The sequence below is a fragment of the Aristolochia californica genome, unplaced genomic scaffold (assembly GCF_029961685.1).
Source record: "Aristolochia californica isolate CCGP_79_NKW_82.1479 unplaced genomic scaffold, dmAriCali1.0.hap1 SCAF_4, whole genome shotgun sequence".
Lineage (NCBI taxonomy): Eukaryota > Viridiplantae > Streptophyta > Magnoliopsida > Piperales > Aristolochiaceae > Aristolochia > Aristolochia californica.
Window position 1 is genome coordinate 43,227,302 of NW_027182103.1, and position 137,149 is coordinate 43,364,450.

Here is a 137,149-nt window from a genome sequence, read left to right on the forward strand (position 1 = left end):
AAAATCGGAAGTTGGGGGGTGTTCAGGAAAAAGCAGGTCGTATATTGAGTCTTCTATTGTTCATGAACAGGCTCTCCTGTTCTGTGTCTCTCCATATGACGATGGTAAGAAATTCAACTGACAAAGAAGATACAAAACACTGAATATGCTGCCCACTACTACAACTTCATTACCTCTTTGAGGCAATTCCTGTGAAGCCTGTAAAACCAACATTAATCAATTCATCAATGGTGTAATCCACCAGATAAAATGAACGGATTTACATTAAACAAAGATGAACTGGACTAAGAATTACATTTATACAGTATAAATTAATGAAAGGACTAACAGTAGTCCACCAGATACTCCAGTCCCATTTTATCAGATAAACGTAACATCTATTAGAAAGAAAACAGCCACCATCACTCTACCATACCATCAAAGAATCTGCAGATAAACAAGTCAAAAGAATCCTATTCCACCATAAAAGTATGATACAACTATCAATCAAACAAAAACCCTAGGGCCTCCATCATGAACTAAAGCATCGGTCATCTCTTTTGTTCTCTACCTATTACAAAGGCTGCGCAAAATGCACAAACATCCAGCCATTATCTAAAATAGATGGTATTGTACAAGTTTCAACCAAAACACATCTTTGCCACGTCAATAATCATGTCCCAATAGTATTAAAAGAAAATCTCTGTTTCAAGTACCAGATTTAAAAATCAATAAATGGTGGCAACAAATATTTCTTGCTATTCAACCCTCTATATGTATGCTCTCTGTTGAGATTTCAGACCCACATAATTTCAAAGCAACCCACACACTCAAATCCAGATACTGCCATTAGAATGCTACAATTTGGAGAACCATATCCAGGAACTACTAATATCATGTGATCAAATAAGGAAAATTGATTTGCAGAAAGTTTGAGCTGAGATTACCAGCATCCACGGCCACAAGTAATCCCCATGCTTGATTACAAATTCAAATGCATCTGCACAGCTGGGAAACCAACCACCAATGATCAATCAGTTTCGAACTGATGAAAATTCTCAACCCCTTCCATAGAACACATCTGAAGGTTGGTTAGAGAAGATTTGGAGCAAACCAAATTCTCCTACTGAAGAAGCCTTAGAAAATGGATGCTCTTGCCTTCCATCAGAAAGACCAGTTCGTCGCATACTGCCCTCTTTTCTTTCGAAATAGCAATCCTTAATTCTGTAGAAGTGGATGGCAGACAACAGGCTTGCGGCAACCACAACTAGCCTCCCCAGAACTCCAGCATTTTGTAACTTCCATGGATTTGATAAAACACGAATACAAGAACTAAAAAAACCCAAAAATATACATCTCTTTTCTCTTCCATTAACATCACCAGTATTCTGAAGATCATTATCATTCTTAAGGGAATACTCTAAATTGAGGTCAAAGGCATTTTCTTTGTAATTTACAAATTTGAGCACCTCTTGTATCACATTCGGTGCACTGCCAGGGTATTCTGCTATCGATTCCCGAAGAACTAATCTGCTCTCTTCCAGTCTCATGAGAGCTGCCTCTCTCTCTATTCTCTGCTGTGATTGCAATTTCTGTACATAAAGAAGCATACAAAATTCTTATGATATGTACTGTTATTCTTTTGTTATAAGCAATAAAAGCACAGCACCATTAAAAAAAAAAAAAAATAGACACACAAATTAAATGAAACTCAAGTGTTGATGGCATGCAGACTTTGCACCATTCACATGTAGCATTTACAACCCATCTTCTAATTTTACTGAGCTGAATCATTTCCACTTATCATTAAATGTTGATCAATTGAGATATTTGTGTTCGAAACAAGATTCTAGAGCCATACTGAGTTGCTTCATTTCAGAATTGTAGTGCAATCAAATTCAAACAAGTAGCCTTTAGGTTAAGCTGCTATGGCTCAGTAATTCTAATAACTATCCACATTAAGGATATTGCCATCAAGCTGGACAATTTGTCAATAGTGCCCAGCTTGCTCAAAATGCATCAGGAGCTTCAAACATAAATACGGATTGACCCTCGAGTTTTAAATTTCATGCAAAAATTATTATCTATGGGATTTTCAGTGTAAACAAATCTGTTAACTAAACATCGAGTACCTTAGCTTTTTGAGTCAACCTTCACATAAACAAAGGTAAAACTTGAAACAGAAAATATCAGATTTAGTGACATTGACTACAAACTGTGTCTCTGACTCCATGCAAAAAACTGACCATGAAGGCCATGAATCAGTCTTCAGTACAATATGGATTCCACTAATGGTTTTCATGGTTTTAAAAGTATTTAAGATGATATCATCCTTCGCATAACTTGTAAACTTCCATATAGTGTTTTCCGAAATCCCCTGCTCCTCAAAAAATCTAAAGTCCGAAGCACAAGAATGCTTGCTCCGCCTGCGATTCCTCAGTTAACAAATAAAACTTAAGTCGATCTAGAGTTCACTTAGAATTAATTTTTAGTTGTGCTTGTCCACCTATCTGCAACAATTATTTTTTTATGAAGACATCCTTACAATTCAAACTGATCTTCTCACATTGTATGTGATGATTAGTCCTTTGAAAAAGTTGAACTGAAAATTTCCCACCAAGGTGGCATATCCGGCCACAAATGAGAACAGAAACTAAGTCAGTCAAACTAAGGAAGCAATAGAAATGAAAAGAGGATAAAGACCAAACAAAGAACGCAACCGGAATGGGCAATCCATAACGTTGTATGGCAACCATCGGATAAATGCTAAACTCAGAAAATGAAAGACGGAAAAGGCTTCCCAGTTGTAGAGAATCCAGAGCATATGACCAAGCTCTCAGCCTTCGCATTAAGTAGACCCAAAAGAGGAAGGGACGGGGTCCAAAATTCCAACTTCTTATTCGAAAAGTAATAAAAAAAATTAAAAAAAAATTGAAACGCTCACTTTCAATAAATTCACCCAAAGGGGACAACAAACAAACCTGTAAAGAAAGGACAGCATTATGTAGCACTCCGATTGCTTCCCTAATGGCGATCAGGCTCCTCCTTTCGGCTATAAATGGGTCCTCTCTTGATCCAGCATAAGCGTAACGATGAGGATGCTGTGGGCGAAATGACCCCCCCGAGGCAACAAAACTGAATTGGATTTCATTGCTTATGCTATCATGCAATCCCCACGCTCTCTCTGCCAGAATCTGCAGGCTCCTCACTTGCTCCATCAACGAAAGCTCATCAGATCGGTGTGTAAGAGTTTAAGGAATACCATAATATCCGCACTACCGCTTCCAGAGAGCCTTGGTTCCACATCTTTTGTGGATTCAGGGACCCACGGAAACACAGTGAAGGGGGGATGGCAGGTTTCGTCTGGCTGTAATGGGTGGTGGGGGAGTAGAAATCATTTGTATTTTCCGTCTTCTCTGGTTTTGCTGTTCGCTTCCTACGTCGTGAAGTGACTACCTATGTTGGTTTGCCGGCTACTAGTAATCAGCAGACAGTCCACACTCCACTCAAGCCGTCGACGGGTATGAGCCGATGGGCCGATGGGCCCAAGGGGCCATGGGTGAGTACGAGGGCAGTGTAATACTTAAAAGACCCACATAATAACTGCTCTAAATACTGCAAGCTGGCGACCACATAATTGATAGCTCCCACCACAAAAAAGACTCACAGACCAATAAGGAAAATGTGAGTGGAGCCCGCAGATGATTGAATAAGTGGCCCAATTGACTTTAGTCCATATGTCCTCGTAGGCCCACCAGCCTCGTACTGTTTCAGCCCTACCCAAGTCATATCTAATAAAAATGAAAAGCTAATTGTTAGTCTCCTAATTAATACCTGTGGGCCTCTTTCTAACCCACAGAAAATAAAATAAAAAAGTGTTTATTTTAATTCTTGTTGATTTCTAAGGACCCTAAACCCTAAGGGGCGTCACAACAACCTCTAGCTTGGCGGAGGAATGGGAGAGAAGAGAGGGAGGGGTTACCCTTTACTTCACGCTCTTGTCGGTTGGTGTAGCCGGTGGGCCCAATTTCTCCCTCTCCTATAAAATCCTCTGAAAAGATCGGCGCGCTACACTGCGGGGTGGGCCTTTTTGTTCCGATTTTAGTGGGGAATGGGCGATTCACATTCTATGATTATTATTTTAAAGTATTTTTTATAATAGCATACCAAAAGTTCTTCATAAGCATTTTTGCTCAAACGGTAACTATATTTGCTTGCCATGGAATAAACCCGGGTTCCACTCCCGGCAAACACATCTCTACTTCCTAATTTTTTTTTTTCTCGTTGATTGCTTCACCCAGGCGCAAGTTAGAAACGCCCGCAATCGTTAATGGTCGCACGTCCCTGTCGCTTTGATGCTACGTCGCTGCAACTCGTATCAAATTAATAAGAAACAAAAGAGACGTGAAATAATCGTCACGGAAGAGGAGAAATGGAGATGTCGTCACATGAAAGCGAGCTTACAGGTTGGCCCACAACGCTGCTGATCACTTGGACTGGCTTGAATTTATACTCGGAAGGACCACCGCACGACGGAGCGGGCGCCCCGCTGCCACCCGCGCCTGCTTCCACCCATTTGCACCCAGAAAGACAAAAAAAGAGTTACAGTAAAAGATCCCGTTTCTGGTGCTGTTTTTATTTTCTTTCGCAGCCAAACAGTTTTGATCATTTCCTTCCTCTTATTTCTTTTTCCTTGGTTACTTCGAAAGGCCAGGCCCGACCGAAACGGACAAACCTCTACGCCTCCATCACTGTCACAAATTCGGAAAATTGTTTAACTCCTCTGATGCAGATACCTCGACCTTTCCTGTACCCAATTCTTCTCTTTTATATTTCTACCTGCATTTTAGTCTCTCTCTGCAATCTGCTACCTGACATCTCTTTTATGGGGTCTTTTATTATTTGTCCTGCTTAGTTTTTATGAAGAAGACGATTCTCGTCTGGTTATACCCGAGTCCTCTTCTTGTGAACGAATATTGATCATAAACAAAAAAATCTGTCTGACTACTTTTCTTGGTTGTTGTTTTTTTTTTCGTAGTAAGCTGAGAGTGAAATCGTTGACCCCTGTAAGAGCTAGCAGTAGACCGCAGGTCCCTCCACGGCCATGACGAGTTGATGTCGGATGCCCACATTCCATGATTCTATTGATTGCCGAAAAGTAGATTTTTCAGGGATAGAGACCTTTGAATTCAAAGACCGTTTTTGGCTACTGTTCATAAAAAAAAAACAGGAAAAGAAAGTAAAGAAATAAGCTTGCTTCCGCTCCAATCAGTTGTACGGTTTTCTCGTCTGTGGCAAAGCAGCACCAGAGATTGCCAAAGGAACGAAGATCTCAATACCATGAAGGAGGATAGCGAGAGGAAAAAAAAGTGCAGAACCCATGGGCAAATGTGCTGTCCTTGTACAATAAATTGCAGTAAGACAGGAAGATCAGAAAGAAAGAAACAGAAGGCGCCAGTTGTAACTTGGCCTCTCTGTCAAAACTGCCTGCGTCTCTCTCCCACGGCGCCCCGTCCAGAACTGATGCACCTCTGCGCCTGCGGCCCCCCCCTGCACTACCCTTTATTTGCTTTTTTGCTGTTGCGAAAAATACGAGTGAGGACAGGTGAGCGTCAGTCAGCGACCGGAAATGGCTCCCATTTCCCTCAGGCACCGGAGTTTCCCACTGTACGGTGCACCAAAAGGAGAACTTGTCGACAAATTTGGCTTCCATTAGACTCTTAGGTGGAATTTAGCCGGAATGTCTAAGCATTTCTAGAAATCGACGGCCGTACAAGCTTAAATGAAGAGAGAGCTGCCGATTTGACGGCACCATGGACGAAACCACAACACGTGTCTCAAGCTCCTTCCCGTTGTTACGTTTTAGGGGCGCTGAGAGCTTCTTCCCGTAGCATATTAGGCTAGACTTTTTGCCTTTTTAGAGTAGCAGTATCTTCTCCATTCCCTCACCTTCGAAGCTTATTTACAAATTATTCGATACAATGACACAATATTCCGTAAGCATTTAAATTCCTTTGTTTTCAGTTTTCATGAAAATAACCGCTTTTCAGCTTCCACGCCTCACCGCGTCACATGGGCTGGGTAAGTTTTATATATATAGGAAAACTTTTCATTGGTGATGTATGGAAGAGTTCCGTTGTATCTGTTTATCTTCTCGGTCAAAGCTTCTCTGTAAACTAAAGAAGTTCAGTCCTTTTGGTAGTAAAAGGAAAGGTAATTTTGAATGAAGCTCCTTTCAGTACCTAATTGTACTGCCAATGGGAATCTGCTCAAGGGAACAGTAAATGAAAGGGAAAAGCGCACCCTTGGTAGGTCTGCTTTTTGCAAAAGAATTTGTGGATTCGATGGGCCAAAGAAATCACAACCCCGTGATTTCCCTGCAAAGCATTCTTTTGAGATTATCTCAAACTCCATTCAATCCATGTCCGTGATCGAAAAGTGTGAGTTACCTACCTAGAGGATCATATATTTCACAGCAGAAATCAATTCGAGAAATACTCTCCATGAACCGAAAACAGTGAAAATCTCTTTCAAACTCATCGTGGGGTGGATGAGATGATCGACAATCAACCTGCACATGATGTGCACGACGAAATTCCCAAACGAAACAACTCCATGATGTACAGCGTAAACGACAAGAGGAGCACTTAAAATGATACAAGTTCACAATCTGTAGACTATTCTTATCAGTATCCACTTCATGAGGCTGCTAACAACCTTGGGAGTAGTCGAGATGCGACAGGCAATACCAATTTCTTATATGTTTCTCTCCGTTTCTAATGTATTATCTGGTAAGAGGAGGGCGTGGAGGCTCGGTCGTTGTTCTCTTTTCCTCGATGCCAATTGCTCGAGATTTCTGATACTTTTCCGCAAGGGACAAGGAAGATTACAAACAGATATCTCTACCCAACTAAGATGTTTCGCTTCTGTAATCTTCACATAGCAACAGAGAAGCAGCTACCCATTTGCTTATAAGAAATGAAAATATAGTTGCTTAATTGACTTTCTTTTCCGCATTCGAAACCATGATAAATATGCTATCAATGTGACAGGCGCAGTTTGGGTGGACACAAAATAAGAAAAGAAAGACTAATAATTTGACTTTTTGAAGGAGTAGTCTCAGTCTAGTGGCCGCTGCAGTGAGAAACTACTGGTGTTCGGGCAGCTGGACCGAGTCGTGAAACCCCTTGTTAGTCATCGAGGCCGACGATCAATGCGAGTGATACGGGAAGTCTGGTAAACGGCACTGAGTCTTGATAAATCCTGAAACGCGTTCAGTTCTGCTCCTGATATTGTGAAAGCATTTCTTTTATTACTGTTATCGCTATAAAGTTTTCAAACTCGACGAAACACTCGGGCTCCACAAGGGCCAGCCGGACACCAACCGACAGTGGAGCACCAAAAAAAAAGCCGCCCTCGAACGCTTCCCTTGGAGCAGAAACTAACCAACTTCGCCAGTGAAATCGCACCACCACGCCCGGGGCAGGCACTGTATCGAGTCCCGTGATTTGTCTCGCTGAAAGAGAGAACGGAATGGAAGCACTAGAGATTTACGGACAAGTCAAAAAGAAAAACTCACAACTGGAATTCGAATCGCATGCAGCGCCTCTGATTGGGGAGAAAAGGTCTTTCTCTCAACAGAGCGACTGGAACGAGTCTACTCTCGGAATAATGGAACTATTTAGAAGCAGAAGAAGAAGGGAGAATTTTTAACTCTGTGCAATTCTGAAAATTTCGAAATTACTTGGAACAGCCTCAACCTGGGAAGAAGAAAAAAACATACTTTCACTCTCACTCGCTCCGTCGCCGTTAACTTAAACGGAGAAACAGCATTAAAACGAAACGAACAAATAAAAAAAATAAGACAAAAAGGGCAAAAAAGAAATAAAGAAAACAAAACGCCGCTACTGTTTTTCCCGCCGATACAAAATCTGCCGATTAATAGGCAGGCCGGCGACGGAAACTGTCTCACTCGAGAGTCTGCGTCTCAAAAAGAAGGGAGAGGATCGGACGAAAATATATCGCCGATTTCGTGGAAGTAATCGTCGACTTGCCACGTCGGAGAAACCCGCAAGTCCTCACCCAAACCAAGGAAGATATCGCCGAAATCGTCCCGCAAAAAGTTGTCCTCGCCGATGAAGTCCGGCACCGTGTTGTCGAACCGGAAAATATCGTCCAAGAAGGACGTCTCCAGCGGCAAAAACTCGCCCAAGTTTTCGGCCAGGCTGCTGCTGCTTTCGTCTTCTACTTCTTTAACTGACGGCTGTGGCTTCTCGGGCTCTTCGGTGGACGAAGAGCAGAACCGGAGGACTGACGTGGGGGAGGCCAAGTTTTGACACTCGTCACTTGATTCGTCGCCGGAAGACGTCGTTAGATGGATTTCCGGCTTAGGATTCGCCGGAGGAGTTGAGAAGTTTGTCATAGCATCAGGGCCGCGCAGCTGAATGGCGGCGTTGTCGTAGACTTTGGCCGCCTCTTCGGCAGTGTTGTATGTGCCGAGCCAGACACGGATACGCCGCGACGGATCTCGTATCTCCGCTGCCCACTTCCCCCATGGTCGTTGTCGTACACCACGAAATTTCCTTCCACTGGAGAAAGAGTGAAGTGTCTTCCGGCTCCCCGGAGTATCTGATCCGCCGGAAGCCTTTTTCCGACCATTTCTCACCGATCCGCTACGCCAGGCTCCTTTGCCGGCGGTGTTCTCACGAGAGCAGGTCTCGATGTTAATTTCATTGATGTACCTCCTAACTCGCTGCCGGTCATCGAAGAGCACGGTCTCCTCGTCACTGGAGGAGTCGGTGGCGTCGGGGTCTGTGACAGAGATGCGCACAACTCTTGGACATCCAACAGTTTCCAAACGATTTCGGCAACCAGAGACGTTTCTCGGCCGTACCGATGGCTTGGACAGCTTTTTGGTGAGGGTACGGTGCTCAGAGAACTTGATGGGTGAGAAAATGTTTCGCTCCATCTCGAGATTCCTCTTCAGCAACTACTCACTTGTAGCATTTTACACGGCGCTGCTCCTGGAAAATTTGAAGGAGGTGAGTGAGACAATGAAGGCAGTTAGGATGAGTGGGGGAGGATGAGCCAGAAAAAGGAATGAAATATAGAGACGAAAGAAAGAGATTCCTGGACTCAAAGGAATAAAGATGAAATGTTCTAAGAGCAGAAGTAAAGTTATATGAGGCAGGAAATACTGAAAATCCTCCTCTTAAATGTCGAAATTTCGGGGAAGTAACAGTAAAGGAGAACAAAAAGAAGTCTTTAAGACATGCCAAGGATGAACGCAGTAGAGATTCAACAGCCTTTAGTTACAACGACTACAGAAGCAAATTTGTTCAGAAACAGATTAGAGTATGCGGGGAAGCAAATCACTAACGGGGGGGAACAAGAAAGAGAGAATCTGCAAAGGGGAAGACGAAAAGAATGAAAGAAATTACCAAGGAAAGCAGTGGCCAAAAAAGGGAACTGTAAAGAAGAAAAAAGTTGTTTACCAGGGTAATGGTCTCCGAGGAACGACGACTAGTTTAAGGTAAAGCAGCTGAAGACGAAGCTTTTGATGCTTCCTTGCCGGAGATTATTGACTCTGTAAATTAATCCGGGTATCTCTGCGCTGATACACGCTTCTTCCGGAAGAACGAGATATTAGATTCGAAGTAGCAGAGCGGAGGGTCAGAGATAAAGATGGAGAGAGCGAGAGAGCGTTTGGAAGCAGAAGGCGAGATATTCTGTTGGTGTTGAAAGACCAGAATGCCGAGATCGCTGTTTTATAGGATCCCAACAGCCGAAATCGGAAAGCTCGGAATAGAGACTCCTTTTTATTTTTATTTTATTTTATTTCTTTTAATTTCGTTTCACCCTTTTCCATTTTTTCTCCTAAAAACGCTGTTCAGTAGTACTCCCTCGCTCTCGCTCTTCTGAGCCGGAGATTCCGGCTACGTCCTGAGATACTCCGTATACGCCCAAATAACCGCGACTCCTTGTGCATCACGAGCCGCCGCATCCGGGACTTTGACGTGGCGAGACAAGGAAGCGTGGCGAGTAGGCCCCAAGTCAGATTTGGGGCCTATGCTCGGAGCCCGAGACCAACAGCGAGATCACGTGAGCAGGAAACACCCGATTCCGTTAAATAAGACGGTCAAATCATTGGTTTTAGGCAACACGTCAGTGCCATTTGACCGCAAAGAGTGCCCTCATTACCATTTCTTAATAGCCTCACGGTACTGAAATCTCGAAAATAGTCCCCTCTATCACCCGAATTCCACCCCTCCTTCTCCCATCAATAAAAAAATCTTACTCGGGCATTTATGTCTTTTCATCATACCACCCATTTACCTCCACGTAATCCGGTAAATTTTATTGGGATTTCTTCAGCATTTACAGCTGGGGATTACGTCGCTTTCCTCACCCTCGAGACAGCACAACCCTGCCGCGGTTAGTTTTTAGCTCTCTACGTCTTTTTTACGCTCACATGGCTTCGTATAATTTATTTCGTAACCCAGCAGCCGGTAAAAAAACTACGATTTTTACTCCTACGGTAAAAGTAAAACCCTTCGAAAGTATAGTTACTGCAGCATTACACACGTTTACGGAAATTACAGTACAGCCATGAATGCGTTTATCAATGCAAGTCTCAGCATCTTTAACGCACAACACATTTTGATGGCTGTCTTTGGTTGGCTCATTTAATGACCATAATCTTTTGGCGCCAGGGTAGGAGGGTAGATACCCCCACGAACCCTTCCGTCCTCCCACCCTCTTACTTGGTACCATGTATCATGGGATGATGTCCTTCACCCCTGACATTTGAAGGTACCAAAGGACCCTTACAGGGTATCGCTGTAAACGCGTCCTAATAGTACTCGGAGGAACCTAAATGAATATTTGACGTTATTCGAAGGGGAGCGAGGGGCCATGGACGCATGATTAGGAGACGTGTAGAGCGTGTTTGGGATGTCGGAAAGCTAATCTTAGAGACGACGCCAAGTCGGAAAGAAATTCCTAGTATCTCTGTCTCCGACCACGATAATTGCTGCCACCACCCCGCCGTTTTCTTCTCTCCGAGTCTCGCCTCTCATCCATCCATCTTCTTCTTCTTCTTGCTTTCAAACTCGTACTCCAACACAAGAGTTGCAGAGATCGTGCGTGTAATTCCGTGCTGGGTTTCAGTTTTCCACAGCTTGCCATGAAAGCAGCGGCGTGTCCTGGCTCGGAATATGTTGTTGATTAAGCGTTTTTACTAATATTGTTTGTGCGCATCAGTAAATGAGTCGACTCAATTTCGATTCAATTTTTACCGCAGTCGAGAAAGATTCAGAAACAGAACATATTCATGCCGGTCTTCGTTTTTTGGCGCATTTATTCTACCAAATAATTAATTTAATTTAAGCTTTGATTTGAGTCTACTTAAATTATTATTTTTTAATTAATCACCAAAGCTTACGAGGTGTCTAATAACATTTCTATAAACAAGCTTTATGATTGAATTAATTCACCAAATTGATTAATCAACATTAGTTAAAAAAATTAATTTTTAATATTTCCAAATTATGGTAACTTTTAATATTGTTATTAAAAATTAGTTAATATTTATTTTTTTGCAAATAAAAAATAAAAAATTCAATACATTATAAAAAAAAAACTACCATGAAGGCGTGCCGTGCCGGTCCGGAGGTAGTGGGCCCAAGCTCGATGGTCGTGCCTGAACGGCAGGAGCTCCACGCGGATCCACACGAGAGGAAAAAACCTCTTTAAATCTCGCATAACACCGCGAAACGATGAATAATAAGACAAAAGGAACCGCAGAACCGATTTATCGTTTTCTCATTCTACCCTTTCGTCGACAGTGACGTGGCGTTCAATAATTGGTTGCTTCACTCTCGTTTCAACGGTCAGTATTCGTGGTCTAGTAGCCGTGTCACACGACTCACTGGCCTTCAAACCGGGAAGTGGAAGTGGAATTCATGTACAGGAATTAAAAAAATTAAAAACCAGCCGGTTCGGGTTTTGTACTTACACGTCATTTTTGCTGTATTTCACAGCTCTATGCTCTAAGGCAGCTTATCCAAAAAATAAGAGATCTGCCGTGGAAAGGAGGGCCATGAATTTTCTAGTGCCCCGGCTAATGGATGAAACCGAATAGCTCGGATTTTGAAGGAATCGAATAAAGCCTGAGAAAACTTGAATTGCTCAAAGAAAAAGAAAAAAAAAAAAATCCTCCCTCACTGAATTTCAAGCTTCTCTTTGAAGTTAGTGACACGTTTCATGCATGGGCGAATCTACCCAGCCAATGGAAATTCTCTCTCTGTTATATATCAAAATTTAAATAAATGATTTTCCTCAAAATGAAATCCCTTTCGAGTACGTCCGTCGTTGCCGCGTGTTAAGAAGAAAAAGCCTTTTACCCACTCGGAAAGAGGCTGCAAAGAGGAAACTCATAAAGCGATTCCTGAACCCACGTGCACATATCTCGAGATATTACCGGCTTCTAAAGAGGATGCCGCTTCGATGGTTGGGCCCACCACCCTTCTCACTCTTTTTTCAATTTTTATATTCTTTTAACTTTGTATTTATATTTTTATTATAAATATCGAATTACAGTATGATCTAATTAAATTGGATTTCTGATATATATAAGAGATATCGAAATTTTTACGAAATTAGGTTAAATTATTATTTAAATATTATAGTTTCTCAATTAATAATTATATATTTTCCCTAACACTGAAATAGCTTCTGTCACATCTATTTTATTATTTATTTTAAAAATAAAATATTGCATTTGGACATTTTGGGGAAATGGAAATGTTTAAAGTAATTAATAAGTTAGATAATATAAAAAAATTAAATGAGGGTAGACCGTGGAGTGGATACTGCTTTTGATTTTCTATTATTTTAGAAAGAAAGAGGGGATGCCCCATTAAAAACAGGTGACCGGACCCTACGGGCTCTGTCTCGAGACCCGAAGGCAGTGTGGAGGACGACCGGTTCCATTTCAAAACCCTCGACACGTGTTGTTTCCCATGTGCGTGTTTAGGTGGACTTCCGCATCCCGTGGGAAGTCGTGGACAGGAGAATGGAGATTTCATTATTCCTTTAAATAATCATTATTTTATCTGTAAAATTAAATAATCATTTTCTTCATCAAATATAACTCTAAGATATCCCATAAAATAAATTAGCCTCTAATTTTAATAATTTTTATTTTTCCTATTTTCAAATAAAATAGGAAAAATATTATTTAATTAATAAAAATAAGATGGTATCCATTATAATATTATTTTAATTATTTTTAATTTTAACTGATAATATTTTAATTATTTTTAACTAAAGATTAATAGTAATCGAAGCAATAATTGAAAGCGGGCACGTGAAACGCTTACATGGAATTACAGGTTGAACTCCATTAATCTCATAATTGAGCACACGTTTTTTGTCTATTTCTGATGGTTTCAGCAACGAGGGGTTTGTACTTGGAAGTGGGTCACAGCGATGCATCAAATGGAAATATAGAAAAATAAAAAATAGAAAAAGCCAGTCAGACCCAATTAACCATTTATTCCTTCATTTGTCTTAATCACGACAAGACATTAAATTGGACTTAGGCTTAATCTCTTTTCATTATCTCTGCTTATTTATATTTTTTTATATTTCGGCAACTAATCCGAGTCAGCAACTGCATACGAGGACCCCATGTGTTTTCCCACTAGATCTCCACGTCAGCAGTGTGGGAATGGACCCAACCCAGTGATTCTTGAACCTGTCTTCACCATGGACAAGCCCTGAAAAGTTGACGAAAAGCGAGTAGTTTTTTAATTACGAGATTAAAAAATTAATTAAGAATCAAGAGACCTGATTTTCTGGGGCACGGTCGTCTCACTCGTGTGCACGACCCTTTATGGAACTGAGATTTTAATACGATTCCCTGGGCCCACAAACTGAGATAATGCACGCTTGCGGCCCCACTCGTGTGAAAGCTCCAAGTTTGGGGACCGGAGCCTTTTGACACGATGGCAATATTGAAAAAGAGGTGTTCGCTTCCTCTGTATTTTAATGGAGATTCCGAACTTCGAAGATCTTACCACTCTCCACCATGAACGCAGTTGGACTTGATTAAACTAAAACACGACATGGGTCACCATCTTCCGTATATTGTTTTTTGTTTTTTTTCACTTGTCTATGTCTAGATCTTAATGACTCGGATTCTCTGTGTATCTATCTACACTGTCTTTACGCTCTCTCTGTTCTACTTCAAGCAGATCTTTAATTCCGTCCAATTAGAATCAGTCGTAAATAATGGGGGGGACTCCTTCGTAATAGCGTCAGGAAATCTGGGTAAAGGCTACAAAACCATTCCGTCGATCAAGGTCTAGTGATATGCAACGTATTTGAGGTAGAAGAAGCCGTTAATTCTTGGGCAGTTCAATCGTGGGATTAGTTTACTGTGCCCAGAGCGAGTTTTCAGAAGCTGGGAAGGGAAATGGCCTCTTGGACACACAGAGAGTCAAAACTCAGAAGAAGGAGAATCTGCGATACGGGAAAACGGTCAGAGGCGCGGCGTTAATGAAGGAAATGAAGTGGGTTGACGAGATTTTCTTAGATTGAACAGTTTATTGATATTGATACTGATCCCAGGAAGGTTAAGTAGATTTCGGGCTAAAAGGGCTGTGAGTCTGTGACCGATCACCACACCGAAAAGGCTACAGGGAGAATTGACATGAGGAAAATGCAGCTGTTTATAGGTGGGAAATTGACTAATGGTCGCCCAGCGGAAGGGAGAATATGTTAAGACCGACACCGCAAAAGCTCCTTTCCAGTGAGATTTGTCAAAGGAGGCGTTCCCTACCAGATGCAATTTGCGATTGGGCGTGAGCCGAAGCTTCAAAACGAAATCGAGGTCCAACTCTAATCATATTCCGAATCCCGATCTCTCTTTTAAATAAAGGACTAATCATAACATTTGAATTCAATGTCGCGGCGAAACTAAAGCTATTTAATCGAGTAAAAGGAAAAAGGAAGAGGAGACAAAAACAACTTCTTTAAGTTCCCGGTTTCCTCGACAAAGATACGTCTGTACGTGCCCTGATGGGGTGGGTGGTGTAGTTTGAATAATAGGAAGTGAATTCGATTAAGACGTGACATGCTAGCCACTGGGTTAAGTACAGAGTCCATTAGGTGCACCTGAGATGGGCGGGGACCAAACACAGGGTCGAAGAAGCACAAACTGCAAAGGGAAGGAGACGACTGGCGAGAGCATAGAGGTGCTGACTGCTGAGTTTTTCTAACAAAATACAGAATGGCTGAGAGATAGATTTGTACAGACTGGAGTCGCCTGAGCGAGGAGGAAGAGTGGAAATGGGCGGGACATTTTCCCGAAACGGGAAGAAACGAGACAGATAATGACTACTCTTCCACAGTGAAAAATCGTACAATTTTTTTTTCACACACTTAAGTCTCTATTTATATACATAAATTTTCAGTTATTGGTAACCCAGCCACATACGACTTCTTCCCTTGAGGAACTCACGCTAAGAGTCCCCGTCAATTTGGTGCGTATATATCTTTGATGCCCAACTTGCCAAGTAAATTGTAGAAGTTCTTACTGTTTACTGTTTTTGTAAGTATGTCTGCCAACTGGTCTTCAGATTTAACAAATGGAAATCGAATTATCTTTGCCTCAAGGTTTTGCTTGATGAAGTGCGGATCTACTTCCACATGTTTAGTCCGATCATGCTGAACCAGGTTATGTGAAATATCAATAACCGCTTTATTATCGCAGAATAAGTTCATCTCACAGTTTGGGCCAAAACCGATTTCGGTTAATAATTTTTGAAGCCAGAGAAGCTCACAAAGCCCCTTAGCCGTCCCATGAAACTCAGTTTCAGCACTTGATAAAGCTACCACCTTTTGTTTCTTACTTCTCCAGGTAACTAGGTTCCCTCCAACAAACGTAAAATAGCTTGAGGTGGATTTTCTATAAAAAATATTCCTTGCCCAGTCAGCATCTGTATAATCTTCAACCTTAGCTAATGGTATCAGAGATGGGCACCATGTTCTGCGTTCGAATCCAAGTGGAAGCGATAGGGAACGGGAACGGTGGGGTGTCAGAGTTAGGTGGTTCCGTCTACCACTGATGGGTTAAGTACTCTATTTTCCGCACCTAACAAATCGATCTTTTGGGTTGTATTAGTTAGGTGTTTGACATGGTATAAGAGTGGGTCTGAACCAGAGATCGGCTTCGACAACGACGCATAGAGAAAGATCTGACTACGGAGATTCATGTGCTTGCTGCTTCTTTGGCAGGAACGGATTGTTGAGAATGGAGGCTTAAGCTCGGAGTCAGAGACCTCTCCCATTGCCAACGACGCTCACAGGGACGATGCCCTGTGCAATGAGAAATTTCTCATCCCACACAGCTCAGAGGCAGCGTTGCAGGACAATGAAGTTTCGAAATCAAATCCCTTTTCTCCACTGCCGACGACGCTTGTGAGGACGATGGCCTGCACAAAGAAAAATCTCTCGTCCTGCACGGCTCAGAGGTATTGTCGCGGGGACGATGAACCTTTGGAATTAAACCCACCCAAAATTAGGGAGCGGCATTTAATTTCGAAACCAAGTAACTCAGACCGGATCGAGTTCGGACCAGACCGGATTGTGGTTGGACCGGATTGGCCTCGGGCCTAACTCAGACTAGACTCGACCCGGACCAGATTTGGAACGGACTCGACTCAAACCAGACTCAGACCAAGACTCGACTTGGACTAGACTCGACCTATCCCAAATTGTCGAGATGTATATATCAGACAAAGACAAACTGGGGTATTTGAACGGTGATCTCCCTCAACCTCCTCAGACGGATGCAGACCCAGATAATGCTCTCCTCGGATCCACTAGAGACGATGATTGCAGAGCGTGGATACTTGACTCTGGAGCAACAGACCATATGACATTTGATGCAAATGATTTTTCTCAACACACCGCTCCTCGGCGAAATAGCATTGCCAACGCTAATGGAATTATCTCTCCAGTAACAAGGGCTGGAAGAGTGATGTTATCACCAGCTCTACCATTATCTAATACACTACTCGTGCCCTCTCTTTCTCACAAGTTCCTATCAATGAGTAAAGTTACGGACAAGTTGAATTGTGTGGTTCTTATTTACCCTATATTTTGTCTTATTCAGGATATTCTCACCAAGGAGATCATTGGGCGTGGTACTAAGAGGAGGGGGCTCTATTACATGGAAGCTTTCAGCGTAGGTCGTGCATATCACATGGGGCACCCGAGTGACCTCAAAGTGAAACAAATTTTGATGTGCCACCGTCGGTTAGGCCATCCTTCATTTGGGTATTTGAAACATATGCTTCCCGATCTATTTTCTAATTTGTCAGTTCTAGATTTTAACTGTGAGACTTGCATTCTAGCTAAAAGTCATCTAGTCAATTACCCGTTAATTATCAATAAGAGTGATAATCCTTTTGCTTTAATTCACTCTGATGTGTGGGGTCCTTCCCCCAAAGATGCTAGGTCTAGTGTTCATTGGTTTGTCATATTTGTTGATGACTGCACACGAATGACTTGGCTTTACTTGTTGAAACACAAGGTTGAGGTCTTTCATACCTTTCAATCCTTTCATAAGATGATCCAACATAGTTCTCTACCAACATTTGAATTCTTTGATCTGATAATGGTGGAGAATATATGAATCATCAGTTCCGTGATTATTTCCAACAACATGGATTGATTCATGAAACCTTGTACCCCCAGACTCCTCATCAAAATGGTATTGCATAAAGAAAAAATTGTCACATTCTAGAAACAGCTCGAGCTCTTTTACTTGGGACTCAAGTGCTTAGCCATCATTGGCCTAATGCTGTTACTACGGTTATCTGCCTCATTAACCGTATGCCTTCAAATTTTTTGAGTTTAAGACTCTCCTACAAGTCCTATCAAACTATGTTTCATTACCCTCGATGCTCATGCTCCCCCCTCAAATTTTTGGCCGTGTTGTGTTTGTTAATCTCCACAAAACACAACGCTCGAAGCTTGATCCGTGTGCCATTCGGTGTCTGTTTTTGGGATATGCGGTCCATAAAAAAGGGTATCGCTGCTACAATCCAACTACTCAGCACACATATGTAACTATGGATGTCACGTTTCTTGAATCTGAATCTTATTACTCGTCCACTACATCCAATTCCTCTCTTCAGGAGGAGATACGAGCATAAGAGCTAAATTGGATGACATTTGACTAGTTCAAGGACACTGATATAGCGACCACTATAGAACCAAATCCAGAGAAGATATCCTCAGAAATTGATGATGAAGCAATACCCCTTCTCCCTTCAGTATCCAACGACCCATCTCCTGAGAATATCATTGAGGTAAGTAATCATGCCACACCTCAAAATTCTAATGATATGGTTATTCTTGTTGGCTATGAATACTTGTCAGGCTTAATCAGGGCAAACCACCGAACAGATATTCCCCCGAAGAGAAGGAAAACAAATCGAAATATCTTATTGCCAATTATGTGTCAACAAAACAACTGTCTAAACCCCTCAAAAAGTTTGCAAATGAACTCTCCTCACACTATATTCCAACAAGTGTTTATGAAGCTCTGATACCATGAAAAATTGTGAAATCTTTTTATTTTTTTTATTTCACATACTTACGTATTTATTTATATACATAATTTTTCAGTTATTCATAACCAGTCTCTCGGATCATCTCCAAGGCCATAGCTACAAAGGCCTTCTTCCTTTGTTTTTACGGATCTGGAAGACTGTTCTAAAGAAAGAAATCCAACAAAAAACTCGTATCCTATTAACGGAACGTGAACCATCACTTTCATCTTCACCCATTACGGTAAATACGCCGGTTCTTTTCTAGGCCAACGTAGTCGAACAAGGCTGGTAAGGATCCACTTCCCGACTTCGTGAATGGACTGACCGCCGGGGGGGCCAATAAGCTACGAAGCAAAAAGCGGTCGGCAACGGTAGACGGTGGATAACAGCTCGCGTTTCAAACAGACGGGTGGTTCCACATCTGTGCAAAACCAGTCGGCGGTTGACGCCGTTGCCCGACGCCAAATTTAAATTCGAAGATAAACTGATCAACACAACACAACGCCGACTGATTCAATTCACAAGGCGGCGAATGAAATACGGTACGTGTCTTAGAAAATTTATAAATAATAATTGTTACATTGACAAATCAATTAATCACAACGCTAATGTTGACTCTCCTAAAAGACTTGCTGGTTATTCAACTGTCACTCACACCGCATACTGGCCAACGCATCAATGAGAGAGTACAAGGCCAACACCAGAAGAAGCAGCAGAGAGAGAGAGAGAGAGAGAGAGAGAGAGAGAGAGAGCGCCAAGAGTGTGGATGGTTCAAATGAAATTCCCAGACAAGCAATCAAATGCACCAATTGAGTTTTTGGAGAGCAGGATGAAGGCCTCTTACTTGCTAGGTAGAGGTGTGCATCACTTCTCGTTCTTACATAGGATGAAGCTAATTTATAAAGGAGAAGAGTCCCTCCGTACAAGCTAATAAGCCCAAATCTTTATCCCATAGCATACTTCTGGGTCCAGCTCCTGGCGGTTGTCTCGTATTTGCTTCGATCTGTCTTGTACATGTGAGCAATCTCTGGCACTAGAGGATCATCCGGGTTTGGATCCGTCAACAGAGAACAGATTGACAGCAGCACCTGCAAACGCAAACAAGGGCCCATCCCATCCGCTTAAATACCAGATAAAAAATATATTTGAAACCTTCACTTTAAAAAACTCCTATCCTTTTCATTGAAATAAAATTCAAGAAATGCCCACGGACGGAATACAAACATCAATCAATATGGTTCTGAAATTCTCCCCCAAAATCAACTTCTTACAAAATTTTATAATAAACTGACAAACCCCCAAAAAAAAAAAAAAAAATTGTGCAATAAGAAGAGATTGCCGGAAATTTCAGTTATTAGTTTAGAGATATCCGGAGGCCTATTTACATTAATACGTCTATTACTGCAACTATTTTGATCTAAGATAAACCTTCTTTAAAATCACATCTTTTATTTTGTAGTAAGAAAGGCGGATTCACAGTAATTAAGCAATTTAGGTGTTGTCAAGAGGTACATTGATTATCCAAAGCATGCTCCGTCCAGCAGCTCGCATAACAGGAGTAATTTAGTGGAGCCCACTGGATGTTCTCCCATGGGCAAGCCACCAAAATGCTTGGAAAGGCACAACAAGCTGTGATACATTCGGTTAATTGACATTCATTATAATTTACTGACTTTCAAGAACTAACTATGAGGAATGGACCTTAGAGATTGTCAATGCAGGGCTCCACTGCTCCTTCAAAATATCGAGGCAAATGCTGCCATTGCTGTTAATGTTTGGGTGGAAAACCTTTGTCCTGAATGCAACCTGCACGATTCATGAAGAGAGTTCGACACATTGACCAACAATAGCAAAACTTAAACAATACTATTGCAAAAAGATCTAAACAGCAATATAAACGATTAAAACAAAAAACCTAGTCTATGAGAGAAAATGTTGTCAAGATGTCATTCACATCACACCTTTCTCCATGGACTAAATGATAATACTCAATTAAACACATTACGGTCAGAACCCTGGGCCTTGCATGTTAAAAAATTCCACAGAACCCCCATGATAATGCAAAAACAATGCTGAGGCTACAGCCTCAAGGCTTGAACTCAGATGAAGAAACAACAACACCCGGGCTTGAGCACTTCTATTATTGCTCACGTAATCAGAACCATTAGTTGGAGGAAACAGTCACTCCTAAGTGAATTAAAACATCACCGCAAATCAGCTTGAACTAGCATAAACTAACCATTCAAAATTTTCAGGAGTATGTCCTTGAAAAAATAAAGAGGTACATTACTTTAATATAATGTATTAGGGAAACCATAGTAACTAATTTTCCTGTATATTCTATATCCCTGTCTCACCACCGACACACTTTAATGTAGACGGCAGGAGGCAAATCCATCTGCATCCTCTTTCCCCGTTGGCCATGAAGGTTCTCAACATCTAGTGGTTGCAAAACGAAGACCCTTACAATCCTCTTGGATTCCCTCCCATGTACAAAGGTTCAAGCTTACAGAAGGCTATATTATATGCAAGTTGGGCTCCATGTAAGAGTTAAATTCTGGCAGGACTCATGCACAGGGTCAAGACCCATATATGAAACTTCTTTGCAGTTGTAGATTTACTGTTGCATCAGTAATTGTATATTTATTTCAAATGAATATAGCCAACCAAGATTCAAATAAGTAAAAGTTAGCCTCCTTGCCTTCTCAGGCCAGGTAGGTGTCCATGATTCTCCTGTAGAAGCCTGAAATGAAAGTATCTTTGTAGGTGTTAAACTATTGTTCAATCACTTCTTAGCCCCTGTTGAGATTGAAGGGGATTAGGTGGCAGTACTTTCATGGATGTCAAAAAACAACCCCCCTTGTTGGTGGTCGAGCTACATCTTTGACGAAGTCACAGAAAAAGAAACACTTCAGTCAGCTATACTGCTTCTGCTGAAGTAGCAAAAGGAGGTCCCTCCCTCAGCATCTTGCTGTTAGGAGCTGCCTACCTCTTGTATCATAAGTGCAGGGCCCATTACCCTGGCTAGATGTATCCTCTCTTCTCATTAGCAAAAACACATTCAGAATTTTCTAATTTTTTTAAAAAAATACAATCAGATAAATGTTATAAATTAATTTTGCCTACCATGAAGTAAACAATGCACTACCAAATCATACTAGGACTTAATACTTTCTTTCACCCAGATAAAAAGTAGCTGACGTGTTATTGGTACAATTCCTCTGAGCAATAACGGATGAATGTATGCCTCCAAACTTCATAAAAGCCCACAATGACTGTGACATGTCTTGATCAAAAGTTCAGATAGGACATGGATCCAAGACTCAGGAGATCTCAACTTAAGTAATATTAAAAGATCATTAGGGTATAGCTCTGATACCTTGGGTGGCTTAAATGGATAGTCTGGAGGGAAATGGATAGTAACTAGAAAGACTCCTCCAGCATAAGGACTGTCTGGGGGGCCCATAATTGTAGCTTGCCAATGAAACATGTCTTCCGCAACAGGGCCTAAAAGATAACAATATAAGCAAAGTCAATGTGCAAACAGCAAAAGAGTTGGATTGCTCATCTATGACAATATGTCCATATTCCACACATATCAAACTTTTTACACAAGTTAGCACAAACTCAAAAAAAAAAAAAAAAAAAAACTAGTCAGACCTATTAAACAATTCATTTCTGAATTTTCTTTAACAATTGATTATCACATCTAAATTAGCTTTACAAGCAAAATCCTCCAATTTCTCAAACCATGGCAAAGAGTTACTACAACAACGGAATGATCCATGTGCAACAGAACCAACAGAATTTCAGATCAACAAAAATACTTTAAAAAGAAAAGGACAGCAACAGGAGTCTAAACAAAGTTGAGGCAGTTTTCCTCATCAGTGATGAAGTTTTGAGTAATTCTGCAGCCCAGAAATATAATTATCAGAACCGCAACAGCTGTTTTCAGGTTAAAAGGCCTAAAAAAAATTAAAATTCCAACACCAAAATAGAAAGCAGACTGATCACAGCAGATAGACAAACTCAGGTTTTATAAAATGTGACGACTTGGATGATCTACTATCGCTTGGCCAAGCATGGGTAATGATGCAAGGTGGGGATTACACACTGGGATGAGGGAACTTTTCGAGTGAGAAATTTGATGTAACTTGAGGGCAAGCTCAATAAATCCACAGTAGTTGGCTGGGCAAGAAAATGAAACAACCTAACCCACGCAAAAAAAATCATAGAAATTCTTATATACATCTAATTTTTTATGCAACCATTTCAAAAAGAAGGAAAACATATAAATGGATAACTTATTTACAGATTGAATGCATAACAGAAAATATCAGTAGGACTCAAGTCTGACTCAGAAGTGTCTCACAACATGCATGATGTGTAAAATGGGGGGCTATTGGGTAGGCTTATAAATTGGCATTGTGAAAAAAAAAAAAAAAAAAAAACAGACAAAGTTAATGGCACAAAGGGGGGACTCAGAGATAAGGTTAACACCACATGTGGGGATCTCTATTATTGTTTGAGATGGTTGAAAGGCAAGTCCTCCCTTCCTTGGAAGCAAGAGCATGCTTATAAAGAAGCAGTCGATATTGGTAGACCTTTGTGACTGATCAGTAGCTGCTCATATTATTTCCAATGCTTTAGCTAAGGAGGCACCGCCTTCCCAGCGTGCCAGTCCAGGTCCCACTCTTCCTGTTTTAGGACAATTACTTTCCTTAACTCTCAAAATTCCAATAAGATTTAACAACAGTAGTTAAATCAATAAGTACATGCAAATTATAGATAACTTTACAACACTTCGACTTTCATGAACGAGATAGAAATTTTTGTATTCATTTATGGGATAATAATGGTAGAGTCCGATACAAAACTTGAAGCTTTAATATAGAAATCATTTTTAAAGCCTGGACCTTCATTACCCAAGAGCATACACGAAAACATCAAGGCCAACAGAAATAATGAAACCAGCACGCGCAACATTGGCACCTCTAACGCCACAAAAAATTGAATATTTGATGCCATAAACAACAAAAAAAACCACAACAATCTAAGATGAACATCAAACATTCATAAGGCTATCGACAACTAAACGGGATTTTACACCACAATCAAATAAACCCATGAGCAGAACATAAAATACAGAAAAAGGCTGAGTATTGCAAAAAAAAAAAAAAAAAAAACAGACGATCACAATGTCATGATTTGCCGATAAAATAAAAGATAAAGACAGGGAGATCATCACGCAAGAAACCGCATAGCCATAAGCCACCAGCCTAAATCGAAGAAGGAAACCACGCATACCAGCGCTGCAGGACGTTGGGGGATCTTTCTGAAGGTCCTTGAGTTCTTTCAAAATTCTTTTCGACGCCATGAGAACCCTATTTACGAAAACCTAGAACGTGAGAGCGAGTGGGGAAGAAATGGAGGTGAGGAGGGAAGATACGTAGCAAAAGTATGGGGCAAACCTGAGCAGCAATTCGATCTTCTTAGACTTTATATAAGGCTTTGGAGGTTTGGAGAGGAACGGAGAGCAAGAAGCGCGTTACGAAATGTGATTTTGTTAACAAAGAATCAGATTCCGTCGGCCCATGTTTGACGATCAACTTGGACTGCGCCGTGTGTATCCGGCGCATGGTAGATTAGACTAAGAACATCGTATACCTGTGGTTGAAGTCGCAGATCGGGCCGGCATTGCTAACATGCGCTGTTAGGGGGCATCCGCGTCACCCGTAAGTCTGTCCCGCGGCTTGACGCAGACTAACGATGGATGTGATCGGGCCGACGCGTTAGACGGGCAACTGGGCAAAGTAAACGTTAGAAGCTGTCATGGACTCATTAGAAAGAGAGAAAAGTCTTTTAACTTATGCCCAATTGTGTTCTGTAATTCCACTAACATTTACCCTTGACGAGGCAAACACCGTAACGCCAGAAAAGCATTTCATTATCTATATTCTGTGGATTGTCATCTACGTTTGGGCCAAAGATAAAAAGTGGAGCAAACAGTACACCCAGATAGAATATCGGTAAGTTGGATACATTCTTCGTTGTTATCTTCATTATTTTATCTCAAATGATTTTCTTTTCTTTATGCCAAGCAGCCTTCCATGCTACGTTTAGGATTGCAGCTTCAACTTGCAAGCATATATGCCAATGGGTGGAATTGTGGATCCAAGGGACCTGCAATTCCTTAACTGAATCCACTCGGGCAGTTAAACGGCTCCTTGGCCGCCTCACATCGAAAAAGCTAATACTCCATAAAAATCGATTAAAAGCCCATAGAAGAAAAAAGCAAACCCTGCTGAAGATTCACGCCTACCGTCTGCAGCATTGAAGTCTACCACGACGTGAACCACTCAAACAAGAATAAGAAGAACAAGTTCAAGAATTAGGAAGCACTACATTCAAATTACACTGGATCATTCCACCGACTGGCCTTCTGAAGAGGGTCTATTCCCAGTGTCAACCCTCCTAACATCCTCTATCATCTTCACTACTTCAGCCATTTTAGGCCTCTGCTCAGGCATTCTTACCACACACGACATTGCTATCTGAAGCATCTCCACTAACTCCTCTTCTATGTTTGGATACCTCATTAGCTCCAGATCAAACACTTCAGCAGTCCACTCTTCTCTCACGACAGATTGAACCCAGCGGACCAAGTGCACTATCTCATCACCTCCAGAGGACTGTACAGGAGATTTCCCCGTGAGGAGCTCAAGCAAGACTACCCCAATACTGTACACATCAGACGCCTGAGAAACCTTTCGGGCATCAACCAACTCTGGAGCTCGATAACCAGCTGCACGTGAGAATGGAACAGGGCCGCCCATTAGATTTGTCAGTCCAACATCAGAGACACAACCGTAATTGTCAGAGCTGAGGAATATGTTGGAGGCTTTTATGTTTCCATGGACAAATTTTCCAGAATTCAGCAGATGGATGTGTGCCACTCCTCTTGCTGCTCCAAGTGCAATCTTTAGTCTGGTATCCCAATCCAAAGGAGTCCTGTCCTCACCTCTGTTGCCTGATGGAGAAAGAAACATCAGACAGAAGGTAGAGAGTAATCAAAACATTGAACTATTGAAACCATGAATCGTGCACAGTAAGGAGAACACCACGTCAGCTCAGAAGTAAATTTGAACTTGTTAATTAGATTATGTGCCATGATCTTATGGAAGCATCACATCTCATTCATAATTGTCAGAGACTGCTTCTATCACATTGGACTTAAACTAAAGGAATCCTCCTGCATTTTGGCCTATTATCTGTTAATATACTTCATCTAATTTAGAAAGAATAGGATCACCAGGGGACTCAACTGAGAGTAACAAAACGGAGTTCCAAAAGGAAAATGGTAAATCGAACTGAGCATTCTTTTTCCCTATAAGATATTTGAATAGTCCTATGAAAAGTCATACTGCTGCAATTGTGTTGCAAACACAGTAACTAGAACCAAATTCCCATAGATACTAATAACTCTTTCTGGTGACATTCTTTTCTTCTACGAGACATTTATTTTGTCCATAGGAAAATCTTACGGCTGCCTCCCTCCCTTCTTCTTAGTATATGATAATTATCAGAAACCGACCATGGAAATGTAATTATGAATAATGCTGTTTTGTCTATGTTTGCTTTCCTAAGCTTATAGACCCAACCCTTACAAAAAGAAGTGGACCATCTTTTAGACCCATGATTCACCATTCAAAGTCCACTCACCTTCCTTTTTAGTTCCCCTGTATACCAGTAAGATAGTACTTAAGAAGGCGACTTGAAAAATGACTCCATGGTTTAAGGAAAGCTTGATAGCCTTTTATGGGTTGAAAAGCACAGTAGAGCATCCTAAAAATGTTGGTAGTACTTTATGGAAGTCATGTGTTAACAATTTCAAAGTAACTCAGTTATACATTTACTCTTAAGATCATGTGCATAACTTTCAAGCAATTCATTAGCATCATTCACCAAGTTTCACCCCTTATAAGGGGTTCCTAATCAAGCAACTCTTTATTTTTCAATAAGTAAACAGTTCCACAGCCACCACAATGTTCCATTGTCCCCTGGAAATGTGGTATCAAAGAAAAACCGATGAAAACAGGTGTTGATGTATCAGCTCCACAAAGTTCCACCACTCCTGGCAAAAAGGATAGAAGGATGAGAGTACTCACCTACTAAATTAACATTCAGTAGGCTTTCTTATTCACCAATCCCCTCTTTCTTAATGTTTCTTTTCATTCGTTTTTTTTTTTTCAGCATTAATTGCAATCGGCTTACAGGAATGAGAATATTTTCATTGTTTCATTCTTTTTAAGTAAATATCAGTTTGATAACTCAGTCATCCATTATCCAGATCTTAAATTTTGGAGTTTACAACCCCGACTAAATATGTTTATTAAAATATAATGAAGTCCTAGTATTGCTTGGAAAATGAAAGGTGGATGAGCAGTAAGGCATGAAAAACTGACATGTGCAGAAGACATCTGCAACTAAAACAAAAACAAGCACCAAGTATAAGACAAAAGTGATAAGTCCATAATATGAGCTAAAAACAGTCCAGAATTCAGGTGTCACATTAGGCCAATTGAACACGAGTTTTTTAGTCACTCCCTAATTTCCACCAGAATGAAAATTTGATAATTTCTGATAATATCTATGCAGGGTGATAAAGCTAAGATCTCATACTAAGCAACCATATTACTACTCTTACTTAGATAATGACGGTAAACAAACAAAAAGATGAAAAGTAATCTCTTAAAACAAATAGAGGCCAGCGACAATATAAGTTCCTTAAAAATCAAACTTATGAACACTTGAAACTGATAGTGTTCTTAACACTTACACTTCCTACACTCTTCCAGTACCTCGGAATGCAATATAAAGGATAAAGAAAAGCAAATAATAACATCAGTTTCTAGACGTGGAAATCAGCATGGTATGGTTGGTTATATGTACGATGTACCAGACAAAATAGTTAAAAAGGAAAGTCCATGGTCACTGAAGTAATATACGACAATGAAGAAAGAAATAGCTTAGCGAATAAACAACTTGCCAGCAGCACACATACCATGTAATAAAGCAGACACGCTTCCTTGGCTATAGTAATCATAGACCATGAGTTTCTCATCCTTGGAGTAGTAATAGGCCCTCAGCTCAACGACATTCTCATGCTTCATTCGGCCCACTATCTCCATCTGTTGCTCAAACTCCCTTTGCCCCGTACCGACCTCTTTCAACCTCTTCACCACAACAGTTGTAGAATCCTCCAAAACTGCCTTATATGCAGTACCAAAGGTGCCCTTGCCAAGGACCTCGGCAGAAGCTCTTAACAAATCTTCCAAATCAAATGCATAACGACACCCTTCAAAGAATACAATCCTATTATTCTCGTCCTGGCTCCCCCCAACCATCTTGTCGGGTGATCCGCCCCTCTTTCCTATCTTACTTGAAGTCCCATTCCCACTTTTCCTCTTCGAGTAGCAAACAATAAACAAAAGTGCCAATACAACACACACTACCACGCATCCTCCCACCACAATTCCTAATATTGCCGATTGTCCGAGCTTTTTCGTCTTTCTTCTGTTGAATGATGATGAAGCTAAAGGGGATAGCAGAGGTGATACCGAGTGTGGTGGAGCTATAATTGAAAGATTGTTACCTACAAATGACGAACTAGGAAACCTTTGTAAAGATTTTGGGATGCTTCCACCAAGGCTGTTGTTGGCTAAGTCTAGTTGTTGCAACTTCGGGAGATGCAGGTCAGGTATTTCACCCGAAAACGAGTTGTTTGAGAGGTTTAACGACACAAGTTGGGACAAGTTCGAGATTGTAGATGGAATACTGCCGTTGAAGGCGTTGAAGGAGAGGTCAATTACAGTGAGATTTTTCCAAATAGATATGTTGGTGGGTAATGAACCTGAGAAGTTGTTGAACTGCAGATAGAGAATGGTAAGGCTCTTAATTTTTGTCAAGTCGGACGGGAAAGGACCTGTTATGCCATTAGACCTAAGACTCAAAATCTGCAGAGCAGATAGACGACTGAGAGTGTTGGGTGGGATACGGCCATTCAATCCCACTCCAGGCAATTGAACGCCAATGATTCGTCGGTTGTCGGAACTGCAGTTTACTCCTACCCAATTGTTGCAGACGGTGGAGTTTCCCTTCCAGTTGAGGACGCGTCCGTGTGGGAGAGATTTGACGAATTCGAGTAGAGCTTTTTTGTCTTCAATGGGCTCGGCGACCGAATGCGGAAAAATCGCTCCGATTACGAAAATCGCAACAAAAACAGCTGAACAAGCGCCCATTTTTTTTATTGGATCAAGGAGTTAATTTTCTGGAGCAGCACCAATTCCTCGGAGCTCTACTCAGTCTACCTGGTCTCGACTGAAGTTCTATCGCAGAGAATGTGAACATCATCATTTTTCGAGCATTGCTCGTTAAAAGACGAGCCGTTTCCGAGAAGTCTGTCTCTTAAAGACAAACTCGCAGGCATTAAGTCGTCCGTTTCAGTCAAATAAGCTGTATCTTTCGCTACAATTCCGTCACGGAACGAACTTTGCCTTTCAACTTTTTTTCCAGAAGTCTACAATTTCACCTTTGGCGCAGCCGAAATCGACTTGCTTCGAGAAGCTGATTAAAAAGCGTGCAGAGTCGGCCCTGTAGCACTAAAAGTCACTAGCAGATCCAGCTGAAGAAGATACTTCAATCTCAGTTGGAGCTAGATTCTGAAACACGAACCTGCAGCTTCCAAGCTCATTTAAATGAGCTTCGGAGAAGCTACTAGTAAAAACAAAACAGAGACAAAAGAGCCACCAGATTCGTGATGATGGTCAGATCTGCTCGGCGAAGAAGAACCTAAAAACTTTCCTCAATCTGCGTTCGTAAAAGGACTCTGTTGCAGACAAAAAAAAAGAAAAAAAAATGAAAACCACGAAACAATACCATGGCAAAGCCACGAAGCGCATTTGAAGCTCGAACAGATGAAAAACACGTAAGAATCATAAGAAAGGCACGTTACTTCAAGTCGAAAAGCAAGCCAGATACAATGATTTCACCGACTGAATTTTGCTTTGAAGAACAGCATCTCCTGCCAGTAAAAACGGTTCAATCATAAAAAAGAGAAAAGACGTATACCTAAAGAAGAAAATGAAATTTTGACGAAGCAAGTGCAGCGCAAAGATAGGAGAGCGCAGAGGAAACTCTGAAAACTTGCAAATTATACGGTGAAATGCCAAATTTGAATTGAGACGCTCGAGTGGAAAGAGAAGAAACGTAGACGGAGCGAAACATACCTGGACGTTGGCGTTTCCCACTTTCCCGGCCGTCGATTATTTGATTTATTATTTTTATTTTCTTTGGCTTTTCTCCTTTCTTTGTGGTACTCAGCACTACCGAACCGCGGGTATAGCCTGCTAGCCTGCTAATGTCACACCAAAAAAGACTGCTAAGAGTATGGTTGGTTTGTAAATTAAACCGTCAATCTCAACACGCATTTGTTGCACTTGTCCTAGGGACGGCGTGGCTAATTGGTCTGGCCAAGTTAGGGAGGGAGTGGGCCAGCTCACTCGAGCAGCTCGTCTGGCACGTTTCTGGTGAGATTTTCATTCTCATCTCTTATGAATGAAGATTCAACAAGTCCCGTGACAGATGAAAGCGGGATTCTATCGCAATCAAGTTGAATTGAAAGTGGGGTTAGCATATGTAACCACCGCTGTTGACCGCTGCACGTGCCGCATTTATCGATTTTGTTAAATCGCCGCCATATTGACTTTGATTTCCCGACGCACTCGCCATGTACCTTTAAGGTCTCCATATTCGAACAGGTTCAGTGACATGTTCTGCTGGGTTCGATCCGGTATCCCTTGAGTTCGAGCTCAAGTTTGAGATTTGAAATCAGCTAGTTTGAGTTAATGAGACCGAATTAAGGTTCGGCTCAAAAAACTCACGAGCCAGTTCGTTAACTAACGATTCATGGGAGTGGGAGCTGGAAGGGGGGGGGGGGGGGGGACATCGAACCCCTCCTGTCCACCTTTGTCGCCGTCGACAGCTCCTCGCAGGCTACTATATCCCCTTTCCTCCAATTTCTTTACCTCCTCTATTTCTATCACCTCTGTTTTCATCGCTGCTGCTTCCATCATCGACGACAGGTCCTCATCGGCGTCACACCTTCGTTCTGCGTCGTCTCGACAGAAAACCAGAGTATAGAGATACCTAGGTTGGGAGAAAATAATTTCCCCAGTGTGAAGTTGATTTCACACGTGTGAAAATTACATGTGCGAGATCATAAAACCATGCGCACGACGATTTCGCACGTGTGAAAGTCACACGTGCGAGATCATAAACAAGTAAAAAAAAAAAAAAATTTGTCCCTTTCTCATGGCTCTTAAAGAAATTGAAAAGACATTTTAGTAGAAATACGTTTCTAAACACTATTAGTGGTTTTTTAAATAAATATTAAAAAAACTTTTTTAGTAGAAATATAGAGACCATTAGTGTCTCATGTTTTTTGGAAATATTTTTCTAATTAGAATTTTTAATTAAGATTTTCTTGACAAGATGGGTTAGAAAACTATATAGAAAATTTTTGAATAAGTATTTGACAGTTGATGTTATAATACTTTTAGCATGGGGCAATTTTCATAGCAATTTTGTGTTTGACATTTTATTTTATTAAAAATTTATCGATAAGTATAGTAATATATTAGATTGATTATTAATTTTTATTTATTTCCCTAGAAGTGGCAATAAGATGTCCATTTAACTTCCCTAATAAAATTTTAAAATATTTTTTTAATTTTCTAGTAAGTCTCTAATAGTAATAGGATTTTATTTAAAGGTTTTTTTTGGAAATGTGTATCCTAGGAAAAAAAATTCTAATGTTTTTCCTATAATATAAAATTTCAATCAGGGCATTAAGGAGTCATAGTAAATTTATGGTCAGATTCAAAAATTACAAAATAAGTTAAACAATATTTGGGGTAAAAAAGATTAGTATTGGTGGCTTCTAATCTATTATTGAGATTCAATCCCAAACTTTCCCTATCATTCTTTTTTAAAAATATATGCATAATTTTATAGATAATTTATTTGACATATATTTTATGTAGAGTATTAAATATAGGTTAACTTTGAACTCGGTTAGAGCTCGAGCTCGAACTCGAATTCGGTTAAAATTATTAGGCATGAGCTCGATTACAATTTTAGGCTCGAGACTAGGTTGGCTCAAGTTTGAAATCTTTAAATCAAGTTCAACTCGAACATAGGTAGGTTCAGACTCAGCTGGATTCGATGTTACCCTTATGCTCAATTTTAAGTAGAGGTCATACCCAATTTTATGTAAAATGTATGTATAATTTTATATACAATTTATTTGACATGTATTTTTTAAAAAGTTTTAAATATATGTTGGAGCTCGAACTCAAGACATATAATTTTTTAAAAGTTTTAAATGAATGTTGAAGCTCGAGCTCGGCTCGAACTCGGTTAAAATTATTAGGCTCGAGTTCGATAACAATTTTAGACTCGAGACTAAGCTCAACTCGAACTTCAACATAGACAGATTCAAACTCAACTTGGCTCGATGCCACCCCTACGTTCTAACAATGGGTTCGTGTGTCTTACTTCTGAAATGGAACTCTGACTCACTGGACTAAGGAGAAACAACTCGTCTTGGTGAATAATGGTGATAGCTTTTACTAAAAAATATTATTATGCTAAAAAAGTTGGATTATAACGGGTTCCCACGTGTTGGTCCTAATTGGAGTTAGGTTAACAAATCCAGCATGCATACTAATACGTGTGTCATGGGTGGATAATCATTTTAAGTTTTGCTAAGTCAATACTTAACCACCGGTTGTGTTTTATTATTATTGGCCAATAAGACTTTAAATATTAAGATGATGATGGCATTGGGGTTTGTGTCTACGTGAAACGTAATTCTAAGAAAGTGACTGCTCTAAGAAAAGTCAATAGGCATTGACATCGGTTAATTTAGGGGGTGTATCGGATAATAAAGAGCAACAACTTATTCGACCGACCGGAATCAGCCCTGACCGCCCAAACACTAATAATTTGTACTGGTTAGCTTTAGAGGTATAAAGTCAGCTCGTGCCTCCCTTTGGATGGTTTGGCTCTCGATTCTCTTTTAGAACTTGTCACAGAAGATCATTGTCTCTAGTAGATAGACAAAGCAACAAAGTTACGATTACACTTCAAAGTGGAACCTTGCAACGTGCCCCTCTCTTATAGTTGACATAATCAGGGTCGTTGATTCAGTTGGATCTTGTACGACTCTGATTCTATGCCATGGCAGCTTCAGCAAATATTAGGACTGAGGGAGTGAGAACGAGCTCCCTACCTGTGAGTGTAGATTTAGAGGATGAGACGATTATCACGTTTCGACAAATGCCACATATACGCAATATCTCGTCAATATCTCGCGTTACAGGCTGTCGAAGCAAAAATACTTTATATGATGGAAAAACGAAAAGAGATTAAAAAACGTAGCCTGGCTGAGAACCCTAAAGATCTACATCGATATCTCGCGATATTTGTTCTATAGCTCCATCTCCTGTCTGAGAATTGAGAAAATCCATCCTCCATCTCTTCTTCTCCCAACTTCCAGGTCGATCCGTTATATCCTGTCTTTTCTTCGTTGTTCTCTCTCTCTCTCTCTCTCTCTCTCTCTCTATCTCTTTTTGTTTTTTGTTTTTACTTATTTTCTCTTTTTACGTTTTGCGGAGTGTAAATGCTCAACATTCCTCTGCAATTCCTGCTGGTACTGGGCAGATTAATTTGATTTTCAAGCATTCGCTGCTTTGCTGGTGTTGTGTGTGAAATTTTTGGGGTTGCTCAGAAAGGGCATTTCTACAGTCGGCACTCAATTTCGTGAACGCGAAATTTCTTGGGAATAGTTTTGTTTCTCTTTTAAACCTGATATGTAGCAACTTCCAAGACTCTATCCTTCTCTAACTGAAATGTTGAGAAGTATGATACTGTGTTCTTTTGAAGCACTTAAATTGCCAAAGCAAGTTTTCAAGAAGGCAACAGATAGACTGGGGAGTGCTTTCGGGTCCGAAAAAGAGAAGAATATTCTCGAATACTTAGTTTACAAGAAGGAGCTCGTAACATTGTAGCGATGCGATGCTTAGGAGTGATGCCGTTCAGTGGGTTTATGGTATTGGTAATCAAGGGTATGAGTGGAGACTCATAACTTCAGATGAAACTTTAATTTATGACGAAGCAGCCAGACCAAAACCTACGGTGTACATCAAAGAAAAGGGCTTCTAATATAGAGACGCACCGTATAAGTTTTTTTTTTTTTTTATGCAAGTAATCAACTTAGAGCTACTTAAAAACAAGTAGTTAACTTGGAAACTATTTGCTGTTTTAATATGTTACTTGCAATGTGACCTGAATTTGCTCTGAATCTCATTCATCTCAAGATGACCAGCTTAGGGCTGTAAAGAAGGTTTCTGTGTGTGAAGTAGTACACATCCTTTTTGTTTCTCTTCCCCCTATAATTTCTCTTTCTATTTGTAATAAAATAAAGTTAATACACATTTAAAAGTATGATAGAAACAATAACTGAAAAAAGGAGAAAGATCAAAGTTGTTGTGAATTTTTTTTGGCTTGTTGTGGTTTTTTCATTCTGCTTCTATAAGGAATATGTGTTGTATCAAACGGGAAGTACAAACAAGAGACCAATAGAACTTTTCCTGACTTAGATGTCAAGGCCTGAAGGAATCGAGAAGTGAGCATAGAGGAGCTGTCAGAGAAGAGACATAAAATGAAAGACAATGTGGGGATGGTAAAGGATCAAGATCATTGATGTGTTATAGATTGCCATAGTCAAAGGCCTCTGTTAGTATGGCAAAAAATCTCTTATGATTCTATCCTTTTGATGTAGATCAATTTTGTCAATGAGTAGATGAAAATGGAATTTGCTAAAGGAAGAGAACATATTTTCTAGAGTCTTTGTTCCTAGTGTTGAATTATGACGATTATCTACTGAAGAGACTTCCTGAATTTTGTAAACTTCTGTGTTGAGCATCAGGCCATCCTAATGTGTGTCATCCTTCTCATGTAAATTGTTTAGTGGGTTTACTTTAATGTTTGCAGCCTACAAGTTTAGAGCTTTTACCTATTTAAGAGTGTAAATTATTTTCCCAACAGAATCATTGTATTTGTTGTAGAGACAATTTTGTATCAAAAGAAGAAGGCACTCCTTGAGAAAGTTTTATGTTAGTTATACTGTAGCCGGTATGAGAAGAACTATAATTTATAGGTTTTCCTTACCAATTGATTTTTATCTAATGTCTTGTAGGTCATCAAGGAAACTTGATCTGATATTCTTCATCAGTAAGTTCTCTAGTTTTTGTTTTGTTTTGTTTTGTTTTATTTTATTTTATTAAAGTTGAACTATTCTTTGTTGCTTGCATATTTTTGTTTTGAGAAGGTCACTTGAAAAACTTACTCTCCTTAGAAGGGTATATGAGTTCCTGTCATTTACATTTTGTGCAGTGGTTCGAGAGAAGGATGTCTGTTGGGAATACTGTGAGAAGTTGGAAGGAAACAAGGTTAGATGTAAATTTTGTCAGAGAGTTTTGAATGGGGGAATTAGCCGATTGAAACACCATTTATCTAGATTGCCTAGCAAAGGTGTTCATCCATGTAGCAAAGTAAAAGATGATGTAACTGACAGAGTGAGAGCCATAATAGCATTAAAAGAGGAGGGAAAGGAAGAGGCTAGTTCTAGGAAGCAAAGACTAGTTGAAGTGAAATCTCCTGGAAATATGCCAACCAGTAGAAACCTAATGGCCATTGAGACACCATCTCCAATTGCAAAGCTTTTCTCATCTGGTCCACCATCTGGTCCTCACCCATCATATGATAGAGAAAACGCAGAGAGAAGCATTGCTCTTTTCTTTTTCGAAAACAAGCTGGACTTCAGTGTTGCACGCTCTTCATCCTATCAGCTAATGATCGATGCAGTAGCCAAGAGTGGATTGGGATTCAGGGGCCCGTCATCTGACACTCTGAGGACTACATGGTTGCAGAGGATCAAATCCGAAGTCAGCCAACAGTCCAAAGAAATAGAGAGAGAGTGGGCCACAGCAGGTTGTACTATAATTGCTGATACATGGACTGATATTAAATCAAGAGCCTTAATAAACTTCTTGGTTTCCTCGCCCTCTGGGACCTTCTTTCACAGATCAGTTGATGCATCAACTTACTTCAAGAACACAAAATATATGGCTGACTTATTTGATTCAGTCATTCAAGATTTTGGTCCAGAAAATGTGGTGCAAATTATCATGGATAATGCTCTGAACTATGTTGGAGTAGGAAATCACATCATGCAAAATTACAGCTCAATCTTCTTATCGCCCTGTGCTTCTCACTGCTTGAACTTGATCTTGGAAGATTTCTCTAAGATTGAATGGGTCAACAGATGTATATTACGAGCCCAATCTATTTCCAGGTTTATATATAACAACATGTGGGTTTTGGATCTAATGAGAAAATACACAGGGGGCCAGGAACTTGTCCGAACTAGTATTACAAAGGCTGCCTCTACTTTCCTCACCTTGCAGTCCATGTTGAAGCATAGATTAAGGTTAAAACACATGTTCAATAGCCCAGAGTACTCTTCTTCGTCATATGCTAATAAAGCCCAAAGCATTTCAAGTACTGAAATTCTTGAGGATGGAGATTTTTGGAGGTCCATTGAGGAACTAGTGGCTGTTTCAGAGCCACTACTGAAAGTATTGAGGGATGTTGCTGGAGGGAAACCTGCTGTAGGATTTATCTATGAAGCAATGACTAAAGCCAAGGAATCTATAAGGACGTACTACATAATGGATGAGAGTAAGTGTAAGACATTTTTAGACATTGTTGATATGAGATGGCAAAATCAGCTCCATTCACCCCTGCATGCTGCTGCAGCTTTTCTAAATCCATGCATTCAATATAATCAAGAGATTAAATTTCTGGGGCTTATTAAGGAAGAGTTTTTAGCTGTTTTAGAGAAATTATTGCCAACACCAGAATCAAGGCAGGATATTACTATGCAAATATTTGCATTTAAGAAGGCACAGGGGATGTTTGGATGCAACCTGGCTCGAGAATCACGCAACACAATCTCACCAGGTACTCACCTCTACACATTCTGGAACATTACATGAGAAACAATTGTCAATATTTACTCAAAATACACGTCATATGTTTGCAAATGCAGGGTTATGGTGGGAACAATATGGAGATTCGGCACCAGGGCTACAAAGAGTTGCAGTTAGGATTCTTAGTCAAGTATGTAGTGCTTCTACTTTTGAGAGGAATTGGAGCACATCCCAACAGATTCCCTCTGAAAAGCGAAATAAGCTAGAGAAAGAAACATTAAATGAACTCTTATATATAAACTACAATCTTAAACTGGCAAGCAGGGCAAAAGGGAACCCTTCAGATATTGATCCAATCATAGTTGATGACATTGATATGACTTCAGATTGGGTTGAAGAGGCAGATAACACAAACCCAACTCAGTGGCTTGATCAGTTTGGTTCTGCTTTGGATGGTGGCGATTTGAATACAAGACAATTTACCAGTGCTATATTTGGTCCAACCAACCATATGTTTGGTTTGTGATTGTATATTGCTCATTTAACATGTGTAGTTTTGTACTTTTCTTTTTCATTAATTTGTTAGGTAGGTGAAACTGGCAGCCTGTATCACTAGAGCATCAAAATTATGTGAAAATATGTAGTTTTCAGCTATGCATTCCCTTAATGAGGAAATGCCCTCCAATGAGGTAGGAAATTACTTATTATCCTTTTGTGTGTTTGAGCCAAATCCAACATGTGGTTGGCATTGAACTTCTTGATCTTTTATGTGTATGTAGGAAGTGTAAATGCTGAGACCTTTCTTGTGGCAGATCAAAGATAAAAAGGAAGCTAAAATTTTTATATTTGATTGGCTAGTATGGATTTTTTTACTATGGAGGAAATTATTGCTTTTCTTAGCTTCTCAGCAATGTGACTGTTGGCACTTTGGGTGTTTAGTTCTCTTGGTGAAGTTTGTGTCTATTTCAGAAGAAACTATCAAAATGTCAAAAGTTATGTGAAACGATTTTGACAAGGAAAAAACTATTTAACAGTTATTAATATTTTACGCCTTGTTGGTCAAAATCATAAGCTGGCAACAAATTTCAGTTGAAGAGGTCAAATTAAATAATCTTCTGAACAGTATATTGGTCATATCTTTTATTGCTATGTTTTGTGAGAAAACAATTCAAAGTGGCAGCAGTAGATGAGAAAAAAAGAGAGCCTTTTGAGATGATTTGAACAGAGACTCAATAATGCATCCCTGAGAAGGGTTGTGTTGACTTTGGCTGATGATTTGGCATGAAACTGAGGAAGCCTGGAAACAATATGAGTATAAGTTGTGGATGTAGGACTTCCAGAAAGGCCAAGCTAACCATGGATCTCTGAGATGACAGATCAGAATGGGGGACCGGGATTCATTTACTCTACCCTGAAATAGTTGAATTGGACTCCTGATTCGTCTATGGTGATAACGGTAAAAGAAAATGTCTTTTCCCAAATGTTTGCTCCAGCATTGGTGCTGTTCTCTCTAGCCATTCTAGTTCTTACTTGCCTTCTTTCCCATGATACTGTTCAATAATGGTATTCTTCCAGATTTATTGGTTTTGTTGTTGGAAAGTATTTTGTCATCTTATGGTGTCAAAACTTCATCACTCAGGCTAGCTTTTTCCTATATTTATTTCAGTAGGATCTTTCCATTGGTTTATAAGCTGAAATATTAAAGGCATCCTCTTTATTTATATTTATGATGTTCCATATCTCCATTTTACATTCAAGTTTTAGAAAATAAACTGAAATCAACATAAATCATGAATTATACTGAATGGGAAAAAAACGTAGAAGATGAAAAGAATGATATTGAAGCTGTTAGATATTGGATCTAATGGCTAAGGTTGTTGGGTGCATCTACACTTGGGTGGACTTCAAGTCGTTTTTACTATTTTAAACATGCAAATTTAGCCATAATTGATTTATTAGTGTGTTAGAAGTAAGTGAGACAACTCATGCAAGAAAACTCTTTCATTTCCTTGACTCTTAACAAGTAGCCAATGAGATTTTCAGTCTCAATGGAGGTATTTTTCCAAACTACTGCCTGTGTTTGCTCTGACACCTACTCCTTTCTTATATCAAGATTTTCTTCAGGTACTTTTCCCCTTAAGAATTCATTCTCGTGTCCAGAGTGCAAGGAAGAGCAATGCAGTGGCAATGGTTTTTTAGTAAATAGAAATGATTTGTACTCGACTGTGCTTTTATCAAGTTGCAGGTATCCTTTACATACCTCTTTTCTAAATCCTTTTCACAGATAGAATGCTGTCATAATCACATCGAAGATCCAAGGGAAAAAAAAGCTTTGTTTTCTTCCTGAAAGGTTTTTCCTCTAAATATTCATTAATTTCTAGCTTTCATCAGATATGTCATCTTTGTCTCCACTGGTCTCTCTAATTGTTCTCCTTTATTGTTCCATTCAGGTCCACAAAGAACAATAATTGCTGGAAGAAACTCTGCACGGCCCAATTACTGGAAGGGTTTAGAGTCTAGACCATGCTGCTTCACAGATCTATATCGCGGAAATACTGGTATCAGAGATTAAGAGGCATTGTTGCGTATTAGTACTCTGACAAGTTGCAGGGAAGAAACAACTGTGTAAGAAAATTAGATCACTGCATGCCCTTCAGATTAGGCTTCTAAGTGGAAGGCCTCTGCTTTAATAAGAAGTAATTGATAACAACAGCTGCTGCACATGTCTTGCATAAGGTCATTCGAATTGCACTGGATTACAGACAACCTTTCTGTGAATTCAACATTCCTATATCCCATTCCCTGACTAGATAAAACAAACGGCAAACACAATTTTAAAGCTACAGGTGGACTTGACCGTCATAGTCTGCTTCACCCTCAAAGACCATCTCCTCAGCAATCAAACCTCTCACTGCAGTAGCTAGAGGGCACTGCAGAGAGCTCGAGTCGGCCAGTCCACTCCTCACCTGACTTCAGAGTGATCGGCTTCTCGTTTGCAGCTCCATCAACACAAAGCATCTGTTTGTACTCCTCATCTCTGAAGTCTATCATGGATTTGGATTTCTTCTCCCATGGGTTCCATACCACTGCAAATAGTATGATTAATCACTGCATTAGTTAATGAGAAACCTCTCATATAATATGGTAAGTCGGACACATTTGAGCAAATGTGTATCTTTTACAGCCATGAAGAAACTTCTCAACTGAAATAAAGATGGGAGAAGGGGCTCAAATCTCTTACCGATATCTGGCAGTCCTTCCTTTCTTATAACAAAAGTTCTCTTCTTTTCATGGTCAAGGACAGCTATAAGGTTGGGAGCAGAAAGGTACACTCGATCTACCTGCACATCAGACACATCTAGTGAACCTAGTTCCCCTATTCGATATTAAAAGCATCACTGATAAGAAACTACTAGATGGGCATGGACTATGTGTAGAATTAATTAGGAAACAAATGCAATGTCATTCAGTATTTGGATTTCGGCATTTTTTCAAAGGTTTATTTGTCAATTTCTGCAAATGTAGCAGCTTTGAATCAGCTCCTAACCTCAGATTCAAATGTGATGGCATCTCCTTGTTCTGTGAAGCGTTCTCGCTGGCAAAGGTTGTCTAGGTAATCCAGTGTCTCCAATCCTTCAATCCGAATTTCACTGTTGATAAGCAGATGATGTATTTGTAAGATTGGTGCCATTGGATTCTTCATGTGAAGGGGAAAAAAAGAAAATGCCACTAGATAAAACAATTGCTTCTACTTTTTAGTTTACCGGAGAAAGGAGTTTGGATTTGGACAAAATGAGAAAATCCATTACCTAATGTCTGAAACCGAAAGATACGTGTGATAAGCAAAGGAGAAGCTGAATGGCTTGCTGTCAATATTCCTAATGCGTGATATCAATGAAAGATCTCCATCCAATGAAAGAGAGACTCTCAGTCGGAACTCAAAACTGAAAAGGCATACACACTTGTCCCTCCTTAGTTAGAATGTAACATTCCAGCAAATAATAGATATAAATGATAAAATCAGAAGGCAGTTGATGCAAATAAAATCTACCACATATACACTAAAAATGACATCCAAATGACACAAGCAGATTCTGACTTATTTTCTAATGGGAATACAGATTGACATTTACCAAGTTCTCACATGGTCAAGCCTTTGAAGAGGCAAATAAAATATTTGAATTCAAGCTGAAGCAAGACTGACTGAAAACAAAAACAAGCTTCACCATCTTATTTAAGGAAAATTGAGGGCTAGCAAAACTGGGAGCCTGTTGACTCTTTTTTAAGATATACATTCTTGATTACTTTTTTCTAATCTACCTACAAAAAGTCTCAAATTTAGTTCTAATTGTTCTATTTTTTTTGACATAATTAGAACCTACTTTGAAAATAAAAATATCTGCAAGCTCTTATTCAAGATAAAGACAACAGTTAAAATCCAAGAAACAAGGATGACAAGTAGTTTCCTACAAGCAACGAGCCCAAACCAAAGCTATTGAAAAAAAACTACCAATGGGGCCAGAATTTGAGGTCTTCTTCAGATGGTTTAAGAAGCAAGTCAATAAATACTTTGCTGTTGTTGTCATTTGGATGAAGAGGTGGTGGATCGTTGTCAATTGTCCAAATTTTGTTCCTTGCAAACCCTTGTTGCTCCAGGGATCCACAATTTCCAAACTTCAAGAACATAACGGTATAATTGATCAGATGTAAAACATCAGCAATTGATGTGAAAACATATTTGTGGCAAGATTGGAAGTCACCTGTGGGAAACATATGGGAATGCCTCCTCGCAAGGCTTTTGGTGGCTTCAGGATTGCCTGGAATTGGGTTTAAGTATTTATTAGATAAGCAGCACACATCTTGCAATCTTGCACACTTGACTGCTAAGTAATAGGCAAGGAAGAGCAGCAATATATCACCTTGCTACTTGTGAAGAGGAGTTCTTCCCCGCGATCATTCCTCCAAGAAATAACCTGCCCACCGTGCAAGCTAACCTGCATTTTGAAAAGAAATTTTATCAGAAGAAAATAGAAGCTAGAGAAAAAGAACTAGAAAGATAACAGTAATCCAGCCTCACAAGCCTCTTCTTTTTCTCACTTTTCCATCACACCTCATAATTTAACACTCTACATTGCCCAGTCTACAGACAACATCGACACTACAGAATCAATCAGAAGCACTTTTTAAAAATAAAAACATAAAATAAAGAGTGAAGTATCTACCCGAGCAGAAGCACCATGTGGCACTCTAAGTGTGAGCTGATCGATTCCATTCCAGTCCTTCGTCACTTCTACTGCAGCTCTTTGATCCCAAATTGGCGACGAGTGACCCATCTCTGGAATTCTAGGTCCAGAAAAAGGAACGAAAGAGAACAATTAGCTGAGCTCTTCACTCCCTCAGACGCTTCTCAGTTAGACCGTCTCCACTCGTAAAACAAAGTGTCATTCATTGTTATAGTTGAGACTCAGAACTACCCAACACCTTTCTTGTGATAGGGCTCTTATTCTCGTGAATGGGAAACCAAAAGCTATCCACCATCTAACTTTCCCTTCTTCCCATCTCACAAAATCACCTGAAGCGAAACCTCGAGCTTCACAAGACACCGATGCATGAAAAGCACTACACTGGACCTCAAGTAACGATAATTACAAAAAAACTTGTCGAATGGATCAAAATTGAACCCCAAATCTCACTCGTTTACTACGAAATCATAAAACCCAATTCAGAAAAAGGGAACTCTGGGAACCGGGTTTGTCGTGAATCCTCTCCACGGCACGTAAAATACAACTTCCGCTAAACCTACTTCAAAAGACCAACACCAAAAAACCTCCTACATGTCGCGACAGCTCTGTTTATCATGAAAACTCCCTCGCCTGCCAGCCCGCCCACCCTCCGACACGGTCTCCAGACCTGTTCCTAGGAAAGAAATGAGGAAGAGAAATCAAAATGAGATACATGCACGACAGGGGAACAGCGTCACAGGGAGGCTTTAACCAGCAAGATTTATCGAGAAATAAATAAATAACCCAGAAAGAAGGCCATAAGCGTAGCTTAAAAAGGCTAGCCCGGCAAAGCTGTTGAATCATAAGAAATATCTGACGGAACGGTCTTCAGTTTTTGGATTTTGCAGAGAAATCAAGGACGTCGAGATCCGTGACGAACTCTTAGATTCTAGACAAACCGGTCAAATTTCAAATGCGTACGATCAAAATCCGTTTCTTTACGTTTACTTTTTACTAATCTGACTTTAGTCCCGAACTCTTCTGAAGGAAATATTACTGTGAGAATCGTATAAGAAGCTTCACTGGCGTCAATTTTTAACCGAATTTCTTATTGCTCCAATAGAAAACTATAAAAAAAGATAAATTAATAAACATTAAAATGGTTCTTAATCACTCGCATCTTGATTCTTGTTAATTCTTCACCTGCGGGAGTCGGCATTGCAAGAAGAGAGCACACTTTTGCTTTCTGCAAATGCCTCCTTAACGAACCAGCTAAATTATTAGTGTTATACATGAGCCTTGAACAACTCAAAACTTCTAGAAATTCTCCATTCCCTCCTTGATTAGCCAGCCGCTACAGCATCAGCCCTTGGATTAGAGTCGAAAAGTTGATGGAGCTTCCCGGAATTATCACGAGTCTCACTATCACGAGGACTGCTGCTGCTGATCAAGCTAGTGCTGCTCACTCCGGACAGGAAATTTTCATTATTGACAGGTGGGTTCTCTTGTTCTATCCTTTCAGGACCTGTGTCTCCCTCTCCTTGTTCAGCATTTTTGAGCTTCTCCTGCAAGAGGAAATGTGAATGAGTTCCAAAATATGCCCACAGGTTTGTCAGATCATTTCATCTTTATGATTCAAGTCTATCACTAAAGAAGATGCCATAGAGGAAGTACTTAATACCAGTAGATGAGAATTTTCTTGACTTAATTTCTGTGCACTCTCTGTTAAGCGATTTATCTCAGATCTGAGAGTCAAGTTCTCAGCACTAAGCATGTCAACTTTCATAGCTAGCTGCTCAGACTCAGCCTGGGGAAAATAAAGTATAGGAAGAAAGAAGAACTTCAGAGCCCCAAACAAGACAACTACAACATACAAAAGAAAGTCGAGATTCCCATACATTCCCTCTACCTGTTTTCTCAACCTTGACCTTCTAGCAGATTCTCTGTTTGATTGCTTTCGCTTCTCTCGTTTCAACTCCCGATCATCCTACAAAATGTAAGAAACACATCTCCAGTGAAAATTAGCAAAGAGTGCTTTATCTCTCACATCTAGTGGAGTAGTAGTGGTGGATAGTAAAGAACAAGTAATCATAAGAGAGCGAAAAATTGCAACCCATACCCAACATTCAGATGGTAAACCATGGCAAGCAGGAATTACAGCTCTCGGAGGAACACTGGTTGTTCCTTTTGTTCCTTTTGTTTTTTTTTCTTCACCATGACAAGTATTGGCTTGTATCTCACTGTTTCCAAAATTTTCTGCAGCATAACCTCATATGGTTAGTGAAGGAATGATGAAAGTCAACTAGGTGGAAAAGAAAAACTGGCTGTATCCAGAACATTAAACACCCTGTTACATATCTAGCCATTTCCTGAACCAAATGGAAAGTGGCAGAAACTACTTGAAGCATACAGTGACTACAGAAGTAGGCCACAAATGTAATAATCCCACTTCCACAACGCCTTGCTGAACACATTTAATGGCACCTCTGAAGCCCATTTTGTAACCAAATCATTGTAACAGATGAGGACATGTAACACATACCTTTGACTGGCATGCCCTCAGGACTTCTTTTACCCTTTGAGTCACTTCCCTAAAAAAGTTCAGAAAAAAATTGGAAGGGTTCATTATGGTAAAATGAAAGTTTTAGAAATTGAGTAATAGTAAAAAGATTATAACCTCTTGACTGCTTCCTCCATCACTTGAACCTTCCAGTTCACATTCCCCACTATAAAGTCATTGTCATAGAGGTGATATCAGAACGACAAAAGAATAAAACAAAAAAGTTAACTAAAACAACTATGAAAGACAAATACAAACACAATGTCAAATGACCAACCTTGGTGACGCACGTGTTGCACCTCCAGAAGCATTTTCAGCATATCTAGTGCTGACATAGACAGCAATTCCATCAAAACTTTTCAATTTCTTCATTAAACCTCGATCTTTATTCCCTGATTTAGCAGGTTTCTCTACACTTAATGGAAATGTCATCTGAATCAGTAGAGCAGTGAAATCTAATCAATAATCTGTTAAAATAATTAATAATATCACAAATAAGTGAACAATAAAGAAATTCATTTTTGAGCTATCCAATTCCCTTTCAGAGAACACAAACAATGATGTAAAGATATTTTTAGTACATGTTCAGTTGTTGCAGCAGAAGAAGTTATGCCAGGGGCATGTGGATGTGGTCCCTGCATATCAAAGAGATTTCAATAAGGATACCAGGGTGATATAGTTCTCAACATCTACAACTATAAGCAGGAAACAGAAGTCTTTTCATCAATGATGTTTAAGTACAAGGAGAGCCCCTGAATATTGAACTAGCCAGATGGACTTACTACTGCTATAGATGGTTGACCGTAGACTCCATGTGGGTAAACAGCAGCATAAGGTGACCCATAAGGTGGCATAATATGCTGGAAATCCCAAATAAAGACGATAATCAATAGTAGGAATTTTAACAGACACTTCTTACTTAGCTTGTACTGATGGTTCATAAAAGAAGATCTGAATAAAGCAAAACAGGCAAAGTGAAACATGCAGGTTATTCTGAATTCAACCAGACCACCCTTTTATATCAAGCAGAAGACCATTTTAAATGTATCCATTTTGGTGTACTTTGACAAAACAATAGGACTTTTCAAATACAGTTATTTATTGAATGTGGATGATTGTCAATAAAATCTCCCAAATAATTTCCTCATGGCTAAACTAAATTACAAGTTACAAAAGCTAAGCGTTTCGGTGACAGAAGACTGAAAACTAAATACCTGTGGGCCCCACAAATATGGGTGAGGAGGATGGCCTGGTGCAATAGGTGAGCCAAAATATGGAGGTGGCAAACCGAGACCTGGCCCATAATATGCCTGAAAATGATCAACTGATCAGCAAGTTGTATTATTCCAATAAGCAGGAAAGAAATTGGGAACAACAGACTAGTTGTGTAAATAAGGTCCAATAAGATGATTGCCAAGTCGAACTGGTATCAACTGACAAAGCAGATATCAACTCAAAACCATATTCAAACCCTTCCTTGGAGAACGTCATTAGATGGGCCTATGATGTTCATAATTAGTATAAAACACTAATCAATAAAGATCTCCAACTTAAACATCAAGTTAAATAGAAAATTTCAAATGGAGAACATTGATTTGGATATACAGCCAACAGAGTCGGGATTTATTGACGTTGATATGCAATGTTGATTAGCTGTTGGATGAGAAAGGAGAAGGGAGAGAAAATAGAGAGGAATAATGGAAAATTTGGGATGAGAAATAGGAGAATTGAGAAGAATAATTTAGAAGAAGAAGACTAGAGAAAAAAAAAGAAGGGGAAGAAGAACAAGAAAGAGAGAGACCAGAAACAAGGAGATTTTATTAATTCATTTTCAAAGCTATTTTCAACATCATGTCACAGCTTATAAATAACAAAAATTCAAAATGGATAAGATCACTATCTGATCAAATCCAATAAAATCAGGCCCTAGTGGACCCACCAACTCAGCATATTGAGTTAGTTGCCATGACATACATTTGTTAACTCCAATAAAATTTGTGCAAAAGACAGTGACAATTTATAAGCTTGAAAAAATAGACAAAGACTCGATGACAAGGATTGCTCTACACCATCCAGATCCATTAGGAAAGATTTTAAAGCCCTTTTAGTTCAGGACAGTATTACAGCAGGGGCCTGGATCCAACTCATATATGTCCCCGTACTATGCATCAACAAGGGAAGGAAATCGGACATTAAGAAAATAACCTGAATTGATGCCCAGTCTGGATACCCGTGAAAGTTAGCCTGTTCCTGCCATTGCAGCAATATATTGTCATGAATAAGCAATGAAACTAAAACAAACAGAGAGACTAGGTTGCAGTAGATCATTTACAGGGAAATAAAAAAAAAAAAAAGATGCATTCTTTATCACCGAAACTAGTGGTTCACTTAAAAAAAGCATAATCGATGACTAAGCAAACTGAAAGCTGTTGAAGAACAGCACATGCATTTTGAAGCTACTACAAGCTCAATAATTCAACACATGACGAATACACTATGAAGGCAATTCTTTAAGAAAGAAACCAGTTCACCTGCACAGGGGATGGCGTTTTCTCCATTTTAGAAGAAGTCTCTGCCTCACCATTTCCCATGGGTGCCTAACTGATTTTCAGAGAGTTTTAATATTGTTCTTGCTTATGGCAACCGTTGCACAACCAAGTTTAAAACAGCTGCACTTAAGAATCCACCACAAATTAGACTTCAAAAACTAAAAACAGAGACAATAGGATGTGAACTTGGAATGTCATCCTTCTCTATGATCCACAAAAAGAAACTTATTTCCAATGCACTCTTTTGTAACTTTCCCCACAGTCAAGGAATAAAAAACTCAAAACAATCACTAGAGCACCAACAAAAGACAGAAAGGATACCATAAATTTATCTTTTATTTATTCGAATGTAAATAATGACTGCAGAATTACTTGTTCAGAGCTAACAGAGTCGAGATACACTTAATGTCACTTAATGATCGAAGTTGAGATATCAACTTGATAATGCCTGTGACATCATAAAGCTTACAGACAACACTGAAGATTAATAACGACATTACCAGCATTTAATCATTTTTTACTATTTCCAACTTCCAAATTAAAAAATGAGAAGACAGAAGCTTAGATTCTTGAAGACAAGGTTTCTGTATGGTAGCCAACACATGTTTGCATATAAATTTTAATTTATCCTATCCAAGTAAATTTCATCTTATAGTTCCCACTACAAATCATTTTCACGAGCGTAAGGGCGGTAGGCCCGGGAATACTATGGCCTTTCCTGAAATCTGGACGCAAGCTGACAAAGCTGTGAAGACGGAAACGGTTTCAAAGGGATAACAGGGGCAAATATGTCTTTTTAATACATAATACCGTCGGTCAGGAAGTACGTATCAGCTTTAGGAAACAAGAATCAGAATCAATTGGAACATCAAAATCAGATCGCTCCGGTCAAAGAGCATGAAAAGACGAAGATACCCCTCTATCTAGAAAGCACAGAGACTTGCATTGCCAGTACGGCATGCTCCGACAGGCCGCCTTCGTTGAACAGAGGTTTCACGAAGTGAAGTGTCCGCACTCGTGAAATTCGAATGCAAATTCGAAGATTCAGCGCTGTATCTGAATTTGCAGAGAACACAAATATATTCAATAGTCCAGAATTTTCCAGTGATCCTCCTTTCTACTTTTTTCCTTTATTTTTCCCGGCTTCCTTTCCCATCAATTTTTTTTTTTTTCTTCTGTTTACTCCAACTCCGTATTTTCCAGAGAGGAATAGCTGCACTCTTAGAAGTCGTTCGGGCTTCCCTCCTTCCTAGACTATTCCTATTTATTTCTTCTCGTACAAATATAACATATAAGATAGATTGATATCGTGACAAATATAACTCAACACAGAACGTCATGCTTCCAATACCACAGCGAAAAAGAAAAACACGATGAATGCAGGACGACATGAACGTCATCCCCAAACATCTCAAAGAAGCAATTCCCAAAAAGGGTTCCGCCCGGTAAAAATTTCACAATATCATAAAGTTTTAACCAATCTTCGATTAAAAAAGAAGAGAACTTCATAATTTTCCATATTACACGAAACAATATGCAGCAAATCAAACTATATCACATACCTCTGTTGACGAATGTCCAAAACCTTCAGGAAACCTCAGAATCGCCTCAAATATCCGTCCTTGACCACCCAAAAAGCTACCTCAAACGAAAAAAAACAAACGTACCCAAAACCACGAATCCTCGACCCGGATTAGGGAATGGAGCAACCGAAACTAGCGACTCCAACTTTTCCTTTTCGCTCCCGCTATTTTATGAAAAGCGAATGAAGAAACGCAGCGGAGGGGGGAGAGGGGAGGAGACGGACGACGGAAGGAAAGGGGGGGTGGTCCAGTCGATGACCACGTCATTCGACACGCGTTTGTATATCTGACTCGGTAGACAGCATATATGCAACCATCTACGATGGAGAGGAGCTGGACAACGATGTTCTAACGTCGCCATTAATTTATTTGAGTTAATGAGAGGTAAACATGTGGCGGATCAAGCGACGGACGGATGGGATATCCGAAGCCAGCCAGTCTCTCCTCGTCATGTAGCTGACGTGGTCATGAATCGAATTCAATGAGCCTCTCGCGTCCAACAGGCGCGACGCGCCAGATCTGAAGATCTGTCTGAGTTGGATTGGACACTTCGAGATCTGGACTCCTGCGCTGCTCGAGCTGGCTTGATTCATTAAAGAATTACCACGCACCCAGTCGCTCCGCTAATCGATTGTTCTTTCGTAAACGCCCTTTTAAATTAAATTAATTACATGTGTATCCTGATTAAAGCAATACAAAAAGACCTTTTGATCCCGAGTCGGCTATCAAGCTGACCCTAATCTTATTACGGGGTGACACGGCGAAGAATAAATTTTAAAAGAATATTAAAAAAATAACTAAAAATAGAAAAATCTTCATTTTGATATATAATATTTTATATATAATTAGATAAATATCATAATGATTTTCGACTCGCTCATATAATTTTCTACAAGGCAACAAGGTCAGAAATATAATTTTAAAACTATAAAAATTATCCAAAATAGATTAAAAAATATTTCCATGGGACAGCTTTTTCCGAAAGACGGGACAACCCATTGTCATCACTATTCTTCGATAGTGAAAGTGAAGTCTTTATGTTCTGTGTTCTATAAGGGGCAAAATCAAGGATGGAGTAAAGGCTTTAGCTCCAGGGATACTCGATTCAAAGTAACCACATGTGATTTGCAGGCGACACGATCTTATTATGTGAAGGGCACTGTTGAATCTATATGAACTGATGTCTGGCCAGAAAAACCAACTAAGGAAAGTCAAGGCAATTGGGCATCAAAGTCAGTGGAGACATGGAATCAAACAAGGCGTGCTGGGGTGTAGTACCATGGAGCTTTCAACCAATTCTTTCTTGGTAGATATGAACTAATGTCAGACCCGAAAATCAACTGGGGAAATTCAGGGCTATATGGCATCAATATCAATAGAAATGGAATAAAATACGCTCAAGTGATGGGCATCAATATCAACTAAGGCATTAATATGATGAAATCAATATACATCACAGACATGGCAATTGAGTGGAGAACTGGTTTATTTTTGTTTTCTATAAATCGGTAAATCTCCAATTTAATGGTGACACTTTTTTTACAAGTAAAAGACAATCATAATCATGAAGACTTACCTATCAACAGGCTAGCTTTATACTGTCTGCAACTATTTTTATCTGGCGCTAAAAAAATTACATTCTTTGAACTCCTAAAAGATTTATTTGATTTGATTTTCTTCATTAGTTCACTGAGTTTAACTTTTAACTTACTGTGTGTTTCAAGTATTATCTCAGATTCTGATTTTCTATTTCACTCATTAGGTCCCAGTAGAATTCCACTTTTTGGGTAGTATAAACAATAAAACAAAGAAGCTCTGTCTTTGCCCTATCAAACCATATTCTGAGTGGCAAGAAAATGCATCTTGGCCCTCTGAGTTGAATTTAAAACATTTCCTCGGGGAGAAACCCAGTTACTCCCGTAATCCTCTAACGAACTTCAATGATAGTCAGTATGGTTAGGAGCTCGCCACTGTTCTTCAGCGTAATCGAAGCTGACTTGCTGGGAGCTGACATGAGGTCTGAATATGGTGTGTGCATTTTAGGGGAAATCAATAATCTGGGGGACTTGTAAATAACCCGTATGAAACTAACTGTGACACTGAGTCCTGTACGCAATCAAACTGCACCACATAAAGCACCTGAAATTCAAGAAACGAGTTTCTTTACTATGTACTTCTTCCAACTTAATCTAACATCATAAACATGGTCTGCCTTAAAAGAATATGTAGCACATAAAGTATCTTTGGCAATCAAGGTGAACGCTACAGTGAAAAACGTTATTTCAATTTCAATGAAAATGGAAACAAGTTTTCCAAGATGCATGAAATGGGTGGGGGTAAGCATGCAGAAAAATTCTGTTTTCTTCTAATTGTGTTTACCATGAGAAACATAGAATCCAACAGCATACAAGTTTAATAACAAAATGTATCAACATCACAGAGATAAAAGTCATACAAATCATGACCTGGTGTCAATCTACTCACAGAGACCTCTTAGTACTTGGAACATATAAAGAAACTATGTACAAGTATTATAACAATTATAGACCGCATTCTTGCATGTGAAAAGAAAAAAATCCTGTGTACATGTATTACCACTTGCAATAAGACTTTGAAGAGACAAGTTAACCAACATTAACCACTTTCTCTATTCTTCAAATCATCTGGGATAAACTCGATTATTAGTCTTTTTATAGGTATTCAATTAAATACAAAATAATTTCAAAGAAATGTTAACAGTGGTATAAATTCCTTTCCCAGAAAATTTCTCCCCAACATCAGTTGATACCTTTTTCATTTTCTAGGGAGTGTGACTTTGTCTGCTAAGATAGTAACAAGGCTATGCTACAAGGTCTACCTAAGCAAGCTGAAAATTTTCAAAAAATAAGTTTCCAGTCTAGCTATCTAAAATATAAAATTAAAAGTTAACCGCTAGCAAGAGGTAGCATGCAAGCCCTAGCAAGAAAAGGGGAGGAATTCAAGTTGTGCTCATCTCTTTTTCAGTCCACAGCTGATTAGGTGCAAGCTGTGACGTTGCAGGCCAACATTGATATAAAGGCCAGCAACGTGATTTCTATTACTATTACTAAGGTTTTGATCAGTTTGCAAAGCAGGGAAATATTATGTTACAGTGACGCTGTGCTATAATTTTTCATGTCTATTTATTTGAATGCTACTCTCATTTATTTTGGATGAGAACAGAATGTAGGAGTGATAATATGTTGGGAACATAACTAGTGAGAAAGAATGCCGACACAGCAAAGATGATTAATGTGGAAAGTAGAAAATTAATTTCATTCTTTGATGGAAAAATATTTTTAGCAAACATGGTCAACTAAATGAGTCTATGGTTTGCTACAATACACACCTGAAGTCCAAGATGACGAGCAGCAGAGCTTCCCTTCATCAACATACTTGACATCAAGACCAATAAACCATGAACCAGCACTGACATCATCATGTGCATATGTACGAAGGATTTCTCTGGTTAAAAATTGAACAACAAATGTGAATGAGGTATTGGAAACCCAAACTAGTCCCTGTCCCAGATCAAGTTACTGTCTGGGCATCCTCTGAATAAAGCTTCCCTGCTCTCTTACCAAATGGAAAGGGACATATAAGAAGGGAATCCTAAGGCATATTTTATATTCACCTGTTTATAGAGATAAATTGTGCCAGGGCCCGGGATATAACATACATTTCTCCAGATGCATGGCGTAGGTACCTGTACAATATGAAATGCAATTTTATTTGTACCGAAAGATGACCAAACATATAATCCACATAATCTAACATTCCAGTCGCACATAGTACAAGAACCTAACACAAGGGGAAGAATTAAAGAACAAGAGAAGAAAATTTAGATTTGGGCTAAGATAGGAATGTCTGTGTCATAGTTTGCATCTTATTGGCAAACTATACCAGTCGCACATAAAACATTCCAGTGGAAACAACATATTTAAGATAGATTAGTATTAGTTGATTTTTAACATTTAAATACCATACAAACACTGTTCATACTGACAGTAACAACTGTTAGCTATGGGCTTTCGACACGTCCAATAGATCACACCATGGTCTGGATATAACACTAGATACCTTAGCCTCATAAATCCACTTACCATCAGCACACATATTGACCTACATAGTTTCATGCAAAGGACAAAATCATCTCACATTCTTTCCACTTTTTTTCTCATGAGGCTCTTTGCCGCCACCTCTTGTCTCTCTTTTGCTATTCTTAATCAACTCTCATCACCAAGTCCAGGAAAAAAAAGGTAAGATAAAATGGTCCTATGATAAGTCATCTTTACCGTGATATTTTTGTACCCAAAAATATCTGATGAGACCTGAACAGTGCTCCAAATAATTTTATTTGACATTCAAATTCTGAGCTTGATTATTTTTGTAGTTTTAAAGCTCATTTTAACACTGCAGTACCACACAACATATGGAAAAACAAAACCATTTTAAGAGTAAGCAGAGGGGGAACATGTATGGCACTACTCACGATTTTCCATCCCCAAATTTCCACCAGTCTGGCTCATACCATTTGTGGCCCCTGGAACAATCTAGCAATGTCAAGTTAGTGAATATGCAGAAAGCAAATTTGATTACTGAAAACTCATGAAATGACCAAATTTTGGAGAACACTCACGGCTCAGAGAAAACTTCGCCTGATTTCATACACCCAAGGTAAACCCGAGGCTTGTCCCAATGACTTGCAAGCATGGCTCCAAAGGAATCTGAAGGGTGACATAGAACAGTAAATGACAGTTCATCATTAGATATACCACCTTGACACAAATTTATACTTTAGTCGAACCATCTTGATAAAACTAGATTACTTTAACAGACTCTCATTCTCATATGAAGAAACGGACTCTCAGTACCTATAGGGCCTAAATAACCCAACTTTTCTGATAAATAACACAAAATCATCAGCTGTCTAATAACAAAACCACCTCATTTTTGGAAATGGCAGACACCATGAGCCAAAAAGACAAATAAAGGTCCAATTAAAATTATTAAACTTGAGCATATTGCAGTGTACTGGAAACGATTATTATATTTTCTTTTGATCGGGGTAGAAGCAGTAGTTATGGCTGGACAAGCCCATTTTAGTAAGGACACGCAGATTTTCATTTATCTAAATGTTTTTTAGCAGAAAGTCCACATTCACATATATTTTTCAATGCCTGCTAAGACCAAAATAGTTAAATTGCTCAGTAGTTCATTTCACTAACAGCTGATGTCTCACCGATATTGACATAAATATCATCATTCACTTTGGCATAGAACTCAGCATCCCAGGTATCAGCAGCTTGAACAAAAAATGACTTTGTCTTTTTTGGAAGCTCTTCAGGAGCCTCAATGTGATTATCCTACCAAAAGCAAATAAGATGTGATTACCATAGTGAACAATGCAGGTAACATAAAAATGGCTATGAGACCTAGACAGATGTCTCTTTGTTGAAGATCTTGAGTTCAAGCCTCATACATGATTGGTTAATCATGTAGCATATAAAAAAATAAAAATAAAAAGATAGTTCCCCATTGAACTGAACCTCTGAGGCCTGCCTAGGTCTTATAACCAGAAGATTACATTGCTAGAAACCATGGAAAAACTCGCACGGCTGTTTAATTCCAACAGTTAACAACAGTGACTAGCACCATCAATTGGATTCCAACTCTTAAATGCTAAAAAATATTAATATAAAGAGGATTTTTTAAAACTTCAAATAATTAAAAGGGGACCAGTTATCAACATTGTTTAAACCAGTTTAACCAGGACTCGACCACATTTCTGGGTTGATGGCCAGGATGATTATTTTGACAGCAACTACAAATAAGTATTAATGCCTATTGGTGCAGAGAAAAACCAAATTTGAAGAGAGCATCAGCTGGACTTACAATAATGCTGAAGTCATTTGTCTGCCTATTTTCGCTGTCAATGGCTCTATCCAGATTGTCCCCCCGGTTTGCACTGCAAGTCATTTGAGCCACTGAGTAAACTTCTAGCTCCAAATATGTAATACTAAAACTTATCATGTGTTTAAAATAGAGACCTTCTCCCTATGACAAATCGAAGAATGATGCCTTTATCTTCCTCCATTTTTTTCCGTGCAGCACCTACAGATGTAGTTTAGCTTCCGAGATCATAATGCCATAAAGAAAGGAAGGATGAAGAGCAAGAGACATCCAACTCCACCTAAAATTAGTGTCATATGAAGTATTTCATGCAAGCAGAACAGGATACACACTAAATAAGTTTCCAATCCATGTATTGGAGCATTTTATCATAAAATACAACTGCATGATAAATTAGATTCTGAGTCCTTAAAGAATCTTATCAATATTGTTGGTTTCATTTCTTTTGTGCATGTGAAAGTGGTGCAGATATTTCTATTAGAATACAAAAAATATTTACAGGAGCTGAAACAGCTCGTAAAGAATAAAGCTATGTATTTTAATTCACAAATAGGCTGAGGGTAGATACAGAGCCTGGGGCTGGCTGTTTCAATTTTCAAGCTTGTCCGTGATGGAGTTGATACCATTCAGAATATGGATAAACTCAAGACTACGTGACCTTGCCCAGTCATCTAGTAAAATATGCAATATAATATCCAATGCCATTTGCATACTTAGAATCCCCCTCAATATAAACATCACCAGAAATCAAAGGAGCTGCACCAAAGATCAGATCAGCTATAAAACAGAGTGGCAAAGTATCAAAGAACCCCAGGTGGACTCAAATGCATCCCCAAAACCCATGCAGTCCAGAGTTCTCCTGGGAACTACCAACAAAAATAAAGATTAGGGAGGATGTGCACTATTATACTAAAAAATTATTGGATTTTGCGATTGATATCAAGTGAACTGGATATACAGTAAATATGTTCTTATATTTACTAGTAATGAATTGTAACTATGTTTCTTTTGTTTAAAAAAAGACATACTGCAGGTTTGCAGTTACAACCGCTTCTATTTAAAGATTGGCACAACAGTGTTCTGTATACTTCTTCATGACTCCAGCACTACTCTCCAAGTACAAAAGTTTCTCCCATGAAGATAGTAACTTTTTGAATTCCTGCAGTGAGATAGTTTGTTAACCAAATATTAAATATCCCAAAGCACAAAAATTTGGGTACATCTGTGGACCACATCTCTTCCACCCATTAGTTTCTCGTACAAATCTATGTTAGTTTATGTGTGAAAAAAATATTTCTGTGTTTATCTAGGACTATCACTCGATGCAATGCAAGCAGAACGTACATGTCTTGTCATTTTAACAGACGATATATGCAAATTTTTTTAATTCAGATTGCTAAAGTTGGCTAGCTGAGACCACCAAATATTTTAACAATCTGCAGAATATGAAGCATGTCATCTCATACATCGTGTTTGTCTTGATCAGATAACTAAGGAAGAAACTCACAAAGGAGAGGATATTCTACCAGTTGGCATCCATGATCTCCTGATCGCGTCCCTATTATTCTTGTGGCCAAACTGTGTGATGACACCAATCACAGCCAACAATTTTTTTCGAGAACGAGTCTCATTATTGTCAGATAAATATTTTCCCACAAACCCTTCATGTCTAGCTGTTGCCAGTTCCATCTCAAGAGCGGATAATCTTTTCTGCTGGTCCCTAACAAACAAATCAATTTTTAGCACTAGTAATTTGGAAAGGTGAAAAAACTCCAACATACCAACTAGTATAGTATCTGTCATAATGGACTTACTTGCAAGCTATAACTTTTAATGTATCATCAACTGATATGGCCGATTGCCCCTGAAGATGGCAAACTATTCATAAATCCGGATCTGAATTCTTGTGTGCAACATAAAAACGCACATACACAAGATATAAATAGCTAGCGAGTGCACAAATGAAGCCAAAAGAACAACTGAAAAACAAAACACTTTGGCAAACTGAATTAAACGAAAACAGAAATGTATAAAAATACCTGACCAGTTCTCCTATCGAGCTCTTTAATAAGATAAACCCGGTTCTCTGCGTCCTGCCAAAGCCTGCACCAAAGAGGAAAAGAAAACAACGAGAAATTAAAACCCAGTGAGACGGATAATGCAGGGAAATGCACCAAATCGATACATTCCTCAATTTATCTACGAATTAAGACAGTAACGAACAATTGAAGTCAGCTTATGAACAGAACAGATCTACATAACAGTAGAAAAGAAACAAAAAAATTAAAATGGAATGACCAAAAAACTCACCGGCCAGCGACATAAATCGAAGCCATTGTAGCAATCATCGAGAGCATTAGAGTCGAAATTCGAGACCGGAACGCCATCCCGGACAATCTAGCATTCGATCCCCGACTCTGCATTTCTACTGTAACATAAGATGCGGATATTCAGGGCTCGGGCCGCCGCTCTTCGAACAACTGAATTGAAAAATATTTGATTCCGGAAACAGATCGAATTGATATTAGAGCCGAATCAAACAGGAATACGTCTCTAATGCGGGTGAAGAAACATAGACGACCACAGCGTTTTCTGGAGGAAACGCCAAAACCGACGTACGAACAAATTTTCAGCTGCAATTACAACGCACCAGGAGAAGTAACTTCTGCATAAAGGCATGAACCGCGAGCGGGAGCGAAAACAGATAAAACGATATTTTCCCACCTTCCGGCACAGACACCCTCTTCGCTCTTGTCCGAAACCAACAAAATGTTTACAATGGAACGGACACGACGGATCAGCAAGTCCATTTCCCACTGAATTTTTTGTGTTAGATTTCTCTCTCAATTCAACGTTTTAAATCATTAAAAAATAATTTAAGAAAAAAACAAAACACCATGGGAAATTTTTCCTTCATTTGTGTCAAATTTTAGTCATCGGAAAATTTTCTTAGATATTATGCTTGTTCAACTTATGGCATAAACATTGGAAATTTTTATTGGCATGTTGTGGCTCGTATTTTATGGGATCCATTATTACTTTTAATAAATTTAATTTTTATTAAAGATATATTAATATTAACACATTTAAATTCATAACTTAAGAAAAAACAAAATAGAGGTAATTTTACCATATCATATGGTATATATATATATATTATTAATTAAATATGATATAAAGCATTTTTGCATACAAGTAATTACTTCCTTGTTGTAATATAACAAACTATTTATAATATTTTATCTTTCATTTCTTATAGGGACATAAATATCGATGAAGAAGTTTTCTTGGCATTTCTTACTGTGGCACAAACACTAACAAATTTTTCCATTATGTTAGACGATAAACCCCTCCTATATATTAGTATATTAGTGTACCTAGGGGTGGCATCCAGCCGAGCCGAGCCCGAACCTGCTTATGTTTAAGTCAAGCTTGATTTAAATATTTCGATCTGAACTTCGAGCCGAGCCTCATCTCAAGCCTAAAATTGTTATCGAGCTCGAGCCCAATGAGTTTGAGCCGATCTCGAGCCTCAACATACATTTAAAACTTTTCAAAAAATATATATCGAATAAAATGTATATAAAATTATGCATATATTTTACATAAAATTGGACATGACCTCTACATAAAATTGGGCATAACCTATACTTAAAATTGAGCATAATCTCTATATATAATACTTGTATAAAATTCTGTATGACCTCTACTTAAAATTGGGCATAATCAATATACATAATACTTGCATAAACACTCCATAAAATTGTCTATACATTCCATAAACACTCCATGAAATTGTTTATACAATCCATAAAATAGTCTAAACACTCCATACACTGCATAACATTATAAATAAACTCCATACAATAATCAAACACAACAAAATTAAATGAAATATCACTATCAATTTACAATCACCCAAATAAAAACTATAAATCCTTTAAATAAATTCTATTAGTATTAGAGACTTACTAGAAAATTACAAGAAATATTTTAAATTTTTCTTAGAAAAGTTAAATGGACCTCTTATTACCTTTTCTAAGGAAATAAATAAAAATTAATAATTAATCTAATATATTATTATACTTATCGATAATTTTTTAATCACATAAAATGTCAAACACAAAATTGTTATGAAAATTGCCTCATGCTCAAAGTATTATATCATCAACTGTCAAATACTTATTCAAAATTTTCTATATGGTTTTCTAACTCATCTTGGCAAGAAAATCTTACTTAGAAAATTATATGATTTTTTAAAAATAATTTATAACTAAAAAAATATTTTGAAAAAATATGAGGCACTAATGGTCCCTATATTTCTACTAAAAATGTCTTTTCAAGATTTATTGAAAAAACCACTAATAGTCTCTAGAAACGTATTTCTACTAAAATATATTTTCAATTTCTTTAAGTGCCATGAGGAAGGGACAAAGAGTTTTTTTTTTTCTTGTTTATAATCTTGCACGTAGGGGTAACTTTGAATAAATTATATATAAAATTATGCATACATTGTTAAAAAATATAATGATAGGGGAGGTTCAGGATTGAATTTCAATAATGGATTAAAATACACCAATATTAATCTTTTTTACTCACAATTGTTGTCTAGCTTGTTTTGTAATTTTTGAATCTGGCCATAATTTATTATGGCCTCCTTAGTGCCCCTAGATCAAAATTTATATTCTAGGAAAAACTAAAAATATTTTTCCTATGATACATATTCCAAAAAAAACCTTTAAATAAAATCTTATTACTATTAGTGACTTATTAAAAAATTACAAGAAATATTTTAAAATTTTCTTAGAAACGTTAAATGGACCTTTTATTGCCTCTTTTAGGGAAATAAATAAAAATTAATAATCAATCTAATATATTATTATACTTATCAATAAAATTTTAATTAAATAAAATATCAAAAACAAAATTGCAATGAAAATTGCTTCATGCTAAAAGTATTACAGCATCAACTGTTAAATACTTATTCAAAAATTTTCTATACAGTTTTCTACCCCATCTTGGTACGAAAATCTTACTTGGAAAATTATATAATTTTTAATAAAAAATTTCAATTAGAAAAATGTTTAAAAAAAACATGAGACACTAATAGTTTATAGAAACTTATTTCTATAAAATTTATTTTTAATTTTTTCTAGAGCTATGAGGAAGAGAGTTTAACGAATTTTTTTTTTTTTACTTTATGATCTCGCACGTGCGACACGTGCGAAATCATCTTCGTGCGGGGGAGGGGGGGAGATTATTTCTCCCCTAATTTCTCCCATGAACTTAGGTTATGGTTTTTCGCCGCGGAGGGAAGGGGGTTACGGCGTCGGGGACGACCTATCGTTGGGGATGACGGCTACGACGGAGGCGACGGAAGCGGCGGTGATGGAAGAGGCGGCGACGGAAATAGAGGCGACGGCGAGGAGATGAAGAAATCGAACGGACGGCCACAGAGGCAGCCGGCAAGCAGCTGCGACGGCGGTAGAGACGGCCGACGAACAGCTGCGACGGTGGTAGAGGCAACGACAACAACCGACAGGAGGGGCTCGACGATGACGAGGGGAGGAAAATTTTTTCCCCCCCTCACTCTCGATCCTGCTCCCCCACTCTTGATCCCGATACCGATCCGACTCACCTTGAGCCGGCACGTGAGTCGACGAACCGAACCTGGCTTCAGTCGAGTTTAGCTCGTTAAGGTAAACGAGCCGATTTTGGTGCTCGAGCGAGCTTGATAGATAACGAATCGAACCGAGTCGAACTCGAGCCGCTCGCGAGCCGGCTCGGTTCGAAGCCACCCCTAAATGTACCTTACCATTTCATTAGAGTAAGATGTATAGGAGGAAGTAGTAGTGGCATCAAGCCGAGCATAACCAAACCTGCCTATGTTTGAGCCGAGCTTCGAGCCAAACCTCATCTCGAGTCTAAAATTGTTATTGAGCTCGAGCCCACAAATTTTAACCAAGTTCGAGCTTCAACATACATTTAAAACTTAAAAATAAATAAATAAATAAATAAATATATATATATATATATATAATCAATTGTATATAAAATTATGCATATATTTTACATAAATTTGGGTATAACTTATATATATATAATGCATGTATAAGATTGGACATGACCTCTACTTAAAATTGAGCATAATCTATGTATATAATACCTATATAAAATTCGGCATGACCTCTACTTAAAATTGGGCATAATCTATATACATAATACATGTATAAATACTCCATAAAATTGTCTATACATTCTATAAACATTTCATGAAATTGTTTATACACTCCATAAAATAGTCTAAACACTCCATACACTGCGTAACATTATGAATAAACTCCATACAATAATCAAACACAACAAAATTAAATGAAATATCACTATCAAATTACAATCACCCAAATAAAAACTATAAATCATTTAAATAAAATCCTATTACTATTAGAGACTTACTAGAAAATTACAAGAAATATTTTAAAATTTTCTTATGAAAGTTAAATGGACCTCTTATTGCCTCTTATAAGGAAATAAATAATAATTAATCTAATATATTACTATACTTATCGATAAATTTGTAATCAAATTAAATGTCAAACACAAAATTGCTATAAAAATTGCCTCATGCTAAAAGTATTATATCATCAACTGTCAAATACTTATTCAAAATTTTTCTATACGATTTTCTAGATATGATTTTTTGACTTCTGCGAGCACATGTCGTCGACGACAATGGAAACGGTGGCGACGAAAACAGAGGAGGCGAAGAAATCGGAGGGGATGTAGTAGCCGAGGAGGAGCTGTTGATGGCGACAGAGGTGGCCAGAGTGGCGGACGGGAAGGGCTCGATCCCTCGATCCCACGACTCGCCCGTTAATGAGCCGGCTCGCGAGTTTTCGAGCCAAACCTTGATTCGGTCGAGCTCGGCTCGTTAACTCAAACGAGCCGATTTCAGATCTCAAGCTCGAATCGGACCGAGCCGGCACCAAGCCGAACTCGAGCTGCTAGCGAGCCTGCTCGGTTCGAAACCACCCCTAGGAGAAAGGAGTATAAGCGTTAAGGGGCTCCCCCTCCCTTTGTTTTTTATGTGTAAAGGTTTTTAATTAAATTATATATAAAAAATATAAACAAGATCTGATAAATGAATTAAACCATTTATAATATTAATTTAAGAATATCATATATTCACATTTAAAAACTATACACATAATTGCACAACATATGAATATACTAGGAGAAAATTTTCTAGAAGGGTGTTCTTAAGTGTCACTTGGGAGTCGAACTCGGTCGCCAGTAGACCGGAATTGAATCACCACAAGATGGGCCGCTTCCGTTGAGTCCAGCGTTTCCACCCCTTCTCTTAAAACCGAGTCAAGCCGGTGGGTAGTTTTTTATCCTGTTGATGAGGATGAAAGACCCGGACGTCTTCCACTCTTCTTTGTATTTTAGTACAATAATGAATGAGTAGAAATGCAAGACAGAACAAGAAATCGAGACAGGAGCGGGTGGCACTTGCGGTCGAGGGCTGTCTTGTCATGGCGCGAGAGAAATCCGCAGCTTTAGCACGCCTACATGATCACACGTGAAACACGACGAATCGTGTATCTTGGTCGGGCGACACCCTTCTCCGCCCGCGCTCAAATCTGTCCTTGTTCTCCGCCCCACAGTCGTACATTACTGATCACTCCTTGCAGTTTTACTTTCGCGGCCCTAAATATATAGATTTATCGACAAACACCTACGACGCCACGATTGAAGCTTCCGCAGTGTGTTCTTTCTGTTCTTCAACTACTCCGGCGGGGAATCGCTCTCTCCAAGTTCGTGGCGAGGGAAACTGTCAGTCTTTTCCTCCCTTCTGAAAATGAACGACGCAGATGTGTCCAGACAGATCCAGCAGATGGTCAGATTCATTCGCCAGGAGGCGGAGGAGAAGGCTAATGAGATCTCTCTCTCCGCCGAAGAAGTGCGTTTGTTTCCGCTTCATAAATTCTTTTAATTCATATGTGTTGTTATTCGATAATTATGCTCCTTCCAAGTTCCAAATTATAATTTCGGTTGTCGTACTATCTTCAAATCGACATCTTTCAGTCACTTACACTGATGCACTTTAAATTAGCATTTTCTTGTCATTTAGTTTAGATACTCTAATGAAACTTACTCTATTCAGCTAGTGCACGGTAAGACCTCGAATCTCAACGTAGTTACGAACTTATGCAACTTCCTCCACTGCAAGCGAATATGATAATCTCAAGGGTATTAGCATCCTTTTGTGGTTGGAAAAGAGTTAGAGATGGGTTGGCTTATCGTCGAGAAGTTTTTGAATTGCCTGTTGCTCAGGTTTCATTGTTGGTCTGATTCAGGATATTACTTTATACGGAAAATCTTTCTAAGGTGCATTGGTTGCACTAATTTTAATGCATGTGGTTCTAGTCCCTATTTTTGTTTCCTTTGCGGCATGTTTTGATGAGGTTGAATACTCCTCTAGGAATTCAATATAGAGAAACTTCAACTGGTTGAAGCTGAAAAGAAGAAGATCAGACAAGAGTACGAACGCAAGGAGAAGCAGGTTGGAATTCGAAAGAAAATGTACAGTCCAATCGTACCTTGTGTCTTCATTTTCCTTTTATTTGTTTCTTTTATTTCTATGTTCCTTACATAGTGTCATATCTTCTGGTCCCTTCCTTGCTCTGAGGCATGAGTTGTTTGTGATTCTTTTGTTGTGAAAAAAGTCTCTTAAAGTTCAAAACATGATAATGTAGAGTCAGACGAGTCCACGCCAAAAGAAAACATTCCTATTAGGTACAAGATGGGAGAAATGGATGGAATGACAAAAAATCTGTTCACCGTAGTTGTGCATGAGGACCTAATGACTGAAATGGAGATTATTTTTGTCTTCTTGTACTGCAGAATGATGTACCTTTGGGTTTACATGAATTTTCTTTATACATTTCGTTTTTTGCAGAGAGTATTCCATGCAGCTTAATGCTTCTCGTATAACAGTTTTGCAAGCTCAAGATGATTTAGTAAGCTCCATGAAGGAGGCAGCAGGAAAGGAGCTTTTGCATGTCAGCCATGATCATCATGCTTATAAAATGCTTCTTAAAGAATTGATTGTGCAGGTAAAACAAAAACAATCAGCAAATTGCAATCCCTGTTGTTATTATTATTTTGAATTTATACCATACTTAAAAAAAATTTGAATAGGGAAATTGTAACATCTTTTTGTACTAGGATAAAATGTCCAAAAGATTTCAATGTGCTATTGTCCATCAAATTTCGAGTGTATTCCAATCCTTCACTTTAAGGAAGATAATACTGGATGAAGTTTCCTTCAATTAGGCTCGTATTTAATTTTTTTTTTTTTGTATTATGTTTGTCTTCTTCTCTTGTAGAGCTTGCTCCGACTGAAGGAGCCATCTGTGGTTTTGCGCTGTCGGAAAGAGGATCTTCATCTGGTGGAGTCTATTCTGCATTCAGCGAAGCATGAGTATGCAGAGAAAGCAAAGGTTCATCCTCCTGAGATTTTTGTCGGCAACGTATACCTACCTCCTACTCCCAGTCACCATCATGCACATGGCCCTTTCTGGTAACTCTTCGTTTTCTCCAATGAAAGTTTACAAATTTATCATTCAACAAATTGTGGCTCCCACTTAGTTGTTCTCTGTTAGCTGTCTTAATGAAATTGTTACTTTCTAAGAAAAAAAAATCAAGTCAATCACCCTTCTGTTTGCCAACAGGTGGAATAAATTATCATTATAAGTTTGTTCCTGCCACAATGGCTGACCGCTGGGGAAACAACAATGCCTGGCTCAAATATAAAATAAGTTGTAGTAGTCCAATTGAAATGGATTGCTACCTCAAAGGAAGAAGTAATTGTTATGTGATCTCCTCTCGACAACCATGTGTCATAGTTTCTTTCTTCATGCTGTTGTCTCTGTTCGTTAGTTTCCTTATTGCCGTATAACCTACAATTCGTTTCTTTAGCTGTACCCAAGCCTCACAAACAAGAGATGGCAAGGTGCATTTCTTTGAAAATTGCGATGGAGTCTGTTTTCAAAAAAAAGGAAAAACAGAGTACTTGTGCAGTCAACCTTGACTGGAGGTCTTGATGTTAAGGACCTGGGGGACAAAGTTGGATTCTAATCAATGTCAACAAGTCAACCAATTGCAGGAGACTCCTCTCGCCCCTTGTGGGTCTGCATCTGTGATTATCTTGTACAAAACTTGAGATTAACAAGTGTCTTTCCTTATTTATTTTTTGACAAAAAGCAATGGCAGTGAGAGGGGTCAGAAAGCTTGATCTTGATTTACTTTCCTCGAACTTAAAAATGATGAGCAAATCACTATTGTTACATAATTGTGAGTTTTATAGAGCTACCGACATTCATTATAAAATTTTGGTGTGACTTTTTGTTCGTAAATCACAGTTGTCTAGTCCAAGAGCAAGCATTGGTAGGCTGATCGTCACATATTGTTCTTTGGTGTTGGTTACAGTAACTGTGAAATTGAGTTGGGGACTGACTTTGTTTGTTGGGGTGTTTCAGCTCAGGAGGAGTTGTTTTGGCTTCTCAAGATGGCAAGATTGTGTGTGAGAACACACTGGATGCAAGGTTGGATGTTGTTTTTAGAAAGAAGCTGCCAGGGGTATATGTTCTACCTATATTGTCTTTCCTTATTTTGACTTTTTTTTCATGAATATTTTTGCTGATTTCCTGAATATAAAACATTGGATTGTCAATAAGCTTATCAATTTTGCTACTTGGTTTAAACATTTAAAGGGGATCATTTCAATCATTTATTCTTGTAATATGATTTTCTGTGCAATGAGCACCCAGTAATCAAAACACGCCCGCTTTTTGTTCGGTTGATTGCTTATTACTTCTATTATCTGCTCCTGTGCCTGTAGCAATGCATTCTTGATTGTTTATTGCAGATCCGAAAGCTTCTCTTTGGACAGATTACCGTGTCATAGATCATAGATCAGTGTCATACAGTTGTACCGTTGCTTCTCTGCCATCTGAGAGGGTCATCAAATGGTCAGTTAATCTGTTATCGTTATTATTTGTCTTTGTTGTCAAACAATGAATGGCTTGTTTTTGTTGATTCAAGACACGTATTGGATCATAAAGAAAGAGAACTCGAGATTCCATTAATAAATGCCAATTTATTTCTGCAACTGCTTTCTTTTCGAAGACTAAAACCAGTGGCCTTAAACGGTAGAGCTGCTCTTCCCCAGAAGTATAAAAGGTAGTATAAAACAGTCCCGAAGTATCCTGTATTATTGTTAGATAAGAGGACTGCAGAAATAGGTACAACATTTGTACAACAGCTGATGCTTTGAGAACGATCAAACCATATTCGTATCTTCTTTTGATAATTACATCAAGTCGTACTAATACATGTAGGACCAGAGCCATATCTTAGAAAGGGACACGTTGGCACTTGTCTTATCATTCTTGTCAACCTTTTCTCTTTTTGTATATTACAGGAAAGGTGATCGTAATTGGAAATAGAGAATGGTATTATACTAAAACGGACAAAATTGGTTTCTCCCGTATTCTCTGTGGGTGGATAAACGCTGACAGTTCTATTTTGCTCCCCTTGGATTCAGAAAATTTTTATAACCCGATCTTGGCTTTAATTTTTTAGTAAACTATTTAATTAAATAAAAAAATTACTGATTCAGCTGATGATCTTGAACAACAAGATCTTGTTGCTGGAATGGAGATTGCTTTGCCGCGCAGAGAATTGTAGTCTTTCAGTATGCTGAAATAGAATGCTGAAATAGATTGGACCATTTTGACTGGTGCAACCAAGCCTCTGCTAGAAAAGTGAATTCACAGAAATTTTTTGAAAAATTGCATAATGTGGTTGTGTTTTAATTAAGAGAGACGATAACAAGTAATATGTTTTCAGGTTTCCTCTGATAATGAAAAGTATAATCTATCTTGGGGGGCATGATAGAAATAAGATAAGAGTGATAGAATTTGAGATCATCTTACATTGTAAACTATCTTACTGATAATGCTTATCCCTTATAAGCATGTGCCTTCGATGGTTATAGCGGAGCTCTGTGGAACTCCTTTTTAAGAGGCTGTGGAGCGTGATCGAGGAAAGAAGCCAAGAGTCTTCCCATGCTCTGTTTTTCAGTGGGGATTCCCATGCTCAATCAAAGAAATCCTGATAAATAGCAGCTAGCTGTCTATGAAATAATGTTTTTCCGATTTGTGGAGTCAACCTGTGATTAGGTAGGGTCGACTTGGAATTGGGTCAGGATAGGTTGCGTTTGTGGTCAGAATTGACCCTTCTCCAATGGGCAAGTCTCTCTTACTCAGGGCCGAGTCTGGTCACATGAATCCTAGTCCCACTTACCTGATTCAACTCAAAAAATCTGGATACCGTCTAATACCTTCCACTTGAATAATGGTGACATTAATCTTTCCTTCTATAATTTCCCCCTTTTAGTTCAAGTTTTGTTTTTACTAATGTGTACATCATTTTTAGTTCGTGTTTGTTCAGAAAAGGCCTTGCAGTATATAAAATAGAACTAGTAACTAATAAGAAATTAAGAGTCGTAAATTAGTGGTGGTCCTGGTGGAGGAATTTTGTGGTACGAAAGCAATAGATTCGACTCACGGTTCTGCATACCGACTTTACAAATAGCTGTTTTGGGGCTTTAGAGAGCCGTATGACCAGCGGCCTCCTTCGGTACTCGATCTAAATGTCCACTTATTTTTCTGTTCATCAGAGACACATGCTTGCCTGACGCGGGCACCATCTCAATTATCAGATAAGGCCAAAACCCAGATGAGCCTCCCTGGACTTCCGCCTGGAAATGAGGAGGCCAGTAATATCCGTACCAAAAACCGGCAAACGGCGTAATGAGTTGTGGCAATCAGTAGCCCACCCGGCGACCCCAAACGACGTACGTGATACGTGTCGCTCTTATGTTCAACGCCTCTGCGAGATTAACTCACAAGACCGGTCGGCCGGTCAGGATCGTTCTCGGATATTAAGTTTTCCCTTCACGATTATGCTTCTGAAACCCAGACAAAGCCCTTTCAGTCCTTTCGATCCTTCGAATTCAGTTCAGTCTTCTCCGTTACTTCAACAAAGACGGCTATTTTCTCTCCTGGATCCAAATAGTCCTCGGCTCATCGGACGTTTATGCAGGGACGAAAATGACTCTACTTCCACGAACCATGTGGGTTATACTCTTACTGGCATTGAGCTGTAGCGTCTCTCTCACCGAAGCCGTGTGTGAATTTGAGGCCATTTTCAACTTTGGAGATTCCAACTCGGATACCGGTGGCTTCTATGCAGCTTTTCCGGCGCAGTCTGGTTCCTTCGGAATGACTTATTTCAAGAAGCCTTCTGGGCGCGCCTCCGATGGTCGCCTTGTCGTCGATTTCCTAGGTACCTCAAATGTTGAATTCTCTTCTCCCTGGTACATCCATTAGAATAGACGATACAGCATTTCACGACTAGATTTCTTTTCTGAAAGAAAACAAAAGATTTTGAAAGGAGAGATACTGTTTCTGTGGGGTTGGGACTTGGGAGCAAGGTGAGCTTCTTCCAGCTATATTTTGTCTTTTCCTGAACAACTCGGAGTTTTCTGGGGACGCTTTGTTATGTCACTGGTATTGCTGAATTACATACTTTGCTAGTTCGGGACAGCTTTAGTGCTTGCTCAACTGCTTCGGCGGCAGTGATTTTTTAATAGTTCTTTTTGAGCTTTAACTGAAGATAGTCATAAAAGTAGCAGTAACTGTTCGAGAAATCCGATTACATAACTTTACCACCGGAACTGCCAAAGCTTGGCCTATTAGAATTTTAACAGTTTCATCGTTACGAAATCCAAAAACTGAAAAGATGGCATTTTGCGTCACATGAAACCTTGTTCATGACATCAACCAGTCAATACTCATTGAACTGCTAGTTGAACAACGACACCCGTCTTTCCGTCGAACACATGAGGATCTGGCCATCTAGTCGAGTTCAGATATAACTCATCAGAACCTTCAGGCCAAGTTCTGCTCCTGGATTTTTGAGTCGTCAGTAGATCATGAGCTAACAAGTTTCTTCTTGTGTCACTGAAACTTCTTTCTCTTTCACGTTTCGTACAGCTCAAGCTCTAGGTTTTCCATATCTGAGTCCATACTTGCTGTCCATCCGATCAGATTACAAGCATGGAGCTAACTACGCGACGCTTGCATCCACTGTGCTGTTGCCCAACACTTCACTCTTTGTTTCCGGAATTAGTCCTTTTTCGTTGGCAATTCAGCTCAATCAGATGAAGGAGTTTAAGGTGCAAGTACTCAAGAAAGGACCAAACGGTACAGAATTAATGACCTCGACCTTGTAAATTAATCGACTGTAAGGATTTACTGCTCAATGGATGATCTAACATTTTCCATTAACTGTCTTTAGCTCGACTTCCAGCTCCAGTTGTGTTTGGGAAATCTCTGTTTACTTTCGATATCGGCCAAAACGACTTCACCTCCAACTTGGCCTCTATTGGTATAGAGGGAACGAAGCAGTTTCTACCTCAAGTTGTCGCTCAAATTGTTGAAACCATCAAAGTAAATCATCTGTATCCTTCTCTCTACCCATCCATTTGTTCTTTTTTCCTTTTGTTGCAAACCAGATGTGAATAATAAATGCAGGCATTGTTTGCTGAAGGAGGCCGCACATTTCTTGTATCCAATCTCGCTCCCATCGGCTGCTATCCAGCATTCTTGACAGAGCTCCCTCATAACAGCTCCGATTTAGACGAGTTTGGGTGCATGATCTCCTACAACGGTGCTGTAACGGACTACAATAACATGCTACGGGACAAGCTTCATGAAGCTGCAGGCCTCCTCCCAAATGCCTCTGTCATTTACGTTGACACTCATTCTGTTAAGCTCGAACTCTTCAGGCATCCCAGATCGCATGGTAAGAAGCGTCTTCTTGCATTTCGTTCGCTGCCCTCTTTGACTCATGCAAGTGTAGAAAATAGAGAAAATTATGCCCCTGAAATCATTCTGAAAATCTGACCAGGACTCAAGTATGGAACCAAAGCTTGCTGTGGATACGGTGGTGATCCCTACAATTATAACAAGCAGTTGTACTGTGGTAATAGCAGGGAAATTAATGGCAGCTTACACACCGCATCAGCCTGTTCTGATCCTCAGAACTACGTGAGTTGGGATGGAATACATGCCACTGAAGCTGCGAACAGGATCGTCACAAGGGCTATTCTTAGTGGTTTCTATTTCGAACCCCCGTTTCCACTTTCCAAGCTCTGTGATTTGCATCCCATTGTATATTAATGAGGCTGGTTATCTTAGTTTTTCATAAATAAATCACCATGCGTACAATCCAATATGGTATAAAAGATTGGAGATGTTACCGTTCATCGTTTAACTTCTGTAATTAAACCGATCCGAGACGAATTTCAAACCACTCGGGCTTCTCCACAAACCAGACAGCTTGATCCTCTCTGCTCTGGTAAAACCCCAATTTCTTCAATCACGTCTCTATACAGGGTAGGCTGTGAGAATACAAGGGTTTCTTCTTATCCGGAAAAAGAACGGGTTTGGAGACACATTGGGAATTCTCTGTAAGAACAAAAAGAAAGGGAGCGGAAACCCGTTGCAGAAACCGCGCTCATTCTTCAGAAATTTTCCTTTTCGAAAGGAAGAGCTTGCGCCAAATTTTAGAAGGAACTGAGGGTCGAAAGTCGAAACTTGAGAGCCGAATGACGAGAGCGAGAAAAAAGCATTTTCAACTCGTCTCCTCCTCATCTTATTCCTTGTGTCCTGTCTGTTACCGAAAGGAATTATCGGAGTTCAGATGACCGATACCGAACTCGTTTCGGATTCTTCTAGCTTCTGATAATAAACATGGTGCATATTCCAGATTAATTGCTATTGAAGTACAAAGTGCATGCAAACAAAAGCAGCCCAACTTCTGAGTGCAAATTTTACGCAGGCAAGTGGAAGATGGCGGCTTTTGGTGATCAAAGCACTAATTACAGTGGTAATTGGAAGGAAGGGAAGGGAAGGAAAAATCAACGCTTTCAATTTGCGCCAGAGCAAGTTCTAATGGAACATTTCAGTCCACAAAACCACTTCGAGCTTATCTTGATCCAACTAGAGGATTAGAACAATTCAAACTCTCCATCAATGGAAAATGTGCATATTTTCAGGGAATGACGAAGACCCTTCTCCTATAAAAGGATGACGAATTCTGGGCTTGGCATCGATTTTGAAGCAAATGGTTGCAACGGGATGTTTCTTTTACACTGATTTTCGCTTCTCCGCTGCTTCCTCTTCCTCGTACCTCAACTCTCTGTTTCTTTTACAACCAGACATGTCCGTTATCAGCCACGAGAATATGAATCGGGGCTTCCATCATTCGTCTCTTCTTCCATGATTGTTTGTTGCTGTAAGTTGATTTTCGCTCCAAAGGTCCAAACCGTCTGATCAGCAACCATTTGCCTATGGTTTCTGCAAAGGTGAGACGCTGAATTGTTACTCGATGACGATCCTCCCAGGATTGACAGTGAGAAGAAGGCGAAGGCGCGACCTAATGCATATTCTCTCAGAGGATTTGAGCTGATTGATAAGATCAAAAGTGCAGTAGACAAAGCATGTGCAGGGCCTGTCGTTTCCTGTGCTGATGTCCTTGCAATTTCAGCTCGAGAATCAGTTGCTGAGGTGAGTCCAGCGAGTTCTTGTTGCAAGTATTGATCGACATCAGAAAGATAGACTTTTGATCTCTCTCTGCTAATCAAAGTTAGGAGGTCCTTCATGGTCAGAGCCTTTTGGGAAGAAGAGACGCGAGTACGGCGAACCGAGCTGCTGCAAAAAACCTCCCATCCCCATTTGCAAATCTCAAGGATATAACTAAAATTTTTGCTGATAAGGGCTTCACGGTCAGAGACACGGTCGGTCGTTTTTTCAGGGGCTCACTCCATCGGTGCTTCACTTTCCGTGAACATCTATACAATGGAACCAATCTGGTGACACAGGTAGCATCTGAAAGAAATTCAACTGCCGAAGAAGTGGAGGGGATGACAATACGTCTTCCATGGATCACCAGATTCCGAATCGGTTTGAAAACAACTATTACCAAGCACTGGTGCGGAAGAGGGGACTTCTAATCAGGAGCTCTTCAATGGCGGTCCTGTAGATGACATTGTCACCACTTACACGAGGATTCTGACACATTTTATGCTCGCTTTGCTAGTGCCATGGAGAAGATGAGCAATATGAATCACTTGACAGGGAGCAAAGGGAAGATAAGAAAAGACTGCAAAAAACTAAACTAAAATGACTTATTTTTATCTTCTCCTTGTTTGTGTGACCTTGTTCAAGTCTTGATCATCGATAAAAGTATGTCAGAAAGGAAAAAACCTTCTATGATCACTGTGATGTTTTCTTTTTCCTCTCCTCTGCTTTATATCCCTATTCACAAAATGTCTCAATTCCCTACTGACAATCTTTTCTCTTAACAGGTCCGAAGGAAAACGAAAAACTAAAAATTTCAAAAAAGGAAATAATCATGGAGTGAATTCATTTTCAAGAACAGGTTGAGTTCTAATGGAAACAGCTGAAGGCATTTTACTCCCTCCAATCCAATGGCTTCCCAAAACCTCTCCTTCATCAGCATGTCTCTCCATTGCCCCAATCTTCTTCCTCTTCACAAACTTGAAGACTGCAAATGCGACCAAACCGATCAAAATCAACCCTGCAATTGCAGACCCAGTTGCTGCAACTGCCCACACATTCCACTTTCTCCTTTTCTTCTTCCTCCTCGGAGACAGGGGAGATGGGCTTGGGGCAAGCGGAGGAGCAGACGGAATCACCACCGAGAAGTGGCCTTGATTTGCTGTCAAGCACACACTGGGAAATGTCATTTCGCTGAGATAAGGCACCCTACCTTGATGGAACCTCACACATTTTGCCAACGAATTCCATCCTTTCGGCGGCGCGAATTTCGAAAAGTTGACGGAAATCGGACCTCCCATCACGCGGAGATCCAGTTGCCGCTCGATGCTGCCATTCTTCGAATTGGACGTTGCATTGTAAATGAGAAACCCAAATACTGGAGTTGCCAACGTATAACCAGGCACGTAATAGAAGGAAGAAGACCAGTTCGCCAGATTCTGATAAACTATCGCGACTCTCCTTGCATAAGGCTGCGGCTGAACGTGTGGAGGAATTCTGAAAATACTGTAATTCACTCCCCGTGCTGAGAAGCTCCTGATTCTCAGTCGAGTGACATTAACTCGGGTGCCCGAGAAATTGGCTGGTAAAGGTACTCGGTAAAGGACACCTGAACGAACGTGAGGTCCCTGAAGAACCTCGAAAGCATAACTTCGAAGTGCAGCATCTAACGAATCACTTTCCGCAGCCGGAAGGACATTAATCGAAGCATGCGCGACAGACCAGAAATCGAACAGAAACAAAACCAGGGAAGCCAATCGGCTTCGTCCTCGAGAATTACCCATCAAACTAGCGAAACATAAATCATGTCTTCAAATAAAGAACTGTAACTCATCGTTCGAATTCAACACACAGATATCTTCTCAAAAGCTAGAATATCAAACAACCCAGAAGCGCCGCGGTGCGTTATCTCTTCTGGCATTGCCCAATCGAAGGCAACTGTGCACTGGGTGGAGACCAGATGGAAAGAGAGAGAGAGAACGTTTGTTTAATGGTTAGAAAAGGAACAAAAGGGCGAGAATTTTCGGTAGAGAGCAGATTGTAATCGCTTCTTCCATGAACGAACAAATCCATCTCTTCTATTTTGTCTCTAATGGCCCGTCAACATGGTTTTAGTTGAGGAAGTCTGAGAAGAAAATAGGTAATCAAAACGATGCCAACGGAGACACAGTTGGCCTGTGAGCAGAACAGCACAACTGGGGAATTAAAGAATTGCAGGCCGCAGAAAGGATCAAAAGAAAAAGAGACGTATCAACCGGTCGTACGTCCATGCAAGTCGCCCGCGACCACCGCGTTCGGTACTACGGTTGTTGGCGTGTTCTGCGAAGGACACGTTGACGGTCGGTGGGTCGTGTGTCATACTCGGTCAGCCCGACGTAACTGAATTATGTACCAGTAACCTTACGACACGTCAGGACTTTTTACTGCTTATCGGAGTCGAAAACTTTGAAATGGCTTTTCTTTTAGGATGAAAAATAAAAATTATGATTATTTTACAACGCTAGAAGGAGGGCTTGAACCTCCGACCTTGTGGTTAACAGCCACACGCTCTAACCAACTGAGCTATTCCAGCTAGACATGATGAAGTCATTGTTTAATTTATATAGACAAATGATAGAAGAGAATTTCTTCCCTCCATTTTCTGCAACTCAAATTCCGGCGGGAACTCTCTGTAAATAACAGATACCTTTCTTTGCATCTCTAATGGCGTCTCTTCTGGTTGATCCTCGCCAGACTCATCGTGTCGTTCTCCTGATAGATCTCTACCCTCTGTTTCATCTCCAAGACGCTAACCCTTACATCTCTGCCGTCCTATCCGCTGTCAAAATCATCGTGTCTTTACCTTCACTCTTCTCCTCCTCTCTATTTGCTTACAAGCTCTTCTTCTCCTCCCTCTCCCCTCTCACTTCATCATCTAAAATACATAAACTTCTGGGCAAAGCATCCTCCATCTCCTTTGATCTACCCTCATTGACCTTCACTTCTCTCGCCAGTTCTCTGAGATCAGTTGCTTCACTTCTTTCATTGTCTGACACGGACCGCCTTGCTGTCCCTCGCGCCTCACTTGTAGCAGAGTCGCTTCGCCAGATCCTCTACGATTACCCTTGGGAGACTGCGATTCAAGATCCAAAAGGTACGACAGTCTTAACACTGCGGTCGAATTTGGTAATGCTCTTTTCGCCCTTCCCTAGACGCCCGAGTGAGCTGCCTCAGTTTGTTGGCTCGGAACTTGATGATGAAAAGGCACTTTCTGATAAGTTCTCCCAGATTTTCAGCGGTGTGACTGAGGGATTTGTTAACAGAGATATTCATTTGTGCTGGGTTGATGTTAATTTTGATGAAGACTGCAAGGAGGATGGAGGAAATGAAAACGGATCTGAGTTAGAGCTTTTTGAGAAGGGAATTAAGAGAGTAGGCTGGGGGATTTGCTGTACAGATGCAATTACCTTGGGCCCCGTTCTCGTTCCTTTTGAATTGTTTCTTCCCAGAATTGCATGCTTGGTGAGACCTCTAGTCAATCCTAGTCGAGTGGAATTAAGTCTTGAGATCTTGGATGTGAATAAGAAGACCTTATTATGCAACTTTGATCTTGAATTACTTAGTAATTTGCGGATCAAGGGGAAATTCTTTGGGAGCGATGCTTCCTCAAAGATCTGCATTCAAAAGGTATTAAGGAACAACTGCATGTTGAGGATTAAGGAAGATTGTGTAAGTGATATTGCTCTGTTACGTGGGTTTCCATCCGAAAACAAGAAAGAGAAGAAAAGTGACAAATTCGACGTTTTTTTGTGGATAAGATTCTTGACATGCTAAGGATGGAGAAGAGTGAATTCGTTGCTGGGAAACCTGTTTGGCAGCTTCTTCTCAATTTCCTCCATAAAGAAGGGCTTTCAGCTCTAGTGTCTGTTTTGGATGCTAAAGGGAGTTCTGTTACTGGAATATTAAGGCCTTTCACAATACATTCTGCGGTTCTCTGCTTATTAGATGGAGGGACTACCTGTGAGAAGGTGTATGAAGCTACTGCTGATTCGCTCTGCTCGAATGTGTTCACCGTTTCTACATTTGACAGCTCTAGTATTTGCCATGCTACAGATTGGAAGAGGAAACGCCATAAAAGGAGTCCGAATTTGTATCAAGACCTTACATGGCATTCCTTCCGCCAAGCAGTCCTTAACTGTCCTTTTGAGGGGATAGATAGAGATGCTCAGTTGGAATTTGACATGGAAGAGGCCTACTTTGCAAAAAAACATAACGATTCAAAGAAACTAGGATTTCTGCAGTGCTGGATCAAACAGATGAAAAATTCAAAAGAGTCTAGCCAAATTAGATCAGATGAAACGAAGGATCCAGTAAATGTCATAGAGGAATTTGAAAAAAGAGGCAAAATTGTTGATTCACAACACGAAAGCCAAGGGACTGTTTCACCTTCTGTTTCTGCTGGAGATAATCAATTGAGCCAAATTAAGAGTGAGGAGGCTCAGGTTCTTTGTTGTTTGAGAACTCCCAAAGAATTTTTTGAGTCTGTTTGCCAGAAAATTCAGCAAGGTATTGATTTTGAAGAAGTGGACCTGGGAATTTTTGCAGAGCGCATTGTAGATTCATCTATTTATTGGCTGAATGGGAAATGTGAGACAGTTGCTTCAGAAAATTTGCCTCCTTCAGATAGCAAAGATTTCAACTGTGTAACAGTTTTTAAAGAGTTGGTAAACCTTCTGCTGGAGAAGCCCAAGGATTTGGTAACAAAGTATAAGGGCTATAGCTTTCCAAGAAAGAAAGTTAGAGAGTATTCTTTTGTCTTTGTCTATATGATTTTCTTTCTTCATTTCTCCTAAAACGTTGCACATTTGGATGTCTTTGATTCCTTAATGTGCTGAAGACACGAGTTACAGATTTTGTTTCGGATGGAGATACTCCAATCAAAAGTTGGAGCAAGTGTTGAAGAAGCTGGGAAGCAAAAGTTTGTGAAGGAAATTTGCTCCTTATTGTGTTCAACCTTCAAGGAGGTATTTTTGGTGGTGAAAGCCTTGTTGAATATGCAGGAAGGATTCTGAAAAACAGGTATGTTGGATATTTGATAAACTTATATTACGTGGCTAGATAGTTTGGAGTTTTTTCTTTAGTGCTTCCTTTATTATTATGTAAGAGAAGAATTTATGTTCAAAAGACTTTTTAGCATTATCGTCGAAGTTTGGTCCAAGTTCATCCTAAAATGACTAATCAAAGCTAAAAGGCCTTTTTCCAATTACAAAGCATAGAATTGCCTGAAGAAGCTTGAATCTGTGTGAGACTGTTGTAACACTCTTTCACATGTGAACCATTTTTATGGGTTTTACATGTAGGCAATTTCCTATGGCTGCTGAAGTATAAACACACACCCTTTGGTAACATGGTAAATAAGCACTGGATCTTCCTAATGCATATTTATGTGAGACAATTCTCTACACTTTGTGAGTTGTCAGGATGAGAATTTTATGAGTCTCCTGTAATGTAATCTAGCTTGATATTAGTTTTCATCTTAGTATTTCTCTTTCCTAACTAATAATGTGATGTAACTTTTGCAACTGTCCTTCAAGAACGATTTAAAACTTGTTAGGGATCTCTTAATTGTTCACTATAAACTCCATCATTTATATTTGATTCTATTATTTATTCAGTAGTTCCTACTATGTGGTCATCAATCTGTTCAGAGGAAAAATTTATGGGCATTACGCCATGAGTGATGTCTGTCTAGTGATTAGTCTCAGCTGTCTACTTGCAAGTTGAACTAGCCCTTTGGCTACTACTATCTCCTAAAGTTCCATGATATTCCTTTTTTTCTGGAAAAATCCCATCTCACCACAAGGTAAAGAGCAGTTGCTGATGTGTTTCTCATCCGAGTACAGGTTTAAAGTTGCCTTGAGTAGCTAAGTCTTGTTTCTAATTTAAAAGAAGAAACATGGGAAGCTTTTAGATTCTTAAATAGTAACTATAGCACATTGTTTCCCCTTTTTTAAGTATATTCCTTATGAATTTCAGAGTTATTTATAACAATAATATGAGCTTATTAGGGTATTATAATATGCATTCCTATCCTCAAATTCCATATACAAAAATATCTGAGGCAAGAGCTTTATAAAAAGCTCATAAGACGACCTAAAATGTTGATTTGCTTGTGGGTCCTTTTTTTTTTTTTTTTTTTTCTGGTAAAAAGTCTTCCATGGAAGTGACTGCTTTAAGTCAAATATCTCTGGGGGACATAATTTGGTAAGAAAGACACATATGATTCATGACTCAGTTCAGCCTAGTCCCAAGCCCTTTAAACTGCTGTTAACATTCTCTTTGAGGTGCTAGTTGAATCATTTACGTACTAATACAACTGATTCATCTTCTCTGTACCGAATGAGCTTTGAAATTTTTGCAGGTACGCTGGATCTCTTGGAGAAGTCATTCACAGAGTTTACACTAAGATGGAGTTTTTGTTATCCGATGGAGAAGATGCCACAAGTTCAATGCATGATAGCAATGAAAATGAGAACGAGAGAGGCGAGGAAGGAATTGATCTCAGAAAAAAAGAAACTACCGCAGGGCAAAACATTCCAGGTGAATACTTATGTCCAGATGAAGCAGCTCAAGGAGAGGATGATAAACAGAATTATGCGAGAGAAAACAAGAAAACCCAGCATGAAGAGCAAGAGCATGAGCTTAGGTTAATGGAAGCTCGGGAAAGGAGAGAGAGAGCACGGAGGTTTGCATCGTTCACAAGCTGGGTCCCAGATTTGCAGAGAGTGTGGGCCCCAAAACAACAGTCAAGGACATCAGCGACGGGGAAAAAGGAGTCCCACCGGAAGCCATCAAAGAACAAGCAGCGAGGAAGAGGAGCTCGCCATGGCTACGATGTGGTGTGCGAGACGCCATTTGTGGGGATGAAACGTGTCATGCAGACTGTAGGAAGCTCTGGCAGGGACGTAAAAGGAACAGACTGTGGGCCTGCAAAGTCGAAGAAGGCTCTGTTTGAAACAGATGGAGAAATGACGCCATTTTCATCGAAGCTTCTGTAACTGGTCAACAGTAAAATACGTCAGCAAGAACCCTCCTGTGGGCCTGACCATACAAATCTAGTATAACCAAAGTGTAGCCCAATCGGGCTTAATTAATAAAGTTAATTATGCTTTGCAGTAAATTTGGAGAAACCCAAAAGATTGGCAAGTAGGGGGATATTCTTATTCTTTATTCTTTACTAGCGCAAAAGTGTCGCGCAGTGCGCACCTCTTTCCGTTCTTCAGCGATTACTCTAGAAAAGCGTCGGTTCCGAATCGCTTATTCGCTCGCTGTCCCGCCGGCTCTAACTCTTGAAAAGCAAGAAAAGCTAACAGTTTAGGGTTTCAGTAGGCCAGTCAGGCATGCCGAAGAACAAGGGTAAGGGAGGAAAGAATCGCAAGAGGGGAAAGAACGAGGCCGATGACGAGAAGCGTGAGCTCGTTTTCAAGGAAGACGGGCAGGAGTACGCTCAGGTCCTTCGGATGCTTGGCAACGGCCGATGCGAGGCTATGTGCATCGACGGCATCAAGCGCCTCTGTCATATCCGGGGCAAGATGCACAAGAAGGTCTGGATCGCTGCCGGGGACATAATACTTGTCGGACTCCGGGATTATCAGGACGACAAGGCTGATGTTATCCTCAAGTACATGCCTGACGAGGCCAGGCTTCTCAAGGCCTATGGTGAGCTGCCGGAGAACACCAGGCTTAATGAAGGTATTGCTGGTGGCCTTGACGAGGAGGATGATGGCGCTGGTGATGACTATATCGAGTTCGAGGATGAGGACATCGACAAGATCTAGGGTTTGGAATTTCTTCCTTGCTATGTGTCTCGACTTTTCAGTGATCTGTTCTTTGTTATACGCCTTTTTTCCTATGTATTACGCACGCGTTTCGAGTTCTGTGGTGACAATGAATGAAATGAAATAATAGATATATTTTACTATTTACAATGTTAATTTCCTTTTTCTATTCTTGGCCTTCGTTCAAGTTATAATTTTCGTGATGAAGAGATGGAATTTGGACTTGATATGATTTTTATGGTGGTGCTCAAGGATGTTGTTTATGGTTTTCGATCTTAATTGATGGTTTTCTGATGCCCCAGTATTTTTATTTATTCTTTTCTTGTGATGATAATCTCAGTGTGGTCATGTTATTGGACTTTTGTTTGTTCTGTCTGTCTAATAGGTTCTTCGTAAGAAAGCGTCTTAGTTAACATTGTGATGAAAATACTTTCAGGCTTCCTTTTTGTTGCTGTGAATTGTGAGGATGTGAATATGTTCTGTTAAATTCGTTATTTCGTTTTGCATCTGTGAATATGTTGTGGCTGATGTTCTCTTGTTCTGGCTGTTAGTAATCCTCTTTGGCTTTTCTCTGGAGTAGCACCTGATCAAATTCCGAACCTTAATTCCTTTTTCATCTTACATATAACATATCCCCATTTTGAAGCTGATCTTTTTTCTAGTTTACTTTGCCCCCCTCTATTTCGTGGCAGCACTAAAATGATTATCAACTGCTTCTTTTGTTATCATCTAATTGTTTTTCCTTCTTGTTTGGTAGCATGACAGCCAATTTCTGTATTTGCTGATGCTGATAATTCATTTCTGTGTGGTTTTATCGTTTTGTTCCATTCTAACAATGTAGGTCTTCTATTTCTGTCTTTACTGAGATCGGTTCATCCGACTTTTCCATGCTGTCTGTGAAATGTTTTAGATATATGCTTCTCTCAGAGCTCTTGACTGTTGCAATTCTTCTGATCCCCAAATGAAATTCATTTTTATGCTTGAGCCCTTACTACCCCCAGTACTTGTTTATCTGAGACTTGAGGTTCAGAGAACCAAAAGAAAGCTGGTATACTAAAAGACATTACTGGATGTGTCACCTCTATATGAGGCATTAAACACATCTTACTTTGATGATTAGATTTCCTATGTCTGCCCTTTTCCTTCCACCAGCAGCAGCTTCAAGTTTCCAACTGGTTAAGAGAGTATTTAAGTGGGATTCTTCTTCAGTCGAAAGGACTTCACTGTGGATGTCGTGTAGGGTGTTTTTCAAGTGGCACGTTTACAGCAAAACCCCATTTCCAGTCTCTAATAAATATGAATTCATTCTATTTGATGGTGTATCGTCGAAGGCCTTCAATCTCTTTTCTGATTACATTTCCTAAATCCCTCATCAAAAGAGAGAGAGACCTCTGCATCCATTAACGTTAAGAGGACTCTATTCGTCTTGTGATTCTTTAACGTTAATCAGTTTTTGCAAAAACTTAACACCTCTGTTAATCTTGGCTAACACTAGGGCATTTAATCATAAGATTGAATTTTAAAATATGGCATTTAAATGAATGTATTTGAAAACAACAGATTTGATAAAATTATATTTAAAACATTACTTAGTAGTAGGAGTTGGGAGAAACCTCTGAGAAAAAAACAGTGGAGAGGTAGTTTGACAAAATTATAGCTGAGAGTAATCAGACAACATCTATTCTTATATATATATTTTTAATAATCAAAATATTGTATTACTATATAGTTAGTTAATAAAAATGAATAATTATCAATTTAAGACATTTAAAAAGTATACAAAATTATTCTTATTTAAACTATTAAACTATTATTGTAAAAACATTATATACAAATTTCAGGGAGCCTTTGATGATCTAATGATTACCCTCCTTACGAAATTTAATAATTTATTACATATTTTACATTTGTTATTAAATGACAATATATATTGTTATAAAAAATAAGGGAATTTCGCTTCTGAGTCTTAGAAAACTGAACTGAACTGCACTTCAAAAGAGTTTTCTCTTTATATAACGCGTAGCAAATACTCCTTTTGTTAGTCTCAGATAACGCCGCTCACAGGGGCTTACATTTCTTCACCCTTAGTCAGATTACATCGTTCTTTTCCCCCACCCAACAAAAAAAAAAAAAAAAAAACAGTTCACAATGTAATGGAAATATCAGCAAAGGCACAGCAGGGGCACAAAACCTGTACAAGAGATAGATAAAAACCTCTTTAAGATGCGCATGTCAGTGCTGCTTGATCGTGAGCTCTGCTCTGAGGTGGAGCACACCATTGATGAAGTAGAGACTGTCCTCGGCCATGAACGATGTCCACGGGATGGCAAACAGATTTCTATAACCAACGGCCTTGCCACCTGTGAAAGTATAATTACCTTTGTACTTGCTTACAAACTCCCCTGCAGGTTTTGTCCTTGCCGAGAACTCGTAGTCCACTGCAAAACTAACCGAACCCTTCTCTTGCATCCCTAAAAATAGCCCAAAGCAGTGGAACGCGCTCTGCTGGTCCATATTACAATGTGCTGACAGGAAAAATCCCTGCCCTCCCAGGTGGAATGCTTGAGAGTATACACGCCCAGACGGAAACAGGTTACCACACTCCTCTCGCTTCAGATCAAGGTACACTATGCACTGCTGGTGCGGCAGCTCAAACTCCACCACTTTCACAGGCCGATACTTGTAAGCTCGCTCCACAAAACGCTTACTAGGGCCCTCATCAGAGGCCAGAGTTCGCTGGCGATGCGGAGTTTCAGCCTTGAAAAACAGCGCATCAAGCACAACCTTAGAGGCCAGCTCATGGTCAAAGTCGTTACAGTTGAGGACTTTCCTCAGCTTCCTGCAGGTCATATATGGAAATCGAATGAGTCGACTCAGCCGAGACCCAAGGATCTCACGACGCTCCTCCAGCTTTGGGTACTGAGTACGAGCCCATTTCAACAAAAAATCATACACTGCATCTTCAGATGCCACCTGTAGCTCATCACTACTCAATACTGCCTCAACTCCAGCCAGAGGTAAGTTCAGCACTTCCTCTTGGAACCTGTAGAAAAAAAGAGGTTTAATTACAAAACGATCAAACTTTATCAAGCAGAATAGCATACACATCATCGACAGAACATATAACTGACTTCGTTATGTCCTTGTAAAGTGTCGCGAGGAATTGTTTGGCAGCATCAGTTAAGGGTTTGACAGCTTCAGCCATTAAGACACTGGAAGGTAGCTCAAGATACAGTAGAGCAGATTCAGGTGTCATGGGCAAATCACGTAGCAAACGGCTGCAATATCTCATGCAAGATGCAACCTCAAACTTGTCTGCAGCCATCAGCACATCCAATAGGGCAGGAGCAGTTGTAGGTCCTAATGTTTCACTGTACATAAAATTTAGAAGTTCCATGAGGGCAGCTTCCTCTGCAACACGTAAAGAGATCTTTATGAGTCCTGAAAAACGTATAGATGGAATGTGAAACTAAATCTTGAGCAAGGAGGAATCAGATATAGCTCATATCTACTACAAGAAATTGATTTTTACCAGATTCATTGATTCTCAGGGTTACTTGTCTTTGCTCTGATTCACGCATACCATTTGAGAAGACCTTTAACGAACATAAAGATCTTCAGTTATCTACAAGAGGAAGAAAATTTTCAAAAACTAAAGAGTAAATGAAATCACAAACCTTGTAAAAGAATGGGCTTTTAGCTGCTAATATTGCAGAATTTATATGTAGTGTTTTCACTCTCAAAACGGTGGAACAGTCCATACTCCAAGATGAATCATTGCTGTTGGCGGCCTCATCACCTATCACAAAAACCATCTCCATGCTATAATAAATGCTCAACATGCACGACCCAATAACACACAACCACACATAACATGAAGAAATCAACTCCATTGAAACTTCAAGGCTTTATCTTTATTGCTGAAAGTTAACATAAGGCTTTAAAATCATGCGTCTTACTTGTAAAAAACAGAATGCCTTGCTATTGATAAATATTATTCCAAGAAAATAGGATGCACGGTATTGAAATGTTTCAGATTAAATTTTGGTTTCAGTAATTAATATTAAGCAGTCAATTGCCTATCTAAATTGCTCGACTAGCCATAATTCTCATGAAATTGAGGAAATTATCTTGCTGGATTGATGGTTCATGAAGGCCAAAGAACAATTTCATCAACATTTTTACAAAAAATTAAATCTGGGCTAAATATGGAAGCGGAAATCTCATAAGAGATCTGGTTCTATTAACAACATTCGCTTTTTCTTAAAATTAAAAAAAAAAAAAGATTTTTTGAAAAATTAACAAAATCTTCACTTTCTGTCTATTAGTATTGATCTTGGCTACTCTCCAATTTCATTTTTTTTTATAACTTGATCATTTCAGATAATATAAGGGAGAATACTGTTCCTGCATTCCTTTTTTTTTTGCTGACAACCATCCGTTAAAATACCTTTTCAAAGTCGTTCATATCAAAATACCAAATAACCCAACTGCAAATGCCATTTCCAATTTCGTATTTAAAGTGACGGGTTGAAGCATAAAACTTTCAAATAATACCAGAACGAGAAGAAACCGGTACAGCACCTGAAGGCGATTCTTCAATCATTGCCACGGGTTCGTCATCTTGAGTTTCATATGCCACACCGTCTTCAGTGTCAGGTTGGCCACGTTTTGAAACGAGCTCCTCACAGCATACAGCAAGCCCTGAAGCCAGGAGGAGAAATACAGACAATGAGGAGCTAATAGACGAATAATAAACGACCCGATATCCTCATACCACATATTAAGAGTGGAATTCAGAACAGGGGAAGAGCAGAAGCAACTGGAGACAATACGAAGACAAGTAAAGCCGTTCTTTAAAAAAAAAAAAAATTGTCGAAATCCATAGACCGGTCAAATGAGGAGTACATTGACAGCTATCAAATAAAATTTAAATCTCCATGAACGGCTAAAAAAGGAAAGGATTCCAAAAGGAGGGCTCTGAACCCACCACGATGTCGCACAAATTCGAATTCAGATAACAGACGAAAACGAAATCCAGATTCTATGATCAGCCCAACAGAAAAAAACCCAGCAAAAATCACCCAAAAAAAAAAAAAAAAAAAGCAAGCAAAGCAAGGCACTCACCATTTTCCTTCTTGATCTCTTCCCTCCTCCGCTTCCGATTCCTCACCCACTCAGCGATACTCGTACAGCCCTCACCATCACTCTTATGTTCCGGCAGGCCCGCCATGATCTCTATCCTGAGCACGCGATCGGAGAAATAATTGTTGTTAAAGGCGAAGGCAAAGTCCCTATCAGAACCTCCAACGCCCTTGCCGTCCGGGAGATTATCAGAATCCATAACCGTCCTAGGATCAAAGAGATCCGCAGCAGATTCCTTCATCCTCCGAACTACAAACGCATGGGCCAGAGGAAGAGGAAGAAGATGATCAACACCCAACCCTCTCGCTGATAACCCTAACCCTCCAACAATAACGCCGAGAATGAAAAAAAAAAAGATCGAAACGAGTAGGAGAAAAGGAGGTAGAACCCCCTTTCAAAAGAAAGGCGTAAGGTGAGACGCGTGATCTATTAAATAGGTTATCTCTGCGGCTCTCGCCGCTCGCCGCTTGCTGCAACAAGAAAGCACGCTCGCTCGGCCTTTTTCGTCAATCGTCAAACCTAAAAAGAGGATAGTAAAATTCCTTATCACCCCTCTTTAATTCTTCATGGTTTCCTCTCGCCGTATTTAATTATTTGTTAATTTGACCATTTGTAAGGTCAGTAAGGGAAAAAAAAATGTAAAGATGGAAAACGTCCAACATTTGAATTTGGGACGACCGAGGCAGCACAACCCAATTACTTTTTTATTCATCCAACGGCACCAAGTTGATAATTATATAATTTTTAACTGATTTTTTAATTATATAATTTTGGAATTATTAGAGGAATTTATTTGACTTTCTATTTTCCAAATATTAAATAATATAATATAATATAATTTTTTATCCGATTACCTATTTACCATTTATTAAAAAAATAGAAATATTAAGGGTTATTTTCTTATAAGATCGACTAATTACCCAATTAATATATTTACAATCGAATAAACAAATATTTTAAAAATATTAAAAATAATTAAAAAAGAGTCCCTTTGTCCTCTACGAATTTTCTGTCAAACAAACTGGAAAGATTATGATTTTTTTCAAAACATTTGCAGGGAGCAAAATCATAGATCTTATTTCTTCTCCATAATGGATGCTGGGAGTTTGCAATTTGATATGGAAATATCAAAGATGAAATCGCCATTAATGATTCTCAGGCCAGCCCCTAATACAACATCTTAGATTTCTCAGAAGATAAAGAGTAACCAACAGGAAGCTAGGCCTTTGGTCGCTTCTGTAACTCAAACTAAAATTAAGCGGAACCATAATCTATCATTAAAGCGAAGCCAGCAACTCCAGTAGGGATGAGGGAAAGGCGAGCAGTATCTTCCGAAAGCTGAGAGAGATTGACGACGACGCCTCTTGGAGTCCGACAGGCAGTGTTCTTTCCTGCAAATGGCATTTTTTACTACACAGACTACAACTGAAGGAGTTGGCGAAGGCTGTATATCACGGACAAATTCTAAGCAGTGAACGTAAATTTCATCAGAAGTCTCTATTGAAAGTAATGTTAGCACAAAACTCAAACATGCATGCATTTAAAGGAGAGAGAGATAGAGAGGGAGGCCATTGGAGCTCCCTTCAATCCAAGTAAGAAAAACAGAAGGCGAACTCGTCTCCTAACACATGCGCACCTTTGGACTGCGCAGTTCAGACATTAACCTCGCGCAGCCAAAGGAGCCCATGAACCAGCAGCTGTTATCACCCTCTTTCTCCCTGTATTGGACTGAAGGGAGCTCAATTGAAACCCCGTTCACCTCTTTCCACAAAACAGTTCACCTTCGCAAGGAATCCAGCCAACACTACAGGCTTTCCATAACAGGAAAACCCCAGAAGTGGAAATTCGCAGGAGCCCAATCTTCTGGGAGAATTACAGAAGCCCCACGAGAGAGACGGGCGGAAGAACATGCTTTAAATAGCCGCAGAGACATGGTCGGCCGAAACCCAGATGAAACGAGAACCTTAGGATCTCGCTGAGAAATCCCAGGGGGAGATTTTTTCGGCGGTGAAGGTGGGTCACGTGTAGAGAGAGAGACGGCAGGAAATCTCGTTTTTTCTTTAATGGAGTCGTGAAATGACGACTGACGAGTAGCATCGTGTTTAGGAAAGCATGGCCGATAATGGCGGCCCCTGGCATCTTTCTCTTTTGAAGAGAATCCGTCTTCCAAAGACAATTACGGATGGATTTTGGCATTCCCTCCGATCGTCTTTTCCTTTTTCCAGTATCTTTTCCCTGCTTTTGCATCATTTCTTTCCTATTAACAAACCCTAAAGGAGCTTCAGGTGGAGCACTGTTTTTGACTTCCTTTCTTTAGGTAATAGTTTCTATACTAAGCAAGTACAACGTTTGATCAACGCAGCTTGGTGGGTATTAAGAAACCATAAACGAGAATCTCCATGGTTGCTTTAGGAACCGGATTTGATCGATATCTACATTTCGCATCAAACATTACTGCTGCACTGACTCGTCTGGAACAAAGTGGCCCAATTCTTTTGAAAAAAGAAAAGTCATTAGCATTTCAAAAGTCGATTATACGTGAAAATGTTCAGAATCAGGGAACATATGGTGAGCTGAAAGTATTCCTTGATTCCTCTTTACACCTACACAATCGTTTGACTGCACCTCCTTTACGAGAAAGCAGCTTCGTCACCTGAAAACGAGGACTGATTATTGGAGTATTATGAGATTATGATCTACCAGCCACAAAAAAGAGTTTTGGGTTTATTAATAGTCCTTCAGATGTTATTTTTTAAAAATCCCCTAAAACCCTTACTCTCTCTAGCGGCAATGACCATACTTCTGCTAGTATTTGGTGAAGAACCAAAGCTATCCCGACTGCATCTAGTGTATTTACTCTTTTCATACTGAGGATAAGAAACCCAGAAAGAAGCAAATTTGGAGCATAATTCAATAAGCAAGAACAAAGATTAATGATAATTAAAAATATTTATGATTAAAATTCTCTTAAGTTTTTATTTCTTTTATTTTCTCCCCAAATTTTATCATTTTGATTTTCTGGTGCCAAACAATAAAAAATATATTTCTCTTCTATTTTATTTTATTTCCTTTTTTTTCTGTGGGTTCCAAACATGCCATTAAAGTCTATGGTTTTCCAAGTGAAATTCTTGGACAATTTGTTCATAAATTTCATCCAATCTTCTTTCATGAAAGAGAAGGTATGACATGCATTTCACCCTCAATATACTTCACCATAAGTAATTGGCAAATTGAAGTAACTTCCGTGGCGAGCCATGTCTGTAAAAATCACGACACCCAACTGGTCGATACGATTCTTGCAAGATTTATAGCAAGAACGAAGACGATTCCGTGGCCCGCCTGTTGGCATTCTGTCTCCATCGAAATGACAAGGTATCAAACCTCCGCCACGGATCATCTCCGAACACCTTTTTTCCAGTTGGTACCTGGTATTAAGGTTATTATGTATTATTGTTCTCTCTCCGGGCCGCACGGAGGAAAGAACAACTCCACTTTGATATTATTGTTGCTTGTTTATTATCGATTCAAAGTGCCAGATTTCTGCAAAAGAGCAAACAGAAGAATTGGCGATTAGATTACACTTATTCTCCATCTTCTTCATGGATCAATGGTCGCTTTTCACGTGAAGCTGGGTTTTAAATTTATGATACCCAGTCACTCTGCAAGTGCTAAGTGCAGACTGCTAGGTACGAATTTTCTCGTGTATCCGTATTCCTGATTGTCTTTTCACGTTAAAGTAAAAGAAAAGAAGGCATCCCTTATACTTTCGTTAATCAATTAATTCCATATATTATTACAGTCGATTCAACACTCTACCTCCGTCGGAGTTTGCTCGTACCTACGAAGGAAAAAATTTCGATTTTTATCCCTCAAAACCGGAATTACAGAACTTGGTATGGTAAACACTAGTTCTCTCAATTGTCTGAGGGGCAGAGGATGAAGTCGTAACTGGTTTGAAATATGAAATAGAAGAGGTAAGAGAGATTATGGAGGAAGACGATCGATGAATAGTACTTCGCTCAGCACACTAGGAAGATCATGTACTAGACCTTTTTCTTCTTTTTCCATTTTTTAACAGACAAGGCAGGGCAATATATTGGGATCAAGCACAAGAAGGAAGAATCGTCCTATACGAGGTGTGGTGGTTCAGAGTCTTGAGACTCAACAGGAAGTTATTGCTGTTGATGACGATTAGACTCTCATGTCCCCAATCGAGAGACAAAATAGACAGACGACGTGGAGACTTATGTTAAAACATCGATAAATCATTTATCACGAAAGTCATCCATGTATCATAGAATTGAAATAATAAGAATAAAAAGAATGTACATTTCGTCTTGAATAATATAAATAGAACTTGAACTGCACAAGATAACCTTTGATAATTTTTTTACAAGTGATAAACTTGTTCTCGTTCAGCTAAACTGGGTATTCAAATAGCCTTAACTTCACTTGTAAGACTATAGAGGAATTTATAAATTTCCAAAGGTTGTGGCAATAATAACTATTCAGAAAGATACATCCCTTAGGAGAGATACATCCCCTAAGGATAGATATATCCCCTTAAGAGAGAGACATCTCCTTATGCTCAAGGGATGTGTCCAGTCAATGTACCCAATGAATCTACCTCTATAGGGGGACGTGCTGGCCATTATTCCCTATACTGGACATCCAATGACAAAACATCTAGAAGTGGGCCCCATGCCACTAAAATCATGGTAATCTTATTTTATAATAAATATATTTGAAACTATAATTCCAACAAACTCCCACTTGGTTTCAAATCCATTTCAAATTCCGATTTTCGAAAAAATCAATCTTGACACATAAAACCATACCATGACCATAGGTATTACCTAAACACTTTAATATACATGTGTAGTTAACCCGAGCATACACACTATATATCTTAGATATCCAAGGCTGGGAAATAAACCAAATCCATACTTATCAAATTTGCCAGTTCAGCGGTCTCCATTCATAGCATACTCGGACCTGAACTTAGGGTAAAACTCAGTTCGAGTATTAGCCACTAAGGTAACTATGCCTAATCAGTACCATAGGCCTGAATAATTTAGACATCCAACCCTACCTTCTTATTGAGACCCTTCCATATATACATACAAGTATATACCTAATAGAAAAACTGGACATCAAGGCATCTCACCGTCCATAGCATACTCAGTACCTGAGGACTCAGGGTAAAGCTCTATACCAGTATGAGTATTAGCCGTAAAGGAAATTGTGCCTATGCAATCTCATTGGCCTAGACAATTTAGATACTCAACCGTCACTCCCTATTGAGACCCTTATATATACACGTACAAGTGCATACCTAGTAGGGAAGCTGAATCTCAAGGCATACACTGAGTACTCGGATTATCACACAAAAGCATATGCATTCTTTCAAAATCATTCAATGGAATATAAATTACAATGTCATGACATACCTAGTATTACAAATCATTGAGACCACAATGTATACAAAACAATGTTCTCCCACTTGGTCTCATCAATTAAATAAATCAAACCCATATTCCCCACATGGGAAATGAAACTCATCACGGGAAGACACTTGGTTAGTGAATTAGCTAAGTTATCCGGAGAAGATATTTTATAAATAACAACTTCCTCCTTCCTCAGCATGCCTCGTATGTAGTGGTATTTTCCTTCAATATGTTTAGCCTTGGAGTAACACTTCGGATCTTTCGTGATAGCAATAGCAGATGCGTTATCACAAAAGAGAGGAATAGGTCGCTCCACACAGTCTCCCACTAGAAGACTTCGCAAGAATTTGCGAAGATAGACAACATCCCTTGTAGCTAAGTTCATAGCCACATATTCTGCCTCCATGGTTGATTGCGCGACACAATATTAGAAAGAGATTCAGAAGAAGAACTTTTAACATTTTCTTCCAAGTGAGACTTCGTACCTAAATCTTCATCACAATCAAATCTATGCTCAATGAATTTTACATGTCTACTTTCAATAATCACCTTCTCCTTGGGATTATATAACCTATATCCTTTCAAATGTTATGAGTACCAACGAATAAACATCTTCGAATCTTAGCCTTCAATTTGTCCTTAGGATCATGTTTTAAAATATGAACAACACATCCCGATACTTTAAAATGGTTAAAACTAGGAGTTTTGCCTCACTATACCTCATAAGGTGTTTTCTCAACCAACTTTGAAGGCACTCTATTTGAAATATAGGTAGCTGTCAATAGTGCCTCGCCCCTAAAGGATATTGGCAAATTTGCAAGTGCCATCATAGATCTTACCATCTCTAGTAAGGTTTGATTTCTCCTTTCAATGATACCCTTCTGTTCAGGTGTATAAGGCATGCTAAACATATGGATAATCCCGTCTGACTTGCAAAATTTAGAGAATAACTCCAAACAATGTCGGTGTGCAATGTTTTGATCTTCCTTCCTGATGCATTTTCTACCTCCAATATGAAGGTTTTGAAATAATCTAAGGCCTCATTTTTTCTATGCAATAAATATACTATTCTGTATCTTGAGAAATCACCTATAAATGTGATAAATTATGAATGAATAATATCCAAAACAAGAAAACTTCTTGAGCCTTTGGATGGAAAGGGTATCTTTGTCATTTTCCCAAATATACAATACTCACAAATAGGAAAATCATTATGCGAAAGATTTTTCAATAATCCTTGTGTTTCAAGTCTTATAATTTTATCCTTGTTTATATGCCCTAGTCCTAAATGCCACAAATACAATTCATTTTCTTTAATATCCGAAGAAGTAAAAACATTGAACACCATATTTCCACTAAGTTGCAATTGATATAGACCAAAATTTTGAAAACCTCTCAAAATAACTTTATCATTTTGTAACATGAGAAACTTTTCACTTCCAAAGTAAAATGTAAATCCAAGTTTCTCAAGACAAGATACAGATAATAGACTTCTTCTCATAGAAGGAGCATAAAGACAATCTTTTAAATAAAAAAACTTGTTATCAACAAGCTTTAGCCTGTAAGTTCCTATGCCTTCCATAATGGTCTTTTCATCATTTTCCATGTAAATAAAGTTTGTTTTGTCCTCAATCTTTCTTAGCTCCTTGAAGCCCTACAACTCATTCAATACATGAACAGTTACACCTGAATCAGCTCGCCAACTAAAAGGCTTGATATAAATAGTACAAGTTTCAAGAGATAAAGACTCACTAGTGTTCTCCTGTTGCCCTTCTTGCATGGTTTTCAAAGTCCTACAATAGTTCTTTATATGTCCTGACTTATTACAAAAGAAACAAACACGTTGATTTGCATGTACTTCAACCATTTGTTGATTGACCTTTTTGTCCTTGAAGTTTTGAAATTGAAAGTTCTTTCCCTTCTTCTTTAAATTCTTCTTCTTTGACTTCAAAACTACGTTAGCTCTAGGTGAAGGTTTATCTAACTCAATACTTGGATTGAGTCTTTTGGATTGGTGGCTAATTATATTAACCAAATAAAATATAATCACTTTGTCTTGGACAAAGAATAAAAATCTTGAATATATTTGAGAGATTTGGGTAAATAGTTGATGGTGACCACTTTAGTTTTTTCTGTTAAAGTCCTAGGCAAAAGTATTTCCTAGGAGGTCACCCATCCTAGAATTACTCTTACTCAAGCTCGCTTAACTTCGGAGTTCTGAGTCAAATACCTAGCCAATACAACCCGAAAAAACTAGCCGTGATACCATGTCAAAGTTCTAGACAAGAGTACTTCCGAGGAGGTCACCCATCCTAGAAATTCTCTCACCCAGACTCGCTTAACTACGAAGTTCTGAGTCAAATACTTAGCCAATACAACCCGATAAGACTAGCCGTTTAAGGTGCGTAAAGCCAAGTACCTAACTCATACCACAAACTCTAACAAGAGTGGACGAAACCACTCTGACACCCACCCCGCCCATTCTGGAGCCGCTTCTCACGGGATACGAACGAGGGCCGTTGCGTGCCTAGCTTTGATACCATGTTAAAGTCTTCGGCAATAGTACTTCCCAGGAGGTCACCCATCCTAGAATTACTCTTGCCGAAACTCGCTTAATTTCGGAGTTCTGAGTCAGATACCTAGCCAATACAACCCGAAACGACTAGCCGTTTAAGGTGCGGAAAACCAAGTATCTAACTCAGACCACAAACTCTAACAAGAGTGGACGGAATCATCCATTGGTCTACCATGATATTGTAACTCATCTGCCATGGCAAGCATGTCATTTACATGTTTTCTCACATCAGCATTTTCTACGCATTTGGCACGAGTGAACTTTTGCCATAAGTTATTAATGTGAGTAGACGATTTTTTTCCATATTTAGCCTCAATTTGGTCGAGAATCTCTTTTGTAGTGGGGACATGAAAATAAGTCATCAAGAGAGTCTCACTTAGAACCCCAAGAATATGTGACCTAGAAATTTTGATTAGCATCATCCCACTCCTTGAATTTTTTAAGGTCCTTCTTATACTGTTTCAGATTATAGGGGTAGTTTACGCGGGAAGGTCTTTGAGGAGGAGTATCCGCTTTGATAATCTTATCAAACCTATAGTCTCGTAGCATTAAGTCAACCCGTTGTGACCAATTCACATAATTAGTCCAATCAAGTACATTTTCCTTTGGTGACTCAGCAAAATTATGTCCACTACTGGATGTTCCTGTCATCCTGAAAATATTTTAATATTTGGGAGAACATACATAATTATACAATCATCTCAGCCATCTAATACTCCCACTTACCCTTTGGGGATTCATGAGAGTTACTAGGCAAATCATTGTACATATAATAAACAAACAATAATATCATAAGCAAACAAAAAAACAAATAAATTAATTCATACTTACCCTTTGGGGATTTATATGAATTAATTTACAATATACTAATCTAATTATAGAACTCGCATTACCCTTTGGAGATTTTGCAAATTATATAATTAAATTATTTTTCACTTAAAAATACATAAATATATAACAAGGCAAGCAATAAGATAAATTATAAATACTTCAAGAAATTATAGCAAATAAATAATTAAACAACAACTAAACTAATTAAATATGAATTATTTATAAACTATCAACATATAAATCTTCATACCTATAGTCTTGGATCTCAAATAGCCAAATAAATTTCAAATAACATGAAAATTCCATTAAAAATAAAATTTTGGGTCAAAACAACTCTTAAAACACATTTTGGCTCATTATATTTGCAAAACCCGGTTTGGTTCATGGTTCTGGGTCATTATTGCACAAACCTGCACATTGGCAAGCCCACACCAGCAGGGCCGCCTGCGGCGCATAAACCCAATAAGCCTAAACTAGGCTTATTTCCACTCACAAATACATAGCCAAAAAATCCAAAATAATATGAAAAAAATATAGAAAATTAGATTCTATCTCTATGATACCAGGAGAAGCATTATTCACTTGTATTTGATGTCTAATAATAATAAAATAAACATCATAGAAATAGATATTAAATCCTCCATAATTCCATTATCATGAAAGTCATACATATATCATAGAATTAAAATAAGAAGAATAAAGAAAACGTACCTTTCATCTTGAAGAATATAAATAGAACTTGAATTGCATAAGATAACCTTTGATAATTCGTTTATAAGTGATAAACTTATTCCCGTTCAGCCAGACTGAGTGTGCAAATAGCATTAGCCTCACTTGTAAGACCATAGAGGAATTTATAGATTTCCTGAAAGTGTGACACTAATGATTATTCAGAAAGATACATCCCTTTAAGAAAGTATATCCTCTAAGGAGAGATACATCCCCTCAAGCGAGGGACATATCTCCATCTAGAAGTGGGCCCCATGTCACTAAAATTATGGTAATTTTATTTTATAAATAACATCTTTAAAACCATAATTTTAAAATACTTGAACAACTAAAGAGAGTAAGAACGAGGGATTCGGAGAGAAAGTTAAACGTACGGGGTTCGAATCTTCTCGTACTGACCATCAGCACAAGCTCAAGGCTAAAAAATGTGCCTACCAGTCTTCGATTAAACGTATAAACATCACCACTAACTACAATAAATAATCCAAATGCAGGTGGGTCTCTGAAAATCTCCATCGATTTTACTATAATTTTAGTAGCTAATCTACATTAAGAGACTGTTGATGAAGAAAAATCGTCATGCTCTCAGACTCGACTCGCAGTCTTGTTTTTCCTTCAGGACAAAGCTCTTTCTGCTTCTGTTTGGCCCGTACTACCATTCGTCTTCTCAACCGGATTCTGGGACATTAATCTTTAATCTATTTGAGTGCGATTCACGAGAAAAACAATACAGGAAATGTTTCATTTCGAGCGAACTGTAGCATCCACTGTTTGTGAACAGTGAGATACACTAGCGATCCCGTTCATGTTTATGTACAGTAGAATTGATCCAGCGCCATCAATTTGATTCGCTTGACAGACGAAACACAGTAGTAATGTCATACATAGAAATAGATGAATGCAGATCCAGAAATAGAAAAGAAAAAGATCTGTAATTGCAAGAAACAGAAACAACCCAAGAAGAAGATGAAAAATAAAAAAAAGGGTAAAACCCAGTCATTGCAGACGAACAAGTACCAAAACGGGGATAAAACATGTCATTTGGAAATTGAAACTTTGAAAAACGGAATTAAAGCACACGGAGCTTGAAGGCGTGAAATCTAGAGTATGAACACGATGAAGTGCATGTGGGTCTGCTTGAATAGATTCTGGCAACGCATTATGGCAGAAAGCTTCGAGAAAACAATAAGGTAAGGGTGTTCGATGAAAGGTTCTTTATGGGACATCCCCATTACTCTAATCCATGCATCGGTACTTGCTTGAGCAACATCCATGGATTCGCTCATATTTTAAAAGGATCGGAAGCTCTGCACAGCCCATTCTGCGCTTCTGCCAAATCCAACAATTTCCTGTTTTTCAGTGGAATTGAAAATTAAACATAGGAACACGATTAATTTTTTAATCACCTGTGAACAAACAGTTTGTGGGCTGTCTCGAGGGGATGAACTGGTGATTCATATGAACTTACGATGGATCAAAGGCAGGAAAAACTGGAAAAGCAGAGACCGATATAGGATGGGGATCTACTTTTTTACTTTTAGTTCTCGTGGAGAACAAAGAAGAGGGAAGTGGCAGACTCTCATGTCCAACGTCTTATCAGTAGATGAACAGGTGGAAAGGCCGAGTTTGAAGGAGCGATTGGACGTGGAGACGATGGTGGAGAGGGCAAGGTATGGCGAGGGTACCATTAGAGGCCAGCCTTTCGTATTTGACAAGACGGACGGAGAATCTGAAGAGATCCGCTTTAGAATAAATTATTTCTCTTCGGCCATCAACCTCTTGCATCACCCTCGTGCTTTTCTCCCCGATTCTCTTTCCCACCGACCCACCATTGCTGTGTTTGTGCCTTTGCCTTAACAAAAACAGCAATCCTGCGAAGTTGCATGTCAATGGAGAACACCAAACTCTCAACTCATTACGAACATTAAATCAGATAATGGTAGTTCTAAGGTAGAATTATCCTCAAGGTACAAAGTTAAGGTAAAGTAAGTAACGCAAATCCATTTCTAATACAAAAAAAAATGGAGATTTTTCTCTCTATTTGTTCCTGCTTGGAAGACATACAGAGAGATACTCTTAATTATTGACTGAGTAGATATCAATATTTCATGATTTCAGCGATATCATGATCCATTTATTTACAACAGGTTCAATTTAGAATCCTACAAGTTTAAATTTTCAACCATAACAGCACTTTGGGAATCACTAAGGGCTTGTTTGGAACCCAAATGCTTATCGTCCACCTTCCTCCAAATGCAAATCAGCCAGTTAGCAGTCAGCACGTTTACAACTTATGGGAGCTTATGCAGTAGTAGTTTACGTTTAGACTTACTTAAAAGTAAGGATTGAACATCTCTGGATGACATACTTCAACTCTGTTAATATTAAAAGGATAGAAGATAGAGAACAGATAGGAGTGGGCTATATTCTGCTATTTTGAGAATCGGTGCAGAGAAGAAGGAATACGAATAAGTATCTTTAATTCATTTTTTTTATATTTTCTGTCTTTCAGGCAGGTCTGATCCTACCCTTGCTCTCTGCTATTTAAGACTGAGGTTTCTTTGCTCAGATCTAGGAGTCCTTCAATAGTGGTAGTGAAAACGGATGCTTGTTTTACCTTCTCTTTTGTTAGTCCTTCCACCCATCAACTGTTTTCTCTTAGTTGCACCTGATAGTCTCTAACAAATTCACTTCTTTTCTGGTTTTCTTCTCCCTGTTATTATTTTGTTTCTTGATCGAGTAATTGGCTTTGTCGAACTCTGGTGCCTGCGATTGTGTGTTCTGTAGATCTGAAATTGGGGTTTCTTGTTTACTTTGCTTACGAGATGATCGATAGGTTGAGTGGAATAACGCGTTCTCTAGTTGTCTTTGGCGGTGAGTATGTAAGGGAGCTTTCTTCAGTCCACTCATGGGTGGTTGTTGGGTTGAATTAGCTGCCGACTCATTCATCCAAAAACCAAGCAGAGGGCATGTTGCAGAGCTCGGTAAATGAATGAATGATGCGGGAGATAACGTTTGAACTCTTCACTACCTGTTCTTGGACTGAAGGGATCTCCCTTATCTGGTAAATTACCCTGAAATATTATGCTCGGTTTAGCTAAGATATCCACAGGTGATTCTTATCTACGTCGTAAGAATGAAGAAGAAATGGGTGCAAATGAATCGAATTGGTTAATGTTTGTGCTACTGTGAATGGTGTAATCTTCTATTGTGGTAAAACAGAAGATTTGGTGGAAGCCTTTACTTTTGATGAAGGAAATTAGGATCTTCGGGAATTTGATATTGATGGATTGCCATGAATCTGTAGTTACTGATGTTGCCAGGAGTGTCAGGTTTTTTGTTCTCTCAAAGAGGTGATGAGATGTTTTTATTTTTGAGTTTTATTAATCCTGTTGGATGCTCTTCCTGTTCGTGGTTGGTACTTGCTAGTTGCTGCTATCTTTTTTCGTTCTTTTTCTTTTGATCAAAGTTTCAGTTCTGAAATGTGTTGTCAAGTAGTTGGTGTTACTCGAATCTCTCTATTACGCGCAGACTTCTGAATAATGATACCTACAGCGAGGCCCATGGGTTCTTAACAAAAAACATCGTGAGTAGAACTTGTAAACTTTTTCCTGTGACTGGTCTTTACAGCTTTGATTCGCCTTCGCCGTGGGAGAGGCCGTTGCCAGCCCTCTTCCGTGGGCACGATATGAACTTCTCATTTGCGACTGAGGTAAGAGTGCAAGACCGTGTATCTTTTGACGGAAGTACTTTATTGGGAGCCGGTTACTTCTCCTTTTCTGGAAAACTCCTTGGAGTTTCTGTGTTTTCCAACTGTTAGTGTAATATACTTCTCTTCTAATAAATTTGACCAACTGTCGATGTCTTCGTTTCATTTTTAACATGTTCCCTTTGGTTTTCTCTTCTTAGTTAGATTCGGTTCTTAAATATGAAGGGAAATCTGCATGGGCAGTTTTTAGAGCCTTCTCTTCGTCTCCTCGACTGGGTTTTTTGGTTGTTATATTGTTTTTCTTCTCTTCCGAAGTTCATCCCAAGTATGAAGTCAACTGGCGGCAGTCGTTAGTTAAATCTTCAGAAAGTAAATCAATTCTCTTTGGGCATCATTAGAAGAGGGGATGCAGTACAGTTAGGTATCCATGTGCTTGAAATCATTAGACAGGGCGGGGTTTTCCTTTACTTTCCTCCTTCGAGGATGGCGACAGACAAATGCCACAATTGCCTTGTGCTTCTCCTTTCCCCAAGCGAATCTCTGTAAGAACAGTTCTTACTCTTTCACTGACCCACCAGTTCCTTCTTCGAGGAGTCCTGTCTGCTTTTTTTGTCTAGAGAACGGCAGCTTTGTCATTTGAGGAAGGAGCTCTCCTTTTCCTCTCTCCCTGTAATCCTTTTTCTCTCTGCACCATCTCTTCTCTTCCGGCAGCCTTGATTGAGTGCGGATGTGAGCTCTTCGTCGCTTGTGGATAGATTAAGAGGTAACTTTGTCTGGGTTTTCTCGTGTATTATATTTTAAATTACTTATAAGTGTAGTAATTATATTTATTTTAGTTAATTATCTGTTTAAGTATATATTATAAAAAATTACTCATTTTTTTCTTTATATCATACTTTTTATTTGAGATAATTATCTATTTTCAGTGCACTGAACTCGTCTTTCCGAACCCTTAAAATTGATTCAGTTCATTTAAAGTTCTTTTGTGTTTGGCTTATACTCTCCTTCAGCTGTGACAAAATTCCCCTCGATTCTGCTGAGCAAACGGAGATTCCCTTGATCCAATAACTGTAAGTTTGGTTTTTGAAAGCATTATTTCTACTTTAATGAGAATTAAATTGGTTGCGATATTGATCGATTACATCAATTCCTCTGTATTACGAAACGGAATAGTTTGTTTTAGCAATATGATCCAGTGTTATTATTTTAATTATTTGTGGGCAGATTGGAGCTCTGGGCTGTGGTTCAGTTTCCCTTGAAGCTTCAAAATCTCTGATCGCTGCTTTTCAAAGTGATTATAACCCCTCGGAACTTGAGAGGACATTAGAAATGATAGTAGTGGTTCGATTGACAAGTCTGATGGGACTCAATTGCAGAAGACGACTTACTATCAATACTACGCGCGTTGCAGTTACCTGTAAATTCTTCCATGTTCTTGATAAACAACCATGTCATTTTTTGTTTGGATTAGATCATTAGATAACTTTACCTTGATTTTCGTATTTGATGGAACCATCAATCTCTTCTCCAAATGCAATTTGTATCATTTCTGTGCTATTGATATCAGGAACTTCAAAGGTCTGGGGAGGAGTAGCCCTACTGGTTTAACTGGTTGCCGGGAAAAGGGGCACGTCAACACTCGCGCTTCTAACAGTCACCTCTTGAGTCTGCTGCTTATGAGGCAACAATTATTTGAAGATCAATAATATCTGGACGTGTACAAGGAGATACTTTTTGGGTGTTACATTGCACCAATTACCATTGATTCCCTTTTTTCTTTCCAAAACGACAATTGCTTGAAGAATTTAAAAAATCAAATTTGCAAAGCATACTGGAAGCTTTTTTCATGATTAAGTGATAGCTGCCAAATGTTTCAACTCCTGACATCCTCACAAAAGCACACCAGTCTTGTTAACATTTTAACTGCCCTGTTGGGTTTCAGGGCTCTTTCAGCCATTGTCTCTTGATCTCCACTATTGTTGAAATATTAGAGTTGCCATGGGAAAAAGTAGGATCATCAAGGCAAAGCTTTAAATTGTGAGCCAAGAACTGCAAACACTTTCAACTAGATAGCAATTCAGACAGGCCAAAAGGCGTCTTGAACAAGTCCAAGGTCAAAGTTCAATGCGTAAATCATGTCTGACTATGACTTTAAGATTTATTTTCTAGTGACTTTTCAGATGGTTTTTGCCTTCCTTATCCTGTTCGCTGGCGTTTGCTTCTGTGCTCTGTTTTGATGATTTTCATTTGAGTAAATCTCAAGCCTGTCCACAAGTACTACATGACTCACTAGTGCTAGTTCCTATCAAAGAAAGTTGCCAAAAGAAAAAAAAAAAGGGAGCAAGAGAGATTTTGCACCACTTAATTATGAAAGTTAGCAAATTAGGAATTGTGTAACATAGATTTGCTCACTTAGAAAATCCTGTAGGTTCTGGTGACCTGAAAGTTTCCTGACAGGACTCTAATGGTCAAACATGTGGCTGTGTTAGACTCTGTCTTGATGCCCAAAGTTCCAGCCAAATGTTTACTAATCTGTAAATCATTTAGAGAGGGGTGAGAGAAGATGGGTCATGTGACGATTTTCATTACCAATGTATACAGATACATATATTAAGGAATGACCATCCAGTACTAAAGCAAAAAAATAGTCATAAATTTGAGATGTGAAGGCATTCAGATACAAAACTGGCAAAAGTTTCATAAATCATCAGCCTCACTTGAAACATGGCTGCCTCAATTGCTTCAGTCCATGCTAATTCAAAAGGTCTAGAGAATGGTATATCTTACCAGAAAACAAATGCAATGAACATGCAAAGTGGACAATCCACAAAACAAACCACGAGAATTAAGCATTGTTGCTTTGGCAACTGGCCTCACTCTTTCAGAAAAGAATTAGTGGACGCTTTGAAGAGCCCAGGAGTAACTAATAAGACCTCTGTCTATTCTAAAGAAAATAAACTTAAACACAGTTTTCTTGTTAAAAAATTTGACCACAGAAAAGAACCATCTGCCATATCTCTAATGGACAAATTCTTAGACCTTTCAGAACTTGGGTTCAGGTTCTTATCTTTCCATATTCCATTAAGATCCTCCAATCTGCCAGTATATGCACTTATCCAAATAATTTTGGGTTGAGCGCTATAGAATTCTCAAGTTCATGAATTGAAGAAATATTTGCTTGATTCACCCTAATTTAAAATGTATATACTTCATCATGCTACCTATTCCAAACAGATTACTTTCACATTTTATCTTTCAACTGGGCAAATATCCCATTGGGAATCTGATCTGGTTCGAATGGGTCGTAGCTAACTCGCACTCCATGAGGTAGGGAGTATTCTATCAACCTAGACACTTCCGTGGCGTTCTGTACTCAAAATCATAGAGAAACATGATGACAATTGTATCACATCGGCATTAATGCAAGGGCGTTTATGTACTACTTCCTTATAGGACAACCAATGTAGAAAAAGAAAGAGAAAGGAGATGAAGAGTGTAAGAAGAGACCTACTTGTTTGATTGCATAAGGCCAAGTTTTAGAGGACCAGATTGAAGTTCAGCCCATCCCAAGGTGCAGGTATTGACGCTAAAATCCAAACCCTCCGAATAGAAACAAACTGCTCTTGGGACGTCCTTGTGAAGTTGAATAATCCATCTAAAAGAAGCCATGAAAACCTTCATTCTGCCCGGTCCTTCAAACCCAAAGCTAGCTGTGGACCAGAGTTACATTATTATAAAGAGGGTGACGGTAGTTCAGGAAAGAAGTATTTGATTTCGTGTTCATGAAATTACTTTAACACCTTTTAAAATTTTAAAGCTGCAAAACAAAAAAAAAACTGAGACATTCAATTTTTTAAGGCAGAAATAGATTTTTTTAGGCAGGAACCTGGTTTGAGGATAATGGAAAAAAGAGCTCTCTGCAAATAATTGGTATATACTGAAGATGATGATTGTTAACAATTAACACACAGACTGTTGGACTGGAGTGAATCAAGTTAATAACGATTTCCGTTTAGAGGGTTCTGAGTGAGCCAACAATTTGCCACTTTGGTGGTTCCTGTCGACTGCTTCTAAGAGGAAAGAGTTCATCAAGGTTTTGTCTCTTGTTCTTTCCACATTTGCCTGCATAACCTGTGAGTCATCAATGAGCTTCGTCTTCGTTGTTTCTTCCTGGGAATTCAGCACACATTCACCAACCTTTTCCATAATTCTGAAATTTCCGAAATCCTGGAAGTTTGTTTGGTGACATGCAGATTGAACAATGGCGAGAGTTACCGGATTGGGATCAATGCCTTCCCTTCTCATTCTTTGGAAAAGATAAAGAGCCATATTCCCATTTTTTTGAGTCATATATCCCGAAAGCATGGAATTCCAAATTATGGTACTCAAATGAGAAACTCTTTCAAATATGGAAACAGCATCCTTAATTGTTCCACACTTACAATACATAGATATTAGAGCTGCTTGAACTGCTGGATCTTTGTGTAACCCTGTTATCATTGAGAAGCCATGGATTCTTTTCCCATAATCAAGATTTTTTAACTTGGCACAAGCACTTGTGGCGGCTGTTATGGTAATTGGGTCTGGATGAAGCCCCAAATGCAACATTTGTGACCATATCTGGAGTCCTATGTCTGGTCTTCCACCCCTAACATATCCTGTTATGACAGATGTCCAGGAAACTACATCTGGGTTTAATTTTTCCAACTGCATTTTGTGCAGTAACCCTTGAGCTTCATGCAGCTTCCCCTTCTTGGCTAAACCTGATATCATTCCATTCCAGAAAATCAAGTTCCTTTTTGGGTTTCTAGCAAAAATATGTCGTGCAGAGCACAAATCGTTTGACTCCATGTACATTTCTAATAAAGAACTATTTATATAATTATCTGTCATTTGACTCCTTATGATCCGTCCATGAATAGATTTTCCAATGTGCAACGCTTGTAACAGAGCACAGGCACGCAGAATACATGAAATTGTGATTGCATCCGGATCAACTCCATGGCTTTTCATCAAGTGAAAGATTCTTAATGCCCCTTCTCCATTCCCATTGCGAACATTATCAGAGATTAATATGTTCCATGAGCTGGAACTCTGTTCAAAGCCCAACCCTTCAACTTGAGTTTGTAGATACACAGCATCTTTAACATTTCCACTCTTCACAAATCCCTTAATAAGAGTATTCCATGAAATTAAATCAGGAGAAATTCCAGCCGATTGCATGAGATGTAAAGTTTCAAGTGCTGCATTAGCTCCACTGTACTGTGCAAGACAATTGATCATCAAATTCCATGAAACCAAATCTGGTTTCAAGTTCTTTGAATCCAACTTTTTAAAAGTATCTTTGGCTTCGTCTACATTTCCATTCTCAATGTAACCTGCAATCAAGGAGTTCCAGGAAACAATATTTGCATCAGAAAGCAGCTTTCTACTGAGATCTAGCTTCTGACATTTAGCATACATGTTCACTAGAGAAGCATTAAGAGAACCCTTCATCTGAAATCCATTTCTTATTATGTACCCATGAATTTCTTTACCATGTCTAAGAGCTTTTAGATCACTACATGCCTTAAGAGCTGCTGATACTATAAGCTCATCTAAAGCAACTCTGGTATGACATACACGAGAGAACAATCCCAATGCCTCGGTGAAACAGCCTAAGTTTACATATCCTTTAATAAGGCTTGTCCACGAGACAAGATCAGGTTGCAAGCCTACTGTTTGCATTTGCCGAACCAGCTCCAATGCTTCAATGACATGCCCATTTTGAACCAGAGCAGAAATAAGGGAATTACAAGAGATTAAATCAGGCTTCAGACCCATAGACTGCATTTCATAGAAGCAATTCAATGCTTTCTTGGCAGGACCATGACCAGCATACCCAGAAATCATTATGTTCCAGGTAATCAGATTTGGCTCCACTTCTTTCACTTGCATTTCCGATACCAATCCAGCAAACCCATCGAAGTTCCTCTCCTGGACATAAGCCTTTAACATTGAATTCCATGAGACAATGTCTCTTACAGGCATTCGGTCAAACCACCAACAAGCATCAGTAAGACAGTCGCATTTCCCGTACATATCAATCAAGCAGTTCCCTACAAATACATTGTTTCCGTAACCATTTCTGTAAATGAATCCATGAACTTGTTTCCCCAATCTTATGTTCTTCGATCCACCGCAAGCTCTAAGAAGACTGGTGAGAACAAAGCCGTCAGGTCTTACATGAGAAGTCTCATTCAGATCACAAAAAAGCCTCAAAGCCTCAGAGAAACAAAAACTATCACAAAGTGCCTTCAGGATTATTGACAGTGACTGTAAATTCTTTTCAGCAGTTCCGGCAAAAGCTTCAATTGCATCGCCCAAACTACCACATTTTATGAACATAGAAACAATTTTTGTTCCAAGACATGCATTTTTATGCATGTTACTACCAACTAAACTCTCATATACCTCTCTTGCGAGAAAAAGATCTCTCTTTAATGCAATCAAATGCAACAAACGATCAAGTATTCGGATATTTTCAGGAGAATCACCTATTTCCTTGATGACATGTAGAGTTTGAACTGCTTCTTTTAACCGACTCTTAGAGCAGTACTTCAAAATATCGGTAAAAGAGGATGAGAATTTTGACTTTGTCTTGATGAAACTCGGAATCTTAGTGGCGAACGAGCGGCGCGTGTTTTGGGAAATGGGCTTTTGCGGGATTTGGGGAATTGCAGCAGCCATTGGCCCTGCCAGAGGTTAAAGTTCAATTCCAGGAACAAGAAATGACGAAGCATCATGAAATTTTCCGGTTGTGCTAAATTTCGAATAACAAAGAAAAATTTGCAATCCGGTGAAACTTTGAATGGTCGAGAAGAAGCGCCTCCGGATGATATTCAGCCTGCCCTACGTAAGAAAGCAGGAAATGAGACAAGGTCAAGAGAGTGCCAGAAAGCGCAAGCTTCCGTCGTAGTGAAAGCTGTGACAGGGACAAGATCACGTCACCAGAACCCAGATTTTTCTTCTGTTTTTTTTCAATCACCAGTCACACCGAGATGATATAAAAATGTTGTCTTCTAAGTTGTAAGATAAACTAATAACGAGTTCATTTATAATTAATATGTTAATTACTTAAAATAATACAGTTTATTAGTAGAATTTGCTGAAACATTTCGAATGCTACTCAAGTGAAAAACTTTGCTAATGAAATCCAATTTGGCTAGAACTCGTCCAGCTGCCTATTTAAATAAATTTCCAGCAGATCACATCAAAGCTCGAATGTTGCCGGGGCCTATTCACCACAAGAATGGAGGAATTATGTGAAGCCAGGTGCAGAAACGACTGCAGGAAACAGGTTTCGTTTGAACTTCAATCAGGAAATATGTCAAGACAACCCAATATTGTACAAGTAACCAGACTTCAACACCTTGCATCTTTTACTCCTTGTCTACCTGATCAGAAGTGCCATTTTACGGTTTAACAGAACTAACCAGTCTTTGCAATGGCAAGAAAGCAAACAAATTATGGGTGACCTTTAATCGATTTCTGATTTTCTCATATACAGAGGAAAATTCAAAAAATTACAGAAAAAAAAAACAGAGAAGGAAGAACACGAAGAAGGGTAAAGGAAAAGCTCAAAAAATGCCACAAGTAGAAAACCGAAAGCAGCACTGCATGTTCCATTTTAGAGACGTGAGCAACTGCACACAAAACCAGGAACTTCACTGAAATCAGTTTCACCCTCCCCATCATCCACTCAGAGACTTACGGCGCTTTTGAACCTCTCAATCTAGCATGCTGCCCTTCTAATCTGGCTTCAAGTAACTTCGCTTTCAAGGTGCTCTCCTTCAGTCCACGAGCCTGCTTCGAAGAACTCTCTGATGCCTCAATAATATCAGGAGTGTTGCTCTGGAAGTTCCACTGTTGTACTTGACTAGATACACCAACAGCATTCCCTTCAATACTTGAGTCAATGACAGAATGTGCTCCCTTCTGTGGCAGCCGCCCACATGAATCCTCTCTCTGATGGTTGTTCTCCGTTCGGACCTTCCCTCCCTCAGAATATGATAAATGCACTCTCATTAAGTCATCAGCTACCTGGGATGATCCATGGTTTCCATCTCGTCTAACCTTTCTGTCATGCCTCACTACCCGTTCATCATACTTCTCGCACTTTGTTTTCTCTCCAGTATCAGTTATAACATCTGGTTCACATGTCTTGGAGTTGTCCATTTTTTCTTCAAGCTGCACTTGTAAGGAAGAAGAATTACGACTCTTGTTCCTTTCACAGTTCCCCACTTTTTTCTTTGCAGAATTGCACTTGACTGTTTCTTCCAAACTATCAATACTTCTCTCTCCATGCAATTTAGTCAGGTCACTACCATGCTTGCTTTCACCAGTCTTATTCAGCTCAAAGCAATGCAAATCACTGGCAAGCGAATCATCATCTCCGTTGTCTTGGGGTGCACTTATAGCCCCATTTAAGTGGATAGACTCGAGGGAGTTCCGACGGAAAGAACATGGGCCCTGATTCTTGGAGCTACTGTTTTGTTTAGCTTGAATGAATGCCTCGATTTCAGACCTTAATCTATCCACCACAGTGTCAGCTTCAGCCAAATCAGATCGAGCTTCAGCAAGTTTCATCTGCTCCCGCTCATCAAGCCAGGCTTCGGATATATGGAGTATCAATCTTTCATCTCTCTTATCATGATCTTTCTCAGATCTGTGTTTCAAGGCTCGTACCTCCTGCTCATAATCTCCAACCCCCTTTGCAAACTCATCACATAATTCTTCCAACAGACTATGTGCCCTTCTCTCTCTTTCCAGTTCTTTCAAAGCTTTAGAGAAACCAGATTTTACTTCTGAAAGCTCTCTTGCTAACTTTCTGTGAAGATTCTCAGACCGCCTCCTCAACCTTCTTTCATCTTCAAGCTCTTCCCTCACAGATTTAACTACAGCTTTGACTTTTTCTTGTTCTTTGGTTTTCCTGACAAGTTTATCATCCATGAGTTGTTTCATCAAATCATCAATTTCTAGGCGGTCAGATTGTTGTTCTTGTATCAGCTCTTGAGTGTGGGCACGTGCATGATCAAGCTCCATCTTGAGAGCTTTCACCAGTGAAATATTGGATGCATGCTGTTCTTCGAGACTCCAAATTCGATTTAATACTTTCAGCAATTCTGTAGATGTTTTAAGGCTATAACCTGTCTCAGCAAGCCTTCCCTTGACGTCCAAAGAGCTAGTGGGTGTGATAGGTGGGTTATATGCTGCTATCTGGAAGGATGACAAAAAAAAAATACAAATAAGAGTTCAAACAACCTATTTCTTTCAGAATGATATGACTAACCCCGAATCTGACAAATTAGAATACAGTATTGTATTCCTGGAAAGTTTACATTTTTTGAGAGATTTAGTATATTCTAGAAAAAAAGGGCAGGGAAATTTGAAGTATTATAAAGTTACCTCCATTGAACTACCATAACTAGAGGGAGAGACGGGCTGTAAAACACGACCATGCCGTTCAATAGCTCTATGGTGTTTCATCAATGAAGCTGTAACATGCCGCCTCAAACTACTGGCACTTTCAGGCTGACATATAAAAGAAGAGCTTTATTAGACACTCACACATAAACATACTAAACACACATATCATGTCACATGCAGCGAAAGGAGATAAAGTGAGTAAAAGTTCTTTACACACAAATATGATGGTAGAAGATGGCTGCGAGTTTTGAACTCTTATATCAAATGGCTGTTTGTAAAACTTTTGCAAACACTCACTTTGTAAAACCAGATTGATTCATTGCAACTGGTAAGAAATGGTATAGATTAATGTGCAAATGGAAATATATCAGGAGAAAAAAGAAAAAAGACAATGCTCAGGAGAATCAATTTCTCATTGCATTCCAAGCAGCTGATATATGTGATTTTTGAGCCATAAACACAAACACACCTTACTAATAAAGCTTGTCTCTTTTCAAAAAAGTAGATTTAAAATCATATTTGGATTTGACAAGGACACAAATTGTCTAACAAAATAGACACATTTGATTCACAGATAAAGCAAATCATGTAAAGCTTGAAAGAAAACTGGATTATAGAAAGCTATTTCCCTAAAACTTACTCTCAACCAGCACCAACACACAAGCAGAAGAAACCTTTAGCAGGATGATATCATGAAATCAGTAAATTCAACCCCAGTAGCATCAGACTGTGAATTAGAATAACAGTAGACAGAAGAATGACAACAACATCTCACAAGGCAAATCAGGTGCTTTGAAGAATGCTTTTCGAAATCGGACAAATTCTACAACAGCAGCATTACTTGATGAATTAGAACAAATAATAGACAGAAGAAAGAAAACAAAATCCCACAAGATGCTCAACAAACATCACCGGCAGAATCGAAAGACTCAAGGCCTTATAATCCAAAAACACAAAGTTACCAGCAATGAGAGCGGAAACATTCATCCTACAGACAACCCGAGGATTGCATTGATACATGAAATGAAATTTGTACAAAGCCAGTTATTTTCCCAAACAGAACGTCAACACGTAATCGAGACTGGCACCGGGGAGTAAGTGAGTCACTGACAGACATCCCAGAGCGCAGCTATTCTACATTACCAAAAGAACTTTTTTCTTAGGATAAAAAAAAGAAGCCAGAAGAACAGAAAATTTAAAATAAAATCTAATACACTAAAAAAAAGATCGATCTTCCCCACAAAGAGCAACTTCGTCATCAAAGCTAAATTCAGCAACTATTTCCTGATCAGAGGCATAAACATGCAATGGATGGTTTCTTCCCAAAAAGAAGTAACTACCCAGTAACAACGGACTGTAAAGAAGTCTCGAATCAAAACCATCCTACCTGATCAGGTGGACTATGATGTGGATCAGCCAAACGGGTGTGACGCTCGAGGCCTTTGTCCTTGTGGTGGCGGACCCTAACCCCGCGGCTCATTTTCGAAGCTGGCAGACCCTGAATCTCCCAGAGGTTTGCCCCAAGCTTCCTTGCAGAGACTCCCGATGGCGCTATCGTTAACCCTCCTTTATTATCGTGCGCATCTCCTAATCTCCATGTGGGCACTGGAGTACATGGGCCCCCCTTTTTCCCTACCAAAATCCCGCGCTTCAACTTTGAGCCTAAAAATTCGTGCTTTTGGCCCTCTGCGACACCTTTTTCGCCTTCCATGTCTTCAGCCATTTCGTCTACAAAAAATCCGTTTTCTCTCCATTCTCTCTCTTCCTCCCTTCACCGTTCCCTCTTCTTTTCTGAATTTTCAGACCCTGCTTTTCGTGTTCTTGTAATTCTTCCCCATTTCTCTTTCCCTCTTTTCCCGGCTTTTCCAACAGCGTCTGAATCGCATTTCTGTCATTTCTTGGCAGTAGAAAAGAAAGAAGAGTTATAGAAGTGTGCACGAGCCGACAGCTCTTTCCTTCGGAAAAGAGACAGCAAACGCATTAAACAATTAATAAACGGTTGGCATTGTTTTTTAGCAATAAGTTCTTGGGTTAACTTTTTAAGGAACTTCTGGCACACTTCCGCTGCAAAGCCGCCTGACACTCCAGACGCAACGAAAAGGATCTCCTGTTACGGTAAAACTGGTTAAGACGTAGTGAAAAACGAAAAGGAGCGGAGCTTCAGACAGACACTTTTCACCGCACAGTTTCACTCGGAATTGATTTGCTTTAAACTGTTCGTTGAGTACAGACAAGCAATTTTCAAGTATTTTTTCCGGCAATGGTTGTTTGGATCGTTTAAATCCAAGCAACCACTTCGCATTGCATTGATTAGCGTATAGACCCTCCAGAACCGACCAGTGTCATGATAGGAGCAAAATCTAGTCAAAAAGCTGCAATTAAGAATTTTTAAGGACTTAAAAGAGCACAGCAGGCAACCGTTCATAAGATTGCTTAGAATAAAATATTCCTCTGGTAAACCGAAATGGTATGTGATCTTTTCGACAAAAACACCCTATGAGAATGTACCAGTCTTTCTCCATTGGGTGTCTCTCTGCCTACCTCCACAGAATAATAGCGTCCCCTTCTACAAGCTCAATCCGAGATCACATAATAGTTTGACTTGCAGGGAATTCCCTCGAAAGGAAATCCCGAAACCCAGTGGCATAAATTTTAGAATTTACAGCTGAGATTGACTGCGAATCAAATTAGATAAATTTGTAGACATGCTCAAGACGCTTTGCGACATTGTACTGTTGAAGGATGTCGATGATTCCCAAATACAGAATGACATCAGAGTTTCTGCTTTCATCTTTGCAAACTCGCACAGCGAGAGCTGGGGTTCCTATGCCAAGCTTCAAATAAAGGAAAACGGGTAAACTCAATATTAATTCATTTCTACCACTATCATCTTTGGCTACTCCGGCACCTACTTTTTTGAAGGACAAACAACCACTCGCTTTGTTGTTTTAATTGTTCTGAAATGCAACTGTAAAAGATAACCCGTAGAAGAGCAGAGTTCGCTAGTACTCACTCTGAGAGAATCTAAGTTCTGATGGAAAAGGTACTTTTATTATTGGACTTTCTACTGCGAAGGGTTTATCCCAGTTACCCTTAGGCCTAGTGAAGTTCAAACTCGAGACTTCAATCTAGAAAACCTTCCACAAGACCACCGAGCTGCAGAAATGCTAGATCACTGTGATCACTTTAATTTTTCCCTTAAAGAGTCCATTATTAACTACGAGCTGGCAGAAAACTGAGTTTCTTGTCTGATCTCACACACCCACTACCGCTCAAGACTCTGTAACTACGCGCAAGAAGACAGTAAGGGACCAGATTGAGTTCATTCTTTATAACAAAACTGAGAAGATAAATAGCAAAAAACGATGCCCTCTGTACCTTTAATAGAAGAGCAACAACTTGATAGGAACCGCGTGTATCCCTTAGCAATAGACTATAATCCAGAATTCCTTTTCCTTGCTAGAAGTTGCAATCAAGCCTTTATTTGCCTGAACAAGAAGAAAAAGACCGATTCACAATTAAGAGAGAAGAGGATTGTTAAAATTTCTACACTGGAAATTCGATTTTTTTTTTTTTTTTTTAACTTTTATGGAACAAAGTAGTTTAGTCAGTAAAGTGCTTTCACACATCTCAGTGTATGAACTCTTGGTCAAGAAATAAGTGATCTGTTGAAAAGAAAAGGGCCTTCGCTTCTGTTTGTATAGTACATGTGGCTTTTTCTTTGAAGGATTGGTAATTTTTCTTCTTATCACAATATGAGCTTTAATTATAGGTTTTTTCTTCCATTCAATTGAACGATCGTTAATGTAAAATGAACCAAGAGCTGAACACCATAAGCTTACAATAGAAGATCTTTTCCACATATTTTATCCTTTTTCCTAAAGAAAGGGCTTAGAGACTGAATTCTTGGAAGTAATTTTACATATTTTACACCAAATGGCTTTTATCCTATTGGATCAGCCCTTTATCGTCCCCCCTCAACAAACTAACCATAGGAAAATAACATAAATTTAGCAGAAAAATGTTCTTGTTTCAGAGTTAACAGTCTACTGCAACTATAGGACTACATGAAATTGAACCTACTTTCACAGTAGAAGATCACTCTGTTACAATGTAGCAACAGTAATATAAGAAATTCATAGTCTTTTCTTTTACCCAATGATACATTATGTAGGATTGAGTATGGCTTCCACTGGAGCTGTAAGTGTGCAACATGTCCCACCATCAAGGAAAACATTTACAAAAACAACAGATGCAGCACTTGATGTCCACTAAGTTGAAAAAAAAGTGGAAAATACAAAAGAGTATTTCCACTAGGGAAAGTTTTTCTTCATAATCAAGACTTAACATATACGCAAATCACATTTTTCTATATACTTTCACAATAGCTTGAAATTTCAAAGCTAATTGAAGAAAGACAGGTTTTCAGAATTGAAGGAATCTAGCATTTCATTGAATTCAAAAAATATTAATTAGATGGAAAACGGGCAAGAGTTAGAGAAGCTCAATCAGGGGGAGACTTCAAGCCTGGGTTCAAAGCTAAATCCAGTGAAGAGCTGAAGAGGGAACCTCTTTGTCACGGGACACTTTTGCGACCACTTCCACTGCTTCTGGTTAATGTCAAAGACAAGTAATGCCGGAGCTCCATAGCTTTGAATATATATGAGATCGTCAGTCCCACTACTAGCAAAAACATCATCAAACTCTCCAAACCCTTGAAAACATTTTTGTGGCATCCTAGAAACCTCTCGCCACCCCTTGTTTTCAAGCACCCAGATGCCAATTCCTTTGATTATGTCAGGTCGATCTTGTTTCCCAATACCACCAACCATCACAAGCTTATCTTTCAGGTTCATAAGCCGTCCACAAGTAAGAGAGCATGGGACAGGGATACAAGTTTGCATCAAAGAAACACGGGACGATCTTGTTGAGAGGTCATACATGATTAAGCCATGGCGGTTCTCAGCTCCGCCCACAACTCCAGTTGAATAGATCAAGCAATAAAAGACCCCATTACAGATAATGCTTTCATCGCCACCCCTCCATCCTGTTAAGACCTCTGTTTTAGCAGTGACCCATGATTTACTTTCTGAATCATATATATGGATCGAGAGATCCCATTGAAGGAAATCATCAGGAACCTGCTTTGATTTTGCAACAGCAATGGAATATACCCATGATTTCCGATCAACAGATATTGCAAGGGCACTGTAATCTGAAAACTTCAGACCTGGCAGGTCTTCCAGCCTCTTCCATTCTTTTGTGATGGGGTTACAAACATAGAGTTGGCTCCGACTAGAATTATCCATAAAGCAAACTAATCCACAGGAAGAAGCAATGATCCAATTAGGTGCTTTGATGCAAGGAAGCTCAAAACTGTACCATTTTCGTAAGATTGGATCATAAGCATATCCACCAGGGTCATCACTACTGGTGAACATAAAGTACCATGGTCTCTGGGATAAGTCATTTGAAGAATTCCACAAAAAATTTCTAGCATTGACTAGTTCATTCCACCTCTTACACACAGATCCTGCTCTGAATATGCTAGCAACAGGCAAATAGGCCAAAATTCTTTCAAGAAGATCATCAGGCAGGATAAGATCAATAGAAACCAGTTGCTCTTTATTAGTCTCATCATTAAGTTCGGAAAATGATTGAACCACTGCTGCTTCTCTGCCTATATTGTCAGAGTAACTCACCCACAATGTTTCATCATCCATTTTCCAATAAAAAAACTCCAACCACCAGATAACCGAAAGGCCAGTGTAGACGGAAAACTATGAAAGACCAGGAACCTAATCATTAAAACAAAATCATATTAACATTCTCCCACACTCACATTCAATATCTTATAACAATGGAAAAAGGCTCAAGAAGAAAAAAGAAGACCGGAAAAAATGCAGAAGTCTTGCAATGTCCTCTCCAAATGCTCAAGCACAACTAAGATAACAGTTAAAAAAGAGGAAAACATATAACAGGAAATTATGTACGGACTAAAGAGATTAAAACAATGCAGAAGAAGAATCTTGCAATGTCCTCTGCAAATGCTCTTGCATAATTAACGTAACAGCTGAAAAAAGGAGAAATACATAACAGGAATTATGTCCAGATAAAAGAGATTGATACCTGAAAAGAAAAGAAAAAAATAGAAGGCAACTGGCTTGTGGCTACAATGATTGGCCACAGATGTCGTGGATGGCTAATCCAGCTCTAAAAGTCACAGACAATGGAACTTCAGAGACAAGACATAATCACCCGCATGGTTTGAACTCAATCACTTTAGATAATCAAATATTGCCCTAACATCACGTAGGGGTGCAGAAAATAATTCACATTTCACATGTATTTCTCCAAAATTTAAACAATGATAACAGCAACAACAACAACAACAAATGACATAACAACCATAGTAGATAATACAAACAGTAAAAGAACAGATTAAAAGGAATTAAAAAAATGTATATATGAAGATCACACAAAAAACAAAAAGAAGAAAAAATTGCAGGTATTGAAAAAAGAAGGGACTAAATGAGAAGAAAAAAGAAGAAGCAAGTATCCCATATTGAAAATAAAACACAAAAACAACCACAAATGACGCGGACGAAAACAAACCGATCAAGCAAAAATAAAAAACAACAACGCGAAACAAGCGTCAAGAAATAGGCGATGAGCAAACCTTGACGAGAACCGGGACGGAGATTACCGTTTCCTTCTAGGATGGATGCGAAAAGCGCTACTCTTCTATCAAAATCTAAGAGTGTGGATTTCCATTCTTCCCCGGGACCGAGAGATGCAGTGGAAAAAAATGACACAATAAGACGGCCAAAGAAAAGTATACAGTATTATCGTGAAAAATCAGTGCAGCAAAGGGAGGAAAGTTACAGAAACACGAAATGGACTTCTCTATATTTGTCAATGGCCAATAGATTTAAGAGAGAAATAACACATCGGCCTCATTAAGACGTTTCCCCGTAAAGAGAATCGAGGAGGCGAAATGGGTCTCCCCAGTTTGATCAGAAACCTACAGATTTATCTCGGAAATGGCAGAAATAAAAAAGAGGGAAAAAGCAACGAGACCCTTTCGGCTTTTTTGAAGGGGAGATGAAACGGTGATTCAACGAAACAAAACGACAGGCAAGGAATAAAAACGGAGGGCGGTTCCCATGAGGTCTGGATTTCCGTGAAAGAGAGAGATGAGAGAAACGAAGAGGCCACCACCGTTATAGAAGGCCTTTTTAATGAGGGTTTCGGGTTGGACTCGCGTATTGCTCGCCTTCACCTCCCTATTTCTCCTCTCTTTGCCTTTCCTCTGTTCTTCTTCTCATTGCCTTGTTGGGTTATACTTTACACCCAAACGAGGGGTTTTCCATTACTTCCCTTTCAATCCTGGAATTTCTTTAATTTGCCTACAATACCAAACCTAATGGACTTTCGTTGTCCTGCTTTCATCATTTTATCATCCTAACCAGTTCTCTGTGAGTTTTACATCGTTGTCATTATTTCTCCACCCTACACTAACGAATACTGCTTACTCTCCTAAATTTCTTGCCCATACATACCGAGTTCCCTGTACAAGGCAAGAAAAAATCAGAACAAGCAAAGAAAAAGAAAAAGAAAAAAGGGCTTGGGCTCTTGCCCCTTAGCTCCCATCAGGTCCCTTTCATTGTTGGTAAAGGCAGCTTGCTCAGTCTCATATGTGCAATAAGGTTCAATATGTGGCTCACAAGTAATAATGGAAGCACTTATACCTGTATGCAGGATTAACGTATAATAATAAGATGGAAACAAAGAATATGAATTCAAATTTAAATAAGGTAGATCTGATGGCTTAAATTTCATTTTTTTTGTATCCCCTCTATTAGTTTTAGCTTATTTCTTTTTACAATTTATTACAAGATACTTCTTGGATTTTGAAGGTGTTGATCAGATTAACCAGGTATATATTTGGCTAATATTTATTTGAATTTAAGGGTCTCCAAGTGGTATCCAATACCTTAGTGCCCTCCCCTAAATTATTCTTTTAAGAATCACATAAACAAAAATACCTCCATGATAGAGCCGTAACTGCTCCAAAATAATATCCACAAATTGTGCCAGCAGCCTTCACCATCTGTCCAGTGGATCTTCATTACCTTGCATGGTTTCGCCCTTTATCTAATGGACTTTTCTCTACAAACAGCCTGGTTTGTGGCCAATTACCGGAAAATCAAGAAACAGATTGGAAACATCTACATCCCAGTCATTTCCATCCGACAAACCAGCCCTCTCGATGACTTACAAGCCTTTGGAACCTTGCTTTGGTTCTTTGTCATCTTTTTCTAAATTTTTAGCAAGACACTGCAACTGGGTCATTCGCGAATAGTGAAGGAATTACAGGAATTGAATGCGAAGACGTTGCCATCACTTCCGTTCTCAACGTCTGGTCGCCATTAAAGGACTGAGAAAAGAAAACTCAAGGAAACGGGAACTGTTGCTCTGTTTTTTCTTTTATCTTTTTTTCTCTGTGCAGAGAAGAAAGTAATCTCTTTCTCTTCTACGTGTGGTGGAGATTGAGCTCATCCCTTTAACAAACACGTCGACATGTGCCTTTACCGAAAAAACAACTATTTGATATATATAAATGTATGCTCATACAGAGCAACGGCTGATGACGGGCGAAACCCTTTTTCAACTTTTGTTTTCCAACTACTTACAGATCATAAAACAAGCTGATATAAACACTTTAAGCATAAGGAATCAACAAAGTTCGCAGAAAACGAACCTGGGTGTCAATTCAGATTATGTAGGCATGACCATTTCTTCATTTCTTTTGAGGAAGGACAACTGAAATAGGACTATGCTATTGACAGGAACAGAGTAAAACAAAGAGTGAACAGGGCGATCGACAGGCTGATGTTAAGAATAAGGCCAAAGTAGACAAATATAATACATTAACTTCTTCTGGGTTCAAAAGGTTTTTGCCAGTTTTTGGGTTTTCTGACCATGCAAAAATGGAGGGCCTCCAGTTTTGATGGAGATCGTTTCAAGTAAAAAAGAGTAGTTGGATCTCATGAATCTCCATGACTCGCAAAACAGATTAGAATAGAGGGAAAAAAAGATCTCCACGAAATCAATCACTGTTGTTAAAGAATAAAAAGGATGCCGTTGGTGCTGCAAGTACCAACTTGCTAGTTTATGAACCATTTTAGTGGATGATTAATCGAAGAAGCTTTCTCTCTCTCGGTGCGCTTTTCTTCTTCTTTCCGTCCTCGGAGTGGACAGACGCCACGGGGAGGAAAACACCCTTCGACTGAAACATTTAAGCAAACCAGAAGAAGGCACAGAAGACTAAAATTTTTAACGGAAGAGAGACAGCAGAAAGACAGAAAGCAAGTGAAGGAGTTCAGAAAGGGGAAAACGTGAATCCATAAATGGTGGGTGTGGGTGCCTTGACCTGGTGTGCAACAAGCAGCCCCTTGTGCTAAAGAGGATGTGACAGAGTAGTGGCACTGCCACTAACTGCACCCTTTTCCAGCCCAGCCAATTGACACCAAGTCATGTTTCACTTCCAATGGTTTATGGCAATTTATTCGATGCTGGATCTTGTTTTACTTATTCCTGAAGCAAATTTTCAGTCAGTCCCATTTTAATTTGGGGTTTGAGTTACAGCGCACTCAATCTTTGTCACATTTCAATATGAATGTCAATGTAGCAACCGACTGCATTAAAGCAGAAAGTCTGTGTGAGAGGGGGAGAGAGAGAAAGAGAGAATTAAATACAAATTTCAACGGCCTGGAACTAATCGACAGTCGCATTCAAGTTGGCTCATCAAACTTCCATCATGTCCTCATCATTCTAACCAAGACCTTTTTCTTCGTCCTCTTCCATGTTCTTCTGCTTCCTATTTTTTTATTCTTTCTGGGTAAAGCAGGATCCCAAACAACAGTTTACATTTGATTTCATACACGAATAAAACTTCTTCTCCTGGAAGTAATTTGATTCTGCATATCTTTAACCAAGAGAGTTGCGAGGCTGACAATTGATGTATGTCAATCTCTGGGATAACGGCTGTAATCGTCTGAGGAAATTGATTCCCGAAAGTAAATGTTTACTGCGTCAGACAGCTAGCTACGTGAATATAAAATGAATAGTTGCCATCATTCAATGTGAACAGCTCTGTTGCAATGTGTCATGCAGAACCGGAACAGAATAAAGATAAAATCACCGCTTTTTATAGGAACGGTGCTGGCCAGCTTGCTTTATAGATTTCATATGTAGAAACAGAAGAACTCCATTGAAAACCAAAGTGAAAGCTCAACATGGTAAGCCCGAAAACCAGGAATTCTGAGACGGGATTCAGCAAACCATTCTTGCCATTTTCTATCCTCAATTTTTCTTGTCAGTTCATCAAACTGGAAATATCTCGAGTCTCATTCCCAATTAACTTTTGTTCAGCAATAAAGTGAAGTAGCTATGCTGCCGAAATGAAGTTCTTCCACTTAAGGAGTTTACTCTCGCCTTCAAGTGCACTGAGCTGGCTCCTTCATCTGCATGAACAGATCTATTTGATTGATTGATGCTCGATGTTTGAAGTCTCCCAGCTCCCTCCGGTTGCTCTCCGTAGTCTGTTCTTTGCCTCCTCTGATACGCCAATAGTACTTTTTACAATTTACAGAGAACCTTGCTCACTGATTGAAATGGAACGCGTACTGGGTTTAATGCTGCCTGGTCTCTACTGAGAGGTGGCGTGTTGTCCTGTCTTGATGGAACAGGAGTGCTAGGCTCTGTAAGCCTATTAGCCTAACATATATTGCCGGAGCTTGTTAGCCACTGTTGTCACTTTGATCCCATCAGGGTGCTCTGTCACTAAGCTTATGAGAAGAGAGACGGGAACAAATATGTATAGGTATACTAATAAAAGAATATATTCTTCTTCATCGTCGATCACCTCTGGGGATTTTCATAATCGATTGGAAGAAAACAGATTTTTCCTGCGATTTTCATTCAGTGGACTCAGGGGAGCCTCCTTTCTCTGCAAACCCAGTTTGCAAGGATCGACTTCATTCTTCTCCCACTGCCGCTGCATCTGCATGTTTGTTTCATAATCCGTATGTTCTTTCAAAGAGCTATTTTCCTTCTCGCTTTTGTTTGCTTTAGCGCTATATTCTTGTCGCTGCTGCAACGCCACCTTGCGATTCTGTAATGTTGAGAATAGACGGCTGATCCCGTGCGAAAAGTCTCTCTCTCTATATATATATATATAATTAAACAAATATTTACTTAAAAACCAGGGTAATTTATTATATAAAATTAATCTGATAAATTAATTTTTATAAGATAATTTTATTTAATTATTCTGTTAATAAACTAAGATATATTTTATTTTATTTTTAAATTAATAAATAGATTTAAAATTAAATCTTAATTTTAATTTAATTAAATATATAAAATAAAAATATTAAAATAAATACTTAATTTAATAATATCCGAGGGTAAAATGAGCAAAACAAGATTGAGAGAGCCGTGGACAAGTTAATGAAAGTGAATTCAGTAACTTTAGGGAACAATGTCACTTTCATTAGTTTTTGTTAAAAATGAGTAAAACTGAATTACTTTGTGAAAGGGCAAAGCGAACACACGAATAAAAGTGAAATTACTAGCCTTAAGAAGTGTAATTCATTTTAACTAAGGACCTACAATTTATACTATTTTTACTTTCAATACCTAAAAATGTTTTTTTACCTATCTTGATAATATACTTCAGCTTCGTGTCGAGGATGTTCCGGTAGTAAATTCAGAATATAAGGACGATGGACACTATCTATCTCTACATTGGTATGATATTGTCCACTTTGGGCTTAAGCACTCATAGATTTGCTCTTGGGATTTATCCCAAAAGATCTTGCACCAATAGAGATAGTGTCTATAATTATATATCCATGATCCTCCCCATTTTTAGTCAATGTAGGACTTTGGTCATATACCCAACAATTCTCCCCTTGAACAAAGGACTACCGAGCCTCCCCTTAAACAATCATCTATCCGTCTACTCTTTACTAACCCGGATTTTTCACTCTAATGCGTTGGAAACATACGCCTTACATGGAGTATCACCTATCTCGAGAGTCGAGAGCATGCTCTATCCATATCAACTCCTTTTTACCGCGATGGGACCTGAACACGTCCATGAAAAATCCGGAGCACACCACCTGTGAGCACATCCACAGATCAATTTATGATCTAATTCAAGGTCCACCACTTTCGTTTGACATTTAGAGGATTAATCCACCATGACTAATTTTGGGACATAGCTTTGATACCATTTGTAAGGATTATAGACATTATCTATTTCCACGTTGGTATGATATTATCCACTTTAGACCTAAACTCTCGTGAATTTGTTCTTAGGCTTTTACCCCAAAAGACCTTAGATAATATCTATACTTATATATCTATGATCCTAACACATGAGCCCATCACGTTCTTGTGTCAAGAATGAAAAACAGTTTTGTTCTAAACGCTTCATGAAATGACTTGTGCCAATTCAACGAAGCTACTGATTGTGGCGGAAAGTAGGAAAAAGAAACACCACTGAGAATTGGTTCAAAGTGGCTTAAATGTTTCATACTTGTTTTTATTTCACTTATGACAAAGAGTTTCTTGTTGTTGCACCAATATCACAAACACCAAAGAAGCAAGAAAAACAATGTCAATTCACAGAACAAGAGGAAACTTTTATTTTAACCATATATTTGGTGACACAAAAGAGACCCATAACATCAACAATTCCAACCGAGACAAAGAAGAGAAAAAATCAACAAGTTTGTGCTGAAGATGCCATACGAGGGAGTGATTCTTCTCTCCTTTTTACTCAAATGCCTCTCCAAATCTCTTACTCTTCCATTAAGATCAGAGATGGTCTTCAGCTGGTTTTTTCCTGCTGTAATCAGCTTCTCCACCAGTTCCCTCAGTTTCTCATTTTCATCTACTATACTCCCGGGGCTCTTCACCAGGACCTCCTCACTGGTAATAGCATCTCGTTTCCCTGGGATGGAATCTCCGGCTGGCAGAGCTGATTTAAGATCCCAACCCTTATGTTCAAGGGACATTGGATGAGATTCTGATACAGCTGCAAATTCGTATGGCTGAGTAGTGTTTGCCTGAGGTATAGCTTCAGCTTCCTCTTTCTCAGAAGGAACAGAAGGATCTCTGTTACCTGCTAACGATTCCGAATTGGATTCACTATTCACAAAACCCGGCCGAGTGAGGTCATCCATTGACACCATGTCTGATTCCTGCTTGTTTACATATGTTTCGTGTACAATATCCTCGCCTACTCCTGCATCAGGTAGTGATTCTACAGGTTCATTCTCTAACCGCTGATCAGGAGCAGCTTCTTCGTGCTGGTAATTGTCACTTATAACTTCCTCCATTTTCTGACTCTTCCCCTTGGGAAGAAGCTCAGAAGAGCTTGAACAGTGCTCCGCATCAATTTTACTCCCATCTCGAGCAACCTTCTCCGTACTACCCACAACCATCTTGTCTTCATCATCAACAAAAGGCTCAGAATGCACCAATTCTAGAGTTCCAGCATTAAGGAAGTCACCCCCACTGCGAGTCTCAGCTGTCAACACGGATTCAAAGCCACCTCCACTGCAAGTCATTTGTTCGTCATGAGAAGCTTGTGAAAGCCCCTCTGAGCAACCTTCTTCAAGGAGGGGCTTTCCTGGGTAACCCCCAATAGCCAAATCCGCTTCTTGTGTCGTCACAGCTTCAACCATCTCCGCCTGTTCCACAGCACCATATTCACTCCCTCTTGTCGGTAACTCCATAGCCACTGGTGTTTCCACAGGAACCATATTTTCCGAATTACCTTCTAGCCTCCTTTCTTTATCAAATGCATTGTCTCGATTCATGGTTTCATCAGGTTTCAGAGTTCCCTCTTGCTCGTTTATTCGTCCCAAATCACTGACCTCGTCTTCTAACATTAACACCATGGGAGCCACTTGAGTAGCATCAACCCCAGTTGACAGATCTGATGCTTCCTGTGTTATCTCAGGCTCCTCAGATCCCTTTTCTTCAGATCGAAGACCTCGTTCAATCCTGGAAGGCAGATTTGTGGCATTTTCACAGGTCACTCCTGATGCTCCACCTTTTACGCCTGCCTCTGGCTCTTCTTGTTCCATGGTGTCAGATTGTGTCTCCCCTTTATTCGCCACTGATATCTGAACAGTATCCTCTTGACTCCTTACTAGGTGCTCTATCTTGTCCAACAAAGGCTCCTCCATTTTGAAATCAGGTCTCGCGCTTCTCTCCGATTCCTCTGCCCCTTCCACACGCACATTTGACGCAGTTGATTCTTCTGCGTCCTGTCCTTGTGCATCAGCTGGTTTTTCATCTTGACCTGACTCGGACATTCTTGTTTTGCTGGTAGCAGTAAGGACAACCAAAGAGTCTAGCCTCTCCTGCAAGCATGTTAGCTCTCTCGCCACTGTTTTTCTGACATCTCTTACACTTGAGTGCAAGCTCTACAACGCAATGAGAAGAAAAATAGAGATAAGAAACTAGAATCTGATAAACAAGTTACTATCTTGATAATGTAGAAAGAGGAATAGAGCAAGCATACCTGTATGGTATCCAACTGAAGTAAAAGGCCCATTATCTTTTCGCTAATAGCTATTTTTTGTTTTTGATCCTGCTCAGACCAAGATGAGGTCTCAAGATCCTTGATCCTGTTTCTAACATCATCCAACTGGTCACGGACTCTCATAATCTGCCTAAGTTTCTTCACTGATTCCCATTTCCTCACCTCATATCCACGATAGGCAGACTGAATTCGTATTGCAGCATCCGTAGCAGATAATATCTTCTCTTTTGTCTTATGTTTTTCTGTTACCTTATTTTGCTCCGATTCTTCACTTCTCATACTATCAGCTCCTGCACTTGTTCCAAAGTTTTTAGCGAGAGTTTTCTTTATGCTATCTTCAGAGCAAAGAGGTACCTTCACAACCTCAATTGTCTTCTCTCGTGCTTCCTCACACTGCTGGTTATCATGTTGATGCTTCTTCTCATGGGCCTCGACTGGCTTAGCTCCATCATGCTCCATCTTATGCTTATCTACCGATTCCATTGACATATCCAGTTCTGCTCTGTTCCTGGAAGCAGGTGGACTAGGAGACCTTAAACTGCCGTTTCCATTTCCATTCTTCTTCTTCGGCGAAGGATCCACTCTCAAACGAATGGGAGGTAACTTCGATGCCTTTCCAGGAGAAGTAGGTTGCTTCTTCACTTCAGCCTCTGAAGACTTTTTTATATGCTTCACAGGAATGCTTTTTGTTTTAGTTTTTTTTTCGGCCACCTCAGAATGAACTTCATTTTCCTCTTTACCTTCTTTCACAAGAACAACTTTCGGCTTAATCTCTTTACTTGGCGCCTCAGAGTGGCCCTTGTTTTTGTCATCTTCTTTGTTAAGACCAGGTTTACTCCGATGGTCATCACTGTCAAAAAACTTTAGGGGCATAACTTTAATCTTTGATTGAGGCTCTTCAGCTGCCCCTGGAGTCACACCTGACTCCTCTTCAACTTCCTGCGGCTTACTAAAACCAGGCAGCCAGATCAAAGGAAATGGAAACTGGTTCAGATTTTGCTGGTTTTGATTTTTCTTTTTTTCTCCCCCCTGCTTCAAATACCTGCTGTTCTCATCGAAAGGTAACCACTCATTCCCAGTCTGAGACTTTGCATCGGAAGATTTGAGAGCCTCTTTGTCCCTCATATAATCAGGCGGGATCCAAACATTAGGACATGAGTAATTTTGGAGCTTGAAGGAACTATCCTTCGACTGGACTCTAGGCTTGTGAGTTTCACTTTCAGAAAGCTTGACCTTAGGTAGTTCTTCTTCTGTCTTCACTGTATTATCAGTCTTGCGGTTACAAGTATGATTAGGGCACCCACAACAATGCTCTCTAAATGCATTCTTGTCATATTCAAATCGGGGCACTTCTGCTGAATAATAAGGTGGAACAACATAAGCAGGGTATGGCTCAGGGTAAGAATGATGAGGTCCACAATGATAAATGGGAAGTGGTGAAATATGAGGAGGTCTAAACCCATAATAACCTGGAGATGAATAGCTGCAGTTGCAGCAGGTATGACATCCTGGAGGTGGATAACAATAGCTGCCACCGTAGAATGAAGGTTCAGCATTCATGGGTATCCTAGGGGTTTCCACTTTCATTTGGTGAGGATTTGGGGGGTACTGATAGTAAGGGAAGAACATATAGTTTCTTTGGTCAGACAAAGGTTGCTGATATGAATCCATGAATTTACAGAGAGGTGAAGCAGTCCGAATGGGTTGCAAAATCCAAATATCACGCTTCAAAGTGAAACATAAAAAGGAAATTAAGATATTGTTATTTTTTAATTAATAAAATAAGATAACTAATTTTAATTTTAATTAATAAATTAAATTAATTAAATATATAAAATAATTACGTAAACAAACTATTTATTGGGAGGCCCCGGATTCCCCTTCTTTCTCTAACCGGTGCCCTCCCTCTAAAACTTGCATAATCCAGGCACAATAAACAACGCAGTAACAAAAATAAATAAAGCACAGAACTTTCATGATAAGAAGCTATTTCCGTTTCTATAAACTGTACAAGCTAGAGAGACTGTAGATGCTTGATGGCTATCGCATCCACAAACATCTTCACAACAACAATCAAAAGCAACATAGACCCGTCGAATTCACTCGATCCACCTATCAAGGTAAAACCGAGACTCGAAAAGAGGAAGGAACTTCAGGTACTCACAGACTCTTTGTTTGCTGGTTGCGTTAGATAAATTCCTCCGAACGGTCCACAAATCCAGATCACTCAGTTGTCGGCGGCAATCGTACTTCCACGAGTTGTTACGATCTTCTGCGAGACAAATGAAGAGAAGGTATTTTATAAGTTTGCAGAAGAGATGGCAAGTTCCAGAGCTTTCCTGCCATGGAGAATTCTCTCGAATTTTCCCTCCAGCTAACATTAACGCGTGGCAACATTTGATGTCGCCCACGCCCACCTTAACTTTTCATAAATATTTTAATAATAAGATAAAATTAAGATAATTTAAATTAATTAAACTATAATAGAAAATAGTTATCCATGCAGCGAGAGCCTCCATGGTGGAATGATTTTTATCAGCAAAATGCGTCGTCTTCTCGCGTCCACCTTCTGAGCTACGTCCCCATTGTTCCTATTCCAGACCCTCTTGTTTTTCCTTGGGCCCCTAACAACTCTTTTACTGTCAGAGAGTACTGAAAGAAATGCTTGGCTTCTTTCAAGTGTCTTGATCTGGGCTTCACCAAAATTTATCTCATTTGGCTCCCTGTGTGTCCTTTTAAGTCTTCTGGGTAAAACGATGAGATGTCCTGGTTCGTTATTGGACCACGAACCTGGAATGATTCTCTTCTCCATTTCTTCACGTGCAGTAACCGGCCAAAATTAAATGTAAACCAGGAGAGGAAGCTTCAATCAGAGTCCTCCACTTCTTCCCTCCATGTGAACATGGAAGAATGAAAAGCAAAAGGTATCTCCTTGCTTTAGAATAGAATCCCCACTAGATCCTGTGAACCTAATTTCTCACTAACTGACAAGAAATCCATTCACATGAACACAATTATGTGATCCATTGAGAGGTGCAGTTCTTTTTAGTACAGATTCTTGAGAGAGTTCTGCATCTGCAGATCAGAAGAGGAATCATCTCGCATCATCATTCTACTGAGAGATAATGGGCGACCAGTTCTGGTTACCACTGCTCGTCTGTGTAGGACTCGTGGGAGGGTCCCATGGTGGAGGCATTGCTGTCTACTGGGGTCAAAATGGGCAGGAAGGCAGCTTGGCTTCGACTTGTGGAACCCGGAATTACGCCTTTGTGAACGTGGCTTTTCTCTCCTCCTTTGGCGCCGGTCGGACTCCGGTTCTCAACCTCGCCGGCCACTGCAATCCTTCCACCAACGGCTGCACCCGCTTGAGCAGCGACGTCAAAACCTGCCAAAGCCAAGGAATTAAGGTCTTTCTCTCCATCGGTGGAGGAGCTGGGTCATACTCCTTGTCCTCCTCCGACGACGCCAGGCAAGTTGCAGATTATATTTGGAATAACTTCCTGGGCGGTCAGTCTTCCTCTCGCCCCCTCGGAGATGCCGTGCTTGACGGCGTAGATTTCGACATCGAAGGAGGCACGACCCAGAACTGGGATGAACTGGCAAATTACCTCTCCGAGTACCGTAGCCAGGGTAAGAAGGTGTATCTCACGGCGGCCCCTCAGTGCCCATTTCCGGACCAGTGGATGGGGACCGCCCTCAACACGGGTCTCTTCGACTATGTCTGGGTTCAATTCTACAACAATCCTCCATGCCAGTACTCATCTGGTAATATCGATGGTCTCCTGAGTTCGTGGAATCAGTGGACTTCATCGGTGAAAGCCACCCAGTTCTTCGTGGGTCTACCAGCAGCTCCGGGGGCCGCCGGCAGTGGCTTCGTTCCGGCCAACGTGCTCAAATCGCAGATTCTTCCAGCAGTTAAGAGTTCCTCCAAGTACGGCGGAGTCATGTTATGGTCCAAATACTACGATGACCAAACTGGTTACAGTTCTTCCATTATGAACGACGTTTGAGGAATAATAAATTTATGCAGTCGAGACTTCATACGCCTGTAAAATTACTATTATTATCTTGATTTCTGCTTCTATTTGTAGTTCTTTTGCGAAAAATAATGGAGGCTGCATGTAATAACTATGAATCGAAACCACGGAAGATTGCCTCCCTTGTGTTCTAATTGACCACAGCATTACTCAATCTTTTCTTGTAAGTAACAGAAACTAAGAAATTACATGGGCAAAGGCGCCCCATTTTAATCAAAGCTTTCGTCCTGCTTTCCCTGCAGATTTCTTTCCAAGACTAAGTAGTCCCAAACTTCAAAGACAAGTACTACTTGCAGACGAATGCAAGTGGTGGTCTTGGACGCACTGCTGATATCTCTAGCATTATCTTTATCCTTTCGGCGGCGGAGTCGAATGGAATCGATTCTGCTGACGACGGAGGGACCGCTGCTGCGTCTTATTTCTATTATAAAAGGCGCCCAAGCGCGGTTGATGTTAAGCTAGCCAATTTGTCGAGCATAAGTTGAGCAGGATTTATACACTTGATATGGCACGTAAAGCCAAAAGCATTACCAAACCTACACATAATTTAATGCCTCTGCAACCATATTAGTAGGGAAACGGAGGGTTAAGGATCCAGCAGTGGGTAAAAAATGGGAGGAGTTCTCCTCTTCTTGACTGTAGCTTAGACTGAAAATGGACATAAGGCTGTATAAATGCTATTAGACTAGACAGAGCTCCCGGCATCTGTACAGTAAGTAGTAAATAAATTTGTCGTCAATTCTCTATTTGGTCTCTTTAAAAAATCCTAACCCAGAACAGATTGCATCGATCATATTGGCTCCAAGGGGAGTCTTTCATTGTTTCCCTTTTCTTCCTGAAAGTACAATATGTGCTTTCTTTATCCTCACGAACTGTTGCTAATTTTCTGGAAGATTCAACCATTTTCCGGTTGTATTGGTTGGCCTTCGAAAATAGAATTCACAGGCAAAGCTCAATCCCGAATGCTCTCATGTCATCATGCTCCTTATGCTGATCAGCATCCCCTCTTATTACGAGGTGAAAAGACTTGACGTCTTCAAGCTCCATCCTGCTCCCCCTTACCCCCTTCATTCTGAATCAAATAAAACTAAATGCATGAACTCGATACAAGGTCTCATACGTAACAAGTAACCAACTAGAAATTCTGGTTATCGACTCCAGATTTTTTTCGTCCATCCGTATCCGTCCACTTAGAATTGAAAGTTCTTTTGGCTAAACCCTAAACCCTAAACTCTATACCCTACAAATTGATCACGTAATGGCTAGAAGATTTTGTTCATAAGACTACAAAAAATAGCTGGTGTATTCGTCAAACCAAACGGCACGATTTGAACTAGATAGTAACCCAACCTTGAGTTAAGTTTGCTAAAAAACACGAGCACGACGGATTTGATCAGACAAGTCCGCAATGAGGGGAATTGAATACTTGTTCTTTACCATCACCTTGTTCAACGTCCGTCCGATAGTCGATGCATAACTTCATACTCCCATCAATTTTTTTTTTGAAAAGTATGAGTGCGTCCAACACAAAGCTATGGAAGGCCGGATGAATCCAGCTTCCAGCAACTCCATGATTTATTTTTGAAACTCTTCCAATTCTTTTGGTGCCATGCAAGAGAGTGCTTTGGCTAGTGGTTAAGCACCGGTTCAAAATACATCATACTACAATTTATGCCAAACTAATGATATATAATAGTTGTTTTTATATGTTTCTAAAGATATCAAAGGTAAAAGAGTAAAAGAATAACTATGGTGGATCTCATACAATCTTTTTTGTTGGTAATGAAAATGACAAATTGTAGGCATAATAATCTAGTCATCAAAATAAGGATCACAATCAACAATTCAAATCGTCGATATTGATCAACAATCAAGATTGAAATAACCTAATCACCAGTTGACATATGGTCGAAATTGATTTTGATGGTCAAAGTATAAAGATTTCATCAAATAATCCGTCAATTGTCCATATGAGAGTGTAGATCAAAATTTGGATCGATTAATGTGATCAAAACCCAATTGATAGTTTAGAATGGAGCCACTACCAAAATCCAATTTGAGAAGAATGTTAATTGTTTTTATGAGAAACGACTTTCTCATTAACGTGGTCTCAAACTTCTAGCAGTTGCTACTCCCTCGGTAACACGAAGCCATGAATAACCTTGATGGGAGGTTGGCTTTAGTTAATGGTTTTCGGTCCCATGTCTCGTCACTCTAACCTCCTTCAGTTGAGTCATTGCCGTGAGTGCTCAGAGATCGGAAACGCCGAACAGATAACGGAATTTGAAACATATAAAAGGAGGTAATGTCATTTAACTTCCGTTTAATTTATTATGCAACTCACACCACATAATTTCCAAACAAACGGGTTTCCAAACATGATTTCCAAAACAAACTGTAAACCTGACTTCAATAATCCAAATAACCCATTAGAATCATCATTACCTCCACATGATCAGACAACTCTGTTCAATATAGTAACTATTTCTCTCAGAAAAGCAGCAGTACTCTCAAGTCTCACTCTTCCTCTGCAACTAACTGGGTCCAGGGCACAATTGGACGAAACCCAGAATAGAAATTGTGGACCTGAGACGAGCGATTGCCGTTTCGTGAAGGTTCCCTTCTTTACTCCTAGTTTCATCTCCCAACTGCTATAGAAAGAAGAAATTATCATTGTTGCAGCTCTCTTAATCTTTAGTTGAGAAACGGAAAAGATCATTGCTGCATCCTTGCCAATTTCGGATAAGCAATCGGATTACGTTAACTTAATAATTGAATCGTTTCTTGTTCTCCGATCAAAACCAAATTCAATTTCTCTCTCTTTTTTTTTTTTTTTTTTTGCTGGTTTCTTTCTAACTCATTCCCTGCTCGTGGTTTATTTTGTGAAAACTGATCAGTACCCATTTGTCCGAATTGTTTAATCAACTGGAGGGTGCACCGGCTCGTGGTCAAACTATATAATTAGACTTGACTGATCGGCTTATAGGTCGGCGAAGATTTGTTAACTGGTTTCCCTTGTTAGGTGAGGCAATTATTACCTTTGTAGTAGGTATCAAGCAAAAGCCGATCGGAAGGACTGAAAAAGGAAACAACAGTTAAAATTTTCTGCCTTTCTGAGATCAAGAAAAGGGTATCCATTGATGGAACAGTTAGGACAGAGAGGTTGAAAGTCAAGATTAAAGTTTCGAAAAGCGAGCTTTTTACTGGTTTAACTATTCAATTTGCCGTAATTAGCAGGGTCTATATAATGAGTGGGCTTTGAGGAGGAGTATCAGTCTCTGCATTCTTCGAATTGCTCCCTTTCGAGTCCCTTTGAATCCTTCCTCGGGAGCAATGAAGAGCAGAAAACTATCTCTCATCTTCCTCTTCTTCTTTGTCCTTCTCTCCTCCTCGTCAGGCAAAGCACACAAAAGAATTCTGCGCCATAAACCCTGCAAGCACTTGGTTCTCTACTTCCATGACATCCTCTATAATGGAAAGAACGCTGCAAATGCAACCTCGACCATTGTGGGGGCGCCGGCCTGGGGGAACAGGACCATTTTAGCAGGGCAAGGCCATTTCGGTGACATGGTCGTGTTCTATGACCCCATTACAGTAGACAACAATCTGCATTCCCCTCCGGTGGGTCGTGCTCAGGGTTTCTACTTCTACGATAGGAAGGACGTTTTCACCGCATGGCTCGGCTTCTCTTTCGTTCTTAACTCTACTGACTACAAGGGCACTATAAACTTCGCCGGAGCTGACCCGTTGATGAACAAGACTAGAGACATCTCTGTCATCGGAGGGACCGGAGATTTCTTCATGACTCGGGGTGTTGCCACCATCATGACCGATTCCTTCGAGGGGGATGTCTACTTCCGGCTTCAAGCGGACATTAAGCTCTACGAATGTTACTGAAGCAAACGGGTAAATCGTAACTAGAGTTGATCGACGTTTCATTTGGTACTTCAGTTTTCGCCTTTTCAAAGAATTATGTAATGGGATGGGAATGATCATCCCTGCTCATCTTTGTAACCTCCTGCTCTAGTCAAATAAATATTGGAATAAGTGAACTTTTTTAAGCATCGTTTTGAAGAAATAGTGACACCCACGTGCATTATCGCATGTCTCTGCAACTCTGCCTGGCCTCCGCTCCATTTCACCTACCCCACTAAGAAAGCAAGCTGCAACTAGTATCCTCCAGCTACATACTGGTTCAGATAAAATCTTTAGATAAGATGAGCATGACTATATACCCTCATAAATCCGAACAAAATTATGGTATTTGCAACTGCCCAGAACATATTTCATCTACTCATTTTCGCTTTTAAATCGCTTTCACATCAATATCAGCAGCTCTGTATTGAACGATTAATGGCTGGTTAATTTTCCTGACTGGAAGTTGTCTCTCCTTCGATGGGTTCATGCAATTCATTCTTCTCTTCGTATCATATGAGACTCAGAGGTTGCGTTATGTATAAATTACTACTGGTTGCTTGAAATTTAATGGATCATCTTACAGAAAACTTCAAAGAATAATATAAAAGTAACTACACCTTGCAAGGACGATGGTACAGTGGCATCTGGATCGAAAATATGCTTATACTTTGACCCAAAATAGTTTTTCTGTCTTCTCAACCTGTTCTCAAAGTCCAGTTTTCAAACTAATCATTCACATGGCATTAGGTATCTTCCTTCAGAGAACAACAACAGAAGAAGACGACAACGAGGAACTGTGAAGACTGGTTTGATTTTGGATTAGAAAGATCCCATGATTGTCAGTTAGGAAATCAGTGCGCGTGTTTTTCATAAATTATTCATTTCTGCCTAAAGGAGAGTGTTCAAAATAATCTTACATTGAGACAAGATAATCTTGTTCATTACTAAGGAAACGAGGCCTCTAGACATGAATGTCTTAACGCAAATTATTTTTCTTAAACAATACTTGCATGTCAACGATCCATCCAGGTCAGCTCTCCATGGCGAGATTTAAAAAAAGAAAAGAAAAAAAAAGAAAAAAGAAAAAAGAGAAGAAGACAAAGAAGGAAACAACTGTGGTGCGTGAAGAAATCATATTACAATGAAGTAGTTCAATATTTTACTCTGCTAAAACAATCCCAGTGCAACTAATCCGAGCTGAATCTGGTAGAGCGAGACAGGAGGAAAGGAAAGAAAAAATATATATTCTATACTTGACGTTTTTCCTTGACACAGACAGGAGAAGAGGAAGACAAGTCTGCTCGTCTTTTTCTTCGAAACATGCCTAACAACTCGATTCATGGAGGTTTGCGGTGGTTGAGAGGCCGAGAGAGCGTCTGCATCAGATTTTTTTTTTTTTTCTCGTGGATGCGCTATTGACAGGTCTTCACCAACCGACCAACTAACTCCCTTCGTGACGTATAACTCACACCACCGATTGTCACTGGAAATTCTACTTGCAGTAAGAGCAGAAAACCCAGAAAGGGAGCTGTGACTTCCACTCCCAATTCAAATGCTATATTAAATAGTCAAAATGCACACCTTGACACATTTGCAGGGTTCTAAAGGTTTAGGAATTTTTTTATGAGCATTGCAGAAAAACTGAAGCCCAAGTGATAGGAATAGTGGGCTCTGTGGCCTGTAATGGACAACTATTGGGCTTTGTGAGATAGTGGGCTGAATAGTCTACAACTAACGAAATGGGCGTCTCTTTTGGTCCTCAACTAATAACTAACAAAAGATTTCCTGGAAAACTAATAACTGACATATGATAGGCGCACGTGGGTTAATCTCTCCTAAGAATCCACTTCAACGAGGCTTATCCGTCCTCTCCTGTTGGAAGCGCAAGCAGAGAAGCTAAAAGCCTTCCGAACGTAAGGTGGAGAGGATCATTGAGGAATTCTGAGATTAGGCGACGAAATGAATACCCGAACTCTCTGCGAGGGAGTCCTCTCGCCACATTTGCAGCCTTCGTCGTCGATCTCTTCGAAGTATTCCATGTCTTTCTCTTCATTTCGCCTGTCTCCGTTGAAACTGAAACCTCCCCGTCAAAATTCTCGTTATACTTTTTCAAGGTGCTTTCGATTTTTCATTCTTTTATTTATTTATTTTTTTGCAGTTTTTAATCTTCTCTGGTTTTGGAAAACTGTGACTTTTGCCGTAATCTAACTAAATTTCCTGATAGTGATTACGTCAAAAGCCACCGTTGCTTACGGCTTGCTTTTGCGAGCTTGTTTCTTAGATTATAATTGGAATGTTGTAAAATGTGACCGTAGGACCGGTTCGAAAAGCTCGCTGTTGTTGGTAGAATTTGATATTTGAAAGTTTGTGAAGGTTCAACGAACTTCTGAAGACGTTAAATTGATGAACACCGCTTGTAAAAGTAAAGATTTTGAGAATGTTGCTTCTGTAGCCATTACGTTTTTTTATCTTCCGAAACTTCTACTACATGAGTTGGTGATAATGAAGGGATATAATTTGAGAAACCTGGGTAGAGAAAACTGAAAGTTATCTTTGACAATGACGAAGGTTTTTTTCTGCAGATATTCAAGACAGTGGTCTCCTGGTCAAAACTTTGGTGAAGAATCATTGAAGCAATTTTCAGAAACATCTCCTGACTACGTGTCTGCTGCTGTAAGTTGAATTTCAAATTTATACATTTTCAGTTCTTTTCTCCACTCCAGTGAGAAGTTGTAACTATTGTTAACTACATTTTTGCTCTAGTAATTTAAAAGTCTTCTGTAGTATTTGCTAATATTCATTGTGAAAAGAGTGGCTCCTTAGCCTGCTCAAAATTGTTTTTGTCTACATGCATACATGGTGTATTGATCTCCTTAAACCCAATGTACTGTTTAATATTAGGACTGTTACATCTGTACCGCAGGAGGAAAAATGCCCCAGTATAAAGCCTAGCACAGCAAATTCAGATGCAAGGAGATCTATAGCTCAAATTAGCATGGTAGACAACGAAGATATACCAAAATCCTTTGAGCTTGACAAAAATGCTGTTTCTTATTCATTAGTTCACAGTTGGATAAAATGGGCTCTGTTATTTGACTTGCTCGGATTTCAAGGCTCTCACCAGGCACTAGCTAGTGGGATGCAGTCAGTAGCCGGAGTGGATTTTTCTAGCGGGATTCAATCTTACCTGGGGGACCTAGGCGATATTAGCACAGGTTTTGCTTCGGTTAGGATGACTTACCCTGTCACTACTAATACGTGCTTTCCTTTTTCTAATTCTAATGCCAATTGTTGTGTAACTATTTGAGGTCCAGTTGGAAGGCAATAACTCTAATTGGCAAAATAGATTGGTGATATTTTGAAATTCATCAACAAAATCTTTTGTTTTTTGCAATAATGATCAGTGTTTCTTATACATTTTAGTCCATTTTACAGCTGAAAAAGGCACTCTTAATAAAGTAAGTGGAATATTGTCATTGTGACAAGTCAATGTGATCTGTAATTCATCTTTTTTGCAGGCTTTCTTGCTGATCTTTTTTTCTGAGCTTGGGGACAAAACATTTTTTATAGCAGTATGTATGCAGCATATTTGGCTTCAACTTTCCTTTAGTATAATATCAACCATGCCAATGAAGCAAATGGGACATAAAGTTAAACAGCCTTTTCTAGTAATTAAATTTCTTAAAGAATTCAGATGTGGAAATAATAACTTCATTTTCAACCAATCATGCCTCAATCGTATTCAGAATATACTGGTGCAATATTCATTACTGTTTTTTCCAGCTAATTTCTTTCCAGGCAACAGCATGGTTTTGATTTCACCAGACATTTGTATGAGTGATTCATTGTCTAATTTGCCTGGAATTGTGTGTTGTTCTGCTTTTTTTACCCCCTCTGTCTCTCTTTAAAGCTCTAGGGGACCTTAAGTTTCTATATTTCTACCAACGACTCATGACTTGGTCATCCAGATTATTATCAGGAATATTCACTAAGCATGGCCTGCCCCATGCACCCCTAAATATCAAATATTACTAAGATAGAAGAAACCATAGAATCCAGTGAAATCAATGGTCTACAATTCATATAACGGGATGCCTGTTGTTCATTTGCATAATTATCTATACCAGAGTTTGCTTGAATTAGGAAAAATTTGGTTTGGTAATTTTTTGTTTGTCTCATACACATAAAATATAAAATTTTATTATCCAAAAAATAAAAAAATTACTATAGAACTGTACCATAAATATCTGTTTGCTGACATGGTTAGTTTAAATTTCCAGAGCTTTGCTAATTTTTAGGGATAAAAAGATACAAAAAGATTAGAAGTCATTTAAATATTCTATTAAATGAGGGTGAAAATCTATTTTAAGTGAAGTTCTTGAATTTGCACAACTCTAGCTGCCTCTTGTATGAGAAGGTCTCACTGCCTTATCACCATAAGTCATATTGACCATTATTTTAATTATGGCTGGGTAGAGTGGTTGTCTCATTTGCATTTTGCCAAGCTCATGGCTACTTACTAACTAAATCATTTGCCTCTCTTTGTTGTTAGGCGCTTTTAGCTGCTCGGAATTCTGGAGCCATAATTTTCACAGGAACATTTGGTGCACTTGCGTAAGTTCATAAATAGATTCTTTGCATGGATTTCCCTAAAAATCAATAGAAAATGGTACATACGTGGGTAGATCTTTTCATTTTTAGATACCAGGATCCTATGATCCCATAGTCCTGATAATCTTCCATGTATTCTCACACTCAGGGCAATGACAATTGTATCTGTTTTCCTTGGCCGTACCTTTCATTATGTTGATGAAATTCTTCCCTTCAGGTACCTTGCTCTTCTCATTTTAGATCAGGGCTTACTAAATGGTTGTGCCTCTCTTTCATAGCTTGTCAGTTTTTCTTTTGCCAAAGTTTATCACGGCAACAGTCCAATTACAAAGCTCATCCTGCTTGGCAGATTTGGTGACTCTGATCTGCCAGTTGATGATATTGCAGCAGTTTTCCTTCTGGTACTTTCAGTAAACTGTGAGCTATTTGGAAACACTAGTCAGTGCACATCACAGGCCATCTCTTACACTGTGTGGACAAGGGTTGTGACCTCTTTTAGATAGTCTTTCAATACAAAATAGTTTTAAAATGATTATTCTGGTAATTTCAGATTTATTTTGGAGTTTCTACATTGCTGGAAGCTTCTTCAAATGATGGCTTGAAAGCTGAAGAAGAACAAAAGGAGGTAACAGTTACCATGACATCTCTGTGTTTCTGTTTTGGAAGTTTTCTTTGCTTTTCAATTAAAACTGAATGCTGCATCAGTATCTTCTGTATTTTTCCATTATCTTTTTTCTTTCTTCTTTTCTTCATACAAAGATTTGAACTCTTAAGGACAAAAGTGATTTAATAAACTTTTGTCGGTTATTAATTGTTTGTCCTTTAATTACTTCCCTTGAGTGACCCAATGGTGCTTGATGTGACGTACTATTCTAATTTTTAATTAGGCAGAACTAGCAGTTTCTGAGTTTTCTGGAAATGGTGCTGGAATAATAGCCGCAGCCAACACTGTGATTAGCACTTTCCTGCTGGTTTTTGTTGCTGAATGGGGTGACAAATCTTTCTTTTCAACAATAGGTAAGCCTGAAAAATTTCCACTGAATTTGACATGAAGGACTTTTTATATTTAACCATTTTAAGGAATACATTTCTTGAGCAGCTCTTGCTGCTGCTGCTTCTCCTCTTGGAGTCATTGCAGGTGCACTGGCTGGTCATGCTGCTGCAACTCTGGTATAGTTATTGTTTGATTAACCTCTGTAGCCACTTATAGAAATGTCACAGTTTACCTTTTATATATGAATTGTGTTTCATTTCTCTACAGCTGGCTGTGTTGGGAGGTTCTTTATTGGGTTCCTTCCTCTCAGAAAAGGTCAGTTCTGTCTCTCTACTTGAGCAGAGGCAAAGGAAATCATATAAATTGCATAACTCTAATTTTTTTTAAGCACTAGGTCTGCTTAAGTGATCAGTGACTTGTTTGCCAATTAGCTAAATGAAACCACAAAGGTGTTAAGTGTGACAGTTCATGGCAAGTCTAACACCTTTATCCCTTGCTAGAAGTTATATAACCCAAGTCTAACACCTTTTTCCCTTGCTCGAAGTTATATAATCCAGAGTGACTTCAGGGAAAGAACAAAGGCTGATGAAAAAAAAAAAAAAAAAATCTTTCTTGCTTACGAGCATATGAAGAATTTGGGCCATACTGTTATGCAATAATTCTTTCTGGAGTGTAAGTGTGACAGTTCATGGCAATTCTTTCTTGATTATGAGCATATGAAGAATTTGGGCCATATTGTTATGCAATAATCCTTTCTGGAGTGTATTTCATTACATCTCTTGGTCTCTTTAACAGATTTATAGTTCAATGTTTTGTTGAGTTATTAGTAAGCTTCCTAATTTCAGAATTTCTTCCTTTTCTGAGCTTAGTTTTCAAGTCTCTTGTAGCTCTGGAGTCCATCAATCTTTATCTTGCAAAGTTCTCAATATATATTTTGGGGCATAAATTGACAATCCAACTATTTACTAAAACCAGGCTATAGCTTATATTGGAGGAACTCTTTTCCTAGTCTTCGCTGCTGCAACACTGATTGAAGTAGTTCGATAGCTTCAGATATATAAAGGTAACAAGCATGGTCCACGACTACTGCTTAGACCTGCAGGTATATTCATTTCTTAATATAAGATAATTTAACATAATTGACTGTTGCTTGCACTTAGAGAGCTTCTATATCAAACTCCCAGCCTTTGTACCTTTTTTTTATTTTTTTATTTTTTATGTCATTTTATTCGTTTTTATATGATTAATTTTGTATTTGGACCTGTCAGCTCAACTGAACACCACAACACTGAATCTTTATTAATTTGATTTTGCTAGGGCAAAATTATGTGACTAAAGATAAATTCCTTTTAAATAAATCTTTGATCTAGAAAAAATAATATTACCTGAGTTACTTTTGATATCAACAGAAGAATAGAAAGACCTCATGGACACAAAATAAAATAACAGACGTGTCCAGATCAACTCCCACACAAGAACCCATGAAATCTCCTTGACATTTGATTTGAGTGGCTTTAATGGTTTAGCCGAGAATATAGCCTGATCGCATCGAGGAAGATGCTTGTTCCAAGCAGCTTCGGTTTTACGCGTTCTCTTCTTCCTAAACCACAGTTGACAAATCCTTCTCCAGTGATGTTATAACCTTGTTACTACAATCTCTCCCAGTTTTTTTTTCCAGTTTTTAGTTTTTTAAAGTTCTCTCTATGGCATGACACTTGCCAAGTGATCAACAAGATTCTGAAACCAAGTCAAGTGCATTCAAGACGAAGACGCAAGAAGACCAAAAATTCTTTACGGAAATTAAAAGTCCGGCCCCGGACTGTTCTCAGAGACGGGCGGTTAGTTTATGCCTGCTTTGATGAGCGCATCAAGGTGATAGAGAAAAAGTTACCTGCGGTACATGAACATATAAAATGAATATGTTCCTCCCGCCAGGACAAGAATCCCAAGTTCAGGTT

The 137,149-nt window shown here is 39.3% G+C and overlaps 20 protein-coding genes, 1 long non-coding RNA gene, 1 other non-coding gene and 1 pseudogene across 29 annotated transcripts in view; 10 read left to right on the forward strand and 13 right to left on the reverse strand.

Moving 5' to 3' along the window:
• Positions 1-7,586: 7,586 nt before the first annotated feature.
• LOC137963023 (ethylene-responsive transcription factor CRF1-like) lies at positions 7,587-9,700 on the reverse strand. The gene is made up of 2 exons (XM_068810201.1): positions 9,474-9,700; positions 7,587-9,002 (listed from the first exon to the last, which is right to left on the reverse strand). Exon 2 carries the CDS (start codon positions 8,945-8,947, stop codon positions 7,967-7,969), a length of 981 nt encoding a protein of 326 aa, XP_068666302.1. The 5' UTR covers positions 8,948-9,002; positions 9,474-9,700; the 3' UTR covers positions 7,587-7,966.
• Positions 9,701-19,372: 9,672 nt separating this feature from the next.
• Positions 19,373-24,184, reverse strand: LOC137962466 (ubiquitin-conjugating enzyme E2-17 kDa). Its single transcript, XM_068809345.1, has 5 exons — positions 24,077-24,184; positions 23,913-23,989; positions 21,985-22,112; positions 20,307-20,411; positions 19,373-19,693 (listed from the first exon to the last, which is right to left on the reverse strand). Exons 2-5 carry the CDS (start codon positions 23,980-23,982, stop codon positions 19,550-19,552), a joined length of 447 nt encoding a protein of 148 aa, XP_068665446.1. The 5' UTR covers positions 23,983-23,989; positions 24,077-24,184; the 3' UTR covers positions 19,373-19,549.
• A 665-nt stretch (positions 24,185-24,849) lies between these two features.
• LOC137962277 (probable inactive receptor kinase At4g23740) lies at positions 24,850-29,738 on the reverse strand. The gene is made up of 3 exons (XM_068809054.1): positions 29,620-29,738; positions 27,670-29,493; positions 24,850-25,635 (listed from the first exon to the last, which is right to left on the reverse strand). Exons 2-3 carry the CDS (start codon positions 28,904-28,906, stop codon positions 25,028-25,030), a joined length of 1,845 nt encoding a protein of 614 aa, XP_068665155.1. The 5' UTR covers positions 28,907-29,493; positions 29,620-29,738; the 3' UTR covers positions 24,850-25,027.
• Positions 29,739-33,249: 3,511 nt separating this feature from the next.
• On the forward strand, positions 33,250-37,534 carry LOC137963028 (uncharacterized). Of its 2 annotated transcripts, none has more exons than XM_068810207.1 (4): positions 33,250-33,793; positions 34,927-34,961; positions 35,124-36,752; positions 36,841-37,534. In XM_068810207.1, exons 1-4 carry the CDS (start codon positions 33,744-33,746, stop codon positions 37,245-37,247), a joined length of 2,121 nt encoding a protein of 706 aa, XP_068666308.1. In that variant the 5' UTR covers positions 33,250-33,743; the 3' UTR covers positions 37,248-37,534. The 2 variants fall into 2 exon arrangements, with proteins under 2 accessions (XP_068666308.1, XP_068666309.1); XM_068810208.1 differs by having other exon boundaries at positions 33,250-33,378.
• A 1,872-nt stretch (positions 37,535-39,406) lies between these two features.
• On the reverse strand, positions 39,407-42,810 carry LOC137964037 (putative glucose-6-phosphate 1-epimerase). The gene is made up of 8 exons (XM_068811302.1): positions 41,944-42,810; positions 41,641-41,715; positions 41,482-41,538; positions 41,232-41,395; positions 40,531-40,665; positions 40,269-40,371; positions 39,963-40,062; positions 39,407-39,807 (listed from the first exon to the last, which is right to left on the reverse strand). Exons 1-8 carry the CDS (start codon positions 42,052-42,054, stop codon positions 39,614-39,616), a joined length of 939 nt encoding a protein of 312 aa, XP_068667403.1. The 5' UTR covers positions 42,055-42,810; the 3' UTR covers positions 39,407-39,613.
• A 223-nt stretch (positions 42,811-43,033) lies between these two features.
• On the reverse strand, positions 43,034-48,898 carry LOC137964035 (G-box-binding factor 3-like). Of its 2 annotated transcripts, none has more exons than XM_068811299.1 (13): positions 48,615-48,898; positions 47,035-47,172; positions 46,709-46,747; positions 45,718-45,813; positions 45,286-45,363; positions 45,085-45,138; positions 44,781-44,935; positions 44,621-44,669; positions 44,486-44,534; positions 44,063-44,199; positions 43,853-43,930; positions 43,625-43,750; positions 43,034-43,508 (listed from the first exon to the last, which is right to left on the reverse strand). In XM_068811299.1, the coding sequence occupies exons 2-13, from the start codon at positions 47,092-47,094 to the stop codon at positions 43,287-43,289; spliced, it is 1,143 nt and encodes a 380-aa protein (XP_068667400.1). In that variant the 5' UTR covers positions 47,095-47,172; positions 48,615-48,898; the 3' UTR covers positions 43,034-43,286. The 2 variants fall into 2 exon arrangements, with proteins under 2 accessions (XP_068667400.1, XP_068667399.1); XM_068811298.1 differs by having other exon boundaries at positions 46,709-46,753.
• A 1,532-nt stretch (positions 48,899-50,430) lies between these two features.
• On the reverse strand, positions 50,431-57,223 carry LOC137964036 (hydroxyproline O-galactosyltransferase HPGT1-like). The gene is made up of 12 exons (XM_068811301.1): positions 56,877-57,223; positions 56,606-56,669; positions 56,381-56,430; positions 56,093-56,286; positions 54,704-54,767; positions 54,549-54,621; positions 53,896-54,019; positions 53,293-53,380; positions 53,146-53,196; positions 52,288-52,359; positions 52,003-52,118; positions 50,431-50,774 (listed from the first exon to the last, which is right to left on the reverse strand). Exons 1-12 carry the CDS (start codon positions 56,987-56,989, stop codon positions 50,752-50,754), a joined length of 1,032 nt encoding a protein of 343 aa, XP_068667402.1. The 5' UTR covers positions 56,990-57,223; the 3' UTR covers positions 50,431-50,751.
• Positions 57,224-62,056: 4,833 nt separating this feature from the next.
• Positions 62,057-65,721, forward strand: LOC137962666 (V-type proton ATPase subunit E-like). The gene is made up of 6 exons (XM_068809669.1): positions 62,057-62,529; positions 63,052-63,152; positions 63,529-63,685; positions 63,959-64,152; positions 65,111-65,210; positions 65,500-65,721. Exons 1-6 carry the CDS (start codon positions 62,428-62,430, stop codon positions 65,536-65,538), a joined length of 693 nt encoding a protein of 230 aa, XP_068665770.1. The 5' UTR covers positions 62,057-62,427; the 3' UTR covers positions 65,539-65,721.
• Positions 65,722-67,589: 1,868 nt separating this feature from the next.
• On the forward strand, positions 67,590-69,964 carry LOC137962770 (GDSL esterase/lipase At4g01130-like). Of its 2 annotated transcripts, none has more exons than XM_068809828.1 (5): positions 67,590-67,982; positions 68,693-68,902; positions 68,997-69,148; positions 69,233-69,503; positions 69,609-69,964. In XM_068809828.1, the coding sequence occupies exons 1-5, from the start codon at positions 67,748-67,750 to the stop codon at positions 69,878-69,880; spliced, it is 1,140 nt and encodes a 379-aa protein (XP_068665929.1). In that variant the 5' UTR covers positions 67,590-67,747; the 3' UTR covers positions 69,881-69,964. The 2 variants fall into 2 exon arrangements, with proteins under 2 accessions (XP_068665929.1, XP_068665930.1); XM_068809829.1 differs by having other exon boundaries at positions 68,747-68,902.
• Positions 69,965-70,950: 986 nt separating this feature from the next.
• LOC137963394 (cationic peroxidase 1-like) lies at positions 70,951-72,267 on the forward strand (annotated as a pseudogene).
• LOC137963395 (uncharacterized) lies at positions 72,115-73,065 on the reverse strand. Its single transcript, XM_068810517.1, has one exon. It carries the CDS (start codon positions 73,063-73,065, stop codon positions 72,115-72,117), a length of 951 nt encoding a protein of 316 aa, XP_068666618.1.
• A 714-nt stretch (positions 73,066-73,779) lies between these two features.
• Positions 73,780-73,853, reverse strand: TRNAN-GUU (transfer RNA asparagine (anticodon GUU)). Its single transcript has one exon. It is a non-coding gene; the product is annotated as a tRNA-Asn (tRNA).
• A 131-nt stretch (positions 73,854-73,984) lies between these two features.
• LOC137963396 (uncharacterized) lies at positions 73,985-78,453 on the forward strand. Its single transcript, XM_068810518.1, has 4 exons — positions 73,985-75,070; positions 75,106-76,064; positions 76,158-76,331; positions 77,682-78,453. The coding sequence occupies exons 1-4, from the start codon at positions 73,985-73,987 to the stop codon at positions 78,316-78,318; spliced, it is 2,856 nt and encodes a 951-aa protein (XP_068666619.1). The 3' UTR covers positions 78,319-78,453.
• A 118-nt stretch (positions 78,454-78,571) lies between these two features.
• LOC137961860 (eukaryotic translation initiation factor 1A) lies at positions 78,572-79,254 on the forward strand. Its single transcript, XM_068808464.1, has one exon. The coding sequence runs from the start codon at positions 78,661-78,663 to the stop codon at positions 79,096-79,098; it is 438 nt and encodes a 145-aa protein (XP_068664565.1). The 5' UTR covers positions 78,572-78,660; the 3' UTR covers positions 79,099-79,254.
• Positions 79,255-81,088: 1,834 nt separating this feature from the next.
• LOC137961859 (BTB/POZ domain-containing protein POB1-like) lies at positions 81,089-84,631 on the reverse strand. 3 transcript variants are annotated; one of them, XM_068808462.1, is made up of 6 exons: positions 84,226-84,631; positions 83,683-83,802; positions 82,776-82,897; positions 82,631-82,694; positions 82,230-82,539; positions 81,089-82,141 (listed from the first exon to the last, which is right to left on the reverse strand). In XM_068808462.1, the coding sequence occupies exons 1-6, from the start codon at positions 84,482-84,484 to the stop codon at positions 81,331-81,333; spliced, it is 1,686 nt and encodes a 561-aa protein (XP_068664563.1). In that variant the 5' UTR covers positions 84,485-84,631; the 3' UTR covers positions 81,089-81,330. The 3 variants fall into 3 exon arrangements, with proteins under 3 accessions (XP_068664563.1, XP_068664564.1, XP_068664562.1); XM_068808463.1 differs by having other exon boundaries at positions 82,230-82,509; positions 83,656-83,802; XM_068808461.1 differs by having other exon boundaries at positions 82,230-82,509; positions 84,226-84,565.
• A 13,578-nt stretch (positions 84,632-98,209) lies between these two features.
• On the forward strand, positions 98,210-99,318 carry LOC137961845 (uncharacterized). Its single transcript, XR_011115085.1, has 4 exons — positions 98,210-98,297; positions 98,545-98,604; positions 98,759-98,951; positions 99,102-99,318. It is a non-coding gene; the product is annotated as an uncharacterized lncRNA (long non-coding RNA).
• Positions 99,319-101,524: 2,206 nt separating this feature from the next.
• Positions 101,525-104,263, reverse strand: LOC137963397 (pentatricopeptide repeat-containing protein At5g55740, chloroplastic-like). The gene has a single exon (XM_068810519.1). It carries the CDS (start codon positions 104,261-104,263, stop codon positions 101,525-101,527), a length of 2,739 nt encoding a protein of 912 aa, XP_068666620.1.
• A 691-nt stretch (positions 104,264-104,954) lies between these two features.
• On the reverse strand, positions 104,955-108,939 carry LOC137963825 (uncharacterized protein At5g41620-like). Its single transcript, XM_068811032.1, has 3 exons — positions 108,390-108,939; positions 106,982-107,107; positions 104,955-106,792 (listed from the first exon to the last, which is right to left on the reverse strand). Exons 1-3 carry the CDS (start codon positions 108,723-108,725, stop codon positions 105,284-105,286), a joined length of 1,971 nt encoding a protein of 656 aa, XP_068667133.1. The 5' UTR covers positions 108,726-108,939; the 3' UTR covers positions 104,955-105,283.
• Positions 108,940-110,402: 1,463 nt separating this feature from the next.
• LOC137961970 (F-box/kelch-repeat protein At3g61590-like) lies at positions 110,403-114,342 on the reverse strand. Of its 3 annotated transcripts, XM_068808638.1 has the most exons (3): positions 113,682-114,342; positions 111,572-112,800; positions 110,403-110,490 (listed from the first exon to the last, which is right to left on the reverse strand). In XM_068808638.1, the coding sequence occupies exons 2-3, from the start codon at positions 112,723-112,725 to the stop codon at positions 110,475-110,477; spliced, it is 1,170 nt and encodes a 389-aa protein (XP_068664739.1). In that variant the 5' UTR covers positions 112,726-112,800; positions 113,682-114,342; the 3' UTR covers positions 110,403-110,474. The 3 variants fall into 3 exon arrangements, with proteins under 3 accessions (XP_068664739.1, XP_068664738.1, XP_068664737.1); XM_068808637.1 differs by lacking the exon at positions 110,403-110,490 and having other exon boundaries at positions 111,282-112,800; positions 113,709-114,342; XM_068808636.1 differs by lacking the exon at positions 110,403-110,490 and having other exon boundaries at positions 111,282-112,800.
• Positions 114,343-119,711: 5,369 nt separating this feature from the next.
• LOC137961969 (BAG family molecular chaperone regulator 6) lies at positions 119,712-123,902 on the reverse strand. Its single transcript, XM_068808634.1, has 3 exons — positions 123,796-123,902; positions 121,611-123,356; positions 119,712-121,512 (listed from the first exon to the last, which is right to left on the reverse strand). The coding sequence occupies exons 2-3, from the start codon at positions 123,300-123,302 to the stop codon at positions 119,764-119,766; spliced, it is 3,441 nt and encodes a 1,146-aa protein (XP_068664735.1). The 5' UTR covers positions 123,303-123,356; positions 123,796-123,902; the 3' UTR covers positions 119,712-119,763.
• An 823-nt stretch (positions 123,903-124,725) lies between these two features.
• Positions 124,726-125,802, forward strand: LOC137961971 (hevamine-A-like). Its single transcript, XM_068808639.1, has one exon. The coding sequence runs from the start codon at positions 124,757-124,759 to the stop codon at positions 125,639-125,641; it is 885 nt and encodes a 294-aa protein (XP_068664740.1). The 5' UTR covers positions 124,726-124,756; the 3' UTR covers positions 125,642-125,802.
• Positions 125,803-128,954: 3,152 nt separating this feature from the next.
• On the forward strand, positions 128,955-129,729 carry LOC137962740 (dirigent protein-like). The gene has a single exon (XM_068809782.1). It carries the CDS (start codon positions 129,002-129,004, stop codon positions 129,563-129,565), a length of 564 nt encoding a protein of 187 aa, XP_068665883.1. The 5' UTR covers positions 128,955-129,001; the 3' UTR covers positions 129,566-129,729.
• Positions 129,730-131,517: 1,788 nt separating this feature from the next.
• Positions 131,518-137,149, forward strand: part of LOC137962113 (GDT1-like protein 1, chloroplastic) — a 12,303-nt gene continuing 6,671 nt past the window's right edge. Inside the window, exons 1-12 of the mRNA XM_068808831.1 lie at positions 131,518-131,700; positions 132,169-132,259; positions 132,510-132,812; positions 133,105-133,158; positions 134,139-134,200; positions 134,346-134,414; positions 134,547-134,598; positions 134,748-134,822; positions 135,085-135,214; positions 135,297-135,367; positions 135,459-135,506; positions 136,167-137,149. The exon at positions 136,167-137,149 is cut by the window's right edge and continues 297 nt beyond it. Of these exons, the coding sequence (XP_068664932.1) occupies positions 131,546-131,700; positions 132,169-132,259; positions 132,510-132,812; positions 133,105-133,158; positions 134,139-134,200; positions 134,346-134,414; positions 134,547-134,598; positions 134,748-134,822; positions 135,085-135,214; positions 135,297-135,367; positions 135,459-135,506; positions 136,167-136,238 (1,182 nt within the window). The 5' untranslated portion in view covers positions 131,518-131,545 and the 3' untranslated portion in view covers positions 136,239-137,149. The remainder of the gene's footprint in view (positions 131,701-132,168; positions 132,260-132,509; positions 132,813-133,104; positions 133,159-134,138; positions 134,201-134,345; positions 134,415-134,546; positions 134,599-134,747; positions 134,823-135,084; positions 135,215-135,296; positions 135,368-135,458; positions 135,507-136,166) is intronic.

Coding starts and splice junctions, on each gene's coding strand:
- LOC137964036 (XM_068811301.1), bottom strand. CDS start 56,989: ATGCAGAGTCGGGGATCGAATGCTAGATTGTCCGGGATGGCGTTCCGG. Junction 53,197..53,292: donor GGCGAAGTTTTCTCTGAGCC/GTGAGTGTTCTC, acceptor AGATTGTTCCAG/GGGCCACAAATGGTATGAGC. Junction 50,775..52,002: donor CTCGTCATCTTGGACTTCAG/GTGTGTATTGTA, acceptor CTTGAATTTCAG/GTGCTTTATGTGGTGCAGTT.
- LOC137963395 (XM_068810517.1), bottom strand. CDS start 73,065: ATGGGTAATTCTCGAGGACGAAGCCGATTGGCTTCCCTGGTTTTGTTT.
- LOC137963397 (XM_068810519.1), bottom strand. CDS start 104,263: ATGGCTGCTGCAATTCCCCAAATCCCGCAAAAGCCCATTTCCCAAAAC.
- LOC137964037 (XM_068811302.1), bottom strand. CDS start 42,054: ATGGGTCACTCGTCGCCAATTTGGGATCAAAGAGCTGCAGTAGAAGTG. Junction 41,539..41,640: donor TCCTCTTCACAAGTAGCAAG/GTGATATATTGC, acceptor ACCCAATTCCAG/GCAATCCTGAAGCCACCAAA. Junction 39,808..39,962: donor GGAAGGACTGCCAGATATCG/GTAAGAGATTTG, acceptor TACTATTTGCAG/TGGTATGGAACCCATGGGAG.
- LOC137962666 (XM_068809669.1), top strand. CDS start 62,428: ATGAACGACGCAGATGTGTCCAGACAGATCCAGCAGATGGTCAGATTC. Junction 63,686..63,958: donor TTAAAGAATTGATTGTGCAG/GTAAAACAAAAA, acceptor CTTCTCTTGTAG/AGCTTGCTCCGACTGAAGGA. Junction 64,153..65,110: donor CATGCACATGGCCCTTTCTG/GTAACTCTTCGT, acceptor GGGGTGTTTCAG/CTCAGGAGGAGTTGTTTTGG.
- LOC137961859 (XM_068808462.1), bottom strand. CDS start 84,484: ATGAAGGAATCTGCTGCGGATCTCTTTGATCCTAGGACGGTTATGGAT. Junction 83,803..84,225: donor AGAGATCAAGAAGGAAAATG/GTGAGTGCCTTG, acceptor TCCTGGCTTCAG/GGCTTGCTGTATGCTGTGAG. Junction 82,540..82,630: donor CCTGAGAATCAATGAATCTG/GTAAAAATCAAT, acceptor TACGTTTTTCAG/GACTCATAAAGATCTCTTTA.
- LOC137962770 (XM_068809828.1), top strand. CDS start 67,748: ATGACTCTACTTCCACGAACCATGTGGGTTATACTCTTACTGGCATTG. Junction 68,903..68,996: donor ACTCAAGAAAGGACCAAACG/GTACAGAATTAA, acceptor AACTGTCTTTAG/CTCGACTTCCAGCTCCAGTT. Junction 69,149..69,232: donor AAATTGTTGAAACCATCAAA/GTAAATCATCTG, acceptor TAATAAATGCAG/GCATTGTTTGCTGAAGGAGG.
- LOC137963028 (XM_068810207.1), top strand. CDS start 33,744: ATGCTTAGGAGTGATGCCGTTCAGTGGGTTTATGGTATTGGTAATCAA. Junction 33,794..34,926: donor TATGGTATTGGTAATCAAGG/GTATGAGTGGAG, acceptor AATGTCTTGTAG/GTCATCAAGGAAACTTGATC. Junction 34,962..35,123: donor TGATCTGATATTCTTCATCA/GTAAGTTCTCTA, acceptor CATTTTGTGCAG/TGGTTCGAGAGAAGGATGTC.
- LOC137961860 (XM_068808464.1), top strand. CDS start 78,661: ATGCCGAAGAACAAGGGTAAGGGAGGAAAGAATCGCAAGAGGGGAAAG.
- LOC137963825 (XM_068811032.1), bottom strand. CDS start 108,725: ATGGCTGAAGACATGGAAGGCGAAAAAGGTGTCGCAGAGGGCCAAAAG. Junction 107,108..108,389: donor ATCATAGTCCACCTGATCAG/GTAGGATGGTTT, acceptor TTTATATGTCAG/CCTGAAAGTGCCAGTAGTTT. Junction 106,793..106,981: donor GTTATGGTAGTTCAATGGAG/GTAACTTTATAA, acceptor TCATCCTTCCAG/ATAGCAGCATATAACCCACC.
- LOC137962740 (XM_068809782.1), top strand. CDS start 129,002: ATGAAGAGCAGAAAACTATCTCTCATCTTCCTCTTCTTCTTTGTCCTT.
- LOC137964035 (XM_068811298.1), bottom strand. CDS start 47,094: ATGGGAAATGGTGAGGCAGAGACTTCTTCTAAAATGGAGAAAACGCCA. Junction 44,936..45,084: donor CTGCTGCAACAACTGAACAT/GTACTAAAAATA, acceptor CTACTGATTCAG/ATGACATTTCCATTAAGTGT. Junction 43,509..43,624: donor AAGAAAATTCTCATCTACTG/GTATTAAGTACT, acceptor TTCCTCTTGCAG/GAGAAGCTCAAAAATGCTGA.
- LOC137961969 (XM_068808634.1), bottom strand. CDS start 123,302: ATGGATTCATATCAGCAACCTTTGTCTGACCAAAGAAACTATATGTTC. Junction 121,513..121,610: donor TTCAGTTGGATACCATACAG/GTATGCTTGCTC, acceptor ATTGCGTTGTAG/AGCTTGCACTCAAGTGTAAG.
- LOC137961970 (XM_068808637.1), bottom strand. CDS start 112,725: ATGGATGATGAAACATTGTGGGTGAGTTACTCTGACAATATAGGCAGA.
- LOC137962277 (XM_068809054.1), bottom strand. CDS start 28,906: ATGGGCGCTTGTTCAGCTGTTTTTGTTGCGATTTTCGTAATCGGAGCG. Junction 25,636..27,669: donor CGTGTCTGCTTTATTACATG/GTATGTGTGCTG, acceptor TTTCTCCATCAG/GCAACAGAGGTGAGGACAGG.
- LOC137961971 (XM_068808639.1), top strand. CDS start 124,757: ATGGGCGACCAGTTCTGGTTACCACTGCTCGTCTGTGTAGGACTCGTG.
- LOC137963396 (XM_068810518.1), top strand. CDS start 73,985: ATGGCGTCTCTTCTGGTTGATCCTCGCCAGACTCATCGTGTCGTTCTC. Junction 75,071..75,105: donor ACAAATTCGACGTTTTTTTG/TGGATAAGATTC, acceptor AGGATGGAGAAG/AGTGAATTCGTTGCTGGGAA. Junction 76,332..77,681: donor AATATGCAGGAAGGATTCTG/AAAAACAGGTAT, acceptor AAATTTTTGCAG/GTACGCTGGATCTCTTGGAG.
- LOC137962466 (XM_068809345.1), bottom strand. CDS start 23,982: ATGGCGTCGAAAAGAATTTTGAAAGAACTCAAGGACCTTCAGAAAGAT. Junction 22,113..23,912: donor CCCAACGTCCTGCAGCGCTG/GTATGCGTGGTT, acceptor GTTATCTTTTAG/GCCCTGTTGCGGAAGACATG. Junction 20,412..21,984: donor ATCCATTTAAGCCACCCAAG/GTATCAGAGCTA, acceptor TGAATCGTGCAG/GTTGCATTCAGGACAAAGGT.
- LOC137963023 (XM_068810201.1), bottom strand. CDS start 8,947: ATGGAGCGAAACATTTTCTCACCCATCAAGTTCTCTGAGCACCGTACC.